The sequence below is a fragment of the Argiope bruennichi genome, chromosome 4, assembly GCF_947563725.1.
Source record: "Argiope bruennichi chromosome 4, qqArgBrue1.1, whole genome shotgun sequence".
NCBI lineage: Eukaryota > Metazoa > Arthropoda > Arachnida > Araneae > Araneidae > Argiope > Argiope bruennichi.
In genome coordinates this window covers 63,079,748-63,204,514 of record NC_079154.1, presented here as the reverse complement: position 1 = coordinate 63,204,514, position 124,767 = coordinate 63,079,748, and the positions used below count along the sequence as shown (strand labels likewise).

The 124,767-nt window shown below is 29.2% G+C and overlaps 3 protein-coding genes across 3 annotated transcripts; all 3 read left to right on the top strand.

Annotated features, from left to right (window-relative positions):
- Window positions 1-8,435: 8,435 nt before the first annotated feature.
- LOC129966855 (uncharacterized) lies at window positions 8,436-13,201 on the top strand. The gene is made up of 4 exons (XM_056081447.1): window positions 8,436-8,486; window positions 9,911-10,300; window positions 10,758-11,067; window positions 12,224-13,201. Exons 1-4 carry the CDS (start codon window positions 8,472-8,474, stop codon window positions 12,643-12,645), a joined length of 1,137 nt encoding a protein of 378 aa, XP_055937422.1. The 5' UTR covers window positions 8,436-8,471; the 3' UTR covers window positions 12,646-13,201.
- Window positions 13,202-28,415: 15,214 nt separating this feature from the next.
- On the top strand, window positions 28,416-109,349 carry LOC129966323 (uncharacterized; the record flags this gene model as incomplete). Its single annotated transcript, XM_056080743.1, has 3 exons — window positions 28,416-28,559; window positions 28,929-29,238; window positions 109,088-109,349. Coding segments are annotated over 3 exons (663 nt in total), but the record flags the coding sequence as incomplete, so codon positions are not given.
- Window positions 109,350-117,324: 7,975 nt separating this feature from the next.
- LOC129966322 (cuticle protein 10.9-like) lies at window positions 117,325-121,262 on the top strand. The gene is made up of 4 exons (XM_056080742.1): window positions 117,325-117,339; window positions 118,678-118,776; window positions 119,807-120,071; window positions 121,210-121,262. The coding sequence occupies exons 1-4, from the start codon at window positions 117,325-117,327 to the stop codon at window positions 121,260-121,262; spliced, it is 432 nt and encodes a 143-aa protein (XP_055936717.1).
- The last annotated feature ends 3,505 nt before the right edge of the window (window positions 121,263-124,767 follow it).

Below are 124,767 nucleotides of genomic sequence, written 5' to 3'. Positions count from 1 at the left end.
TTTTGTCGCAATCTACCCACAGCAAACCAAAGTCGTCAGATTCACTTGACGCAGCAACAGCAACCACTCACCCACACAACGTTCGCCATAACGCTACTCAAATGGGTACAGGCGCATTAGACTCAACAGCTATTACACCACTCAACAGTCATATCGTTCGTCTCACCTCCGACTCATTGGAGGGAGAGTCTGTGGTGAAAGCTTATAAGCCAGTTAACAACTACGCTACCTGAGCAATTGCTTTTGTATAGTGGTCATGTTACTGAGCTCCGAACCATAAGATCCCAGGTTCTATTTTCACTCAATTCAATTCACCACAGTACTATTCAATGTGACACATAGAAGTCTCCATTTTTCATTACATAGAAAATAATTTATATATCAATTAGATAAAAATAAAGAGTTGATGTTATCATTTGCTTCATATTATCACATTGTTCTGGTCCAGAATCAATGTATTCAAATGTATTCAATATTTGTTTGGATTCATCGCTGCATCATTTAAAACTGTCAGATTTTAAGTAAAGAATTGGCCGATGCTTTCTTTTGAACCAGTGTTAATGACTCACCTTCAAAGAATTTGGTTCATTTGTAAGGATCTGAAATCATATGAACATCTGAGAGTCATTCTATCAATGGGATGGAGTTCACGTTCTTTCGTTTGAATTAGAGCGGTTTCAATTCAATTCAAGTGGACTGTTATGGTTCCAGATCTGACTTGAAATCTATTCAACAATCATAAGCTACTACTGTTATCTGCGATTGAATAATGGAAGTAAAAATGGATAAAATAGAATCGATTCGAATACTAAAGACAAATTGAATATTCAAACGGCTGTGAAAGATTACTTAAAATGAGTCCACACAACACAGAGCAGCAGTTGAAAATTTCATTGCTCTTATTTGTCAAATTTTGAAAAGTCTTTTTATACGCTAGACTAAGCAATAAATGCTTATGGTATCGAAGGGAATGAATACGTTGAAAAAACAATCCAAAGAATGCCGAAATGAGGCAAGTATGTATTAATTTGAAATCCAGTGTGCAACAGCGTCAAACAGTAATTTAAAAAAAAAAGAGTGCTAATATTATATAAGTGAATTCTTAAGGAATAATTTCAAATAAGCACTTGTTAAACTACACTGGTGTAAGAAATTAAGAGAATTTGCATATTTTATCGAATTGCATGAAAAGAACTGAACTGAAGGGAAAACCACTGCTTCTAGATAAAAATGCAAATATTGTACGGATAATACGTAAGCGTACACGTGTGTGTAGGTGGAGCCAGCAGAAAAACAGGCTTTATAAGAGCGTGGAGGGTTAGACGAATTTCGTTCGCTAGCACACATCGGCGAATTTCTTGGTGTTATCTTGCAGCAATCGGTGAAATTCACATCAGAACAGTAAAAATGAGTAACCACCAACATTTAGATGATGGAATGAGGTGGCGAATTGTGGGCAGGTTAGAGGCAGGCCAATCGCAAGTCCAGATATGCAGAGAGTTTCATTTAACGCCCAGCATCGTTAATCGCCAGCCAGGTCTCCAGACCTGAACCCTATAAAGCATGTCAGGGACGCTCTGGGGAGGGCAATTGCAACTCGCAACCTTCCTCCAAGAACCATCCAGGAACTGAAAACAGCGTTCGTGAATGAGTGGGACCAATTGCCACATGCACTGATAAACTGCCTTATTTCCAGTATGACATCATGTTGCAAGGTATGTATAGCTGTAAGAGGGGACAAAACCCCCTATTAACCCATTTATTTTGTGTATTCTGCAACCGTTGTTTCAGACCTTCAGACTTCCATGAGTATTACGCACAAACATATGTGTCTATTATAACTGTTGAATGTTTATTTTGTTTGCATTATATCAACCTATGTTCACACCAAATTTTATTACAATCTGTCCAGTAGTTCTGGAGATCATAGATCAAATATGAAAATTCTCTTAATTTTTTACACCAGTGTACTATCGTTGAAAATAGTTACGAAAACTCTCAGATAAACAAGTTCATTTCCTTGATGTGACAAAAAGGCAGTTGATTTTTGTCCGGATTCGGTTATTGTCAAAAATCAGCTAATGTTATGGAAATGCTTAATTCCAGCAGTGATCACATTAACAGCTTAGGATTATAAATATTATCATATTAAAATGCATCTAAATATTCTTTATTAGGTAATGAAGTTGACTATTAAAATATATAGTATTTTCTAAATAAGTAGAAATGAAAATTTATAAATAATTTGTTCAAAACAAATCGCTGAAAAGAATTTTTTTTGCGTATTTTTCTTCAAATATGACGAATACAGAATATTTTAATAAAAATTTTCTTGAACGTTCACCGATTTTTTTTTCAACAGTCAGAAAGGATACACATACTTGATTAACTGTTGAATATTTCACCAGATTATCGTATGTAATATGCTTCTTTTTTTCTTCATTAATTTTATTTTATTTTGAGTTAACATAATAATATCACTCCACATTTAAATTAATTTACAAGAAGACAAACAACTTTTTACTCTTCCTAACAAATGTTATCCTATTTGAGGTTTTTCAAGGACATGACTATCAGAATAATTTAACATTTTCTTCATTTGTTTGTTTATTATGCTCTTAGCAATGTCCTCTTTTAAAATATGACTTTTTAAAATCTTTAAAGAATTTTCAATAATAAAAATAAATATTCCGGCATCCTGGCATAGGAGTAGCGCATCTTTCCCGTAATTTGGTCGTCCTGGGTTCTAGTACCGGTTCGTGCGGTTGTTCTTCTTCTGTTCTATCTGTGAGATGTGTGAATATGCCCCCTACTTTTTGTAAAAAGGAGCTGCGCAAGCGAATGTGACGCATGAAGTACCTAAGTTTTACTCATGGCCCTAGTTGGCACCACTGAAAAACCAAGAGACGCTCACGCGCATAATTCGCTGACAGATAACTTTAGCGGGCTTATAAGATGCCATAAGTCACAACACAACAACACTAATATGCTTGGTAATCTTGGCATCTATTGGCAATATAAGGGTGTACCAAATATATATGAATTTTTACACCAAACGAAATAACAGTCATGAAATGAGTAATGAAAACTATAGTAATAAAAATAAGAGTGTACACTTTGTCATACTAAATAAAAATTCTTTATTTATGTTTCAATAAATTCTTTATTTATGTTTTCAAATTTGAGTAGCATCTTAGCCGTTGCAGTTCGAATGAACTGCCCCGTTGCCCAGGGAACACCACGTGGAGGTGTGCTACTCTCGTTCCCCGCCCGCCAACCCTCCCTTCAACATCCGATGACAGTCCTGATTTTAAGACAGCATCGATACTACAGTTCTGATCTTAAACTGCATTCTGCCGCTGCCGGTATTCAGCCGGCAAGTCCAAGGCCATGCAAAGTTGTTAAACTGCAAATGACTCCACAACTGGCACTCCAATAGGAGCCAGTCGTGCTGGCAACTTTAACGCACAGCACATTTCGTAAACCATGACAGATTTTACGATCGGAGTCTCAGCCTTTTGGACTTGAATGGGAGCCAATTCAACAGGTAGCTCCAGAGCTCGGCAGATCTTATAAACGACAAAGGAGCGCACTACAGCAACTCGGGGTACAGGCGGGTCAGATGATACATCTGTATCAAGATCCAAAACTGCATTTGAATCTACATTCCCAATAGATGGCAAATTGGGGGTAAGGAAATATTCTAGTATTTCCCAAATCGTCATTAAGACGAGGAACACAATGATTGCCGAAGCCTCATTGAAGTTCTCGAAAAGCACACTAAGCATTATAACTCAGCAAAAACAGTCGCACAACGTTTGGTTGCAAAACAGTGAATGAATTTTAACAGAAAGCACCAGAATAAGAATCCATTGTTTATTCCGTTAGATTGTTTACAATTTATAACTTTGTTAAACATTTAAGCTGTTACATTGCTGTTGACAACAATGATAAAAGTCATTGTTGAAATATTTTGTATGTATTAACAATTGAAGTATGACAAATAATTATTATAAAGCCAACAAAAGAATAACTGTAAATAATACGCATTCTCGGCCCTAGTTGACGCTACTACACGCACACACACATGCACACACACACACACACACACACACATATATATATATATATATATATATATATATATATATATATATATATATATATATATATATATATATATATATATATATATATATATATATATATATTGCCCTGCATTAGCTTGGGCATGGCAGCAATTATTGCCATAAATATGATGTTACAGCGCCACCTTGTATTAAGCAACGAAATTAGTGTTTCTGTCTTGAAAATGGTATAAAATATGGAGGGAAAAAGCCAACTATAAATTGTAGAGTGTTTTCAATATTGAAAGAGGAGATTCTTTAAGAGCAATAATGCTAAAAATCAAACGTGTGAAACGCCCAGTGGTATGTTCACAATTTACGATGTTGTGACATCATAAGACGTGTCAAAACTCGAAAAAAAGCCTTGTTATTATAAAATATATTTATTTATTTTGCAATTTCTTTGTCATGTACAATGAAAATATGGCCCCTTGTTTGAATTTAGCCTTTCACTCTATCAACTGGTGCACCTTTTAAAAGAATCCTCAGCCCTTATATAAGAAATTAAGTCTTAATTGCAAAGATAAGTTTCAAAAATACATTAAAGTACAGTTTGTAGAAAATAAAAAAAAGAGTAACATAAAAAAATTATCAAAAAATTACAGAAAAATAAGACATAACTTTTTAGTATCATCATCAACAATTTAAAAAAAAGACAAGATGAAATATTTCTAGCAATAATGAAAAAGATTTCATTTTTGCCCTGTAATATTTCCAAAAGTTATTGCTAAAAATGCTAAAACTTCGCTTAATTTTTGTAATTTAAAAGCTAATAAAATTTTTTTTAAATCGTCCGAGTTGCGAATTTTTACCTTACAAGGTATATATGTGCTGATTTATGTAGTTTTAGTTCAAAAGGTCCGACTTGTAGAGAGCCAGAACACGACACGCATGCACACATGCACATTCATCTTTATTATTTGAAGATATATTATGTATTCAGCTCAGAAATATATCCTCGCCCTTTAATATGAATTTCAACTCTTTTTGCTACTTATGTTTTTCCGTTCTGGTTCCTGGATGGGGAGGTCTTGAGTGAGCTCTTACTCCCTTCTTATCACCACCAGTAGTATGGATTTTTTTGAAATGAGGATGTAAAATATGATGCCTTAGAAAGATAAAAAAAATTCCATTCGAATGATAGTAATTTGTCCCATTTTATATTCTTCTAATTGCCAAACAAATGTTACTTTCTGCATCCTGAATATTACAGACGAGATATGTTTAACAATACAACTTATTCGCAAAATGATTTATCGAATAAGTTATGTGAAATTTAACTATTTATTTATGCATTTATTGATTTTAAATTACAAACTAACTTTTTAAAAATTCTTGGATGCATTTTATTTTATTTTATTAGATGAAGAAAGTAAAAGAAATTTAAATAGTGTGACGTTCTTTTTATAGTTAAATTCATTAAAAAATTTTAAAAGATATAAAAGTAACTCACCATTCTTTAAAAAAAGGTTATTATATGGATTAGAATAATTTTTAAAAAACTAAATTATAGATTCTATAGTTTTTTCCAAAAGATCTTGTCAGTAAAAATGTTAAATAACAAATTTTTTATTAATATTCCAAATTGAGGAAGTTCTATTAGTATATGATTTCTTTATATTATGTCCTCAAAATTTCCACTCGGAAAGAAATTTATCACTAACAAATGGTTCAAACTTTTGATACATATGATATCACTATTAAATTTAACTATTAGAGAAGTCAGTCTAGCACAATAATTTTAACTACTACATTACCAGAAATTTGAGCACTGTCTGGATGATATTACCCCCGTTCATTTTCCATAAGCTAAACCTTAAAGCTTACAAAAAACTTATGCATTAATCTTGCCCACTTTTGAGAAAAACGTAATGATCAGTATTTAGAAAAAGTAAGGAGGAGATTAAAAAAATTTGGAAATAACAACTACCAGAATTTTTCTCTGTAAAATTGTATTTCTTAAGTATTTTCTTCTAGAGCCAGAGTGTTTTCCATTTACTGAGGATTTTTCCATTGACAGTTCAAGGGTTATTTTGCTAGTTGAATTAGAATGAAACGGCTAGAAGGGAAGTTAGATTAAACTTTTTATAATGAAGGTTTAATAATATTGGCAAATTTAGATAAATTAATACTTAAATTCCACAGATGAAGAAAGTGAACAAAGAAATTTCAAAGAAATAGTGCAACAAAGGCTTAATGAGATTCTAATTAAATTATAAAAAAAATGTGGGCTTCTAAAATTTTCCATTCAACAAAATTATGTTTTTTTCTTAAACATTTCCATTTTTAAAAATCTTGCATTGAAATTTTTTCTTAACCTAACAGGATCTCAAGGGCTATTTTATTAATTATGTTAAATGAAAAGTCTTAGAAAGTAAATTACATAAAATTGTGACGATAATTTAAGGAAAATATATAGTGTGCAAATTACTAGATAAATCTTTCTTCCGAAAAAAAAATAAAAAAGTATGAATCAAATTCTCCAGATGAAAGAAATGAGTTGAGAATATTTCATATATTGCGGAAAAAGCACTTAAGAATATTTTGGTAAAATTGTAGAAAAAAAACCAGACCTTCTAAAAAATTTCGCCTCTCCAAAATTAGGACTTTTGAGTTCTTTTTTTTTTAAATTATTCCACTAAAGTTTTTACTTCATCAAATAATTGTATTAATACAATTTCATTAATTATGTTAGATTAAAAGTATTGGAATAAAAATTGTATTAAACTGAAGACGATGGAGTTTTAAGAATATTGAATGTAAATTTAAGTAAATTAGTAATCAAATCTATCATACGAAAAACTTCAATTCAGCTGCAGTTTCATAATACGTATGTACGCACTTTATCAAGCTTTTGCAAGGATAGTATCCATGATATCAAAATTTTGTATCTACTATTTACAAACTGAGGCTTCTCTTTATTTGAAACTGCAGAATTTTCAATAACAAAAAAGGTTTAAAATTCGTGTTATAAAAATTATTGAAAAAGTCTAATTAATAAAAACAATATTACATTAAAATCTGCACAAAACGAACTTAAATTTTCTGCACTGGTATGTACGCAATAAATCAAGAATAAAGTAGATATTTCATTTAAAAAATATCATAAAAATAGAAAGAAGAAAATATGTAATTGGTGATTTACAGTAAAATTAAGCTAAAATGCTGAAATTTTTGAATTCAAAATTAATAAACATTAGATAAAAAGTGTAAAAATATTTAAACAGCTTTATTGGTTGTAATTTCATTTCATTGGTCCTAATGTTTATAAAATTGAACAATTTTTTTAAAAAATTACATGATTATTAAAACAGTCATTTTCTGGTAAAATTTTGCAATTTTTACACACTTTTTTTGTAAAATTTAGAAGTTGTTATGTGAATTAAAATAAAATTTTAAATTTCATTCAAAACCATTTCACCATATCTATCAATTTAATTTTTATGATTTTCCGTCCTGGGAGTTATATATTCGAATCCACACTAATTGTGGATGAAAATTACAAAGAAAAAAACTTGTGACCCAATGTTAGCTAATTAACGCTGTTTAATTAATGCCCTTTAATTTACTTGAATGGATTCACCAACCATAAAGAAGAAATAAATTAAATTTGAAAAAGAAAATTTTAATAAGCTTCTTCAGATAATAAAAACTAGTTCATATGCGTGATGACATGGTCGGAAACCACAAACCATGTTTAATCAAAATCACCTCAGATATATATCACGTTTTCTATCTCATATACATAATACCTATTATCGCATCGAATTAAGCGACGAACAAACCAGGAAAAAAACTCATCCTCGTAATTTAAGGAAACTGAGTTTTCCGCAAAAATTAAAAATCTTTCACGACAAAAAAGAGTCTTCAATGATGGCATGCCATTTTATGAAAATATTTTAATCCCTTCCGGAGCTTTTTCACCCATATGAATAGGTTAGAACCAAAACAAAAAGAAGTCGTTATTATCAAATACTCAGTTTATTCAAAAAGATGACCTTATTCTGAATTCTTCATTTTTTTGTTATTGTTTTCCTGTGTTTTGGACATATATCACTTTAATTCTCGGTCATTAAAAACAACTTTAAAATATCTTGGGCACTAAGCAGTCGAGAAAATGCGCTCTAATTTCAAGTGAAAGCATCTGTTTTGTTTAGGAAGATGAGTTTGAAATTTTTCTGTTAGATTGCTTAATCACGTGTCATCTTACACAATTTTCCGGAATTAATTTCTTTATTTTTTTAACATTTTATTGTCCTGTTGTAGTATATAAGGCTAGATTCTCAAGCAGAACAGCAAGCCGAGTTTCACAGGAGCATCGTAGAGTAAGCATCAAGTTGCAGAATGGCATTTCTAAAGGTAAGACATTCAAATATACTCTGGTGTGTTTTTTTATGTATCTTTTTCAAAAATGCTGAAGTTTTTCAAAATCTTTTGCATTTGAAAATTTGCAAGATATTCCATTTTTATGGGAATTCCACATGATACCATAATTTCGTTATAGCCGTATAACTTTTAGTGGTTGCATTCTTTTAAATTCGGAATAAAATTCTTTGGAATAAGAAAGAACATAAGTCCATTTTTCAGGCTGTAATAAATTTATTGATTTTTGTTTCCTAATAAAAGAAATATCCTAAAAAGAACTGTAGATGATAAATTTAATCCCTGCTTTATAAAATGTATTGTAAATACTTAAATTCAATTCCCCTGTTTTCGATTTTGTTATCATTTGGAAGTTTGAATTTTATTAAATATTTTTCACTATTATTTGCTTGATTTTTATAGCTTCCATATATGATAATATATGGAGGCGATAAAAATTCGACAACCGCGATATTTCGCCGATAGTTGCATTATCTATAAGAGAGATAGGCGATAATGACCTAATCTGAAAATCGCTAATCCATAAAAGTAAATAAATATCCCTTCATACAACTGCGTACATGTGTCTAATTTTTTTTAATATGGATCAAATTTCAAAAGAGCATCTTGAAAATTGTTTAATGATTTTTATAAATGATTACCTTTTAAAAAAATACCGCTTAAAATTACTTTAATTAAAAAATTTTACAATCATTTTTTTTTATAATTTAAATACTTTTCCTATACTTCTTAGTCATATTTCTCTTGATACCGAAGGAACACCAGATATCTATTTCAAAGAGATTTTATTATATTTCGAAATTGAATTTATTCTATTTCAAATTCGATATTAATGATTTTTTATCCACAAATTCTATTTTTCCATGCTATAATGTATTTAATAGTTGTATAATTGTTTTGCTGAAATTTGTTAGATTTTGAATAATTCAGTTAAATTCCTTTTACTTTCGAATTTTCATTTAATATAAATGCGCATTCCTTCAAAAATTTAAGTTTTTAGATTTCTGGGAAGGAAACATATTTTTTCTTCTTTCCACTGCAATTATATTTATCTAAACTATATCAATAATAAATCCCCATTATTCCATGACATTGTAAAATTTCATTTTCATTTCATATATTGCACAATTCTTAGCTTCAACAACGTTTTGTCTTCTTTTATCATATTTTTAAAAAAATGAATAAAACTAAACTATGAATTGCTAAACATGAAGTGCTGAATCTCCAAAATGTTTTCGATATTTCTTTACCAGAATTTCAGCAAAATTTAAGAAAAATTCTAAGTATCTTACTTAAAATTTTCAATGTTTATAAAGTTCCATGCAAAAGAACGCTCAAAAATCCGGATTGAACTACAATTTTTTTGCATTCTTTATAATGAATGAATATTTCTTTTTCAGATCGTTGCTGTTACAATCGCATTATTGCATTACGTCTCAGCTAAAGGAAATAGAGGCGGACTAGGAGGTCCTGCAGGACTTTCTGGAGGATTAGGAGGTCTTGGTGGCGGAGTCGGAGGAGGTCTTGGAGGTGGCCTCGGTGGAGGTCTTGGTGGTGGTCTTGGTGGCTCAGGAGGGATTGGAGGTAGCTATGGCGGAGGATTAGGAGGAGCTGGTGGAGGTCTTGGAGGCGGTTACGGAGGCGCTGGAGGCAGTCTTGGAGGTGGATACAGTGGCCCTGGAGGAAGTCTTGGAGGTGGATATGGAGGAGCTGGAGGAAGTCTTGGAGGCGTATTTGGTGGAATTGGTGGAGGTCTTGGCGGTGGAATGGGAGGTGGATCAGGAGGAATCGTAAGTAATACTTTACCATGGTATGAATACTGAAGATAATTTAAAATGGGATTTTTTTAAAGGCAAAGAATCTATTTATGGAATGTTTAATTTGACTTTTATTCCATGTTTTAAGGATTAAATAATTAAATATTTTATATTCTCACTGTTAAATTATCTATGCTTGCCTTTGTATAAAACTCAAATACAATATTTTTTATGCGATCAATATTTTTTCATTTTTTTACACATCCAACCTTTAATTTTTAGCTACACAATCTTTTTTAAATGCATAGCAGATAAAATACAGTATGCTTTTGAAACAAGAATTTCTCAGATTATTTAGCAGAAAAATCAATAATTATTTATTCAAATTATTCAGAAAAACACGTTAATGTTACAGAACATGAAAAAAAAATTTAGCATTAAACTTATAAAGCCTTTATAACTGAAATTCTATATCTGTATACTTTTTCAGAGCGAACCGAGGCCCTACACTACAAGCTTCCAAGCTCCTGATGGACAAGGTGGCTCATCTTTCAGAACCGAAGAAGGAGACGGCAATGGCAATGTCAGAGGCAGTTACGGATACAGAGATGCCCAAGGACTTTACCGAATGGTTGAGTATTCAGCCGGAGCTGCCGGATTCTCTGCAACCGTCAACACCAATGAACCTGGAGTCGATGGAAAGGAAAACCCCGCTGACGTCATCATGAATGTTGAAAAAACACCCGCTGGAATCCAAGAACGATACACAAGACCAGCAGGATCCAGAGCTGGTGGTCGAGGTGAGGATCTGAAAAATTCTTGATCCTTTTTAACTTTGTGACTATCATACCTTTAAAAAATATTACTACAGTTATTCCATTTTTTTTTAATTTTCACCATTTTTTTCTTTAATAATGATATAATAATTTTTATTACTTGATCAGTAGTAAGATTCATTTTGGTAAAATGAGTTCAAACAGATCGATTGGTTCAATAGGCCTTAAATTATTATTGGTAAAAATTTCAGAATATCATTCTATCAGACAGGGAGACAACGATTTCTTCATATTTCTGAGCTTAGAGGATAGGACCTCTTATTTTGAGGCTCATATTCTAGTCTTCTTTCATTAGTCTTATAAATCAGAAATCGCAATTTGAGATATGCTGTAAAATAATAAGTAAAATTGTCTTCCGCGTGATTTTTTGATAGTGAAAAAATTCCTTAGGGATATTGAAATCTTTATTTTATATTATATCATTTGTAATAGTTTAAATATAAACGAAAAGAATATATATTGATATTGAATCTATATCATTGTATTGGAAATATTATTTAATAAGAATGATATAATATTGGATGAAAAGTAGAATGAATTTAGAAAAATTTTAATTGCAAATCATTCAAAAAATTTAATTAATAGAAGTCATATAATACAGATTTAATTTGAAAATGTTAAGCATTATATTGGAGACCAGTGAGTGAATTAAGATATGTAGAAACAGTTAATAATATTCAGCACTGAATGACAGCAATAAAAAGTGGTATTTCAAATAATTTATCTATATTAAATGAAATGAAAAAATTATTTGGATATAAATTGCAAAATAATCATTATTATTCCATTTATTAATCAAATTTTTTCGGGTCACTTCCAAATAGTAAGTTTTATTGATGTTTAGTTTTGATATTATAGCAATTATTTATTCAAATAATATGCAAAATATAATTTTAAAAATTCTGAAATCAAATCTATTATTTATCCTTGTTTAAAAGAAATAATTTCAAAACGAAATGTTATTTTATCTATGTTAAACTTATTTTAGTTTCCAGCATTGCTTAGTAATATTTTTAAATCTATGCTTATATCTTAAGCATTTTTAAATTAAAAAAAAAATTCCATCAATATCTATGCATTCAAAAATCGTAAGATTTTTTTTTTTTTTTTTTTTTTGCAGGTTATGGAGCTGGTGGTCGAGTTGGAGGTGCAGGCGGAATGGGTGGAGGAATGAGTGGACTTGGAGGCGGAATGGGAAGAATGAGTGGAATGGGAGGAGGAATGGGTGGAATGGGAGGAGGAATTGGAGGAATGGGTGGAATGGGAGGAGGAATGGGAGGAATGAGTGGAATCGGAGGAGGAATGGGAGGAATGGGTGGAATGGGAGGAATGAGTGGAATCGGAGGAAGAATGGGAGGAATGGGTGGAATGGGAGGAATGAGTGGAATCGGAGGAAGAATGGGAGGAAGCGGTGGAATCGGAGGAGGAATGGGAGGAATTGGAGGAGGAATGGGAGGAATTGGTGGAGGAAGGAGCTCCAATCTATTTGCAGGCCTCTCTCGAGGAGGAATGGGAGCTCGAAGCGGTAAAAGTGGGTACTAAATATTTTACAAATATCTAATGGATCCTCATATTGCGATCTCGCTTGGCCAAAGGTGTTCCGTAAGGAATCGGAAATCCACAATTAGATTAGAATTTTGCTTTTCGGTGAACAATGGTGAGGGATACTGTATTAAAATTGGGATCTCAGTGATAGGTGTCTTGCACAATCAAAAGATTATTAAATTATACTCAGGCAACTTTTTTTACTTTTGCATAACATTCAGTTTAGTTAATAAACTTAGCTTCTCAGGAAACAATCTATGAGCTGATAACTCACTTTATTACAAACTAATAGTTTATAAGTGAGAAATGTTGCCTGTTTCTCTGATTGTTCACTGAAATTTCGTCTGAATTTGTGAATCGAATGTAAGCATCTATGTACGTGATGTGTTCAGCACAAAAGACAAAATTTTGAGTGGATATATATCAGAAGACAACGTCTTATATGTGCCAGTGTTTTATGTAATTATTTGTATTGTGTGTATTACGATTTGCTATGTGAACTGCTCATATTTTGTGGGATCTATTTTGCAATTTATTTTGTATGTATCTGTCCTGTGATGTACCTCTGTTTTTCTGTTCTACTATTTGCAATAAATAATTTAGATGTATTCCGTTTCGATGATTTCTTTGCTCTTCTTAAAGAAAAAATGTTTCACTTGAATGTATTTTTAAAATAATTTCAGTAAATTTTCTGGACAAGAAGATAATTAGGTATTTTAAAGGCCCATTTTCTTAATACATCGGTTTTGAAATGTTATCCATGTTCTTTCCATAAAAAATATAAATAAAAGGAAATAGACTTAATAAAAACTGCTTTAAAAGATTAATTAACGTGCGAATAAGAACAATTTTTATTTTAGTTATTTTTTATCATTAAATCATCTGTTTATATTTCACTGCTATAGTTACTACAGTTATCTTGAAATCAGTTCATAACCAGGTGGTGCCAATAGTATTGATTGAAAATGCCATTCAGTTATTTGATTAACTGATATTTCAATTCTGAAAATATTAAACTGACATTTTGTTATTATCATTGTTGATGCCATAAGACAACAACAAAATATCATATTTACTGATGCTTAACAGAAATGAGTAAAGATGTGTGATCAAAAAGATTTTTTTAGAACATATATATATAATTCGAATTCCAATAATCCGAAAAATAAATATTTACTGATCAGATTTTACACGAAACATATATATATATATATATATATATATATATATATATATATATATATATATATATATATTTATATATATATATTATAATTTAATATATATATATATTAAATTCAGTATCTTTGTGAAAAGAAGAGAATTGTTCTGAATGTTTCGTGTAAAATCTGATCAGTAAATATATATATATATATATATAACAAGATACAGTTGTTACTAAATTGGTAATGACATTTCATGCTTCATATTTTTAATGTTTAATAAAATTTGAAATATACTTTAAATTATGTTCAACCTACAATTTAGACTTTAGGAAAAATTTCCTATTCTTTGAGCAGTAACCTTCAATATACGCGAAGTGCGTCTATTTAATAGCCGTTCACTACTTCATGTTAGAATGTCTAAAATTCCATATCTGCAGTTATATTTCTTCAAAACAATATTTATTTCATTATTCACATCGTTTAGGAAAATTCCTCAAATTCGTAATTTTAGGATTTTGAAAACTGTGCTATGCTTTTATTTCAATACTGCTCAAATTATTCTTCGAATGTTTTTGTATTGATTATCATATATTTATAATACTATCCATTTAGACTAATTAGATAATTCAAGGTAATCTATTAAAGAATAATCAACATGCCGGCGTCCTGGCATAGGGGTAGCGCGTCTTCCCCGTGATCTGGGCGTCCCGGGTTCGAGTCCCGGTTTGGGCATGGTTGTTCTTCTGTTGTTCTATCTGTGAGATGTGTGAATGTGCCCTCCTGTAAAAAGGGGTTGTGCAAGCAAATGAATGATGCGTGAGTGGCAAAGTCGTACTCTTGGCCCTAGTTGGCGCTGCTATAAAAAATAAGAGACGTTCCCCTCAGGCTTAAATCGCTGTCTTCGTAACAGCGGGCTTGTCAGTGGCAAGTGCCATAAGAAACAAACAAACAATAATCAACATAAAGAAATTTGTGGCAATAATCAAATCAACTGAAAACTTTTCAAATAATTTAGTTCAGTTTAGAATATTTGGGGAACTGAAATCGTTAGTAATTAGATAGATTTATATATCAATGCAAGAAAAAGAGAAAATATAATAAGGACTCATAAATCTGTCAAAACTTCATTAACTTCCTATCCATTTTTTGTTTATTTTTATATAAAAAATGAAACAAGTACTGTTAAATTGAGCATTTCGTCAATATTATTTAAATAATTTGGAAGATAAAATTAAAGAAGTAATAAATATCTTATCGGAAAAATTAAATTACAAATACTTCGTAATTTTATGATACTGTTATTAAAAGAAATATTTCGACAAGATTTTTTTTTTAATTTTAAATAAAAATCTTTTAAAATTGGTTTTTTTAATTCATTTTTATTTTAAATTAAAATATCTATCAAGAATAAAGGATTAAAAAAAAATCATATTTTTGCAAAATAATATGAATTTACTTCTTCTAAATAGGAACAATTATTTATATAAACAGTAATATTTGTTTAAATTTTTTGAAAGTTCCACGTTAGAAATAGTTGTTGTGACTTATGATACTTTACAAACCCGCAGACAATTATCTGTCAGCGATTTAAGCCGAAATAGCGTCTCTTGTTTTTCAGTAGCGTCAATTAGTGCCAAGAGTACGACTTAACTACTTCATGCGTCACATTCACACACCTCACAGATTGAACATTTAAAATTACAACCGGATCTCGAACCTGGGATTTCCAGATCATGGGGAAGAATCGCTACCCCTATGCTAGGACGCCAGTATGTTAAAATTAGTATTGAATAGTAATTCTACTTTCAATTGAACAGGCACAAAATAGAATTAAAAGCTTATTAAGATGAAACTTAATGAATCGTTTAAAATTTCTAATTAATTTTTCAATAAACTACGATACTTCAATTAATTAGTTTAAATAAATATTTTTAATTGAAAAAGAAGCTACATAATGTACTGAAATGATTTTTAATTAAACCATTATACAATCTGCTCAAAATAATGAAAAATCCATTCTATTTTCATAATATTATTCTCATCATATGCGTAAATTTTATTCAGAATATTTATTGAATTCTCGTGTAATTCATGAAAAACCTCAAGAATTTAAAAATCAAGGACATGGGCTGATCATTTAAGGGAAAAGAAATACAAACGGGTGTGCAGGTACTTTATATATTCTAAAATGGTAATTTGCTATGTAGAAGATTCTGGAAAGCTATTTTTAATATTTTTGTTTTACTTCTTGTTGGAATCATCGGCAATTCTTTCATTTTAACAGTTCGCAATATCTCAAATTAAAGAACTTGTTTTTAAATATGCATATAGTAATGAATACGAAATGTCTATCATGTAAATCTAACCAAATTCTAACAGAGCATACATTTTAAGGAGATGGTATGCTGCTCGTCTAGGATCTTCTCTTATATTTCAAAGTTCAGAATTTTTTTTTATGGAAAAAAAAGGAAAGTGTGTCAACAATAACATTCGTAAATTCGACGCCCATTCAGTGTTCAGATATTTTTGCCGTTAGAGAGACCATCGACCTATTCGATATTGCGTAAAAATATCGATAATGCTGAAGGAAACAATCCATTTAGGATTTATTTCTAAATATTTAAACAATTGAAACTCTCACTTTGAAACTTGCACATAAAATTGCTCTTTACCATTAATAAGATTTTTTTTTTATTTGTAGGATGAATTTTCTTATCAGTAACAATTTATTTCATTTCAGTAAATTTTGAGTCAACTTAAAAGATTAATAGAAATATTTTTTCTAATGAAAACAGTGTGCATATTTCTTTAAAAAAGTGAATGATGTTTTAATTTCTTTCAGTAGTGTACATGTTAACCCTTAACTGGGGACGTGCGGTCTGTGAGACCGCTAGCGATGGATTTTCTGTCACCCCTTTTCTATTTTTAGGTCAATTGAATGGATTGACCCTGTAGCTTCTTGTTTTGTGACCTTCAATACACGTGCATTTTTTCAACCGATTTCAGCAGATGCTTTTTACAATAATTCAGTTATGTCTTCGAGTGCGGTCTCTAAGACCGCATCTCCCTGTTAGTGTCCCAGTGATAAACAAGGCTTAGCATATGGCGCTAAAGCTGGGCCCGAAATATCATTCAGTTTACTGATCCTATTATGAAGCAGTGCTCCAGACACTTTTAAATGAAGCAGAAAGTGGTTTTAGTGATAAGAATAATTGTACAGAAGAGTTTTTCGATGAAAGTTCGCATTCAACTGATTTTGATATGTATGTTGAAACATAATTAATTTTTCTAGTGATAATGTATTTTGAAAAATTTATAAAATATATTAATATACCAAGAGATATATATACAGAATTTATAGGTTGATTTTTATACTACGTAGTTCTTAACTTATATGTTGAAAATGCCCTAGAAAACCGCGCTATGAAAATCACACAAGCCGATAAAAAAAGGGCCAATTTTACCTATTGTCAATTTTTTTATTTTTCATATAATTGCCAATTTTTACATTATATTGTTTTCTATATACCTTCATATACTGTAAAAATAAATATGATTTAAAAAGTAAAAAGTAATATACTTTTTCAAGAATATTATTTATTGTAACATGTAAGTTGAGGAGAAAATGTATGTTCCAACGCATTTACTTTTTTCAATGATAATATGTTTTAGTAAATTTCTAAAACATATCTATATATCAAGAAAAATATCTGCCAAATATATTGGCAGTTTTTCATACTAATAAATTCATTAAAAAATTTAATTTGAGCGTAAATGAAATGCAGTCTCGTAGACCGCACCTCCCCAGTTAAGTCCTAAAATTTCATCTCGCCAGTTAAGGGTTAAGATTAACATTTAATTCTTAGTATTTTCTGTTATTTATAACAAAAAATATTGTGTAAATTTAGATGTTGTCTTACAATTATGTGAATGTCTCCAAATAGAATCTTCTTAAAATTTTAACAAAATCTAAAATTTGAGAGAAAAATTTTTAAAAATTACTTTTTCAATCGTTCTTTATAACACAGCATTTGATGAATTAATTGATGCCATTCTAAGTATGAGTTATTGGTAAATGGTATATTTTTTTCATCGTTTTCAAAAGTTATAAAATATTTTTTTAACAAAATCTTGTTTGAAAAATTTTTTTCACAGTTAAAAGAAATTTTGCATACACTTCTTCTGAAATTTACAGATAAACTATAAAAAAGAAGGAAAATATGATAGTATGATGACATTTTCCGTTACACGTCTTCTTATTCTCTCATATACAAAGTATAAAAAGGAAGAAAATCATAATCTGAAAAAAGAAAGAACCACATTTTTGAAATCGTGTCTGTCGGTTTGTTTATGTATGCGATGTTAAAAATACTATAGATGATTCAGATAAAATTTGGTATGCAATTCTCACACAAAAGTTGCAGATGTCGAACAAGTTTTGAATAAATTTCAGTTCTTCAATACAATTTATTTGCTTTTCTATGTAAATAAAAAAGGATAACTGACAAATGTAAATAATTAGATAAATAACACTCAGCCTGAGGTTTTGCTTTTTTGTCATTAAAACTGTAGATCTATGTTCAAATTTGGAACAAATTGATCAGTGTCAAACATCTGTGCTTTCACGTATGTCTTTGCAATTATTCAAACTTTCAACAGCTTCGATAAAAAAAAAAAATGGGGATGTGGTTTTGTGTTAAGAAGAATAGACGTATTAAAATTCGAAACTAATTGGGAAAAAATGAAGATATCCAAAATACATATTAACTTCTCTTGAATATACTATGAAGCAAAAAACGCAACACACTGTTTTAATATATGAGAAAATCCAGCAGTTATAATTTTCCTTCGGTTTGTCTCTTTATGCAAATCTAATTTTTAAGAATAATGTTTCGAGACTTACTTCAAAATAATAAATTTCATTGACAAAATGTTTTTTAAAGATGTTTATGGTATTTTATACTAATATTTTGCTGCAATTTTATTGTCTTTTAAAAAAATATTATTGCCTTCAATAATTTGATCGATTCGGTTTTCAAAATTGTTTGGACTGTCTACTGATACCTGGATATAAACTTCATGCCTTGTATGATTTTAAATTCATAGCATCAAATAAATATCAGAATAAATAATAGAATATTTTATGTAAATAATTATGTGTCTAGCTACCTTAAGGGATCGAGGTGATTAGATATCTATATTTTGATGTACCTATATTTTTTTTTATTTTTCATGTTTATGAAGGCGGAATTTCTTAACAGATTCTTCTTTTAATGCATGATGTGCTAAATTTTTAAATTTTTCGACCCTTTTGTGACATTGGTGACACTATTCTATTTTGAAATTTCCAAAACTTATCATTAGTTAACGAACTAATTTAACTTTCATTCCATCATCAAATCATCTGGTAATGAATTTGTGGAAAGTTAATACCAAAATTCATAACATTAATAATAATGAATTATGAAATAAACATTCAAAAGTGAAATATTATTAAAACAAAAAAAAATCTGTTTTTCAGCACATTAATGAAAGCGTATTTTTCAAAAATTCCTTTCATTAAACTTAATTGTAATTTTGAAGTCAAGTTTTATGCCATAGGGGTTGATATCATACGGGAGTTTGTATAGGGTTTTTTAACAATATCTGCATACTTTTATAAATTTGATTGGTTTTCGAATTACGTCCAATTATTTTTTAAAGATTTATTGACCTTATCAGATGCACAATAATTGTATAATTATTAATTCCATTTTTGAAACTGCAGACATGACAGCATTTCTAGGTATGTATTTTAATATAAAAAATTAAAAGATCGGCATTCATCAAATTTCAATTTCTGATATCGAAATTCGTTGAGGAGAGGAAAACAGCACATCAACATTTCACATCAATATGATAACATTAGACAACAAGCATTTCACATCAATATGATACAAGTTGTTTTTATATACCCGTCTTTTCCGCTCAAATGTGTAAATTTATTCATGGGTTCGAAAGCAATATTGCGCATTTTCTGTGTACAAAGATGTTTACTTATTTTTGTTTATACATTCTCCCCACTTGGACTCATATTAACGTCAAGCCTTAAGTTTTACTCATGCATCAACTTGTATAAAAAAACATATATAATCAACTTCAATAAATGTGTTTGGCATATATTTAGGGACATATATATTTATATACATAGACATATATGTGTGCTGATGATGACCAAGTAATAACAAGTTCTAGTTAGTTGATATTTGAGAATTTAATGAGTGACAATATAGTCACGTTAATGATGATGAACAAATTAAAGATGATAAATTTACAGGATGAGACTATGATAATCAGGTTCAGAGTTAATATAAAAATTCGTCTTTTAAGCAACACGTTCTTAATAGTTTGTCTTCACCTCGCCCGTTTTGACGTCAACTGCACGTCGCAATAGTTCGTCTTCACATCGCCGTGTCTTGGCATCAACTGACAGCAATTCCCGTTTCCTCCGCCAGAGGCGCTGCTCATTGGCGGCATGTGAGGTACTTGGCACCACCATCTCGACCTTCCTGGAACCGGCTGGTCCCCAGACGGCACTGCAAAAACACAAATAAAACAGCAAAAGGAAAGAAACGCATCAGGAAATAAAATTTACGAAGTTCTAAAAAAGGGAAAAGTTCATGATATTAGAGGTTGAACATATCTATAATATTCATTCATGGTTGACGCATATATACGCATACGCATATTCATACGCGTATATGCATAACACAAATTCACAAAGAGAAATTTCCAAACGTTACAAATATTTTATCTCTAAAAAATAAAAGAAAAAGTTTTATTTTTAAATTTTTGAGAAGTTAGAAGAAATATTCAAAACACAATTTAACTCAGTTCCTACTTAATCAGGATAACAGAGAGTGACCTTAGGAAAATAATGTCTTGATTCTTTTCTTCTTGTTCTTTGCCCTCTTGAAACCTTTCTAACCCTCATATTTCAAAGATTTTGAAAGATTTGAGTGTTTTTAGATTATTTAACGCTCTCTACCAGCGAAAAGTAAACAGCTTTGAGAAGCTTTAATGAATTTCTCTAAAAGAATATAAATTCAACAAACGTTATTAATAAGCAATCTTTAAATTCAGCAATCTACTTTCAATTTCTACAAAAAGTGAAACATGGAATATTTAAATAAAATCAATCTTAGATTACTTAATCTTAATAGTGTGACTGATAGAAAAAAATAGATTTCAACAGCTGGCGGTTCAACTAGTTTTTGAAACAACTAAAGGTGAGATAACTTCATAATAACATATCATTGTAAGCTCGGAAAACCGGTGAGATGAAAAAACTTATTCGTTAAATATAAATATTTGATCCACTAGTTTAGCCTTCGTGCTGTTGTTTTGTTTCTTTATGGATCCTCTGAGTAGAATTAAATAAACATTTCCAAGTCAATGTAAATTCAACAAAATAAAATAGTATTAGAAAATTGTTTTAAATACATGTTATTTTTTTTTAATTTATTAATAATAGAAAGAATTTATGTGACATAATGGATTGCTAAAAAGATAATCTTTTCAATTTTATGATAATATTCATTTATTTTTGCTTGATAATATTTTTGGAAGTTATTGCAGAAAAATGGCAAATGTTCACTTAAAAAAATAATGGATGAAGATATAGAAGATAACAGTCACTCCAAAGTTCATATTTCCACCTTCCAAAGTATATATATACTAACGTTGGTAATTCTAGATCATGGAGTGTACAGAGTGTACATGAAGTGTACAGTGCCAACACATATACATACCTATTCATCTTTAATATTAGCAGCGATAAAGATAAAGATAATTTTACATAATAAAATTTGAACACTTTTAAAAGTATTTCGAATGTATCCAGTCAATCAATTAATAAATTGATTGAATTTTCCTCACTAAGCATTAATGTTATCTTACATAATTTTCTAAATGAATTGCATGTAATTTTAAAGAAAATAATATAAAGATATATTACCTGAAACAACTTAAAGTTTGACGCGAATAGTATGATTTAAATGTCATAGATATGTAGAAGTTCTATATGTATTCATAGATATTTTTTTGTAAAAATGGTAAAATATATATATATATAATCTACTAAACTACACAAGTTATTAAATTGATTTTCTTAAATACACACTTCACTAGTTTATTTATTTATACAACTTATATAGAATTTAGAAACATACAATTGTGCATATTACGAATTTTCCATGCAGGCCTAGTTGAAAAGTAAAATTTAAAAGCTGCTATAATAATAATAATAATAAAGCTTTTTCGGCATACTTGGAAAAATGAAATCTAATATGGTTGAAAAGATAACGAAAATGTTATTATTCAAATTTGTATCAAAGCAATGCTTTAATTTATTATCTTTAATAAGAAGAAACTTCATTATTTATGATAAAAATGTATATGAACTTAATTACCTTTGAGCCAAAAATGCTTCTGATATCTTTAAGCTAGAATTATTTAATGGGTTATATTTAATAGTGACAAAAATTCGATCATGTTTTAACAGGATAATTTGATATGCTTGATTCAAGATTTTAAACAGCTGAGTGTTGGTGCAGCAAATTGTCAGCTGAGTGTTGGGTGCAAGCAGTCCAGTAACTTTATTCCACTAGCAAACACCAAGCATAGGCAACAAAAACACAGCCAAGATGTACACAAAGAACGGCACTTGCAGAAATTATCAACACACATACAAACAGAATATCTTTAATGAAACAACTATATAAAGCGCTATGAATAGCATTCTACGGCATAAATTACACTGCGATCAGCATTCCAAAGCGATAATTAATTATTCATTTCAGCTCATTTTTATATAGGTTTTTTTTCGACAGGGCAGGGAATCTACCAGATGGATCTCTAAATCACAATTCCTTATAGAGATAAAGTCAAATTTCTTGCATTTCCCAGAACTTTCATTTTTGTCGCCACATAAAGCAACCGCTCAGTAACTTTTACCACCAATGCTGATTGTCATTTATCCAGTGCTCATTCTCGTATTTTAAAGCTCTCTGCGCTTTTGCGCATGCGTCAGAATGCGTATATTTTGTCAAAATAGAGATGTGATGAAGAGTGAAAGAAAGATGTGTTTAACAGTAATAAGAACTCGGATTATTTAAGACCTTAGGAGACTTAAAAATAGCTAATAACTTCTATAATTTTGGAAAAAAATACTGAAAAAGGTACAGTAAAATGTTTTAGAACGAATTTATTATTACTGTAAGGGGCATAGAATTAAAATTATGATGAATGGAAGATTTCTCATCTAAAAATTTGATAATTTGTTTTTTTACACTTTTACTTTTTTTCACAATTTTTTTTTATTTTCTATTGAATTTTTTGGTAACATTTTGTGATTAACAATGGTAGATAATCTCAGTTCCACTTGTTATTGTTGTTTCTAATGGCCCTTGTCATAGACAAACTCCCTGACGAAGTCAGCAATTTTAAGCCAAGGTGCTTCTCTTGTTTTTCAGTAGCGCCATCTAGGGCCAAGAGGACATCTTCGCTACACACACGTCACAACCCTTTTTACGGAGCAGACTTCATTCATGCATTTCATTCACTCATCCACAGATCGTAATTTAGACCTGAATCAGAGAGCGACCACGCCTGGTCCAGTACCCCCAGTCGTATTACTTTCGACATGGAGGATTTTGTGACCACGACAGATTTATAAGTGCACCAGCCATCACACACACGGAGAGTCTTCGGCCGACGGGGTTCAACCCAAGGGATGCGAATCCAACGCCCTATCAATCAGGCTATCCCTGCCCTTCGATCACATTTCATGGTATTATATAAAAAATTCTTCATGCCATCCTTCAAAGCTCTTTTGTCTCTTGAATTCTCAAATAAGTAGTCAATACTCAATTTTGAATTAAAATAAAATAGCAAAGTCAGAAACGACGCTACTCTTGTACACACGTGAGAAAAAATTGAATCAAATTGAATCTAAAGCGGTGGAAATCAAAGTCAAATAAAGTAGAAGAATTCTGGAAATGCGCTCATTCTTCCATGTTGCATCACTTAATAAGCTAAAATCGTCGAAAAGTAGCAGTCTGGGGATACTGAAACGAATAGTAGCATCCATCAAGAATCGCGGTAAATCTCTCTTTCTAACAATGACAATAATTTCATACCCAAACTATATTACAGATTCATAGAAGAATGAATAAAGTCTTCGTTCTAATGTTATTAATCTTAGTTGATATAGGCAACATTGTTCTGAATGAAAAAATTTCCTTATATTTTATAAATTAAAAAAATATCGATTTAATTAATTCTCATGAACTTTCATAAAATTTTTCCTTATGCTTCAGTTATCCCTCCTCCCTGAATTACCTCAAATACGGACCAATAATCAAAAATATAATTCTAAATAGAGATTGCACGAAAAGCGTATTTGTTTGCTGATTATTTTGAATTTTTATGAAAGTTTGGGTAGATTTTACTCTTCGCTTAACTCCGAAAGATTCTCTGTTTTCACATAAAGGAAGTGGTTTCAGCAAGCATAATAAATGAGGCTTACAACAGATGTATAAGCCAAGTTCCTTCGCATTTTGCTGCACCATAGTTTTGAAATTCGCCGTAAAAGAAATATGCCTTTTATAAACTCTGATCCATATATTAATGCAAGATGTCTCTCCTTACTATGTCAATGGTGTTGTACAATTCTGCAAGTAACATTTTACATACATTAAAAACGTTTTCCTGAAAAAACGTTAATCTCAAATTTTGTAACCAGAAGATATTACTCGTGGTTTTACAAAATAGTTGTCATATAAGACACAACTATAAAGTATATTTCTTTTTTGGAGAGGAAATAGCTGAAATCTTAAAAGAGGATAGGTACTTTGAATAGAAAATAAAATAATTTGAAGTACGGTGGACGGAAGACTGAAACAATTTATGATTTTCCATTAAACCGTATAAAAAAGGATTTTAACATTTTTTCAATTTATATTACAACTAAACTAAAAATACAAAAAATTATCTTACATCTTTTCATTAAATCTGTAGTACCATACAGAAGTTATTAATAAATATATAAAGTCGATAAATATTTGACTAAGCTAAAGAAAATGGAGATGAAACTATATTTAGTTTAGTTTAGAAACTATATTTCATTGAGAATGAAATAAATAAATCAAACATCTCGGGACCTTTCAGAGAAAAATAAGTATTAAACTTCTGAGCACATTTCTTCGATATTTTTTTTTTTTTTTTTTTTTTGCTTATCTGTAAGTTAAGATTTAAAAAAAACTGTCCTTTAAACTTTCTCGTATATGTACTAGAGAGAAAGTATAGCAATCACCAAAAAATTCGAATTCGGGAGTTTGACGATTCTGGACATTTTAGACCTCCCTAAGCTAGAAAAACAAATTTTTGGAGAATGTCCGTCCGTCTGTTTGAGACAAAGATAATTCACAAACGCTTTGAGCTAGACTGTTGAAATTTGGTATACAACATTTACATAAAATTTGCAAATTTCTATCAAAATTTGAACAAAATTTGTTTAAAAGAATTTAGTCTGTCCACTTTCCGAATATAGTTTAACATCATAACTACTAAATGTAGAAAGCTAGATTGATAGGATTCGGTATACAGATTTAACATAGACGCCTGTCAAAGTTTGAGCTAAATCTAACAATGGGTTGTTTTTCTGTCGGTCTATTCTTTAATAGGTATGTAAAAGCGATTAATCAAAAATGGAACGACTTACAATAAAAATATAGAATATATAAGAATTTGTGAGTGATTTTGTAAGTGCAATTATAACACTGTGTTGAAATTTGGTTTCAACCGGTTGGAAAAAACGCATCTAAAATAGAAATTCTATTTCTGATGAACTTTTAACCGCATGCCAGAGATTAATTGCCATAAAACTCACCAATGTTCAAACAATGGACTCCGTAAAAATACTAAATTAACGCCAAATGTTAATATTTCGAAACTATTGTACGCTATTGCCCTTCAAGGCATTCTCTCGCATGACAAGTTTATTAAAAAGTATGAGAGAAATAGTAGATTAAACCAGATCATTTTCCCTGGTTTAATCTAATATAAAGAATTTTTCATTACAAAAGCTCAATATAAGAAACCGAAAATAAGGTAAATTACGTAAAAAATATAATGGCAATACCATTGACGAGAAACAAATATCTCTTACATCAGTTTGTTAACATATTTCAGAAACCAAAAATAAGGTAAATTGCTTAAACAAAATATAATGGCACATACCAATGATGAGTAAAAAATATCTCTTGCATCAGTTTGTTAACATATTTCAGAAACAGATTCTTTAAATAGTTAAAGAACTTCTTTTCTGTCATTTAATTACCCAAATAAATTTTCCTAAAAAAACGAGAAATCAACAACACATTTCAAAAAAGGATTAATAATTCTAAAGTTTTAATGTTTACCTTGCATATATAATTAATCTGGAGAATTTCACAACTGATTAAACCTAATTTATTAAATTTGAACAAAAGGCATCTTTACAAACCACATAAATACTTTCTGCAATTATTTCACTCTAATATGAAAATTAAGAAGAGTTGGTTTCAACAAAAATCGTGGTTCTTTGAAGCAAATGACCTCTTTTTCAACCACTCATAATCGCTCATTCATCCAGTTGGTTTATGACGGTTATAGAAAAAAACAGTTATGAGAAAAAAAATAATTGAAAAGTTAATACGCAACTATACTTTCTTGAAAAAAAAATTCAAAAATTAAAATGGTTTAAAGAATGTTTAAATTTTCACTGCTTTTGAAAGTGAGCTAGAATTCTGTCACGTGTCATCTTGCAAAAAAACAAATTTTGTCATATTATTCGGATGGTGTATATATACCCATCTTTTTGACAAGAATCTGCAGTTGAAGATCCTTCCTTCACAGAAACAACACCAAAGGCAGCTATGAAGTCTTTAAAGGTAAAGTATATTTGTTTCTACTTTACTTTCTCGTATAGGTAATATAGATAAAGTATAGTAATCGTCAAAAAATTCGAACTCCATATATTCATGAATCACGAGGAATAGCATTTCAATTCCTTTCCATTTGAATAGTTGACTATCACATGTACTCGCCTTCATCATAAATTAATGTAAAATTATTTCACCATTATTTTTATTTATTAGAAAATAAAAATAATACTAAACGTAAAAAAATAATGGGATCGATAGATGAAATGTAATACAATTTTTTTTATATCAAAATAGTAGATCGGTTTTAAAATGAGACAATTGTATACTTTTTATTATGTATAAGTTAATGGAACTAACAAAATAAACAATATTTTGTGAATTTTAGCAAAAGAATTGAAAATTTTGAACCCAGTTTATTAAAGGTGAGCTGTACTGTTGTGCAATGTATCCCCTATTTTGTATTCTAAACTATAAAACTAAACTTAAAAAGTACCTTATATAGAGAAAATCGAAGACAGGAAATGTCTGCTGATATAATTTGACAAACAAACTGCCATATCAATTTCAATTTCCCTTCCTATAAATTAGTTTAGAAATATCTGTCTGTCATACATTGAGTTTTCAAATTTAAAAAATTGATAGGAAAAAATGTCTTTTATCTTATTTGTATGAATCTAACTTTTCTTAAAGAAACTGTTTTGCTTTTTAATTGCTGTATATTTTACACCTGGTTTGGTTCGAGTAATAATTTGTTTCGAATGAATATTGCCGGATATTGTGTTATTTCTCTTCCGTAAAGCGTAACACTTCCCAGGTTAAAATTTATTGTTTTAACTTTTAAACGTAGCACATTTTCTGACACGTGAGGCGTTTGCAAACATTCATTTTTAAAAATAAGTAATTCTAGAAAAACATTTTTAACTGTATATTGCTATTGCTTCAGATTTTATTGATTAGAAATAAACCTTTTTTGTGTCCGTATTTTTAAGTCCTTTTATTATTTAACCTTAAAAAACATGATCAATAGCAAAAAAAAAGCAAACAACTCATTAATATAACTAGCTAATTTATTTATCAGAGCTGCCATATTAATAGTTTATGTCCAAATACTATAAATGTAATGCTGTAATTCTCTTATGTCTCTTATTTCTGTGTCTCTTATTTCACAATAAAGATTGTTTCAAAATTGGAATGATATAAGTGATATGTTCATTGAAATTTGCTCTATTCATTTCACCTATATACAAAAAAAAAACATATTTATCAATGCCTTAAGCCCCCATATCAATAATAATTTTCTCATTGCTAGAAAATTTTGTTTTTTATTTTCCAGATCGTGGTCCTTACCATTGCATTGCTGCAATGCGCCTCAGGAAGAGGAATTAGAGGAGGATTAGGTGGACTTGGAGGAATCGGAGGCTTGGGTGGCTACGGAGGAGGTCTTGGCCGAATAGGTGGACTTGGTGGAAGCTATGGAGGAGGTCTTGGTGGATTAAGTGGACTTGGTGGAAGTTATGGAGGAAGTCTTGGCGGATTAGATGGACTTGGTGGAAGTTATGGAGGAGGCCTTGGCGGATTAGATGGACTTGGTGGAAGTTATGGAGGAGGCCTTGGTAGCAGTTACGGAGGAAACTTTGGTGGTCCAGGAGGAAGTCTTGGTGGTGGATATGGAGGAATTGGTGGAGGACTTGGTGGTGGATACGGAGGAATTGGCGGAGGTCTTGTAGGAGGATATGGAGGAGTCGGGTCCGGGTCTGGAAGTTGGGGATCAGGCGCAGAAGTAAGTAATTTGGAAATTGATTGCTTTAAAAGAGTAAACTCAATAATTTACTTCATACGAAAATAAAATGATTTGATTTAATACATTGCTTATCTATAATATTTTCAATCGAATTTTTATCTCATATTTTTTATTTTTTTAAGAACGATTAAGAAATGTTTTCTGCTATTTAAATTTTTTTTTTACAGTTTATTAATTTTTTAAATGGTAAATGAGAAGTTGCGGTGCATACAACTCAATTAAAAATGCGTAAAAATGAATTTAAAAAAATATATACCATTTAGAATAAAAAGTAAAGCATCAAAATGTTTTCTAACGCGACCATTCCTTATAAATTATACAATTAATAAATTTTTCTTAATATTGCAGAGCCAGCCCAGACCTTATTCCACAGGATTCCAGGCACCCGATGGACAAGGAGGGGGTTCTTTCAGAACAGAGCAAGGAGATGCTAGCGGCAATGTCAGGGGCAGTTACGGATACAGAGATGCCCAGGGGCTTTACCGAATGGTTGAATATTCAGCCGGACCTGCCGGATTTACTGCAACCGTCAACACCAATGAGCCAGGAGTCGATGGAAAAGAAAACCCCGCTGATGTCATCATGAATGTTGAGAAGACACCCGCTGGAATCCAGGAACGATACACAAGACCCGCAGGATCTGGATCTGGTGGACGAGGTGAATATTTCTGATTTGGCTAACGTTTCTAGAAATAATTTATTAAATGAATTGCTGAATGTTACTTCAATATAATTTTACTTAAAATTGCTTCATGACCAAAATCAGATTGAGATTACAATTAGTTTGACAATAAATGTATTCTAAATTAGCTATTTTATATAAAATTTTGTAAAAAAAATTTTAAATCTACTTTAATAAATCTGTTGCTCAACTTTTTCTTAATTGTTTTCCTCTTCCGTCATGGTCTGTATTATCAACCACTTCAACTGATTGATGATTCAAGAGAGGGTCTCGCGGATCTGCTGTTGAAATCTCTCTTTGGTAGATCAAGGTTTACACGTTCGAAATCTTGAATGCACAGATTTGAGGCTAGTATTTGGGTAATATTTATCAAAAGTCCAACCTCATAATTCTTACGTCACTCGGAGATTTGTAAAAGCATGTCCCAATTCGGATGCCACCCTCTATAGCTAAATGGAATTAACGAAGTTACCCTCAATGTTCCCTATGCGTTGCTTCAATACACGACTTTAATATCTCTAAACTTAACCAAAATTATTCAGAAACAATTATCATTGTGTTCTCGTAAAATTATATATGAAAGCATTTCCAGAAAATGTTGTTTATTTACTATTCTTATACATGTATTTATATACCGTGAAAATAAAAGTGCTTCTTAACGTTATCACTCATCTTAAAAATAGCATTTTATTACTATATCCATGAAGTTATGTATGATAATTATGTCCATTAAGTTATGTATAATAATAAGGATTCTCTTAAATCTGGGTTAAATCGGCCATTAAAAACTAATTACTTCATACTATTTCAATTGCATAAATCAACATTTTTTTCCCCCTTCAATATAGGAGGATTTGCCTCTGGTAGTTTAGGTGGTGGATTTGGAGGACTTGGAGGTGGCATGGGCTCTGGAGCTTACGGCGGCATTGGTGGAATCAGCTCTGGAGGTCTAGGAGGAAGGAGTGGAATGATTTCTGGTGGGTATGGAGGACTTGGCGGGATCGGTGCTGGAGGTTATGGTGGACTTGGTGGATTCGGTTCTTCTGGAGGTTATGGAGGACTTGGTGGATTCGGTTCTTCTGGAGGTTATGGAGGACTTAGTGGAATCGGTTCTTCTGTAGGTCTTGGAAGAATCGCAGGCATCAGCTCTGATGGATATGGTGGATTGGGAGGAATCGGTTCAAGTGGTTTCTCCGGCATTTCCCGAGGAGGAATGGGAGTTCGAAGCGGAAAAAGCGGATATTAGGTTTTCACATTGAAGGATAATGAATTCTCTGAATTTTAGAACTATTTACTTCCAAAAAAAATAGCATACCATGATAAATCCTTAGAAAAGAAAGGATATTATTTTTTCTAAGGCACCTAAATGAACTTTAAAATATGAGTATGGGTTGAAAAAAAAATTCCAATCGGTGATGGAAAAAGCGAATTAAAGGCGAAACAATACGTCTAATTGAAAAATGCTTTGTTATAATCTGTCTAATGGCCCACTTTCTTCTTTCTGCTTAGGCTTCTGCTTGTATTAAAATCTGTTTTATTCTATAAAAAAATGTTTGAATCTACTCAGGAAGAAATGCTTTGCGGATTTATATTAATGTCCTCCTACAGAATTAGATGCATTTGCGTCATCACTGTACAACAAAAGCATGTCGCAAGTTCTGTACAAGTTAAACAAGCTTAGCAAACTGAAATCAATGTGCTAACTTTCTAAAAGTTATTGTTTTGTGCTTATTCTAATATTTCTATGTGAGGTGTTCGAATGTTCTCTGCTTTTCAATATTTATTACTGTAATTTCTGTGTGATTGTTGTTGTATATTTCTTATTTAACAATAAAGAAATAAAAAACATTTATGGATTGATTTATTCAAACATTTTAATCACTAAAGTACAAATAGTTTACAACAATTAAAGTTCCTACATATGTAATTGCTTTTATTTTTTCAATGTGAAACGAGATGAAATTTAAATTATAAAAATATGCTAAAAAGATTTGAAAATGCTTGCATATGTCAGTTCTGAAATGTCAATTTTGTTGCAAGTATTACATTGTTGGGCTTATGCGATTATGATTTGTTTTAAGAAATAATTGACAAGAAAACATTTTTTAAATAATATTTCTTTTTAATTTATGAAATATATACCGTGATTTTATTGGTAAATTTAATATAAAATCGGTCTTTTAAAGCCCATATATTCAATTTTAAATATAATGTTCTCCTTTTCATTCAAAGTTTTTAATATTCTTGAAATCAGTTCATTCGCGTGCATTTCTCGGCGAATCGTGGTTCGCGAGTCATGTTCATCATGTTCGCGAGTCATGCCTTCACTCTTCGTAAAAGGCGACTTAAAAATACCCTAATTAAGTGAATAACAATATACCTACCAAAAAATGTATTTAAAAAATGGAATTCAAAAGTGATTTCAATCGTTGAGCAGTTAAAAATTGTCTCTGTTGACTAATGAGTTTGCCGACCACTGACATGGATGTAAGAGGAATTTAAAGGAAATCCAAATTTCAGATCGGAACATGATAGCTTAATAATTTTTTTTAAAACTTGATTAGTATTATTCAAAAATTTACTCTTAATTATAAAAAAACAATAATTGTTAATTAAAAAATATAATCGCTCAGTAATTCAGGGTAAATATCATCGCATCACATCGGAATGCAAAGGAAGTTATTAAAACAAGGAGAAATATTGTTGTAAAAATGTTTCTAAAATATTGTAAATAATTAATTAAAATTTTATTTAAAAAATCTCTTCATAAATAATGCTAATATTATGGAGAAGTTTTTATTTATTTATTTTTTTTAAGTTACTTAAATGTAATGTTTGCCATATGTTTTCCATATTTATCGGTAACATGTGAAAATTTCGATAATCTTTTTATGAAATTAATATTTTGAAAATCCTTTCCTTTCATCTTGTACTCAAGTAATGCCAAACTACCAAACTACTAAATTTTATATATTGTGGTGAATTACATATAAGCCAGTAACAGCTTCTACCCGAGCAGCTGTTTGGGCGAAATCGGATCGTTGCTGCACTCCTAATCTAAAGGTCCCAGGTTCTATCCTAGCGCGTCCCTCACCTATTCATTGGTGACCTCGGACGCTGAACCTTCAACCTTCATACAGCTGTTGTGGCGCCATCTACCCACAACCAAAGTCGTCAGACTCACGTGACGCAGCAACCAAAAGTCGCCAGACACACTTGGCGCATCAGCACACACACACGCTCGCCACTCAAAACTTGGTACTGGCCCATTAAGACAACAGCTACTAAATACATCGCCGCTCAACATTAGTATCATTAGTCTCCCCTTCGACTCACTGGAGGGAGAGTACTGTGGTGAATTGCATATAAGCCAGTAACAGCGCTTCTACCCCTCTGTTCTGTAAAATATTTTGAATAATTTTTTAATTATGCATATAACATTGCATAAAGAAAATTATATTCAGAGCAAAAAATTTGTACATTTTTTTCATATCTGTAAAATAAATTCAATCCGTTATATTACTTAAGATTATTTATAGGATTTTAACGTAAAATTCTTTTAATAAACAAAATATAATTTTAATATGATTTTAAAAATTTACATTTAGAATGTACCTACATTTATAAATGCCACTCCTAGCAAATACGTTTAATGGTGTTATAGCCGGAGATCTAGAATGCCAAGTTAGGGACCTCCACAAACAGGTGTGTAGTTCCCGACCGTGCTTAATTGCAGTAAAAAACACAGATAAAAGAGAAGGAAATAAATCAATCTCCTTTAGGCGATTTAGGGCTTATAAAATTTTCAACTACAATAACGGCTACAATTGGATGCTTTAATTTAGGACATTTTTCCTCTAAAAATGGAATTATGTTTCCATTTTGAGAAATGTGCAAAAGGAAACGTCCTATAGAAATTAGTTTAACCACAATTTATTTTTTTAAAATAATATAGAACTTATTGTATTCTTGAAGCTTAAAATCCATTTACAAAAAATTAAATGAATTGAATGTTTACTGAAAGCCAAAAAATTACTTTGAAGTATTTTTTTTTCTATTTCTAATTGGAATTCAACTGTTTATTTAAAGATGCTTCATAGTTCTTCAAAAAATACTTAATAGAGTTCGTAATCTATAAAATTTAAATTCAAGAAAACGTGTCAAACAACTTGGAAGTATGTCCGTTTTTAAAATATATAAATTTTATTCAAATAAGCTGCTATCTCCGTATTTATATTAGTCTAATTTTCAAATTTTCCAATTGCAAAATTATTTTACTATTTTAAATGATTTTGAATGATAAATCCCTGGATGTCAAATTTTATACAAATTGATTCAAACCTGCCGGAAATATACCAGAAATCACTTAGGGTCCATTTCAATGGATGCAAGCATCAGAGGTCACTCTATTAATTTTTTTTATTCAAACTTCCATTTCAGACAATATGGTACCTCTGCTAGAATAAATGATTTTTTTTATTAAGTTTTTAGTTAGAAGCGATAAAACGTGACTAAATTAAAATGCGAAATAAATATATTTTATTCCTTATTTAATTACAAATAAACAAAAATAATATTCTCTAGATATGTCATGTAAAATAATCGACCATTCGACATAAATATAACTATCGATTTTCAATTAACAAACTTAAGTAAAAGATTTTTTTGAAGCAGCTGAAAAATAAAAGATTAATACTTATTTCCTCAAACATTGCTTTATAATTAACACTAGAAGGCCAACATTGCTTTATTTTTTACAAAAGAAATGTGTTTTGAATAATTACATACAATTAGGGAAAATATTTAAAAATGTTTCACTTATTTCTTTTTCAAAAAAATTAAAAATCTACCAAATGGCTACATTATGAATTAAACTATATCCCAGTGATACAAATCACGTTATAATAATTTTACAATAAAAATAACCTTTCTATTAATATATTTTTAATGCAAAAAAATATTTTTAATGATAGAATTATTTATACCACAGTCACCTTGGTATTTTCTAAATTTCCAGTTTAAATCTAATTATAGCATAACTACTGCCATACATAGATCTTTTCAACAAATGTTTATCAAAAGGCATTTAAAAAAGAATTTTGAGATACTCATTATTGCCCTTTAGAACAGTCATGTGAAGCTTATAAATGGAAATAAAAACTTGTAAGCAATTGGCTGCACGATGCACTATAGGATTAAAACATAAATAGCATAATTTGTATTCAAATTTCTAACAAACGATATTTTAAAACACTCTCAAGTTTACTTAATCTCTTATTACTAAAAAAATTATAAAAAAGAACAATTTATTTACCGAAATATTTTAAGCTTTTTTCTTCTTCAAAAAAGAACCATTTGGTCTAAATATAGTGACTACATTATCCACACATAAGACATTGATTTTTTTGAATGAATTAATCAATAATGTTTAATCTATTTACACATTTAATATTACATGAGTTAATACTTACTACAAAAACTTTATTTGTTTTTGTATTTTTTTGTTTTTTATTAATTAAAGATTTCGTAAATCGTTTTCTTTTACTCTAATTTGCTTCTATTTGCCTCAAATCAAACTTCACTTAAAATATAAACGAAAAGGTATCTCTTACATACAATGTTTTTTCCTCTATCCTTTATATATGTTTAAAAAGAAACGTATGTATCTTTAAAACAACATTGAAAAGTATGTCTTCTTTTCCTTTTCATTTTACCAACTTTTTATTAAAAGTTACAAAATATCATATTTATTTGAACTGGTCATCTTGGTGGATACATAAATCCTGGGCTTTGGCTACCTCGTATCGATGACGGGACGTATTTCCTACAGGAAGGGTTGTACCGTGGCCCTTTATGATTTTTAGGACTCAACCATGGATTCCGCTAGTGTTGCTGTCGCTGCGGTTCGGTCATTCAGTTTTTTATATGTGCCTCAAAGGCAGGTCGGAGTAGCGAATTTGTTATCTATTCGAATTGATTTTTTTTAGACAATTTAGAAATTTATTCGGAAAGGGATGTTTCTATTGTGTGACGATTATTTTGGAACAACGAATAGTGTCCAGCTATTTTTTGGACAAGGTGTACACGTATTTTATTTCATGAATTGAATAGTTTTCTTTCTTTAATGAATTTTAATTTTCTGGAAAACTTATTCAATTGTATCTAAACTATATCAAGGAAGTATTCAAAGCATGATTCGGTTCATTTATTCATTCAACATTAAAAAGTCAACTAAACTTTCGAAATATGATCCTGTTTGAGGATTCCTATAAACTTTAAATTCCCTTGCAGTTCTCAATAAAGAAGGGATGGAATGTCCATTCAAGCAATTTAGTTTACTTCAGTCATATCAACGTCCAATTTATCCAGTAACATTAGGGCTATTTTGGGACGGACCTCGAAATTTTGAACCCCCATCAGACGACGAGGACGAAACCTGAGCTGGAACCCTTCTCCACACCACATCAATGAGAGGACGTGTGGCCAAACGGATTTAACGTGCACCGGGTCCACTTACACGACGGTTTGGTGGAATTGGATCTCGAACCCAAAACCCTCCGACTCCGAAGCCGATATCTTACCAGCAGGCCATCGCTACCCGTCTATTCAAACAAAGTTCAGGAAAAGACCAAATGCCCTTGCAAAATTTCAATTTCCTTTCCCCCTTCCTGTTTTATTAAGTGTGAATAGTTCAATACTACAAGTTACTGCTTCATTCGTCGCAGTGGCTGAGCTTAAAGGAAGGAAATCTTTAAATCGTTTCTTTCCATAATTATCTCTCTCTCTCTCTAATCTGTGAAAATACAAAAACAACCGAATTTCAGATTTTAATGGGTGAATATTTGATTCCATGTACGCACCAATATCGATATGAACTCGAGAATTCTTTATCAAGAAGCCCAATATCTTATTAAATGACGGCTTCAATATTTGTTAGAAAGATATTTATTAAAATATATTTAGTGAAAAAAAAATTCATTAAAATTCAACTAATTTTTCAACGCTTTATATGATCAAGAAATATTGATTTTAAAATGTTTTTATATAATTAATACCGTATCGGTTAAATAACAAGTACCTTTTCTTTTCATACAACAGATGGCGTTACCTTCTTAACATCAAAGCATATTTTACCAGGATCCTATTAAATTATTATCATTATTAGGTCGTGGTTGTTGATCATTATAGATGATATTATAGTGAATGTCGTATATTTTCGTGTTCGCATTTTTTTTGTTTTTTTGTGTGTGAAATTTGGAACTTAAAAAATAACATTTGTTCTAGAAATACATCTATTATTGTCATTTACCTCATAATGAAGTTATAAAGAGTCTCGTTCCTCTACAATGTAAAATATTTGTAATTTGAATTAGTTTATTAAAAAAGTTTCTTTTATAAGTATGTAAAAGCGATAAATCAAAAATGGAACGACTTATAATAAAAATATAGAATATATATAAATTTGTGATTGATTTTGTAATTGCAGTTTAACTCTGTGCAAAAGTTTGGTTTCAACCGGTTGGAAAAATCGCATCTAAAATAGAAATTCTATTGTTGATGAAATTTTAACCGCATGCCAGAGATTAATTGCCAAAAAAATTCAACAAGGTTCAAACAATGGACTCAGTAAAAATGCTAAATGAAGCCAAATGTTAATATTTCGAAACTATTGTACGCCATTGCCATGCAAGGCGTTCTCTCGCATGACAAGTTTATTAAAAAATATGCGAGAAGTAGTAGATAAAACCAGATCATTTTCCCTAATTTAAATTACCATAAAGAATTTTTCATTACAAAAGCTCAATATAAGAAACCGTAAATAAAGTAAATTGCTTAAACAAAATATAATGGCACATACCAATGATGAGTAAAAAATATCTCTTGCATCAGTTTGTTAACATATTTCAGAAACAGATTCTTTTAATAGTTAAAGGACTTCTTTTCTGTCATTTAATTACCCAAATAAATTTTCCTAAAAAAAGGAGAAATCAACAACACATTTCAAAAAAGGATTAATAATTCTAAAGTTTTAATGTTTTCCTTGCATATATAATTAATCTAGAGAATTTCACAACTGATTAAACCTAATTTATTAAATTTGAACAAAAGGCATCTTTACAAACCACATAAATACTTTCTGCAATTATTTCACTCTAATATCAAAATTAAGAAGAGTTGGTTTCAACAGAAATCGTGGCTCATTGAAGCAAATGACCTCTTTTTCAACCAGTCATCTTCGCTCATTCATTCAGTTGGTTTGAGAAAGATATCTACTAAGAAAAAAAATAATAGAAAAGTTAATTCGTAACTATACTTTCTTGAAAAAAATAGCAAAACTTCAAAAATTAAAATGCTTTAAAGAATGTTTAAATTTTCACTGCTTTTGAAAGTGTGCTAAAATTTTTGTTAAGTTATTTCTGTCACGTGTCATCTTGCAAAAACACAAAATTTTTCCATATTATTCGGATGGAGTATATATACCCATCTTCTTCACAAGAATCTGCAGTTGAAGATCCTTCCTTCACAGAAACAACACCAAAGGCAGCTATGAAGTGTTTAAAGGTAAAGTATATTTGTTTCTTCTTTAATTTCTCGCATAGGTAATATAGATAAAGTATAGTAATCATCAAAAAATTCGAACTCCAACTTTTCATGAATCACGAGGAATAGCATTTCAATTCCTTTCCATTTGAATAGTTGACTATCACATGTACTCGCCTTCATCATAAATTAATGTAAAATTATTTCACCGTTATTTTTATTTATTAGAAAATAAAAATAATACTAAGCGTAAAAACATAATGGGATCGATAGATGAAATGTAATACAATTTTTTTTAATATCAAAATAGTAGATCGGTTTTAAAATGAGACAATTGTATACTTGTTATTGATGCATACGTAAATGGAACTAACAAAATAAACGATATTTTGTGAATTTTACTAAAAGAATTGAAAATTGTAATCAAATTTTGAACCCAGTTTATCAAGGGAGAGCTGTACTGCTGTGCAAAGAATTCCCTATTTTCTACTCTAAACTATAAAACTAAACTTAAAATATGTCTTGTATAGAGAAAATCGAAGAGAGAAAATGCCAATGTCTGCTGATATAATTTGACAAATAAATTGAAATATCAATTTCAATTTTCCTTCCTATAAATTAGTTTAGAAATAGTCTGTGATACATTGAGTTTTGACATTTAAAAAATCGATAGGAAAAAATGTCTTTTATCTTATTTGTATGAATCTAACTTTTCTTAAAGAAACTGTTTTGCTTTTTAATTGCTATATATTTTACATCTATATTGGTTCGAGTAACAATTGTGTTATTGTATTATTTCTCTTCCATAAAGCGTAATACTTCCCAGGTTAAAATTTATTCTTTTAACTTGTAAACGTAAAACATTTTCTGACACACCAGACGCTTGCAAACATTCATTTTAAAAATAAGTAATTCTAGAAAAACATTTTTAACTGTATATTGCTATTGCTTCAGATTTTATTGATTAGAAATAAACCTTTTTTGTGTCCGTATTTTTAAGTCCTTTTATTATTTAACCTTAAAAAACATGATCAATAGCAAAAAAAAAGCAAACAACTCATTAATATAACTAGCTAATTTATTTATCAGAGCTGCCATATTAATAGTTTATGTCCAAATACTATAAATGTAATGCTGTAATTCTCTTATGTCTCTTATTTCTGTGTCTCTTATTTCACAATAAAGATTGTTTCAAAATTGGAATGATATAAGTGATATGTTCATTGAAATTTGCTCTATTCATTTCACCTATATACAAAAAAAAAAAACATATTTATCAATGCCTTAAGCCCCCATATCAATAATAATTTTCTCATTGCTAGAAAATTTTGTTTTTTATTTTCCAGATCGTGGTCCTTACCATTGCATTGCTGCAATGCGCCTCAGGAAGAGGAATTAGAGGAGGATTAGGTGGACTTGGAGGAATCGGAGGCTTGGGTGGCTACGGAGGAGGTCTTGGCCGAATAGGTGGACTTGGTGGAAGCTATGGAGGAGGTCTTGGTGGATTAAGTGGACTTGGTGGAAGTTATGGAGGAAGTCTTGGCGGATTAGATGGACTTGGTGGAAGTTATGGAGGAGGCCTTGGCGGATTAGATGGACTTGGTGGAAGTTATGGAGGAGGCCTTGGTAGCAGTTACGGAGGAAACTTTGGTGGTCCAGGAGGAAGTCTTGGTGGTGGATATGGAGGAATTGGTGGAGGACTTGGTGGTGGATACGGAGGAATTGGCGGAGGTCTTGTAGGAGGATATGGAGGAGTCGGGTCCGGGTCTGGAAGTTGGGGATCAGGCGCAGAAGTAAGTAATTTGGAAATTGATTGCTTTAAAAGAGTAAACTCAATAATTTACTTCATACGAAAATAAAATGATTTGATTTAATACATTGCTTATCTATAATATTTTCAATCGAATTTTTATCTCATATTTTTTATTTTTTTAAGAACGATTAAGAAATGTTTTCTGCTATTTAAATTTTTTTTTTACAGTTTATTAATTTTTTAAATGGTAAATGAGAAGTTGCGGTGCATACAACTCAATTAAAAATGCGTAAAAATGAATTTAAAAAAATATATACCATTTAGAATAAAAAGTAAAGCATCAAAATGTTTTCTAACGCGACCATTCCTTATAAATTATACAATTAATAAATTTTTCTTAATATTGCAGAGCCAGCCCAGACCTTATTCCACAGGATTCCAGGCACCCGATGGACAAGGAGGGGGTTCTTTCAGAACAGAGCAAGGAGATGCTAGCGGCAATGTCAGGGGCAGTTACGGATACAGAGATGCCCAGGGGCTTTACCGAATGGTTGAATATTCAGCCGGACCTGCCGGATTTACTGCAACCGTCAACACCAATGAGCCAGGAGTCGATGGAAAAGAAAACCCCGCTGATGTCATCATGAATGTTGAGAAGACACCCGCTGGAATCCAGGAACGATACACACGACCCTCAGGATCTGGATCTGGTGGACGAGGTGAATATCTCTGATTTCGCAAGAAATAATTTATTAAATTAATTGCTAAATGTTACTTCAATATAATTTTACTTAAAATTGCTTCATGACCATAATCAGATTGAGATTACAATTAGTTCTAGAATAAGGGTATTCTAAATTAGCTATTTTATATTAAATTTTGTAAAAAAATTTTAAATCTACTTTAATAAATCTGTTGCTCAACTTTTTATTAATTGTTTTCCTCTTCCGTCATGGTCTGTAACTTCAACTGATTGATGATTTGAGAGAGGGTCTTGCGGATCTTCTGTTGAAATCTCTGTTTGGAGGATCAAGGTTAACACGTTCGAAACTTTGGATGTGCAGATTTGAGGCTAGTATTCGGATAATATTTATCAAAAGTCCAACCTCATAATTCTTACGTCATTCTGAGGTTTGAAAAAGCATGTCCCGATTCGGATGGGATGAACAAAGTTACCCTTTACGTTTCCTATGCGTTGCTTCAATGCGTGACTTTAATATCTCTAAACTAAACCAAAATTATTCAAAAAATCAGAATTCTCATTGTGTTCTCTTAAAATTATATATGAAAGCATTTCCAGAAAATGTTGTTTATTTACTCTTCTTATACATGTATTTATATACTGTGAAAATAAAAGTGCTTCTTAACGTTATCAATCACCTTAAAAATAGCATTTTATTATTGTGTCCATTAAGTTATGTATGAATATATTGAGATATTTAAGTGTATCTGAAGAATTCAATGAATCAATCAATTTTTGACTTCAATACTTTTTAACTGCAGTTAAATAACAAGTGGAATATTTTGATATATTAAATTTTATGATATTCTTTATTAAAATTATAATATAACCGCATTTCACTTGTGCGGTAATAAATTACTATATACTTATATGGATAAACAATTTGATTGGAAATGAAATATTTTCATTTCTTAATTCATGAATAGGTGAACAATGAATTTCCATAAATTTGAATTCGAACAACGTAGTTTTATTTGTTCTGTTAGTATTTAAAACTATTTCTGTTGATTATGATTAATCAATTTTATTATTACTAGTAACAAACAATAAAAGCCGGCGTCATGGCTTAGGCGTCCCTGGTTTGGGCATGGTTGTTCTTTCTCAGCGTTCTACCTGTGAGGTGTGTAAAAGAACTTCTCTGTAAAAAGGGGTTTTGCAAGCGAATGTCATCTTCATATGAGCTAGAAGTCAGACTTCTACCCTTGGGTGCTCAGGGGTCTTTACCCTCAGAAGCTACTGCACCCCCTTTCCGCGGTAACCTGGGCACGACATCATCATCATCTTCAGAATAGAAGCTTTTCATGTCACTCATATCTTAAATGTTACTTATTATTAGTTAGATGTTTTCTTCAGTTACCTTTCATGAAACTATTAAGAGACAAACAGCATTGTTATTATACTAGCTAACCTTATTACAAACGAAACAAAAACCTTATAACTTAAGAAAAAAGCAAAGAAGCTGGTGAAAGAATAAAGCCTAAAATAATACATTTTCTCAATACAAAATAATGTAAAAACTTTCCGATACTTACTACAAAGTTCAACATCCTGAAATAGATTGAATCATTATATTATTTATGTATACTCTCTTTATACTAATTAGGATACTACATCTCTTAAATCTGGGTAAAATAGGCTATTAAAAACTAATTACTTCATACTATTTCAACTGCATAAATCAACATTTTTTTCACCTTCAATATAGGAGGATTTGCCTCTGGAAGTTTAGGTGGCGGATTTGGAGGACTTGGAGGTGGCATGGGCTCTGGAGCTTACGGCGGCATTGGTGGAATCAGCTCTGGAGGTCTAGGAGGAAGGAGTGGAATGAGTTCTGGTGGATATGGAGGACTTGGAGGAATCGGTTCTGGAGGTTATGGAGGACTTGGTGGATTCGGTTCTTCTGGAGGTTATGGAGGACTTGGTGGATTCGGTTCTTCTGGAGGTTATGGAGGACTTAGTGGAATCGGTTCTTCTGGAGGTCTTGGAGGAATCGCCGGCATCAGCTCTGGTGGATATGGTGGATTGGGAGGAATCGGTTCAAGTAGTTTCTCCGGCATTTCCCGAGGAGGAATGGGAGTTCGAAGCGGCAAAAGCGGATATTAGGTTTTCACATTCAAGGATAATGAATTCTATGAATTTTAGAACTATTTACTTCAAAAAAATAGCATACCATCGTAAATAATTAGAAAAAAGGAGATTCTTTTTTCTAAGGCACTTAAATGAACTTTAAAATATGAGTATAGGTTGAAAAAAAATCCAATCGGTGATGGAAAAAGCGAATTAAAAGCAGCTTGAAACAATACGTCTAATTGAAAAATGCTTTGTTATAATCTGTCTAATGACCCATTTTCTTCTTTCTGCTTAGGGTTCTGCTTGTATTAAAATCTGTTCTGTTTTTAAAAAAAAATGTTTGAATCTACTCAGGAAGAAATGTTTTGCAGATTTATATTAATGTCCTTTAACAGAATTAGATGCATTTGCGTCATCATTGTACAACTAAAGCATGTCGCAAGTGCTGTACAAGTTAAACAATCTTAAAAACCTGAAATTAATGTGCTAACTTTCTAAAAGTTACTGTTTTGTGCTTATTCTAATATTTCTATGTGAGGTGTTCGAATGTTCTCTGCTTTCCAATATTTATTACTGTAATTTCTGTGTGATTGCTGTTGTATATTTCTTATTTAACAATAAAGAAATAAAAAACATTTACGAATTGATTTATTCAAACATTTTAATCACTAAAACAGTACAGTCCAAATAGTTTACCATAATTAAAGTTCCTACATGCCTTTATTTTCAGTGTGAAACGAGATGAAGTTTAAATTGTAAAAATATACCAAAAATGTTTGAAAATGCTTGCATATGTCAGTTCTGAAAAGCCAATTTTGTTGCAAGTATTACATTGTTGGGCTTATGCGATTATGAGTTGTTTTAAGAAATAATTGACAAGAAAACATTTTTAAATAATTTTTTTTTTTGAATTTATGAAATATATACCATGATTTTATTGGTATATTTTAGTATAAAATCGGTCTTTTAAAGCCCATACATTCAATTTTAAATATAATGTTCGCACTTTTCATTCAAAATTTTTAATATTCCTGAAATCACTTCATTCGTGCGCATTTCTCGGCAAATCGAGGTTTGCGAGTATGTTAGTTACGCCTTCGTTCTTCATAAAAGCCAGCTTAAAAGTACCCTAATTAAGCGAATAATAATATACCTACCAATAAAATTTATTTAAAAAATTGGAATTCAAAAGTTATTTCAATCGTTGAGCAGTTAATCATTGTCTCTGTTGACTAATGAGTTTGCTGACCACTGACATAGACATAAGGGGAATTCAAAGGAAATCCAAATTTCAGATCGGAACATGGTGGCTTAATAATTTTTTTAAACTTGATTAGTCAACCTCTACATTTATTTTTCAAAAATTTACTCTCAATTATAACGAAGCAATAATGGTTAATTAAAAAATATATTCGCTCAGTAATTCAGGGTAAATATCATCGCATCACATTGGAATGCAAATGAAGTTATTAAAACAAGGAGAAATATTGTTGTAAAAATGTTTCTAAAATATTGTAAAGAATTAATTAAAATTTGATAAAAAAAAATCTCTTCATAAATAATGCTAATATTATGGAGAAGTTTTTATTTATTTATTATTATTATTATTATTATTAAGTTACGTAAATGTAATGTTTGCTATTTGTTTTCCAAATGTATCGGCAACATGTGAAAATTTCGATAATCTTTTTATGAAATTAATATTTTGTAAATCCCTTTCTTTCATCTTGTACTCAAGTAATGCCAAACTACCAAACTGCTAAATTTTATATATCCATGTCCAGTGGTCTGTTCTGTAAAATATTTTGAATAATTTTTGAATCATGCATAAAACACTGCATAAAGAAAGTTATATTTAGAGGAAAATTTGTAAATTTTTATATATATCTGTAAAAGAATTCAATCCATTACATTACTTGAGACTTTATCATAATATTCTTTTAATAAACAAAATATGATTTCAATATGATTTTAGAATTTACATTTAGAATGTATATGCATTTATAAATACTACTCCTAGCAAATACGTTTGATGGTGTTATAGCCGGAGATCTAGAATGCCAAGTTAAGGACCTCCACAAACAGGTATGTAGTTCCCGACAGTGCTTAATTGCGGTAGAAAACACAGATGAAAGAGAAGGAAATAAATAAATCTCTTTTCGGCGATTCAGGACTTATAAAATTTTCAACTACAATAACGGCTACGAATGGATGCTTTAATTTAGGACATTTTTTTTAAAATGGAATTATGTTTCCATTTAGAGAAATGTGCAAAAGGAGAAGTCCTATAGAAATTAGTTTAACCACAATTTATTTTTTTTAAATAATATAGAACTTATTGTATTCTTGTAACTTAAAATCCACTTACAAAAAATTAAATAAATTTTAATGTTTACTGAAATCCCAAAAATTACTTTGAAGTATTTTTTTTTCTATTTCTAACTGGAATTTAATTGTTTATTTAAAGCTGCTTCATAGTACAGTTCTTCAAAAAACACTTAATAGAGTTAGTAATCAATAAAATTTAAATTCAAGAAAAAGTGTCAAACAACTTGGAAGTATTTCCGTTTTTAAAATATGCAAATTTTTTTCAGATAAGCTGCCATCTGCGTATTTATATTAGTCTAATTTTCAAATTTTCCAATTGCAAAATTATTTTACTACTTTAAATGATTTTGAATGATAAATCCCTGGATGTCAAATTTTATACAAATTGGTTCAAACCTGCCGGAAATATATCAGAAATCACTTAGGGTCCATTTCAATGGATGCAAGCATCAGAGGTCACTCTATTAATTTTTTTGTTCAAATTTCCATTTCAGACGTTCATATGGTGCCTTTGCTAGAATAAATGATTTTTTATATTAAGTTTACAGTTAGAAGCGATAAAATGTGACTAAATAAAAATATGAAATAAATATATTTTATTTCTTATTTCATTGCAAATAAACAAAAATAATATTCTCTAGGCATGTCATGTAAAATAATCGACAATTCGATATAAATATAACTGTCAATTTTCAATTAACAAACTTAAGTAAAAGATTTTTTTTTTAAGCAGCTGAAAAATAAAAGACTGATACTTATTTCCTCAAACATTGCTTTATAATTAACGCTGAAAAGCAAACATTGCTTTATTTTTTTACAAAAGAAATATATGTGCTTTGAATAGTTACATATAATTAGGGAAAATATTTAAAAATGTTTCAATTATTTTTTTTTTTTTCGTAAAGCTTTTTCGAAAAAAATTAAAAATGTGACAAATGGCTACATTATGAATTAAACTATATCCCAGTGACACAAATCACATTATAATAATTTTACAATAAAAATAACCTTTCTATCAATATATTTTTTTAAATGCAAAAAAAAGGGGGTTTAATGGTAGAATTCTTTATACAACAGACATCTTGGTATTTTCCAAATTTCCAATTTAAATATAATTATAGCACCACTATTGCCATATATCGATATTTCTACAAATATTTATCAAAAGGCATTTAAAAAAGAATTTTGAAACACTCATTATTGCCCTTTAGAACAGTCATGTGAAGCTTATAAATGGAAATAAAAACTTGTAAGCAAATGGCTGCACGATGCACTGTAGGGTTAAAACATAAATAGCATAATTTGTTTTCAAATTTCTAACAAACGTTACTTTAAAACACAAGTTTACTTAATCTCTTATTACTGAAAAAAATTATAAAAAAGAACAATTTATTTACCGAAATACTTTAAGCTTTTTTATCTTCAAAAAACCCATTTGGTCTAAATATAGTAACTACATTATCCACAATTAGATATTATTTTTTTTAGTCAATAATGTTTAATCTATTTACACATTTAATATTAAATGAGTTAATACATACTACAAAAATTTTATTTGTTTTTGTATGTTTTTTGGTTTTCATTAATTAAAGATTTCGTAAATCATTTTCTTTTACTCTAATTGGGTTCCATTTGTCTACAAATCAAACTTCACTTTAAACAAAAACGTATCTCTTACATACAACGTTTTTCTCCTCTAGCCTTTATATATGTTTAAAAAGAAACGTATGTATCTTTAAAACATCCTTGAAAAGTATGTCTGCTTTTCCTTTTCATTTTACAGACATTTTATTAAAAATTACAAAATGTCATATTTATTCGAATTGGTCACCTTGGTGGATACATAAAAGATAGACTTTGGCTACCTCCTATCGATGACGGGACGTGTTTCCTACAGGAAGGGTTGTACCTTAGCCGTTTATGGTTTTTAGGACTCAACCATAGATTCCGTTAGTGTTGCTGTCACTGCGGTTTAGTCATTCATTTTTTTATATGTACTTCAAATGGTGGGTCGGAGTAGCGAATTTGTGATCTATTCGAATTTATTTTATCTAGAGAATTTTGGAAATTTATGTGGAAAGGGATGTTGCTATTTAGAAAAACAAAATGAGACTGAATAAATCTAAATATGAAACCGACACCTTGCATGCTTTTTTCCAAAGTCCCCATGCAAATTTTTTTCAGACATTTACAAACAAAATATTTAAACTGCAACAAGCATTTAAGTTTTATTGTGTGACAGTTATTTTGGAACAACGAATAGCGTCTAGCTATTTTTTGGGCAGATTGATTACGTATTTTATTTCATGAATTGAATAGTTTTCTTTCTTTAATGAATTTTAATTATCTTGGTAACTTATTCAATTGTAACTAAAATAAGTTAAGGAAGTATTCAAAGTATGAGTCGGCTCATTTATTCATTCAACATTAATAAGTCAACTAAACTTTCGAAATATGATCTTGATTGGGGATTCATATAAACTTTAAATTCCCTTGAAATTCTCAATAAAGAAGCGATGAAATGGCCATTCAAGCAGTTTAGTTTACTTAAGTCATACCAACGTCTCGTTTTAAAGCAACATTAGGGCTATTTTGGGATGGACCTCGTAATTTTGAACCACTGTCAGACAACAAGGACGAAATCTGAGCTGGCACCCCAATCTCCAACCCACACCAACGGTAGGACGTGCGGTCGGACGGATTTAACGTGTACCAGACGCTTCTACACGACGATTCTTTGGTGAAATTGGGTCTCTAACCCAAAACCCTCCGGTTCCGAAACCTTACCAGCAGGGCATCGCGGCCTGTCAATTCAAACGAAGTTCAGGAAAAGACCAAATGTCCTTGCGAAATTTCAATTTCCTTTCCCCCTTCCGGTTTTATTAAGTGTGAATAATTGAATACTACAAGTTAGTGCTTCATTCGTCGCAGTGGCTGAACTTAAAGGAAGGAAATCTTTAAATCGCTTCTTTCCATAATTATCTCTCTCTCTCTCTCTCTAATTTGTGAAAATACAAATGCATCCGAATCTCAGTTTCTAATGGGTGAATATTTGATTCCATGTATACGCCAATATCGATATGAACTGGAGAATTCTTCATCAAGAAGCCCAATATCCTGTTCAATCATGGCTTCAATATTTCTTAGAAAGATATTTATTTAAATATATATAGTGAAAAATTATTCTTTGAAATTCAACTAATTTTTTCAAAGCTTTATATGATCGAGAAATATTGATTTTAAAATTTTTTTATACAATTAATACTGTATTGGTTACATAACTCTTACCTTCTCTTTTCATACAACAGATGGCGTTACCTTCTTAGCATCAAAGCATATTTCCCATGATCCTATTAAATTATTATCATTATTAGGTGGTGGTGTTGATCATTATAGATGATATTATAGTGAATGTCGTATATTTTCGTGTTCGTATCTGTTTTGTTTTGTGAAATGTGGAACTTAAAAAATAATAAAACATTTGTTCTTGAAATACATCTATTATTTCCATATACCTCATAATGACATTATAAAGAGTCCCGTTCCTCTACAATGCAAAATATTTGTAATTTGAACCAGTTTATTAAACCAGTAAAGTCTTATTAACAATAAAGTTTTTTTTATTAAGTTAATAAGGTTTAACTAAATGCTTATGGCTTAAATCTTATTAATAAGTTTAAACAAAATAAATAATATGCATAAGTATGATATGAATAGAAGAAAAATCTTGTAATCCTTTAATAAAAGGTAAAAAAGAAATCGCATGAAATCAAGAGCAAAATATTTCTCATTTTCATAGCATTTGAGAAGGTTTCTTCTCTCTTTTTTTTCCTTTAATTTTTATTTGAAGTTAAATTTATTTTATATTAGCCAAATAATCTATCTATTAGTCAAAATACATTATTATGTTACATATCAAAGCGTTGCCTAAATCAATTCAATTAAATATTACGGCAAGTCACGTCTCGCAGAAATAAAGAAAGATATCTGTTTCATAAATTAGAGTGATCAATTCTTACAGAATTAAAGCTTTTGAAATTTAAAAAAACTTAATTTAAATCCCTTAATTAGTTAAAGATAATTTTCAAATATTATGTTTTAATTAAAATTGAAATTAGATAAGAATTTAAAGATTTGTAGAATCTGGAGGTATTTTGTGTTTTAGTTTTTAACTAAAACATTTCACAAAAGATGATGGCCAAATCATTAAATCTGGACTAAAAACTCAGAAGTTCTGCTTTCCAAAAAATTTCAATCAGATATAAAATACCTTTAAAACTTATTTTTTTTAATGGATTTTTGAATGAATGACCTCATTTTTTTAGTATCTTCTAAGCTAAGGTTGTGTCAGTTCATCCCAATTATCCTCTTGCAAAAATAAAAGTAATCCACATAACGCCTAGTGAATGTAAGAAGCCAGACTTGAAATCTGAAACTGGTTACATGATTGCTTTCAATTATCTTCTCTATACAAATGCACTGGAATTTTTGCCAAATTATAAAAGTCACGTGTTATTTTACGTTACCGAAATACTTTATTTTATTTCGTCGGATTACTTGATGCCAGTATATAAACCAAAACATCTGCACAAGAGTCATCACTTGGGACTTTCTCTTCGAAGAAGTATCATCTACAGAAAAATGAAATTCTTAAAGGTAAGATGAATTTACTTTTTTATTCTAAACTACTTTAACGTTGGGATTGAAATTTCGATATCAGTTAAAAATGTATCCAAAGTGATAGTGAAATTTTAAACCATAAATATAGTAAACAACCATAAACATAGGTAAACTCTTTCCATATTTAATGAATCAATATTTATCCTTTATTTTTAGAGGATAATGCTTCCCTTATTTTTGTTTTAATAATTAATTGGGCCACTAAGCCTTCTTATCTGCCCTCCCCCATCTAACAATTGTTGTTAGATGGGAGGAAGAAAATGAAGAAGAAAATTTCATATGTGCATTTTGAAAATTCATAATTTCATAAAATGAAAAAGCATATATCTCCATTCTAAATTTTATGCTTAACTGCTAATTATGCATCTGAAATATTTAAAATATGGTATCTAAGTATATTGATTAAAATTCTCTGATTTTCTAATTTTATCCAACTTAATTGTAAAGAATTAATTTCTTAAATTTTCGATTAAATTTCTCGATATATTTCTGAAATTTTGTACAACTGTTTATTCGCAATGGCATCGCAACATTTTGATATTTTCAGAATTCAGTTATCAGTTAATCCTTTAATTAAAATGTGAGGATATAAAAGCAATATTTTGAGTAATTTGAGAAAATCTAACTATTTATCTTTTTACAAGATATATATGCCAATCTTAATGCTTAGATATATATGCCAATCTCGTTAAAATTTTAATAATTAAATATTTTATGTAAGTCCTACTTTAATAGCTTCTTCATCAAATATTTTAAAGCTTCAAATTTTGATAGTCATGTAATTCACTCATAATAATATAAAGTCCTTCAGCCATAACATAATATGTATCTCTCTAATTTTCTGTTAGTTCCGGTAGAATTTATGCTTAAAATTAAAATGGAAATGACTAAACTGCAATTAATATAATATTATTTTTTACTGAAACAAAGCATTTTTTTAAATAATATGATTACTGATAATAGAGTCACTCAGCGTTTAAACTTTAAGGGCACTAAAGAATATCTTTCTTAAGTTATGTAATATCTCAAGAATTTGTCAACAAAATTTTCTCAGATTCATCATGAACAGATCGATTCATTAACAATGTTTAATTTTAAATGCACCAAACTTTAAGAAAATAAAATGAATCGTTTAAAATAATCGGTCGAAAACCGGTTTAAAAAACTACTTAAAAAACGATGTACTGAAAACTATAAACATATACAAAAAAAATATATAACTAACATAAATACAATTTAATTAGAAAAGCATGCAACTAACCTAAAAATAATTTAAATAATTGAAAACAGGTTAAAAAAATCTACTTAAAAAACGATCTACTTAAAACTATAAGCATATACAAAAAATATATAACTAACATAAATGCAATTTACTTACAAAAGCATGCAACTAACCTAAAAATAATTTAAATCATCCGTTGATAACGGTTGTCATGGCAACAATCAGAATGCGCATGCGTGAATTTTCTTCGCCAGCTCCGGTAACGCAAATGCGTGAATTTTTCTACGCCAGTTGGGGTAACGCTATGCAGATAATACGTTTTTAATTTCCTTTATTCTGTGTTATTTTAATTCAAAAGTACTTCAGAATGAATCTGAAACATGGATTAATTAACAATGTTTAATTTTAAATGCATAAAACATTAAGAAAATAAACAGAATCGTTTGAAATAATCCGCCGAAAAATCTTAACCCTAGCCTCATTACTGTTGGGAGAAAAAGAAATTGAAGCCTTACTCATTTGGCGGTGGAGAAAATGGAAGATTTTTTTGGCGGGGAAGTTAGTTTTTAATTAATAATTAAAATTCTAATTATAATTTCAAAAAAAGGGACCCCAGGTGCACATTCCCGACCTCTTAGGTATACATGTACCAAATTTGATAGCTGTATGTCAAATGACCTGGCCTGTAGAGCGCCAACACACACACACACACACACATTGAGCTTTATTATAAGTATAGATATATATTCAGATCAAAAAGTTTGATATGCATTCTGAAAAATCATTATTTTAATAGGATGAAAAAGGATATAACTTCCATTATAATTCTAATTGCTTTGCTTATATTTAACTGCCAATTTAAAATTTTACAATTTTATCTAATTTCATTTGCATTAATTATGTTTGCAAAGAATTAAATTTTCGACTCGTTTCTCTATATAGAAATGTAGTATACTACATTTCTGAAATATTTTACAATTTTTTTAACCAAATCGACACCACAGCATTTTTATATGTTCAGCTTTCAATTATTAGTTAACCACTTAATTAAAGTTTGAGGATATAAAAACAATATTTTGGAAAAATTTTAAATATGAAAATTATCACCAAAGAGATCATTCCTAATCATTCATGAAATTATATAAGTGATAAAAATTTTAATTTGAAACAATTAATTTATTCAATTAACAATGGTTTCAAAATTTATTTTATGGTTTCAAAAATTATTAGATTTTGGTTTGGTTAATGGTTTTAAAAATTATTAGGTTTTGGTTTGGTTAACGGCTTCAAAAATTATTAGTTTTTGGTTTGGTTAATAGCTTTAAAAATTATTTTTTGTTTTTCCAGATCGTAGCCCTTACCATTGCATTGTTGCAATGCGTTTCAGGAAGAGGAATTAGTGGTGGGTTAAGTGGATTTGGAGGTTTTGGAGGAGGTTTAGGCGGCTATGGAGGTGGTGGATCAGGAGGACTTGGTGGCAGCTATGGAGGAAGTCTTGGTGGTGGTTATGGAGGTATTGGTGGAGAATCTGGAAGTTGGGGATCAGGAGGAATCGTAAGTAACAAATGCACTAAATATTTTTAAATGTTTTTTTTTATGAAACCGGAATTGTTTTTTAAAAATGTGCAGCAAAAGCTTTTTGCTTCATTTAATATCTTCCATGTCTATGAACTATTGAATTCTTTCTATCATATTTTAAATAAGAATATAAGTTTATTTCCCTAGCATTTCCAAACAACGTTCATTCAATCAACAAACATTTTGATAGTAAAAAAAAAGTTTAATATATCGTTAATTTATATGATGATTTCTTTTGCTTAACTTAAATTTATCATGCTAAACTCATAAATTTGTATACGAGGAATAAATACTCTGAAATTTAATTAATTTTTTGTAAAATTTAATTTGAGTTAAGAAGGTTTTATATTCTTTTTTAATCTGATATTGTTGTTTAACTATGTTAATACTACAATTTTGTTTTAACTAAAAAGATAAAAATTTTGCCAAAATTTTATTTATTAAAAAACAATTCGTTGTGACTCCGTTAAATAATTTCAATAACTCTGCCATTAATTAATGTATAAAATATCTAAGAATTCAACAGGACAGGAAATTGCAGGAAGAATTTAATAACTAATTTATATTCCTATATCTATTCCTTTCCTATGGTTATTAAATCTATACTACTATTCTTTTGTTTTGTTTTGTTTGTTTTTTCAATTTTTAATAAAATAAAGGAGAAATACTTATATATATTTAATTTAAAAATAAGTAATTTTAATATTTTTGATAAAAAATCATAGGGTTTAAAATAGAAAGGAAATAAATATCGGAGGTACGTTTTTTAAAGATTATTCTTTATTTAAGCGTTTACCAACCATTTCTTAGATTTAAAAATTCATATTTCAGAGCGAACCAAGGCCATACAGTACAAGCTTCCAGGCTCCTGACGGGCAAGGTGGTTCATCTTTCAGAACTGAACAAGGGGACGGCAGTGGCAATGTGAGAGGCAGTTACGGATACAGAGATGCCCAGGGACTTTACCGAATGGTTGAGTATTCAGCCGGGGCTGCCGGTTTCACTGCAAACGTCAAAACCAACGAACCCGGTGTCGATGGAAAAGAAAATCCCGCTGATGTCATCATGAATGTTGAAAAAACACCCGCTGGAATCCAAGAACGATACACAAGACCCTCAGGATCTGGATCTGGATCTGGTGGACGAGGTGAGGGATTTTGACTTTCTTAATTTGTAGAAAGTGACATATATACATATATTTTTTTTCGATGTTGTTGAACGCCTTTTGACACAAGTTATTTATATATTATTATTTAATTTCAAGAAGTTTTTTATTATTATTATTTAAAAGAATCAGTGCATATGTGTTTATTTTTTCAGTTTGTGAAGGTTTTGAGACAGTGCTTTTTTTATTCCTTTATGAAAACATTTATCATTTACACTCTCATTATATTATATTTAGTACAACTCTTAAAAACAAAAGAAAGATTACTATCAAGTTTTCAAAATACAAAGTTCAATTAAATATTCAGTTAATTAAAAGTAACAAAAATTTACCCCTTTTATACTTTTAATTACTCAAACATTATTTTTTTTAACTTCTCTTTGTTTTAATACGTCATTGAAATGCGGTTATTTATTTGGAAATAGTGATTTAACCAAGTTTAAAAGCAAGTTTTAATAAAGCTCAAATAAAAGCAGTCTTTCTTTTAGTTCAACATTTGCGAACAAAATTTGCTATGGTAACATAAAAAAAATATTACTAATTTATGGAGAAAGTTATCAGTGTTTTTTTAAAGTTCTCCTTGTTTAATCGATATTCTAATTTTAATTTGAAAAAATGGTTTAGATTATTAAAAGATTTTGCATGTTATATCATATTTTATACAAAATTAGCTTTTTAATTAAAAATATTACACATGAAAAGATTTTAATCCCGAACGAAGATGGGTTTAGGTAGATTTTTAATAAAGAAAAGCATTACAAATCAGCTCATACTCTCTTATGCCATTGTTGCTTTTTTGAATTATTTAGGCAATTATATTAATTATGTATATCTTTATATTAACCCGTTAGGAACCGTGATCACGCTGTTCTCTCTTCATGGTACACAATATCATATATGAAACGAGCTCGCAATATCAGATATATCTTTCACGGTTTCATGGTTCATGATATCATATATATCTTCCCACTAAAGTAATAAAGGCTCGTCTCGTATATGATATCGTGAACCATGAACGGAAAATCGTGTGAGTATGAATATTTGATTGCAGTCATGAACGGGTTAATTACGAATTTTTTGTTTATAAAATTAAGATTAAATAGGCTATAAGAAACCTGTTGATTCCCACTAATTGCATAAATATATTTTCTCTTCAATATAGGAGGATGGTCTTCTGGGAGCTTAGGAGGCGGATTTGGAGGACTTGGAGGCGGAATGACCTCTGGAGCTTACGGTGGCATGGGTGGAATCGGTTCTGGAGGCTATGGTGGAGGAATTGGTAGAATCAGCTCTGGAGGTTACGGTGGCGTTGGTGGAATCAGTTCTGGTGGCTTTGGTGGAATGGGTGGAATCAGTTCTGGTGGCTTTGGTGGAATGGATGGAATCGGTGGCTTCTCTGGATTCACTCGAGGAGGAATGGGAGTGCGAAGTGGTAAAAGTGGATATTAGGATAGAAATACAATGAATTATCCAAAATCTAAATGGATTTTGCATGGATAAAATGGACATTTCACGCCAAATTCAAACATGGGAATGGAAAAAAATCTCTAAAATGGTGTCGAAATGTATTTTATATCATTGGCATTAGAGTAGAGGGATATCCTCAACCAGTGACGGCAAAAAAATGCAGGAAACTAATTGAAATCTTCTATTACCAATATCTTCTATTTCCAGGATGGTATCTTCATTTTCTTTTACCTCAGCTTCTCTTTTTTTAGATACTCAGGAAGTACTCTTTATATTAATTAAATTTTATTCGAATTTAAAGATGGCTTGGTCTATATCAGCATTATACAAACGGTTTCTTCGCGTGTATTTGTTAACATGAGTGAAGAAATAATTGTCTGAAAAGAACAAGATGAATTTAGCATTTTATAACGTGATTTCTGCTCTCGTTATTTATTCAATATTTATTATTCTGTTTTCTGTTTCTGTGTTGTCTGTTACTTGTATATTTTGAAATAAAGAATATATTCTGATAAATGGATTTATTGATCCTTTTTAAAGAAAAAAACATTAAATTATTCATTCAGAAACATCGAATTTTTAAGAAAAATCTGAGAATTGACGATATATTTTTCGTAAAACATCACCGATTTTTTGTAACTTGTATGCTTCAATAATTATTTCAAATCGCTTATACTATATATATACAATCAAATAGAGCATGAATTAATATTCCAACAAAATGCTGTATCTGAAGATCATTCGAATAAACTTTTTTTTTATATAAACTTTTTTTGTATATTAATTGTGTTCACATTCCACATATCTTATTTGTTAGCACCAGATTAAATTTTGAAATGCTTTGCGCGTCTTAAGAGAAAAAAAAATCAGATAAACGATTAAGATACTGTAAAATGATGATTGAATGAATTCTAGTGTCATATAAACTGAAATATTTCTGAACGCTACGGTCAATTCATCCTGAGAAATATAAGAAAAATGATGATTGAATGAATTCTAGTATCATATAAACTGAAATATTTCTGAACTCTACGGTCAATTCATCCTGAGAAATATAAGAAAAATGAAGTTACCACGCTCATATATATTCAATTTGATAGATTGGATTGGTTTTAAAATTTCATATCGGTTTAAAATCTTAGAAAAAATCAGCTAAATAATTAAGATACTGTAAAATGATGATTGAATGAATTCTAGTGTCATATAAACTGAAATATTTCTGAACGCTACGGTCAATTCATCCCGAGCAATATAAGAAAAATGAAGTTACCACGCTCATATATATTCAATTTGATAGATTGGATTGGTTTTAAAATTTCATATCGGTTTAAAATCTTAGAAAAAAATCAGCTAAATAATTAAGATACTGTAAAATGATGATTGAATGAATTCTAGTGTCATATAAACTGAAATATTTCTGAACGCTACGGTCAATTCATCCCGAGCAATATAAGAAAAATGAAGTTACCACGCTCATATATATTCAATTTGATAGATTGGATTGGTTTTAAAATTTCATATCGGTTTAAAATCTTAGAAAAAAAATCAGCTAAATAATTAAGATACTGTAAAATGATGATTGAATGAATTCTAGTGTCATATAAACTGAAATATTTCTGAACGCTACGGTCAATTCATCCTGAGAAATATAAGAAAAATGATGATTGAATGAATTCTAGTATCATATAAACTGAAATATTTCTGAACTCTACAGTCAATTCATCCTGAGAAATATAAGAAAAATGATGATTGAATGAATTCTAGTGTCATATAAACTGAAATATTTCTGAACGTTACAGTCAATTCATTCTGAGCAATATAAGAATAATGAAGTCACCACGCTCATATATATGTAATTAGACAGCTTTGATTGGTTTTAAAATTTCATATCGATTTAAAATCTTAGCAATGAAAATATTTTAGCCACTTTCGTCGACTAGTTGTTTGCTCATCATATTTGTAACCTTAATTTAGCAATGAAAACTAAAATTTTAAAGAATCATCTTTTCATACTAGTTATACTATTTTAAATGATATTTGCACTATAATGGAGAATTCTAAATAGTAAACTATTCCCGCAAAATGGCGAACGGAATCGAGTTATTAAGGTTGCGCTTTATATATCGTAATCTATATTATAAAGAATGCGATTTTAAATTACGATATTTCTCAGAGCAGGTTGTCATTATTATGTATCTAGAAGATATAAACTTTCATATGACATAAAAGCAGAGAAATCATATGAGTAGTTAGGAGCTAGGAAACTGGATATTTAATTGGGTCTTCTCTTATTTTAAAGACTTAAATCCCTAATTTATGTTTAATTCGGGGGAGGGGGCGGTTACTAACCAATCGGTTTAAAGTGAATAAGGATGAATAAGCTGAAAAATCAAATATGAGTTCGCATGCACAAACTGAAGTTTTCTTTGGTCAATATATTTTTCCTTGTAGAAACTTGTTTTAAGAAAAAGACTATATCCAAGATATTATTATAAGATGAAGTTGGTTTTAAAAGAACTCTATATAAAATATTAATTTTTTTAAAGGATAACGTATAAAAAAATAAAGGTATTTTATTTCCACTGGTTTCTTCTTTTTGAGCTTATTCATTACTACAAATAATTTTAAAATTTATAGTTAATTTTTTCTCTAATGCCTTAACAAAATTCAATTATATTAGTAGGCTTATTAATAGTCAAGCTCTAGAAGTACCAAAACAGTATGAAGTATAGTATTCAAATCTATACAAATTGTCAATATTTTAAGACATCAGAAAGTAAAAAAAAACATCTATTACTGGTTTTCTTTTTTTTTACAAGCATGAAACAAATCAAGTTAAATAAAAGTATACAAAAAAATGTTAATAACGTCCTTCAAACTTCCTTATCTTTATGTTAATAAAAAGAAAGCTGATAATAATGCAACAAAATACCAATATAATGAATAAACAATTAAAATAAAGAATAGTAACAAAATTATTTCAGTGATTATATGCACTCATGCATATGCTTACATTAATCCTCAAGCATTATTTCTAGTCCTTTTAAAACAAATATACGTATTATCTTCACATTTCAAGTTTTAGAAGTCAATTTAAAAAATTAATATTGTAATTTATGAAATTAAATATCTGATTAACCTTGCTCAAGAAAGAATGAATCATCTAACAATTGTCCCTGGGATGATCATTCCAAGTATAATACTAATTATTGTATTAACTGTTGGAGCCATTACCTCGATTCAAACATTCTCAATTTCTAAATCATGAAAAATTGTTTACTCATAATAAATAATAAATTATAAACAGTATATAATTATAAATACATTATTATAATTAATTATAGATACGTTAACGGTGATTTAACAAAAATAATTTAAATAACAACAATTGCGTAGTTTCTTATTGATTTAAAATATCACTGATTTATAACTTCTTTGTAAATGAAATTTATTTGATCACAGCTTAAACCTATTACGTCGATTCTGAAACAGTCCTAACGTTGCTTCAAATAGTTCAAATGACTAGATTAATAAAAAATTGCGTAATGACAACCAAAATTGTTATTACTTATAAAACGGGTGAAATTTTAAAGATTTTGATCTGTTTCTTAGAGAATTTTGCGGTTGCCCAGTTTCGTCTGGCGACTTTAGTATGTGTCAGATCGATAATTATTTTTTTTTCCATTTTTTTTTCCTTATTTATTTATGATTAAATAAATATTTTAAATTGTAAATTAAAATCAAGTGAAAGTATAAAATTTAACCATTGTAAACAATGCCACAAATTTATCAATAAAGACTGAACGATATTTATATTTAAAAAATTTCATTTGAGATCCCCAGTTAGTCACTATTGGAAGTAACTTTCTTCATCGATGAATCTTCCTTGATTACCATTTATCGTAAGGTTGGTTCACCATTTATCGTAAGATAATAAAGTCCTCAAAATACTTTTTCTGGTGAATTTTCAATTTTTTCTACAAATAGATTTCAATGAAAAGAAAATTAATGTTCAATTCAGCACAGAATATCATAAAAGATAAATAAAGTAAGTCAAGTTAATCAAGCAAGAGCAATTTAGCACAGGAACAAAGTAAGGAACAAATGATCTTGGATGTGTCAAAACAGTAAATAATGAGAAGCATCCTAACGGTTAGATAGATTTAAGAAAAGATCCTAATATGACAAAACTAAAAAGGATTTATTGAAATCAAAATTTTGACGCTAGATTAATCTTTATTGTTTAAATTGTTTAAAAATGGGTAAACAAATCTTTAAAAAAAATTCTTTCATTTTAATTCCGCATTAAGTTGAATATATGTTGTTGTTGTTGTGTTGTGACTTATGGCACTTTACAATCCCGCTGACAGTTATCTATCACGATTTAAGCCGAACGAGCGTCTCTTGGTTTTACAGTAGCGCCAACTAGGGCCAAGAGTACGACTCAGCTACTCACGTGTCACAACTCTTTTTATGGGCGGACTTCATTCATGTATTTCATTCACTCATACACGGATCGTAATTTAGACCTGAATTAGACAACGATCCCCTCTGAACCAGTTCCCCCAGTGATATTACTCTCGACATGGAGGACTTTCTGACCGGGACAGATTTATACGTGCGCCAGCCACCACACACACGGAGAGCTTTCGGCCGGCGGGGTTCGAAGTGAATATACGTAAATAGTAATTCCAAAGTTGCAAAATTTTACTAATTATTATTCATGAAATTAAAGTTAACATATGTTACGAAAAAAACTAGTTCCATAAATTATTGATTTAATATTGCAAATATATCCAGATAATTAAATCATCGGATAAATAAAAACAAAATTTGACTAAGGAAATGGCAAAAAAAAATCTAAAACAGCTTCAATTAATTAATCAAAAACTTCCTAGTAACAAAATCAAAAACTGTGTTATTAGCAGTTTCATTTAAAAGAAAACCGAAAAAACAGCAATTATATTTAAAAAGAAAATCCTAGTAATTGGCGAATGAAATATGACGAACAGAGAACTTAATCAAGGAAAATAGTATCAAATATAAACAAAAACAAATTTTTCTCATAAAATATTCAGTTTCAACTCCAGATTTGTTTTTAAAATATTCAAGACTATAAGAGATCAAAAGGCAAAACAAATACATGAAAAGAAATCAGAAATCTTTAAATTTATATATTTAACCATAGACAATTCCATTTGCACTAAAGGATATACGTACATACACATGCGTATATATATATATACAAAATAATTAAATAATAATAATAATGCATATAATCGAGGGAAATATCAAATAAATTTCAGATTTTCATAATTACAAAAGAAGTTAATTGCCATCAGTTCAATTTAGTTTAGTTTCTCTTCGCTTTCTGTTTAGTAGCGACACGAGAGCTCACATCGTCTAACTAGGGTAGAAACTTATTTCAGCTAATGAGATTCCGAATTATTTGAACTTTCTAAGAAATGTAACGCAACATTTTCAACGCATCTGTATTTCAACGCAACATTTCTGTCCGATTTCCAGAAGCTGTACAGTGTTATTTAACACACATTTTTTTTAAAAAAATTCTTATATTATCTTTTTATTTAAAGAATGGTGAATGCTTGTTTTAAAAAAGTTTTGCAAGTAACGCCAAGCTTTAACTTCATTTACTGAGTAATATTATATTCTAATATTATCAGTTCTCAATTATTTATGTTACAGCAAAAAATTCCGAGATAATACACTATATATTAATTTTTTTCAATGCGCCTTATTACTAAAAATATTAGTTCGAGTCAAATGAATTTATTTATGAGCAATTTTTCGATCAATCGATCCTAAAAAATATTTAGAAACAATTTGTTTATTTCTTATTTTTTATTGATAATGAAAACAATGGGATATCGAAGTCTATTAAAAAATAAATATATAACTTCATTGTGTTTATTTCATTTACATTATTTACACACTCTTATGTAAATATATGTGTATTTGTGATATAAATTAAATATTGTATTTAAATCAGTTTAAAAATAAATGTTTACATTGTTAGGAGTTTATAATATTGCATCCCACGTCAGTCATTTTCATAGTAAGGGACAGAGTTTTACAGATAATACTAACTTATGATGAATGGTTGCCAGGTAAAAGACTCTCTTGCTTGCTGATGAATTTGGCGACTTTCATAGCAAAAATGAAGGACCCATAATATTCGAGAATCTTGTTGATAACTCCGTTATGACAAGAGTTTCGCAGTTTATTATAGCACGTTTGATGCCATATTATGGAAGCTATAAAAATTCTAGAGACGGAGTCAATAGTAATCAAGTTGAGAAAGAGTGGTTGAGTGAATTTTCTCTTTAGAGTCCTATCTGAATGCCTTGCTCTATTATGGTTGTTTAGTAGTCATTTATTGCTTGCATGTTCTAAAAGTGCTGTTCTTGTGTAAGCTTCAACTATGTTTTGCTACTGTCTATTCATGCACAATAAAGAATCTTCATCCGATATCGAGCATGGTGGGCTTTATCACCTTACAGCCAAACGACGATATTTTCCGTAATAATATATTTCTTCATGCAAACTAAATATTGTATTTAAATCGTTTATTGAATACTTTCAAAAATTCCAAATATATTATTAATATAAGTAATTAAATTACTAAAAAATCGGCTTATAACGTCAAATTTGAAATTTCCAGGAAGATTTAATTAATAGCTAGATTAATAAAATGATATCTGTATTGCTCTCTTATTCTTCAATCTTACCCACTTGGCCAAATAAAAGGTGTATGAACCATGAAGCAGGATTTAACTCATAGTAGATCTTCATTCAAGGCAAGTGCTCGTTGAAGCAAAAAGAAGGGAAAAAAAATCTTATAGCTTCTAACCTTCTGTGTGTTTGGAATTTTGACATACTGTAAACAAATAAAAAAAACATTTATCTTTTATTTCAATTAAGTTCACTGCAGTGTCCTTTTCACCGAGCTGTTGCAATATTATCCTGATTCATATTTCATCTAAAGTACCATTCTGAAAAATTAAATGCTATCTTAGATAGTTCGATTTTCACAAAATGCTCTTAGTAGCAGAATGCTCTATAAAATGAACAAAATGATCTTAATACACAAAAGACTCTTAGTAGCAGAATGTTCTATAAAATGCTTTTAGTAGGAAACCATTGTCAAACTAACTACCTTGAGGACCAGCTGTCAGTCAACCATGTTAATAACATAATGTAATAATATCAGCCAAATTCGATGAATTACATCTCATCACTCCAAATGAAACTGCTATTTTCAATTACGCTTGCTCTTTAAATATAGGGCATTCTGATTTGTAGAATTCAAAGTAAATTAATAAATTGGTAAATAAAATTGGTTTAATTGGTCCAGTTGTTAAGCCAAATCTTTATTCAGCCTCAAGGCTTTGTTTTATGATAACTCTCGAAATTAGAGGTTGAAGGAACTTCTTTCAAATGGGTTTTGTTTCTATTCGATTTTATAATTGTATTTCGTATTGAAAACTATAAACATTCATGGGAAATAATTGAAACATATCCTCAAACAAATGAAAATTATTTAAAAAAATAATATTTAGAAATTGATCAGGCTAATATAAAGGCAAATTTAAGAGAAAGAATCTTGAAGTTATTTTATTTTTAAAGGTTGTAAAAAAGGAAAATGATATAAAATGGATATGAGAGGAATAAAATAAATATAATGGGAATAGTATAATCATCACTTAATCCTCGTTAAATCATATTATATTCAATATTAATTTTGAAATTAAAAAGTTTGTGCAAAATAATTTCAGAAATTACAGAAGAGTAATGAAATTTTTAAGTTAATTTATACAAAAAATAAAATATTCACATTTTTTTAACTTTGCTTGATAAACCAAATTACTTATGCTCACCATAAAAATTAATTCATGGTAAGATAAAAAACATTTTTTTTAATTTTATACATTAAACTAAATTACATGACATAGAATTTGGAAGCGCAAATAATATTTGAGCTGTTTGTGCTATTGATAGATCCTTCATTTTCTAATCATTCGGGAAAGAAGAAGAAAAAAAATGAACCCCAGAACAAGACATCGCATATTTTCCAATTTATATTTTGATTTCAACTAATATTTCAAAATTATTTTTTAATCAAAGCACTCCTTGAAAAAAAATTAAATTATCGCTGCTTTTCTTGATTACACAATAATTTTTTTTGATAGTGAAGATTGTTGCATGGGTGAAATGACTTGAAGACACATGCTGTTTTTTATGTGGTTTATTGGTGACATAAACAACAAAAGGCACATGATTACGCCATAGTGTAGTAGGCCTAGAGAACTACACATGAAATTTCTCGTTAGAGAGAGAGCCGAGATCACACTCCTCCCAGTACAGGAGTCAAGTTCTCTTCTACTGGAAAAAATATATACTAACAACAACAGTCAGACCACGTGATATTTACATGATTGGCAACTAGCTCCGCCCAGGAAGACCACGTGGTTAACTGAATTCTTAATAATCCTCAATAGCATTTTTTTATTTGAAATTTTCTAAATAAAATGCATTTGTATGTAAAAAAAAATCAATTTTTTTAGTATCTAAGAAATTCAATAAGTAATTAAATTTCCTTTTTCATAGTTGTAAAAAACACTTTCAGTTTTATAAAATTCAATAAATAAAATTATATGTTATGGTTTTGATATTAAGTAACATTCTTGAAGTCATTTAATTAGTCGAATACGCATTGCAAACATAATGAATTCATCAAAAGTATATTCTAAAGAGTATGTTAATTTATTTCACGGTTTTAAAATTTTTTGAAAATAGATGACCAAAATATTTCACAACGGATTATGTCTCGTTAACTAAATTTGAACAAATAGCTTAATTTCTTAAATTCTTTGGACAGATATTGCATAAAGATATAAAATAAAATAAAATGAATCATTTCTACAAAAGTAGGATTATTTAAAAGAAGTGGCCTCATTTTTAACCTGTCCCTTACATTCATGGTGTATTTTTTAGTTCATCTGAATAATCTTCTATTACAAATAAAAAGACATTCTCAGAAAGCTTAGTGAAAGAATTCAAACTTAAAAAATGAAACTGGTAAGAGAAAAGTTTTCACCTTGTTTATAAAAAATGTGCTTGGAATGCTCATCAAATTATAAAAATCACGTGTCATTTTGCGTTAAGGGTTATTTTATTTTATTTCGTCACATTATTTGGTGCGAGTATATAAACAAGACATTTTGACAAGAATCATCAGTTGGGTACCTGCTCTTCGCAGAAGCATCATCTACAGAAAAATGAAGCTCTTAAAGGTGAGTTGAATTATTTCTTTTTATCTAAACTACAGTGCACTCCCGAGTATCCGATTCGTGATTATTCGGCTTCTCTACTGTCCGATCAAGTTTTCTTTTATCGCAAATAAATGAGAAAGACAAAGCATCTAATCTATTAAAAACTTGTTCAAGCTGTAAATTTTTATTCTTATCTTAGGGATACCTTTCATATCTGTGTAATCATTTATCAGTGACAAATAAAATGAGTTTGAGTCAATTTTCTTAAGAATTAGACTTACGATTTGCGTTAATGTTTTGTTTATGTTTCTATAGCATTTAAGTTGGGCATTACAGAATTTATGTTAAAATGGGAACAGTTTATATCCCTTAACTTACTTTTTCTCTAATAAATTCTTGAAACGTGCAGTGCAGTATATAAACATATATAAACTACCGGCACACAGCCTTCTATTTTAACTCCACATGTTACCGATAACTGGTTCTATGATTCACCCATTCTAAGTCGCGGTTGCGTTCACATTCAGATAAATGGAGGGCTTAGTATTCAATAAGAAGTGAGAAAATACGTATTATAACAGTGAATTTTGGATAAACACTTTGTTTTCCGGTATTGGTGGTAATGGTATTCAAAGAATTTCCGCCTATCTGACATTTTTGTTATCCAGCCAGTCCATAATATCTTACTCAGTTGCATATCTGATAACACATAAACAGACTTGTACATCTCAGTATGTAAATAATATCACATCTGAAAAATTATCAATAATTGAATCCATATTGTAAATTTTTCTTACAAATTTTGAGATCAAAAAAATTTGAAATGGATTCCGAGAATTCATTCTTTTAACTGGTGAATTAATATGTGCTTTTCATTTTAATTCTAAACGTGATGCTTAATCACTAATTGTGTCTGAAAATTTGCAAAATTATATAAAATACATTGCCTATATATATAAGGAATTAAAGTGTAATTTTCTCATATCTAATGTTTCATGTTTCTAAACAGAGAATTTTTTTTTATTTTAATTAATTTTTTCATCTTTTGCTCACTTCTTGATATATTATAGTTCAGAAATTTTATTAAATTGTTCACAATGTTTCGGTATTTTTAGAATATAATATTATTTATTTATTTAAATAAGACATGAAAGTCTGAAAACATTATTATGAGTGGAATTTCTGAACATTCATCAAATTAAAATGTGTTATAAATGAGATTGAAAACTTCGATTTGCTTAGAGTACATTTCTGCTACCATTTTATTTTAATGACAAATATTTTTGATTAATTAACTTTGTACATTGAAGCATATTAATAAAAATGTTTTTACAAAGTAATTTTAATTTGGTTTTTTATTAATATTTTGGGAAATTTGAAAATGAACAATTGTTAAAAGTTTGAAAAGAAACCAGCGTCAAATAAGCCTCAGATCTTTGATGATATATTTATTAATTACCAACTTATTCAAAATATTATATAAAAAGTTCTTTAATAACATTATCACATCACAATATTTAACTTTTCAAAATATGCTAAAGATCTATGTCATTATGTTTTTAAAAATAATTTCTTATTTTCCAGATCGTAGCACTTACCATTGCATTGTTACAATGCGTCACAGCAGGAGGAATTAGTGGCGGGTTAGGTGGACTTGGAGGTCTTGGAGGAGGTGTCGGAGGTTTAGGTGGCTACGGAGGAGGCCTTGGTGGATCAGGAGGACTTGGTGGTGGTTATGCAGGAAGCTCTGGTGGATATGGCGGGAGCCTTGGTGGTGCCGGAGGAAGCCTTGGTGGTGGATTCGGAGGAGTTGGTGGAGGCTATGCTGGAGGCATCGGAGGCGGATTAGGAGGAATCGGAGGTGGTCTTGGTGGCGGATACGGAGGAATTAATGGAGGATATGCAAGTTTCGGATCAGGAGAAATCGTAAGTAACAAATGCTGAACTAAATGTTTTTTAAAGATAATTTTCACTAATTTTTTTTAAGAGTATTGTTTTCAGGAAACATTTAGAAAAAGTAAACTGTACTGAAAATCTATCATAAGAATTAACGTATGTTTCTTTCATATGGCCAAATGATATAAACTCAAGTGGCGAAGAATTTTGTCGAATGAAAGCGTTTTTTTTATTTATTTATTGTCACATTTAATAAAATAATACTTCATACGACCATTTTTTTACTTAATATAAATCTATCATGAAATATTCATATGAACTCCAAAAGCAGATAATAGATACTCTTTGTGTTAATTTATGGCAAAAAAAAATATTTATCTTTGGGACCTCTAGTTCATACAAGAGACATTTGATATTTTTTGTTGTGTTTATTTTACTATTTAACTGAGTTATTACTTCAGATAATAGTATTCCTCTTTAATTGAATTCCATTAATTATTCCATAATTCCATGAATAACAAGCCATTCACATTCTATTAAATTAACTTAATGACTTTGCAGAGAATAAAAAAATAATATATCCAAAAGAAATAAACTACATGTAATGAAATTACAGAAGAAATTAATTATATAACATCGTCCGAAGTTTATTAAATCTCTCCTAGTATGCTTTGTTCCTCAGCTGTAAAAAAAAGGGAAAATGCAAAAGCCGTGAAGTAGAAATAAACATTTCATTAAAAGAATAAAAGAAAAAAATGAGGAGAACACTTTTTAATTAAAATTTCTCCAACCATTTCTTGAATAGTAAAACTGAGATATTCCGTTCCCATTTTAGAGTGAACCGAGGCCTTACAGTACAAGCTTCCAGGCTCCTGACGGACAGGGTGGTTCATCTTTCAGAACCGAACAAGGGGACGGCAGTGGCAATGTGAGAGGCAGCTACGGATACAGAGATGCCCAGGGACTTTACCGAATGGTTGAGTATTCAGCCGGACCCGCCGGGTTCACTGCAACCGTCAACACCAACGAACCCGGTGTCGATGGAAAGGAAAACCCCGCTGATGTCATCATGAAAGTTGAGAAAACACCCGCTGGAATTCAAGAACGATACACAAGACCAGCAGGATCCGGAGCTGGTGGAAGAGGTGAGGGTTTTCGACTTTCTTAAATTGTAGAGGTCGACTTTCTAAAGCATTTTGATCACACGCAATTAATACTCTGGTATTGGTGGACGAAGTGCTATTCTTTCACTAAACCTGTTCTGTAGAAGACGATTTATTTTTACTCTTTAATGACACGCTTTTGTTATATGAGTATTTAATTTTGATAAGCTTATAAGTTATTAAAAAATTAGCAAATGCGCATTTATTTAATGTTTTAGAAAGCTATTTTTTATCATATTTTGTGCGTGTATTCTATGATCACATCTCAATTTGATGCATTACAATTCAAAATGGATTAACAACTAAATGAAGACTTATGAGAATGGAAACAAAAATGTACTCATAATTTCCAATAAATCTATTTTGAGTGTAACTACATGGCAGGAAACTTTGATTGTTATTAAGAAATTATTATGATGTAGCTTTTCTTAGATCGTTTCAAATTTTCCCTCTTCTTTTTGTTATAATCAAAATAAAACTCTAAAAATTATTTATCTAGTGATAACTTTACGAAATAGGATTTTATGAAATTTCTCATTCTGACAAATTGTTTAATCAAAGAATATTCTAACAATATTTTTTCCCTTTGATTTGGAACGAGCTGATTTTTCTATATCCAACTCATTTTTTCCAATTATTGTTACTTTTAGCAAATACTTACATTTGTAGATTTACAAAGGGAGATAAAAATCGATTTGATTAATAAAGCATTTTCAAAAATAAGTGTTATCTAAAAATAAATCAAAACTTTCTATAAACAGTCAGATTCTGAATTAAAAAAAAGAGCAAGATCACTAAATAACATGTTAGCGTACATTCTGTACAGTACACCTACAAACATTTCTCACAGCCGGGCGTACTACCCATGCATCGCTGCCAATTGAGCTCGGTGAATGGGTGTTGCACATGTGTATTTTAAGCTGAAATAATTTTCAAAGGCCACTAGATGGCTCCCCGTGTCCATTACTTTTGAAATGAACATAGTTTTAGTATCCTGGCCTTCAGATAGCTCATATTCTGCCACACTTTGGTATTTTATTCATCAGCTGTTGCGGGGATGGGGATTACCTTAATGTAAATAAACAGACCTGGGTTAATTTTCCATGTGATTCCCATTAAATATACACGCGTTTCTGTTCTCACTCCGAATTCTATTTATTATTATTAATAATAATTTTATTTTTGCTACTCTTCAAGGTCCATTTGTGTTTTAATCTCAATTCCGTTGCATTTAGAGTAACATTCAAATACATTACGCGAACTTCCCTTTTTATTTTGGAATGCCTTGAATTCGATTTGTTTATCAGAAGAATAAAATCTCGCATTATGAATAAGGCAATTAGTGACACAGATGGGAATGATGATTCATGATCTAAAGAATTAGAAATCGAGATTTTGAGTGATTCTGATACAGATATTTTACCAAAATCTGAGCTCACTGCGCACCTGCTTTCTATTTATATTGTATTTTAATTTTTTTAATATTCATTTTAAAGATTATTAATGTATTTTCTCCATTACAACTTCAGAATAAATCGAATAGGGTTTCTGAAAATTATTTCATAATGTAAATGAGCATTTTAAATATATTTTAATGATTATTAATGCTAATTTAAAAGTATATGTCAGATAAACTATAATATAAATAGGTACCAAAAATTACGGCATAAGGACTTAAAAACTGTATTTTTTATGATTTTTTTCGTCATAGTTAGGTTTGCCGACCTAGAACTCCTATCCTAAGGGATGATTCCTAACGCGTATGCTCCGACCCGAGCAAACGTCTAGAATTGAGACGTTCCTTCCCGAAATGATTAAATTTTTCACTAGAAATTTCATTAAATTTTTAATAGTAATGATATACACATTTTGAAGTTTATCATCATAACTCATTTTAATCTTCTCTTGTTTTCTTAGGTGGAAGAGTTGGAGGTGGATTTGGTGGAATGAGCTTAGGAGGATTGGGAGGAATCGGCTCTGGAACTTATGGCGGAATGGGAGGATCCAGCTATGGAAGCTATGGTGGAATGGGTGGAATTGGCCCTGGTGGCTACGGTGGAGTTGGTGGAATTGGCTCTGGTGGCTATGGTGGAGTTGGTGGAATTAGTTCTGGTGGCTTTAGTGGAATGGGAGGAATCAGTGGATTCTCTGGATTCTCTCGAGGTGGTATGGGAATCCGAAGTGGAAAAAGCGGATATTAGGACAAAAATGCAATGAATTCACCAAAGTCAGTGGATTCTTCATGGATAAAATTGATTCTATATATTGAATCTGAGCATGGGATTGGAAAGCGTCTCTAAAAAGGCATCGAAATGTACCTTATATCATTGGTGGTATTAGTGAAAAACGAGATTCTCAACAGAGACAAATGGATTCTCAACTGGTGATGGAAAAAAGCTCAGGGACTGATTGAAATCTTTTTTAAAAAATGTTTAAAATTTGGTTGTTTTAATTCCTTTTACCTCAAGTTTCCTTTTCTTCGTATACTTAGAAAGAATTCTTTATGTTAATTAAATTTCCTTCAAATTTAAAGATGTCTTTATACAAAAAAAAAATGAAAGATGTAGTTCTGTATAAGCATTTTGCAAACGATTTATGTGTATTCATTTATATGATTGAAGAAATTATTAGCCTAAAAGAAAACAAAAGTTTTAGCTTAGCAAACTGCGTTCAATTTTAAATGTCATTCTAAACTATTTGTGTTGTATTCTTCTGATATTCTTTGTACTCTTGTTATTTATTTAATATTTATTATTCTATTTTCTGTTTCTATTTCGTTTGTTACTTGTATATTTTATTTTTTGCAATAAAGAATATATTATGATAAGTGGTTTTATTAATCTCTCTCTAAAGAAATAAGCAAATGAAATTATTTATTCAGAACATTGATTATTTTATGAAATATTTGACAATCACCAATTTGCTTTTCTTACAACATAACTACTTCTTGAAGCTTATATGCTTCAATAATTATCTCAAATAGTTAGCAGTATATATATAAGAAAAATTCATTTGAATTAATATAGCAATAAAATTTTGCGAATTATCTAAAGATCTTTAAAAAATATTTTTGATACAAATGGAACGAGACTTGCTTTTATTTATATTAATCGTCTTCCGATCAGCAGGTTTTATTTTTAACACCAGATTTTATTTTGGAATCTTTTGTACATCCTGCAAGAAAAAAGAAAAATGTAAATTTTTATTAAAATGGGCAAAAATATGGATTCCGTTTGAAGCATTGGTAGCATTGGTTAATCATTCTTATCCATAGGTTTCTCTAGTTATTCAAATTAATCAAACACCAATAAAAAATGTAGAAACTTCTTTTATTAAGTATTCCATTTTTATTCAGTTAAATAAGCTAAGATAAAATGATGATGAATTGAATTCTAGCTCTTCGTGAATTGAGATACTTTTGAATGCCACAATCAATATATATTGAGCAATGTACGAAAAAGTGAGAGAATTAAGCTCTCGCTTTTTTCGAGCAATCTGAGGCGCTTTGTGTTTAGACGTGTAATAAAATATACGAGTTTCCATTTTGGATCATTTCCATTGCATTAATTTAAATAAGAATTTAATATGAAATCGACAATTTTTTTCTCAGGAGCATATCTCAAATTTTATTTATCTAACATGTTGTGTTCGGGAATCACCACATTCACATATAAATGAATTTATTTACTGGATTATCTATAGTATTTGATATCGATTTAGCCTCCTTCAACGACCACTTATTTACCCGCCATATTAACAACATTAATTTCGTAATGACAGCAAACTTAAAAGAATGGCATCTTATCACTCCAAATAAAAATACTATTTTAGATTATACTTGCACAATAAGTATAATTAGCTAAGCTAATTAGCTAGAAGAATAATTAGCTATTCTCGCAAGTTAGCGAAAGCATTATAAATGTTCAAGCTACCCGCTGCATAGTGCTTTTTTTTTTTTTTTTTGATATTGCGAATGTTGTTTTGTATTGCGATATTTCTCAAAAATGGAGGGTGCATGAAATCAGTTTCCATTTTAATAAAATTTTAAAAATCAGATCAGCAAATTTGAAGCTGGTAATTATTCTTCGAGTTTTTTTTTTTTTTTTTTTTTTTTTTTTTTGCTTGAATGGAAATTAATTATTTTCTAAAATGACAGCACAAATTGAAAAAAAAACACATTAGATCTCGTTAAACTATGTAAGTCATACAAATGATAATGTTTAGTATTTTTACTTATTTTTTTTTCTTTTACGGCATGCTATATAATATTTTATAATTATCTTTTTTCAGATCCGTGACATTTTAAAAAATTAAAATTGTCCTAATAGAAAAACGAGGGCAAAGACGATGAAATAAATCGGTTTAGCATTCCAAATACGACTGTACAGGGTTCTAGATCAAAACTTTGGGAGTAGAAAAGTCATTTTTACAAAAAACATTATTTTCATCTCTCAATATATAATTATGAATTTAAGAAATATAATAGTTGTCAGCTTAACTAAAAAACATAGTTAATCAATTATTTAAACTTCAAACCACTGAACTTCAAATGAATTCTAAAATCCAATTAAAAGTGCGAGTGGAATGAGAAAACGCGAATGTAGATAAGAGAATGGATGTTAAAAAAAAAGAAAAAAAAACATATTGTGTAAATATTAGGAAGATCATTATAACTATCGAATTAGAAGCTATCCTTGAAAATCATCCCTTCATCATTCGTATTTAAATACCATAATCAAGCCATCTTTCATTGAAATTTATTTATTATTTTCTTGCCATAAAAAGTACAACTCAGATTTTATTTACATACTCAGATTGTACAAAAAGTGAAACGATTTTATTTTTCTATGTTAATATTTTAATATTATAATAAAACAATGCTTAAATGACTCTCTTATTAATTCATATAATCAATCAAGCCAAAAGATCAGATACTCGATGAATTTGTGTGTACAGACAATAGTTTTGCTTGGTCAGAATATTATAAAAATACGTGAGAGGTAAATTGTTTTACGGAAAGAAAATGGAAGATTAAAAATGGCTTAATGTAATTATTCGCAATTATAGGCCGGGATAGCCTGGTTAGTAGGGCGTTGGATTCGTACCACTTGTGTTAGGAGTTCGAACTTTGCCGGCCGAAGACTCACCGTGTATATGTCGGCTGGTGCATGTATAAATCTGTCGTAGCCGTAAAGTCCTCCAAGTCGAGGCAATACCACTGGGGGCACTGGATCAGGGGTGGTCGTTCTCTGATTCAGGTCTAAATTACGATCTGTAGATGAATGAATAAAATGTATGAATGAAGTCCGCCCCCTGAAAGGGGCTATAACGCATGAGTAGCTAAGATGTACTCTTGGCCGTAGATGGTGCTACTAAAACGAGAGACGCTAAAATCACAGCTTAAAATCGCTGATTTCGTCAGCGGGCTTGTCTATCACAAGTGCCATAAGCAACAACATATGTAATTATTAAACTTTATTTAAAGTTTAAACGTACTAAAAGGTAAAAGATTTCTATTTCTACTATTTTTTTTTTAAATTTTACTCTTTATTTTATGTTTATTATTAAATTTTGCAATAATTTTTTTTCAAATTCTTTTTAACAGATAACATCATGTAAGGAATTAAAATTTAATTATATTAGTGGGTTCATTATCAATTAAATCTGAAAATATTTTTAAAAATCAAAAATTTTCAGAGGCACAAAATTTCAGTATTCCAGGAGATCAAGAAGGGATTGAAACATTTATTACTGGAATTCGTCATTACAAACATAAAGCAAATCAAGTTAAACTAAAGTATATGAAAAAGTGTTCAGAACTGCTTCACAAATCTTTCTTTATATTTTGCGAAGATAATAATATAATAAAATACCGGTACAATTACAGAGCAATTCAAAGCAAAAAACGCAAGTGTGTAGATTTTTCTTACATTCGAATACATTCTTTTAACCGGTAGCTTCTTTAATTATATTGCTGCATTAATCATATAATAATAAAAGTGCCTAAATCACTGTTTGGTTCATTCACATTTTCTTAAAAAGTAATTTTCTTTAAAGTAAAAAATAAATTAAAATGCCTTAACTAATTTTACGTTAGAAAATAAGTAAAAATCAAACCACGATGGTCAATAAAAGAAAAATTAGTTAAAAAGTCGAGTTTAAAATATTGATGAGAGCGTGAGAATCTATTCTGTATAGATTGAAAACCATCATAACAAGAATCTGAATTTAAAAGATCAAAATGAAATGAAAATTAAAGTAGGACAGTTTATTGTAATCAAAACTTTGATTGCAGTTCCAAGGTCAGGAAGAATCGTAATAGCGCACGCAAGTTTTTGTAGCTTTTATCGTTTAAAAATTCATAAACATCTAATCTATAAAAATTGGTTTCATTTTAATCCTAATAAATTTTAAGTTAATGCAAGCTTTTCACCGCAAGGTAGAAAATAATGCTTATATTTTATGGGATATAACTCAATAAATAAAATGAAAAAAATCCATGCATAAATGTATAACAAAAATTTGATAAACATATCATAGCAACTTGATTACCAAAGAAACTTCCTTCAAAGAAAATAGCGAAATCAATACGAAAAGAGTGTTATTACGATATAAACACAACAAAATTTTAGATAGATTCATATAGGAAATATAAGAATTTCTATTCATATTCATATAGGAAAAAAACTACCCATTGCAATGGTTCTCATGACAAGACTTTGGAAAAATTTCTTCTTCATATATATATATATATATATATAAAATTCATAAAACTTTATTCTCTTACATAAATTGTGTTTATTTTTTGAGAAATTTTGCTTATAACTATTCTTAGTGAAATTTTTATTATTTCATGTTGCTATGATTTCATCTCTCTATTTAGTGCAGCATAATCAACATTTTGGTTTTGACGCCATAAAAAAAACCAAACCAAACCAAATACTAAGAAATAATTTATTTTTCTAACTCGCTGGGACATTTTTCAAAAATAAAAGCTTTCAGTTTTTATTCTTTCATCTGAGACTTGCCTTTTCGTATTAGTAAAACCATTTATCTCTGAAAATTTAAATAATTTTTGAAAGAATTAAACCTACGTTTAAAGTTTATATTCATTTTAAATGTTTATGTATTCGTACCCAGTAGGTTTCAGGAATCTGGTTATAAAATTAGACAATATAAAATTTATAGAAATGTATATATATATATATATATATATATATATATATATATATATATATATATATATATATATATATATATATATATATATATATATATATATATATATATATATATATATATATATATATATACAGTAGTTTTGTTCTTAGACTTTATATCTGCAATTTATAAATTCATTATCCGATTTGTTCTTCTGAAACGTCAAACAGTTATTTTCTTAAAAAGATAACTAGGAAGAGAGCAAAAAAGAATTTTCTTTTTCAAAGACATAGCACCATCTGGTTAGTGAAGAAAGGAGTAATCGCGTATCTATCATATAAGGCACGACTAACGGAATGTTAAACAGAATCTTCTTCCTTAGTTTTCAATAACGGAATAAAATCAAATGATTAAATATTTGATGAAACAATAAAAGCGTACATAGTACAGCATGGATATGGTCACAGTGAAATGTGGATTGAGAAGAATTGGAAGAGCGCCAATACGCTCTTTAGAGAAAGTAAAAAAGTTGTTCTTCCATTGAATTCTTTCATTTCTAAAGAAATATTTTTGTCTCAAGCTTGATTTTAATAGTTGCATTCTATCCAAAATTCTAGGAAGAAAATTGCTTTAGAACGTGTGCAATGAATCAAATTAGAAATTAAATTGTTTTGACTGAAAAACTTTAGTACTGCTGCACATACACAACACATAGGAATAATTACATTTACACTGTAAATACATATATTAAATCCAAGGGAATAATTACATTTCCTATGTACCGGAACTCATTAAGTGCTAGGGAATATTTACATTTACAGTGTAAATGAATAATAAAAATGTAAAAACATTTTAGACTTTCTACAAAATATGTCATAAAATGACTAATTATTTTTATTTTATTTTATTATATGTTCTGAAGGAGCTCTTTTTACTTTCTTGTATGCGAATTATACAACGAAAAAGTGCTGGTAATCATCTGAAAATTCAACCTCTGGAGCTTAACATTTCTTTACTTTTCAGATCTCTCTGGATATGAAAAAACACACACACACACACATTTTTGGGACTATGTCTGCATATCGCTATCTGTCTGTGAACACTTTAACTAAAAAACGCATTGAACAAGAGAGATGAAATCTAACGTATAATCTCAACACCAAAATTGCAGCCGGTGGCCTTGCATAGGGGTAGCACATCTTCCCCGTGATCAAGGCGTCCCAGGTTCGAATCTCGGTTCGGGCATGGTAGTTCTTCCTCTGTGTTTTATCTGTGAGGTGTGTGAATGTGCCCCCCTGTAAAAAAGGGTTGTGCAAGCGAATGTGTGAGTTTCATCATCATCACCAAGCTAGAAATCAGACTTCTGCCCTCGGCTGCTCAGGAGTCTTTACCCTTCAGAAGCTACTGCCCCTCCCCCTTTCCGTGGTAAGGCGCACACGACATCATCACCAAATTTGTGCATTGATTCCAAAATTCGACCGAAATCTGTCCAAAACTAATCTATTCGTATGTATATGAATGCTCAATAACTCAAAATCTGAAGAGCTATATGATGGTGAAATTCGGTATTCCGATTTATCATCCGAATCGTAAGTACGTATTTAATTTTGAGCCAAAGGGAAGACCACATTTTGGTTTGCTTATCCTAATGCGTGATAATATAATTACTTTAAAACACAACGACTTAGAAATATGAAATTTGATATACAGTCTTGTGGGAAAAAAACTGTATTTGAGACAAATATCGTTTCATTTGTTGGAAAAGAAAATATCACAAACACAAACTTGGTTTTTTTTTTTTTTTTTTCATTATATTATAAACACAAATTCCTTATTTCACCATTGCACGCGAAAAAAGGAAGTGTGTGGAGGGGGGGGGATTCACGTTTGTGGTTTACTGTAACCATCGAGAGTTCGTCGCCTCCCCCTCCCTACCCTTCCCTACCTCCTCTATACATTCACGATTTGCAGAAAAGGATAGAAAAAAAAAAAAAAAAACAGAAATGAAAATGTTTGATTTTATTAGTTGTATTCGATTCGATTTAAAAAAAACATTGGGAAGAAATTTTCGCCCATTATAAAATAAGTGCAAATATTTCTTCATATATTTGTTATAATTTTTAGCATGCGTTTTGATCAAAAAAAAATTAATTAACATAATTTATTCACTTAATTTCTTATTTTATCCCTCTTAACCATGATTTTTTTAAAAATATAACGCTTAGGAAAAGTGCACGAAGTCTATTATTTAAATATTATATAACCATGGAAATTTGCTGAAAAAAATTTGAAAAATAATTTAATATTCCTTTAATTGTCTGTTTGTTTTTGGGTCAGTCATTTTATCTACTTCAAATTATACGTACATATAATGTATATTATTATAATCATGCATACATAAATTTAATAAATTATGTATTAAGCAAATTTATAATTTATAAAATTAATAAACTATAAATTTTACAAAAGCTCGAAAATTGCTATCTAAACAAAATAAATGACAAAATCAGAGGTTATTCTCAAAAAGTAGGTGAAATCTGCTAGATTTCTTTTGTACAAATTTAAAAATCTAGAATTCTAAATAGAATTCTGAAACCGTCTGATGTACACGAAGGTTGTTTTGAATAGTGATTTAAATTAAATTTTCTTTCATTCAATAGCTCTGCTCAAAAAGCAATAAATGCAGTTTTCAAAGAGTGAAATTGAAAGGCCTCATTTTGTTTATCACATTCTAAGCTGAAATTGCAGAAAGGAAAAAATGCTAATAAACAATAGTTTCCAATCTTATTAAATGCCAATTTTATGAAGTGAAATCTACATATAATAAAATCCAAACAAAGATTTCAGGATATGACATTACTGTCCTCGTTTCAAACGAGCTGTAAAAAACATCGAAATTATTCATTCTTTAGCTGAAAGTGATTTTAAAGCATACTTGTCATACTTATATAAAATATTATTGGAAAAAAATACTGCAGGAAGCCTTTTAATTCTGATTAAAGCTGAAGACGAGTAACATTCATAAAAAAGAAATTTCGATGAAATAAATGACCTCGATTTCTTGTCCTTGGTTTTTATGAGGATAGGATGCAGCGAATTAGTTTACTTTCCCTCGGATTTATTAAAAAAATTAATTAACATACAAGATTTTGCTAAAAGAAATGAAGTCAGTCTTGAAAAATTAAACTGGTTGAGGGAATATCCCGTTTGCTTTGTTTAAAATGATTTCCTTGGAATTTTTATCCGGTTGATTTGTCTCGTATTTCTACAAATTTTTTTCTTCACTATCTTAAAAGAGTATATAAGGCAAACCCCAGGGCCAGAATTTCACACTTGAGATAGATCTTCTCATTCCACCTGTGGCAGTTTATTTCAGAAAGATGCTTATTAAGGTAAGATATATAGAAATTTATTATTCGATTATTTACTGGCTGCCTTTGACAAACAGCTGTTCGCGGATGATAAAAGTTGTATTTAATTCCACTGAAAATCTTTGTCTTAACTTTACTGCATTTTCATTCCGTGAAGCTCTATTTAATTTCAATGAAATATCTTAATCCTAATTTTATTTTACACCACTCCGCTAAGCTGTATTTAATTTCAATGAAATATCTTAACCCAAACTTTATTGTACATCACTCCTCCAAGTTATACTTAATTCCAAAGAAATATCTTAGTCCTAACTTTATTGAGCATCATTCCTTTAATTTGCATTTAATTCCAATGAAATATCTTAGTTATAACTTTATTGTACATCATTCCACCAAGCTGTATTTAATTTCAATGAAATATCTTAACCCTAATTGTATTTTACATCACTCCTCCAAGTTGTATTTAATTTCAATGAAATATTTTAGTCCTAACTTTATTGTACATCATTCCGTCAAGTTGTACTTAATTCCAATGAAATATCTTGGTCCTAACTTTACTGAGCATCATTCCTTTAATTTGTTTTTAATTTCAATGAAACATCTTAGTTCTGACTTTATTGGACATCATTCCGTCAAGTTGTATTCAATTTCAATGAAATATCTTAGTCCTAACTTTATTGTACATTATTCGATCAACAAAATATTTTTAAGCATCAAATTCTCATAGGCATTAAAACCACGTTATTTTCTTACTCTTATAAACGTATTTTTCATTATGTATAGGAACTTTTCTAAAGGAGACCATTTCTGTAATATCAACACTATCAAGAAACATAATTGTTCGGGTCATCTATCTTTTAACTTTTGTGGTAACTGTAACCTCATTTTTTTTTTCATCATGTAAAGTTCACTGGTATTAAACAGGTCATTCTTTGTTGCTTTACTCTCATTGATGGAAGAAAATCATGCGATTAAATATTTGGTGAAACAATGAAAACGGTTTAAATTACAGAGCAACTATTTAATCTATTGTTGAAAGACATCAAAAATTTTCTAAAGAATTGCTAAAATCCGGGAAGAATTTGAACAGCTATTAGACTGGTATTACTAAAAAGATAATTTTTGAAATGTTGAAACAAATAAAATTTTATGGTGTAATAGATTCGAGAATCATAATATGAAAATATATGAAATTCGTTTAATTTTTAATTAAAATTAGAAAAAAGAATCTCTCCTAAATACACATTTCCATGATTCAAAGTATATCATATCAAATTTATTAGTTCCTAAGTAGAACGGCGCCTGGAACACCGAAACACATATACTTTCTGCCTTATTATTAGTAGAAACAGCATGATGTAAAGAATATCAATTGATTAGAACCGTTTCCTGATATTAATGAGAAATTTATCTTTTCATGAACTCTTCTTAAATAGCGTAATATTTTTTTCTTTGTTTTATTTCATAATTTTCTTTACTACCCCTTTTTCAATACATAAAAAAATAAAGAGTAAAACTTAAGATACATTAATCAGCATTGAAAACAACTCCACAGATTAAACTCGATTCCGAAATTAAAAACAAAATGTAAGCCTTAACATGCATTATTCACTGTAAATGCAACTCTAGCAATTAAAAAATATTTTTTAAAAAACTCTTTATGATTAAACTTTTAATCACTGATATCGATTGTTTGTAAAATTTTAACTAAATTTTATTACTCTTTTCCTAATAGTTTAACTTGATATAATAATGAAATATCTTTTTCAGAATAATTTTGAAATTTTTTTAAAAATAATTACTTATAAATAACTTTTCTTTAGATTTTCAAAAAAAAGTCTGATGTTTTTAGTGAAAATGATAAGTTTTAAAATGAAAACGATTTTTACTTTTATTTCATACGAAACTCTAAATCTACATAATTTCAAAATTAATTTTAGAATGATTAGTTTTTAGGACAAGAAAGGAAAATTGAGAATGAATTGATGTGAGAACTTTTCGGATCAAAGAATTTTTGAAAATTAGAGAAATTCAATTTATATTATGACAAAAATTTTATCTACCCCCCATTGTAAGTTTAATATCTTAAATCCTCTTTTTTTAATTCCAAATTAATCTGGCATTATGAATGGCAAAACATTACAAATTAAGCTAAAATATTTTATTGGAAGTAAAATATTTTATTATATTCAAGCCATTAAAAATGAATCAGATCAGTTAACTAAATTTAAAATATTAATAATAATACAAAATTCTAAAAACTTCTACGTACTTCTGCTCGCAATTCTCAGAATAATCATACAAATATCATCAGTTTGGATCATTTTCATAATTAAATTAATCGAATGTGAAAATAAGCTCTATGATGTTAGCGAAAAAAAATCTTCCTCCTAAACTTTATATTCATAATGCAGTTCTAAAGAAACTATTACTCATTACGCAGAGTAATTTAATGCAGGATTCCAATGTAGCTAAAGAAACTGAAACCCAGTAATGAACCATTGACTTCCCAGTTGAGATTTGAGGTCCCAAAATAATCACCTATTATTATTAAGATTAATTATTTGTAACAATTGACTGTTTAACACATTATATTAAACCATAATATAATTAGCTGGAGTGATCTGTCCAAAGCTTCCTCGCATACTCTGTAAAAAAAGGTATTATCTCAGAAATTGCCTTGCATGGTACAAGAATTAAAAAATATTGATGCTTGGCATGAATTGAACATGTTTACTGAATCCATCATGTAATTTCTTGGCGATTTTTTTGGCAATTAATCCCTGACATGCTGTTAACAGTATCCCAAAATAGAATTTGTGTTTTAAACACGTTTTTCCAAACTGATTGAAACAAAAATTTGACAAAAAACTGAACTTATAGTCACAAAATCTCATACCAAATTTGATATACTTAAATCATTGGGTTTTCGAACTTTCGCATTTATATATTTCTAGAAGTGTGGACCAAACAGATAGTTAACCCCCAACTTCAATTTAGTTCAAAATTTGAATAGTATCTGCACTGTAGGAATTAAACTTGTGTACAAAATTTTATCTATTTAACTCTCTTCGTTTTGTATTTATCGTGTTAACTTATATTCGAACAGCCATGCAGTCAGACTTCCTGTTAGCGTATTTTGATCAAAATTTGAAAGAAATCCAAAAATTTGTCCGACAAGGAATTATCGATAAAATTCAAGAGAAAGACGGGTAGCATGTCGCGCTTTATTTCGATATCATAATGATTTAACTTGTCATTTATTTTACATAACAGTTGTTTAATTGGTTTTCAGATTGTTGCAATTATTTTACATAACAGTTGTTTAATTGGTTTTCAGATTGTTGGAATTACACTTGCCCTCTTCCAATGCATCTCAGCGAGAGGAATTGGATTTGGTGGAATCGGGGCAGGGCTAGGAGGTCTTAGTGGAGGCTTTGAAGGAGGATATGGTGGATTTGGAAATCTTGGCGGAGGACTCGGTGGAGATGGCGGTGGATTAGTAAGTCACATTATTTTAGTTGAAACCGACTTATGATTTAAACTTCAGAATTCTATTGAAATAGAATATATTAACTTTGATTTTTTTTTTACATTTCTTTTTAGTTGTTTAGCACAGGAAATAGCAGAAATGTCTTATTTAATATAATAATCACCAGCTTTTAAAAAACAACATAGAAATTTACCGTCAGGGATGGTTATGCTTCTTGCTTCGAAAGATGCCTCTTGCTTACTTTTAAAAAGCTTTTCTTGCTTTTTTACAAAAACAATTGTTATGTGCTCTTCGACTCAGTGTGCACAAATTTACTCAGAACTTCATTCCAATATTCAATATTTCATTCTTATTATGAGTCTTTATATTTTATTAACGATAAATTAAACAGGCTTTTGATTTCGCAAACGCTATTAGTGGTCAATTCGATTTTCAATTTTGCTATGAACTGTTCATGAAAAGCACTGTGGTCCTATATCTTATTGATAGAAACATGCTTAGTGACATTTTTTCCAATATATTTTAGACGGGTATTTAAAACAAGAGGATAGTCATATCGAAATCTGGATTTCTTGTATTTATTAACCATCGGTATTGGTCTCGCCAAATCTTTCTTGCATACTCTCTAATAAGTTTGGTATGCCAAAGAAAGCCTTACATGGCACTAGTGTACAATAGTAAAACGAAATATAACTTTTGGCATGAATGTAGCATTTTTACTAGATCTATTGTTTCATCCTTGGCGAGTATTTTGGCGATTAATTCCTGTTAAGGGATTAATAGTATCCGAAAATCGAATTTGTGTTTCAGACACGTTTGACACAAAACTGCACTTGTAGTTACTAAATCCCATAACTAATTTTTTTTATATTTAAGTCATTATATTTTTGATTTATTGCTTAAATGTTTCTGAATGCATAGACCGACAGAAATCAACCTGGTGATGATTTTGGCTTAAAATTTGATAGGCGCCTACACTAAGGGTGTTAAATCTGTGTACCGAATCTTATCAATCTAGCTCTCTTTGTTTTGTAATTATGATGTTAGCTTATATTCCAACAACCGGATTTCTTCTGAACATATTTTACTCAAAATTTGATAAATTCTGCAAATTTGGTGAAAAGTCTGAATACCAAATTGCAGCAGTCTACTTAAAGCCTTTTTGAGTTTTCTTTGTCACAGATAGATGGACATTTCCCAAAAATGTGTCTTTCGAACTCAGAGAGGTCTAAAACATGGAGATTCGTCAAAATCTCGAATTCGAATTGTTTGATGAGTACTACATTTTTTGTATACTACGTATACGAGAAAATATTAATATTATACTCAGGTTTTGACAAATTTTAAAATTCATAGGAATATCTAATTTTTCGCAAAAAATTTCAATATCAAAAATGTTTTAAAAATTTTAATTCGTATTCATCAACAAGCATCGAACAGCACAAGAAAAACCACAAAAAGTGGTGGTCTAGATATATTATACAAGTATCTAAACTTGTTTGTCATATCTATATGTTAGAAAAAATCAGATTTGTTGATTATCAATGACGAGGTTTAAAATAAGACAAATTACACCAGCGACATATTAGAAAACAAAGATTAAAAAAACATTCTAAAGTTTAAAAGATTCTAAATTGAGTTTAATTCTATATCTTTAAAAAAGCCATTATAAAGTATTACGTGTTAAAAAATAATCACGAAGATGAAGATGAAATTTCTATGACCCTTTTCTATTCTAGGGCCAACCTCAGCCTTATTCCACATCATTCCAAGCACCCGATGGCGAGGGAGGTGGTTCTTTTAGAAGCGAACAAGGAGATGCTAGCGGTAACATTAAAGGAAGTTACGGATACAAAGATGCTCAGGGACTTTACCGAATGGTTGAGTACTCAGCCGGGTCTGGCGGATTCACTGCTACTATCAAAACCAATGAACCTGGAGTCGATGGGAAAGAAAACCCTGCTGACGTCAGCATGAATGTTGAGAAAACGCCTGCAGGAATCCAGGAACGATACACAAGGCCATCAGGATCTGGATCTGGATCTGGTGAGGATCATTGGTCTTTCTGGCTTTCTAGACGACGAAATTTTAAATTTAATACTCTTTAATCACACGATAATAATACTATCAATCTCTAACAATTAAATTTCAATACTGTAAAAAAAACAATGCATGTATTTTCAAACTTTACTTTAATGCTTTTTTTAACTCAGAATATTTAATTAACTGTTAATTGAACGTTATTGATACTCTGAATACGCTATGCAGGAAAATACATGCATCTGTGGAGTAATTCGGTAATGTTTACCATTATTTAAAAGAATGTATAGAAATCTCAGAAATAAGACAGAATCTATAAGTTGAAAATAATGACTTAAGCTCAGTACTAATGGTGGCATAAAATTTTAAAATACTGAAAGACATGGTGTTGGGAATTGACAGTTCGTTTGCCAAAAATTTAAATTTTAAAAGAGTTTGCCCCTTTTCTGTTGTGGGATGCACATTTGGGGAAATACAGAGAATTTTCAGAAGGATTTCTCTAAGTGTTTATCTGCTGTTCGTAAAATAGGATGATAAATGTAAGAGAAGATGAGGAGGAAGGTCAGTGATTGGCCACCTGTGGCTTAAAACCAACCGCCTCGAAGAGGATGCTAGTTTGAAGAATTTGTCAGTAATATGAATGGATTATGTTAAAGACAGCAGTCGGCCACAACAACACCTCTTGATACTACCTCATTCAGTGGTGGTGGGGTGGTTGGCTGTACACAAGAAGAAGAAGAAGCTCTCAATACGTTGAATAGGCTAAAATCTTTTACATAGGCGAAATCTCATCACAGTCTAATAAAACACATTGATAACCACACATTGAATACCATCTTCTTTATATGATTTTACATTTACATTTTATAAAGCTAAAAAATTAATTGACCAGCAATGTTTTCATAAGACAAGTTCTGCATCTTTGAAGTTATTATTAATTTTTTAGAGTTAATTAAGTATCCATCGCAGTTATGAGCGCAGCATTTCTCTAATTTACAAATTGGCAACTATATATTCACATAAAATTAACCATATGACTTATCAGATGTGTCATAAAGTTTATTACTAGTCAGTGAAATCCTTTTTATAGTTCATTTTTCTCGTTTTTAGGAGGATTGGGAGCTGGAGGCTTGAGTGGAGGATTTGGTGCCCTTGGTGGATTTGGTGGAATGGTATCTGGAGGATTTGCTACTGGTCATTATGGTGGAATCGGTGGTATGAGTGCAGCAGGATTCTCTGGCATTACCAGAGGAGGCATGGGAGTAAGAAGTGGAAAAAGTGGATATTAATATTTTCACAAGGATAAAGTGGATCGGATGTGGAAAATGTAAAACGTTTTCTAATAACAGTAGATCATTATGAGAATGCAACATTCTCTTTAGAGATATTCTAACTTGCTTTGGGTGATTGATATAGGAAGGGAAATTCCTCAGGTGGTGCTGGCAAACAAGATTAAAAAAAATAGTCTAATGCAGAAACAATACTGCATATGATTGATCTCACTTTTGCAATGATATATTTCTCAGTCTATTGCTTTTTGCTTTTTTTGTGCCATAATTAGTTCCATTTTTAGAAAAAAAAATCTTTTGTTACTCCTGGGAAATAATGATATTACAAAATAACCCTCTCACCTCTTTATGACTATGAAAGCTATAAAACTTTAAAACTATTACCGAAAATGAAAATCACAACATTGTGGTACATCTTATCCAATTACTGTGTCGTTAAATAACAGAAATAATTTAAAATACCTCATTCGTAATAAATATGCAGAGTTTAAAATAAAAATATTATTCCAAACTTATAAATGGAATGATATTTTTCTCAAAAGTTGCTATGTTCTATTTGTCTCTTATTTACTTATATAATTATTGAAAATTTAATATTCTTTCAATATTTACAAATTTACGTCTGCTTTTTATAGAATATGCTATTTGTTCATTTCATGTTGTGCAATAAAAAGTTTTTGAAATAAATTTTTGTCTTCTTTTAAAATTGGAACAATATGCAAACCACAGAATAAAAGATGAAGATTATTTTAATGGCATTAAAATTATCAACTCTTAGAATTCAAAGGAATAAAAGATGTAACAATATAATAGAAGAAATATGATATGTGTACATACATATCAGTTGGATCATTGTTCTAGATTTTTGGAAAAGATAAAAACTTTTTTAAAAGAAATACGCTGTAAAAAATTATGTTAATCGGAACTTAAAGTGAACAAAACAATATAATTCTGCATTACCTGGTAAAGCAGAAATTCATTTTATTTTTCAAATTATGAATTTCTTGCGGAGCAATTTGAATTAACATCCATCTAATTTTGTGGAACAGAAGTTCTGCTTCATATTTTATACAATGAAACTGCCCAATACAATGAAACTGCAATATCTTCCAAAATACATATTCCTCTTGCTTGCCAATATGTAGTTAAACTCTCGAGTTATTTGTAAGTAGAATGTAGAGTTTCCATTTATTTCATAGGGAATCGTATTATGTTATTTGCATGTTCTTTTCCAATCGATTTCAGTGTAATTTCTTTTCTTTTTCTTTCCTTCCTTTTTTTTTTTAATTAAAGTCCTCCAACATCTATACCAAACCAGAAAGGGGCCAATTGTGTTCTAAAAATGGAGTGTGGTGAGGTTTTAATTATTAAGTGTTATTTGAACTCTTCGAATCATTGTTAAGTTTTTAAATGAAAAGGAATAAACAAGATAATGAATATAACTTACAAAATGAATATTTTTAGATAGTTCCTCTTCATGGCCATTCTCAAAATATTGCATGCAAAATGACGCATGTTATCGGTAAGTGTCAAATTATAAAAAAGAGAAAATTAAAATCTCTTTCTACCTTATATATTTTCGAAAAAGGAAATCTCTAGATTTCTTTTTTTATATTTTACTGGAGCGCAGGAAAATAAACTATTTGTGAGAGCACATAAGTTAAAGTAGAAATGTTTTAGTTGAAGAAGAATTTTGATTTCTAAGAAATGAGAGATAGAGTAAGACAGGAGCTATGAGATAAGATAAGGAATCCATGGGCTACATGAGACAGGGTTAAAAGGAAACACTCATGATCTGCAGTAATATTTTTTTTTTTCAGAATTGTTGCAAATTATGATTTTTGTAACTAGTTATTCAGTCCAGTCGAATTTTCAACTTTTTCCTGCATAAAATACATAATAAAATTTCTATTGGCTAAAATTATTAAATTGTCTTTCCAAAACAAACCTCTAAGTTTTCATCCGGATGCTGCCAGATAAGAAAGTGAGGAAGTAGGAAAGCTTTGACATCGCTTCTGTTGTTTTGTTTATGGCACTTGTCATAGACAAATCCGCTGACGAAGCAATTTTTAAACCGAGTTTTAACGTCTCTTGTTTCAGTAGCGCCATTTAAAGCCAGGAATATATCCTAGCTACTCATGAGTCACTGCCCTTTTCACGGGGCGGACTTCCTTCATACATTTCATTCAATCAACCACAGATCGTAATTTCGACTTGAATCTTGGAACGATCACCTCTGATCCAGTACCCCCAGTGATATTGTCTCGACTTGGAGGACTTTGTAGCTACGACAGATTTATACGTGTACCATCCACCATGTACACGGAGAGTCTTCAGCCAGTGGGGTTAAACTCCCACAAATGATGTGAATCCAACTCCCTACCAACCAAGCTATCCCGGCCCTACACCGCTTCTTAGCATTTAAATAAAATTTATTAGTCACAAAAGAAAAGTTCAATTAAAAACTTATAGATATATAAGACTACAATCTACACACTGAAATGTAAAACTTAATGATAACTTAAATAAATCAGGTGTAAATTTGAACACAGGGAACATTTTGAATCTGAGCAAAGTTTTTGAAATTCTACTAACGTTCTTATTATAATAATATATATAGGAATAACTGTTAAAATTTATAAATCAATACTTGCATTATTTCTTGAAATATTCGATTATTTTGGAGGAAAAAACATGATTGTCGAGAAATGCTTGTAATTCGTTCTATTTATCAGAATTCGAGAATCGAGAAAAAGATTATATTCTGAAAATATTATTCTATGATTTCAAATGGTACCAGAGTAATCGAATTTCAAAAAAAGAGCAGTAAATATTAAGTTTTAAAAAGAAAAGTCTTATTACTTACTATTGTAAGTACTATTGATTCTGGAGAACATTAAAAATCAGTACTCACAAGCTTAATAGTCATCAAAAAATGAATTCAGCCTTAAAAATAGAGAGAAAATTAAATGTAACTTCATATTTAATTTGTAGCAATCTTTATTATTATTTTTTACTATGATAACTTTGAAAATCGGGAAATAAATTAAGCTATAACAAGTAAAGTTATATATATAAAATAAACATTATTTTCCCTGACTTCTCTATATTATCAACTCTTTCATTGTGACTCTACTTGTGTATGCGAATATCAAACTGAGCATAAGAAATTCTTATTATTTTCAGAAGTGATATATATTTATTTAAAAATGATATTTATTTATTTAGTATGAGCAAATCAAGTTTATTGTTATAAATTTTCAAAATAATTAATCTGTCATGTCGTACTTAGAAAATAAGTAATATGGCTTCCGTTTCTTGAAAATAATACTTAAATTTGCTTTTAGTTTCATTTATGTTAGTACAAAGCATTTATCTCACTCATAGTTATAGGTTAAGGTTATTAAAAAAACGCCTAATTATTTTTAGGGTTATTTTCTGTTTACTCTGAACTTCCTGATTAGCATATAATGCAGAGTTTTTTAGCTTATATTTTTACTACAAAGATCTATCGAAAAGAGGGGATGTACATACCGGAAAAAAATTTTCAAAACATAATTAACAGAAATTTATCTAACCAACATTTATTACTTTTTTTTTCATTAAGAAATTCAGAAAGTATTAGCGTGCAAAAATAATTTTATTTTATCTTAAAATTCATAAATTGCTTTTTACAGAATCAAATTTGGTTGTTATGCCATGCAAATTTCTTTATAATCTAGTTCTTGAGATCAAAGAGTCGTAGCTTTAAAGTCCAATTCCATTGAAAATTTTATAAAAATGCATCTTTAGAAAACAAATCACTATTAATCTTTAAAAGTTATTTTGTAAAGGAAAAAAGAATTAAGAGAACGTTAGAAGCTCTAAATTAATATCCATTTAGCCTACTTTCTGACTTTCTCCTTAACAATGAGATAGCAATATTACCAAAATTGTCGTAATGTTATACATACACAGCGATTTTGGCATTCTATTCTTTTCATTATATGAGCGTAATAATTTAAAAGCCGTTCAGTTAGATGACTATATTTTAGCATGTGATCGAATAAAAAAATCATGAAGATTTATATGAAATTTTGAAAGAATCTGTAAATTGAACTTTTCCAAATATACATTCAATTTCTTTCATTTTTTAAAAAAAATTGTCAAAAAAGACAAAGATTATATATAACATACGTATTCTCAGTCACAAATAAGAAAATCTATGCAGTTTTAATTATTATACTTACTTGCAAGTCGCCACTCTTGTTTAAAGAAACTATAAAGCAATTTTAGTTATTGCATATATTCACGTGTTGCCATTTTTTTTTCCAATGAAAATATAAATTATATGGAAATTAATTACTATGGCTATAATTAAAAAATAATTCTTTTCAAATATGTTCGAAAACAAATATAAAGTTTTGAAAAACAGAACAATAAGCTTAGTATTGCCACTGAAAAGATAAAACATTATTTTAAATATGGTAAAAAAATCGTTTTCTTTTAACTAAAATCTTTAGAATAATTTCCGAAAAATATGAAGTGTTTGGAATCAAAGAGAAATTGTTACATATGGTCAATGCAAAATGTAATTTTGTATTTTTCGAAAAAAAAGTTTTGATATGACATTCTTATGTTAAATATGAAAAAGTTGAAGAAGAAATTTGTTATATCAGCAAAATATTTGTTGTATACGGCAAAACTGTGAATTATTATTACGATAAATAATAATTCTTTTAAAAAATTCTTCAAAAACGAAACGAAATTTAGAAAAATAATCTCGCTGTTATTAGAAAAGGTATTGCTTTTTTATTTATTTATTTAGATGGTAAAATATCTTCTTTTAATTATAATTTTTGCAATAATTTTGAAAAATATTGAGTGTATGGATTCAAAATACAATGTCGAAAAGCTGCCAATAGAAAATATGAACTCGTGTTTTTCTAAAAAAATTTAACTTTCATTTTTATGTTGCATAAAATAAAAATAAAAAAACAATATTTCTGATCTTCTGTAATTAATTATCAATAATTATTACCCAATACAGCAGAAGTGAAAATGATTATGAAATATAATTAAATTGAATGACCATTGAAAATAAATATATGAATAATGGAATAAGCTTTTTTTAATTCTATGTCACAAATCATCCTGCAGAGAAAATATGAGTGCCTAAAACTGAAATATTAAAGCAATATCAAAAATTAAAATTTAAATATTGCTGATGAAAGCACCTTATATTATAAGAATTTTGAATTATATTTTTTAAACTATTTTAAAACAATTACAATCATCATCAAATTGTTTAATGGGCACAAAATATTACAATACGAAAAAAATAACTACTATCAAAATTATATATATATAAATTCCGAACGATAAAAAAAAATAGGAAATTGGAAACTTTTTCTGGAAAAAACAGTATATCTTTGGTTTCAAATTTTTTTTTCCCAAGAATCTAGCATAAATCAACATCTTTTTTTTAATAATTTTTAACGTCTTGCTTAAATATTTCATTGCAATACATTCTCTTAGATAAAACTGAACTTACAAATAATAAAATACATTCTCAAGCAGATTAAATTCAAAGTTTCTGTTGTATTTCTAGCTAAAATAAATAAAGGGGGGGGGATAGCGGGAGTTATCTTTCAAAACTTTTTAGTATACTTTCCTCTAAAGTTCTTGTTCCTCTCTATCCGCATAAATTTTTGGACCTTAAGTAAATCAGCAACTTCTTCACTAGTATTGGCAAAGAATGTTGTCCAAATACGTATCATCGCTATGAATCTAGCATTTTCTATATATCTATCGGACGAATATATATTTCGTACATTTTTGTTCCGACCAATTGAAACAAAAATTTGACATGAAATTACAGTTACAATCTCAAGATCACATACAGAATTTTACAGATTTAAGTCATTTAGTTTATGAGCTACTGCGTTTACTTGCTTTTGAAAATACAGACGGTAAACTGTTTAACAGATGCGGTTCAAAATTTAATGAGAATGTGTATTTTAGATATTAAATCTGTATCAAATTTTATCTATATAGTTCTTTGCTTTTTGTATTTAGCGAGTTCACTTGTAGTAGGCAGACCTCCAATGAAAGGATATCGCCCACTATTTGATACACATTTACAAATACATTTGAAAGTCACTATTACAAATTTCATCCGTCCAGCTCAAAGAAATATTGAATTATGAGGTTCATATATATAATGCTTAAAATGTGCTTTTCGAACTAAGGGAGATCTAAAACATGGAGATTCGTCAAATTCAAATTTTTTGACGATTACAATATTTTCTCTATATTTCAAATACGAATAGTAAAATATATACAACAATAGTTTATGAAACTAAACTTATAATTATTTATAATTAGCATCCTTAATGGCAAGCTTCAAATTCTTTAAAAATTTGTTGACTTAGTTTTGAATTTTTTCATTGCTCAATTATTCAAATGATACTTTCGCATTTCTTATCCATAGGCATTTTCCTCTATAATGAATTATTTACAACAAACGGAATCAAATTTGTTGAATTACACAATTTCTTCTAACGAAAATAAATAAATACTTGATGAAAATAAAAGAGGAGTAGTTTTCTTTCAAAAAACGATATAAAATTTCTTTAAATGATTTTGAATATTTTTTATTCACATATTGCTGTTAGTATAAATGGATATATTACGAATATTACTAAGAAACTAAATTAATTTGACCTTATTTTCAACCAGTAGATTAAATGCTCTAATTCCAGGAGTTTTTACAGAAGTTGCAATATTAAGGAATATGCCCTTCTCTTTCATCCATTTTCTTTCAAAAAGAGATTTTTCCAGAAATCAAATTAAACCAAACCTCCTTAAAAAAAAAAAAATAAACACCGAGTAAGCACTTTCACTTGGAATAAATTTAAAGAAAAATCACGTTTATCAAAACAAATATGTTTCTCTAAATGATGACCTCATTTTTATTTTTTACTTTTTGTTTACGGATGTTGGCTGTCAATTAATTCCTGGTTTCTCACGATATTTATGCATAAAATAGTTTACTGAAGAGAGGAAAATAATCAAGAGAATATTTAAAAATTAAACTGGTTGAACAAACATCCCATTTTGCTTTGCATAGAGAGGGTGCGGAAATTTTTGTCATGTGTTAGGTTACGTGTGATATACATTTTCATTGTTCTTTGTTTCGTTACTTGAAGAGAGTGTATAAAACCTGGACTTTTACCAAAATTTTACAGCCTTGAGCACTATATTATCGCTTGAACATTATGATCCAATCAAAAAGTAATATTTGTATGATGAATGCTAGTAAGATGAAACAAGGTTGTTTATGAACATAAAAATTTTGTCAATATTCCCTTCTTTTCCTTAGCCATCCGGTTTTCCATTTTCATCCAGTTCGAATTTTCGAGCTCGAATTCTTTGACGACTACAAAAAGGGCCGCGGTGGCATGGTGGTAAGGTCTCGGCTTCAGAACCGGAGGCTTTCAGGTTCGAGACCCGATTCCACCGAAGAACCGTCGTGTAAGGGGGTCAGTTGCACGTTAAATCCGTCCTGACCAAACGTCCTCCTGCTGGTGTGGAGAGGGGGGTGCCAGCTCAGGTGTCGTCCTCGTAATCTGACCGCGGTTCAAAATGACGAGGTCTGTCCCAAAAAAGCCCAAGTTTTGCTTCAAACGGGACGTTAATATAACTAAACCTAAACATAAAACCTTGACGATTACAATATATATTCCATACTCTGTATACTAGAAAGTAAAAATAATACTGGAAAATTCTCTTCAGAGATATAAAATGGTAACCATGAATGAGGTTTATCATAATGAGAAAAATATTATCCAGCATAGCATTTCCTCCTCATTATGAACTAATGATAAAAAAAATTCATGCATAATAATATATTTAGAAACAACATTGGTCAATCGATGGGCCCATTCTGATTGACAAATATACATTAGTATTTCATTTACCATGATTTTCTGTTGAGATTTATGTTTTTCTAAATATACTTGTTTCTGAAATTTTGAAACACTCTGAATTTTTCATGATGTTTAATATTTCGTTACAGGGGAATGGTGCTGAGGTACTGGGTTTGAAGAATTTGGATGTAACTGGTCTTTAGTGATGCAAAAATAATCAACTCTGAGGCATATGGTGGAAAAGTTCGATTATAAATTTATTAAGGTGTGATGTGTTCACAAAGTTTCTATGGAAGGCCAGAATTAATTTATAAGACTTATCTGGAATTTTTTGAGGTGGAATAGAAGTTAGAAGCGGAACAGGCTGGTACAAATAATCGCATCTAATAAATTATATAAATGCACTCACTTTTGTTGTTTATTACTAAAATGCATTTCTTACAGGTGTAACTCATCCCAATGACATTGAACAACTTATAAGAAAAAGTATACGAATGTAATTACGTTAGATTTCCCCTTTTTTATTTTTCTTAAATAAAAGAAAAATTATTTTGAAACTGTGAAGGACGTTAATTAATACTTATCTCAATTTTTCCAGAAGACTTTTTCATCTAGAGAAATTTGCTACTTTTATGCCAAATCTTCTCCTATTTTCATTCGCATATATGATTATTTGAGGCTATTTTACTTTCAGTGCTATTTAAGAAACGAAATTGGCGCTTTTCGGTTATAATTTCTGCAATGATTTAAGTGGGTAAGAGTTAACTCGATTCTGTAATCCCTATTTCATATTTTATTTGCTATAATAAAAATATTTACTGGATTGAAGTTGGATATTATGGAAACATTATTTTTATTCTAAAATTTAAAGATTATACGAATTTCACAAGAAAAAACAAGTATAACATATTCATGAGAATGACTGATCAAGATTCTTTAACGAAAATTCATAATTTTTCTTATTTTTATCTTATTATATTCTAATTTTTATCATTAGTCTTATTAATTATAATTTTAATAAAATGTACATAACTGATTTAACAATGTCTTCTTTATATAATTTATAAAGAGACTTTAAAATAATTTTTAAAAATTTACATTCTTACTTTTTGTTGCAATTTTTCATTCATTTTTTTAAAAATTAATTTTGTCAGAGTAATACAATTATGTTTTAGCATGCCATATTTCGTTGAAATTTTGCTAAACAATATAATTTTATAAATTATAAATTAATAAAATTAATTTTATTTGAAAATTATAAAATGAAATTAGAGATTTTTTTCCCTTAAAATCTGTAAGCCTTGGAGATGAGGATATTTTTTTCTTGGATAAAAAATACCTTCAAATAAAAAAGTCAAAATTATTTTTAAAAAAATTGAAAAATTAAATGCCTTAGTATCATGTTTCTTAGTCTTACTTTTATCACTCTTTTTATTTATGTTTAATTAAAATCTCTAGTTTTTTTTAAATTATTTTTCCTTATAATTTCTGATTAAAACATGCATAGATAAGAAGAAGTTTTTTTTAATATTTTTATATTATAAAATGTCTTAATTTCATTGATAGTAATTTTAGCTTTGTACTATTATTTTCGTAAATATTTTTTAAAAAAATAAACGATTTAATGAAGGCGCAGTAATAATGAAACAGCTTTTGTATTTTCAAATTCCTATGTAAACTCATAATTTTTTCTTGTTTGATAAAAATAATCAAACTAGCATTTATATTTTTATTTTTCATAATAGCAACATTCCTGCTTCCTTTTCAACAACACTTCATTACCGCTCCAATATTCATTTAGTATTTTACATCTAAGGCATGCAAAAGTTTGTTTTAAGGAAAAGTTTGCATCCCTTTCATCTTTATCAACTGCAATTATCTATGTTTAAATTGAAATTCAATTGTTTCGTCTAGTTTATATATTTTTAAATTCCCTATAATAATATTTCCTTTAAAATTATCCTAAGGGTATTCTCTTATCTTATTCATTATATATATTTTCAAATGCGTTCCATTGTATATCTTTTTCATTTTCCGTTACAGATTACTGTTTACAGTTCACCTTAATTTTTGATGAGTATTAAATAGAAATAAACAACTTTTATATAACTTATCTTTTCCTTCAACGTAATATATCAATTAATTATAATAATTCAACATAATAAAAATTTAATTAAAGCTTGTAGTCAAGATATAACTCAACCCTTTATTAGAGAAAAGAGGATTTTCATCATAAGAAATGTAAGAAGTTGATGTAATTTATATTTATTCTATTTTATTAAATTCATACTATTTTTATATTATTATTTTTTATTTATATTTACATTTATAATAAATAATATGTAACAATTTTAATTATTATAATTTTATTTTATTTTTTTAAAGTTTTTAATATATTATTTTTTTATATGTTATATTTATAATAATAATATTTTTTATGTATTTTTAATATATTATTTTTATTCATTTTAATTTTATCTGTTATTTCCTAATTTATATTTATCCTTATATTTAGCCTTAATCTTACTTACCTGTTAGCTCCATTCTTGATCGCTTTGTTAACTAAATGCTTTCACGATCTCTTTTGTAAAGACGAAAATTTTTAGAAATAATTCGATTCGAATCGAAGGTAACTCAAAAAAATTTTTAAAAAATTTATTATGCTCTGAATGGATGGCTGAAATCTCATAAAACTGTAATAAGAATACAGTGAAAAAAAATGATTTGTTTTTAGAACAGAAAGCACAAACACGTATCATGATACCATTCAAAAACCAAAAACGGCCATTCCAATCTCATTACATTCAATTTTAAATTAATTTTAACACCAAATACAAGAATCCCATGTCGTGAACATTAAGCAATTCTACTGCTGTCGATTATTGGATTTTTTTTCATCTTAATCATTATTTGAAAAGCCAAAATAAAGATTTTTCATGAAGTCGATCGACATGTAAGTACTGATGAATTAATACGTGTTTCAATTAAATTATGTTCAGAAAAATAATTAATAAACAAAGAATTTTTTTCTTCTAGAATAATAATCAACAATATTACTACGCTATCTTCATGATATTTTCCGGCATTTTGAATATCGAACAACTTCATGGAGATATTTTTCAATATGTTGTATTAACAGGGGCATTTCGAAACCAAATTGCATGTTGTAATCTTTTAAATCAAGTGATATTTGTTCATCATTATTTTGAAATTTTTGAAATTTTTTGAATTTGTATTATTTTCTTTATTTCCTTTAAATTTTGGAGTAAGTTAAAGGACAGAAAATGTAATATCGCGTAGCACCTTCGTTTTCATGGAGTCATTTTTTAAAGAACTAATTCCTTTAGCCACCAATTGGCTTGATGGGGATATTGATTATATTTAATTTCAGTTAAATCGCTTAAGTATACTTCACTTCCATGACTCAATCCACAATTTAATTTTAAGCATCAAATTACCATAGGCATTAGAGTGGTGTTATTTCAGTAGTTTAGTATGTTCAGCTCATCATGTATATGAACCTTTTTATTAGAAATCCTTCCCATAGCATCATAGAGCTATTAAAAGTGTAAAAATGAGGCTCAATTATCTTCTAAATTTCACTATATTGTAATCATATTTTTATTCATCTTATGAAGTGCAAAAATATCATACAGAATCGTTCTTCTTTAGGTTTCTAGAGTAGAGGAAAATCACAAGATTGAATACTTGATGAAATAATGAAAACGACAAGGTGAACAAGTTTTAGAGCAACCTCGTTATCTATTGTTGAAAATTGGACAGAAAATATTTTTAAAAGATTGCCAAAATATAAGAAAAAATTTGTGCTACTACTAAAAAGTTAAAAATTTTCGAATAATGTAAAAAAAAAATCGATAATAATTTTAAAAGTTACCATCGAAAAAAGCGAAAATATAATCTAATTTTTAATTAATTAAAATTTTACAAAAAGCTCACCTAGGTGCACATTCGTACTTTCTAAGGTATATATGTGCTAAATTTGGTAGTTGACCTGAAGATGCACACACACATTTATCTTTTTTCATTAACTAACAGCCTCTGACAATCAACTGGTTCGTCAAAGATTTTGTTAGTTTTAATTTCAATTAAATACTTTAGATATAACTTCATATCCTTGACACAATAAAATAGCTAGACATTAAAATCGTGTTATTTTAATTATCTTACATATATTCCGCTCATTGAGTGCATGAAACTTTTTAATGGAAACCAAGCTCATGACGTCATGGTACTATTAAGAAAATAAAGGTGTGGTTCATTTATTTTATAAATTTCGCTGTATTCATTTTTTTTACGTCACGTAAGCTACAAAAATGTTAAAGAAGTTTCTTCTTCTTCAGTTTTCATATATGGTAGAAACGATTTATAATTTCATCAAATAATAAAAAAGCTTGAATTCCAGATCAAAAATGTAATATATTGTTAAAAATCAAGCAAAAACAGTTTTAAAAATGCCAAAATTTAGCAAAAAAATTTGAATTACAATTAACTTTATATCAATATAAATAATTTTTTTAGTTTCAAAACGGTATAAAATTCACTTTTGTACAATAATATTTTCGGAAGTTATCATGGAAAACGTCAAAATTCTGCTTAATTTCTAATTAATTAAAATTTGAAAAAAAATCTCACCAATGTGCATATTTCTTCCCTCCAATGTACATATGTGCCGAATTTGGAAATTGTAGGTCAAACGGTCTGCCCTGTAAAGCGTCAAAACACATACACACATATTCATCTTTATTAGTAGAGATTAGTGGAGAAAAGAATGAAGAACGTTTTGGTAATTTAGTAAAACTAGATCGAAATGAATTTCGAAAGAAAAAAATATAAACATTGAATGGAAAGAAATTTAAACTAAGAAAATATTTCCTATAAGAAAATAGCCATTATAGTGGAAATAAAAAAGGTCTCCTCGTGATTGAATAGCTAATTTTTAGACCGTTAGATATATGCATATAGTTCCAGCTGAAAATATGACATTAATGAGGGAGATAATTATATTTTTTGTTGCCTGAATCAATAAATATGCTCCTAAAAAGTACGAAATCTAAACTTTTATACAATCCTTCGAACCTATTACTAAATAAGCTTCGAAACATAAACAAGTTAAACAAAAAGAAAAATGTTCCACTAGTCAGAAGCTAAAACAGACCGGATGATAGAGTTCTGAATACCATTATTTTAAACAATTTTAAACTATTTCAATAGTTGCCTTGAGGAAAATTATACAATCAAGGAGCTCTCTTTTCTTGAGACAGTCATTCATAAAATAAGGAAATTCAAAACTTCAAAGCTTTTCATTGATGATGATCAAGATGTGAAAATTCGAATCTTTTTCCTACTTTGAGTAGATTTCAGCATAAAACATGCTTTTGATAAAAGTTTCGAAATTTTTTTGTACTTGCAAATAAATTTTAACCTCAGAATCAAGTCATGGCCAAAGTTTTTTAAATGCGCCCATTTTAAAATATTTCTGCTCTTTCCTGTGTTATAATTGGATGTTTAAATATATAAACAGAAAATAAGGAAATGTGTAATGCAACGAACAAAACGGCGAAACGCTTCTAAAATAACTACAAATTGAATTATTTGTCCATCAAACTTTGAAGCTTAAAACTATTTCACTGAAAAGGCCACTAACAGACAAAGTTACTCAAATTAATTAAGTAAAGTTTTCAACAGCAATTAATCCCGTAAACGCCTCAGGTAGCTAGTTTTTAATAAACCACTAAGAAGAAATCGGCCTCATAAAGTTAAAGATTAAACACTACCCTTTTAATCGGCGTAAGGAAGAATTTAATAATTAAATGGAGGGGAAAAAATGAGAAAAAAAGAATTAAGATACAAAATATACTGAAAAATTCCACAATGAATATCTTAAGAGTTAATGAAATTAACAAAAGTCATTCTTAATCATTGATGAGATCAAGTCAACGTTTTTGTAGGCGCTTCATTACACTAGGATACCTAAAATATTTTGGCATTAGGTTGATATATTTTCTAAACTGAGCTTTATTAAATAAATGATTTCTTTTATAGAACAGAGAGTAACATAATGGACTTAGTCATCTTTGTACCAGCAGGCCAATAATGATTAAAATATAGGTTGAACATATATATGTTTATAAATAGCAAAGAATCCATATTCTACGATGAATGGATTAAAGAGAAGTTCGAGTTATATTAAAACAGGGCACGAAAAAAAGATTTCAAGACAACATTTTTGAGATTTTCTTAAGCCAGGATTTAGAATGATCGATTTTGGTATTGACAGCATTGCCATACGTAGGTTCTATAGCTAATATATAGTTTTAAAGTTAGGCAGTAAAGTATAACAGATTATCCTTTTTTATTCTCGGTAGACTCGTTATAGTCCGATACTGCACCAATCCAACCATTCTAATAGTTTGACGCTTTGAAGGGCTAAACAATTAACTGTATAACCGTGTCAGGGATCTTGTGCTACATAAACAATAGAATACAAGTCACATTATGACTTTATTTTGCAATTTTTATTGTAAATCATACAATTTTGAATTAGTGTGCAATAAACATAAGTGTTGCTATTAAAATGCGTGAATGAACCTCTACAAATCCAATACTTTATGTGATATCTGCCGTATTATTAAAAATATACTGCATTTCTTCATTATTATCATCATTGAATTTATTGTACTTAATCCAAATGTGTTTGCAAACCATTTAAAAAATTAACATAAACTATAATATCAAATAATTTGGAATATTGGTGAAATCCATATCTATACAGGCATATTTCAAACGATTTCATTAGCGAGAAAAAATGTGCATTTTTTTTTAATTTATGAAATCTTAATGCACTTTTCACAATATTATTTTAACTGAAATTTTTGCTTTATCTTTACCAAAAAAATTATTGTAACAATTTGGAAATTAAAATTTTTGTTGTTAAAAAATTTCGGGAAAAATTAGTGTAAATTTGGAAGGAAATTAGGAGATTTTGCAATTTTTTTTTTTTTTTTTTTTTGCAGTTAAAAGTTTAATGTATTAAATAATGTTATTTGATGTGGATATCATAATTAATTTAGAAAACATAATTAGAATAGCAATAATGTATTTAATCCCTCTAATGTTAGATTAAAAACAAAACTATGTATATTACCAGGTGACAGAAAAAAATTGCTGCCCAGAAAGAATGGTTTATGGAGTTAAAATAATGTTGGGAAACTATTTAGTAATTCAATAAATTTTCTTGAATTGATTATCTCTTATTATTTACAAAGAAGGACTTTAATGGGGTTTTCTGACCCAAATGCTTCATATTTTTTTTTAACATAAATAATATTTCACTGCCTATAGAGCATCTAGAAAATCAATGAAAGGAAGTTCTACATCTTGTAATATTATCACTATAATTTAATGCATTTTCATTTAACTATCCAAGGTAACAGGTTAAATTAGATTTGAGTTTCTTTTCTTTCTTTTATTCAATTATTTAATTATACGACAATAAATAATTCAACACAATTTGATTAAATTAATTTCGGTTTCAGATTATAAAGAATGAGGAATTCTGGTTATATCCGGACCACAACTTTTTATCATTTTCTTACACAAATAGTTCGTAAATTAACTATTATGAAAAGGCCTGTAAGTTATGTGTTCATTTATTTATCGTTCGTGTCTTAATAATCAGGTGCGGCACATAAGTGAACTGAACTTGAAGTTCTTTTTCTCACGTTTATAACACAGTTCGAAACATTTTTCATCATCAAAACAAGAAAATAAGGAATAGGGTTTTGTCAGTTCAACTCCAGATCATAAAAAAAGAAAAATATTTCATTGTTCTATCCGTAAAACTATCTGAAACGAAGAAATTTTCTGAAGAATAATAATTTATTTTCATAGAAAACTTAAACGAATTTCATTAAAAGAGGTTAATTCATTTTTGTGACATATCGATATGCAAAACAATTTCATGAAAGTTCAATTGGATAAGTCAGAAATGTTCTATATGGTATAGGTGTAAAAAGTATTTCAAGAACATATTTTATTTCAAAGAAAATTTTAAATAATTAATAGAATTGTAATTTATAGCCTTTGTATAAAGATAAAAAGGGCATTTTTAAAAGGGTAAAAAAATTATTAATTAACACATTAAATATCATATCGATCTCTTTTGATAATACCGTTTCAATTGACAAATTCAAACCCATTCAATTTGTGTGTGTGTGTGTGTGTGTGTGTGTGTGTGTGTGTGTGTGTGTGTGTGTGTGTGTGTGTGTGTGTGTGTGTGTGTGTGTGTGTGCGTGTGTGTGTGTGTGTGTGTGCGTGTGTGTGTGTGTGTGTGTGCGTGTGTGTGTGTGTGTGTGCGTGTGTGTGTGTGTGCGTGTGCGTGCGTACGTGCGTGCGTGTGTGTGTGTGTGTAACATTTTTATATATGCTAAGTCACGATCTAATTGCGTGCTTATAAATGTTTTTATTACCAAGTGTAGTCACTGGCAGAGATGAATTGGGACATTTTGCATTCTCAAGCAAAGCATATTTTGGGGCATTTTTTTAATAACTTTCAATTATCTTGCCATGTTTTACTTTAGCAACAAATTCATAATTTATTATAATTTTTTATTTTAATAACATTGCGAAAATTCCTATGTTTTTATTCCTTTTAAATATGTATATTACTTATAAAACGATTAAAGTAATAAATTTTGAACAAAATTAGTCAGTATTATTAGTTAAGGATTTTCCTTATTTACAAATAAAGGTATTTAATCACTTAGATTATAACCACAACAAACCTAGATCTGCCCCTCTTGAAATCATGCCAATTTCTTAGGGATGATGCGAATGCATGACAGTATTGGAAGCTGGTTGAGTCCTGAGGGCTCAACTTGGACGTTAGGGGCCGTTGATGGCTAACGGCCGTTTTGAAAAGTATTAAATGAATAGACAAGTTCCATCATCTCCATGGGATAGCCAAACCCCACAACGTTACTTTACCCATTATAGGTGGCGAGAAACTATCATCAATCGCCGGACGCTTTTTATCCCGTAGGGAATTGATGGATTATAAGGAAATAATAATTATCAAACGAATATAACTCAAAAATTATTAACTACGACTTCTAATATTTATTTAACTTATATTTATTTATTAGCTAATTTAATCATAATGATGAATTAACTAATTTAAGAATCATAAGAATCTCCAATGCATTTAAACACAATTTTATATAATTTCATTAAATTTACTAACTTTATTCCAAAAGTGCATTCCAATTTCGTATAATATTACATTAACAATTAATAAATGCACCAAAGTGTCGCAATTAAAAATAATTCATACACTCGTAGCCATTAGCATCAATGTTTTAATTTATTTCAGTTGTAAATTAACTGACACCGATTTCTTAATAGAATTTTTGTGAAGATACAAGTAGAGCGAAAATGGAACATGAATTTTTCCAAATTATTCACTGAATATATAAAGTCCCACAGTACCATTATGTGAATATCTGATAAATAAGGAATATTTTGAATGTAAAATTAGGAGCATTTTGCTTTTATGAGTTGTTACTTCAAACAATATATCCATAACTCAATAATTTTAAGGGAAAAGTTCGAAATTATTTATACAGATATATATTTTAGTTCGAAAAGTTTTATGTCGAACATAACACCAGTGAATATTTTTTATTATAAAATTTCATTGCTTGGTTAAAGAGTAATGCTTTATGAGGAATTAATCGTGTCTCATTTAATTATACTTTTTAATTATAAAGAAAACATGTAAACTAATGCTTTATAAACAATTTATTGTGTCCTCATTTAATGTGTATGTACACACATGAAACTTCGAAAACCGTTTAAAATATCGAATATTTTTTTATTGCTTAATAATGTTCACTGATCCTTTAACTTTCAAACGATACCAGGATGTTGTCACTATTCAAAATATTTCTCGAGTTATAATTATTTTTCTTGAGCTGCTTTAATTAAAAACTCTAGTTACGGTGTTTTTAAAACTCATTTTATGAAGAATGATATTTTTCCACTATGTTGCTTCATTCAAACAATCATAACTCAACAAGAAATGACCCAAATACAGTTATTTATATATGAGAATATTCTGTATGAAATAGCGGATGTTTTGTGCCTCAATCAAAGTTATATTTATAGAAATAAATTTTTAATAGCTGTTTAAAAGTTAAAATTACAGAAAAAATCTTGCTTTTTCTATTCATCGTTGATTAAAAATATTGTTTAAAAAAACTGTACGTTTTTATAACTTGTTTGAGGCAGACAACATGAAAACTAATATTAGGCATAATTTCTAAATATAATTGTGTGTCTGTACAAATTAGAATTTAAGATATCATGTTCCAAAAAATAGGCTAATTAGCTCATTAAATATTATTTAATTAATTAATCATTAGTGTAATATGGTTTTTTTCTCACTGGAATGAGTTTAAACATGTATTAATAACCAACTGTGAAAAAACTGGATTTTTAAAGTTAAAATTAAAAAAAAAATCTTCAAATGTGTACGTACATCTTAATTATACTTTTATATTTATAAAGAAAACATGTAAACTAATGCTTCATAAGCAATTAATTGTGCCCTCGTTTAATTATACTTTTATATTTGTAAAGAAAACATGTAAACTAAACAATTGATTTATGTTAATTTTTCCATGTTGCTTTCACTTTTCTTCGTTACCATTAATCTCATTTTATGTTTTGAAATTTAAAAAAAAGTACCTGCAACTGAAATATTCTCTAACTCTAAAACTCTTTTCATTTCAAAGACAGAAATCAAAAATTAAATAACCAACTCAATTCTCAAAAGATAACAGTTATTATTGATTCAAAATTTTTACGGCCTAGTTCTAGATTAGTTAAGCATGATTTGCTACTCAATTAACACAGCTCCATAAACCATCTACTTTCCAACAATAAGCAATCAAGTGAAAGTTAAATGGGTCATCATTTTAAGCAGGGTGAAAAAGAGGAATTTAACATCCTTGTTTATTATTATAGGTTTCAACCACTTCCGACGACGAATTTCATCCAGTTTTACTGAAAGGTCTTCAAAACATTGAAGAAATCTCTATTCATAAATACGTGAAATAGTTTAAAAGCCATGACCTTCTTTCCGATTGACGATTATCTAAAACGATCTATTTAATTTGCCATTATACAAACCACAAAACAGTTCTAAAATATGTTCGAAAAAACGAGATAAATGTGGAGGAAGAGAGTACATAACTGGTCTCAAATAAACAAAATTTTTTTTTTTAAATTAGGAAAATTACAGGGTCACGTGCAGTCTTCAACTTGTCAACAATCTTGTTGCAGTTCTCTACAAGTGGTATAAAAGATCGGAGAGATTAGAGCAGGTTCATGAGTTTAGCTTCATCTCTTCAACAGATAAAACGTCGTTCGGAAAACGCTCAGATTTCCAAGAAAATCTTCATAATGGCATTTCTTAAGGTAAAATTCTTATAAATTTTCCTATCCATAAATAATAAAATTTTACTATTTCTATAATAGCGTCTTTATGGAATACAGTGCAGAAATTTGCATCAGTTTTAAATTTGTGAAATGAAATGCAGAAAAGCTAAATAATTTAAAGATTATGCCTTATATGATAATAATGTTACGCCCAAAAGATGATAAATATCGATTTTTGTTAATAACCACGCGATCCATATTATGATAAGTCAATAATCAAATAATCAATATCAGAAAATTATTCGGAAGATATTAGTTTCGCTATCAGTATTAAAAAATTTAGAATATCTCTGAGAAGAAATTTAACACTTGTATTAATGCTCATTTTAAATATACTTGAAGGCAATATATATCGATTTTAAATTTATGAAGCAAAACAGACTTAAATATATTTGTGTAAAAATTCCAACATTTATACTATAATCTTTTAGCACTGATAAACGTTAAATATAATTTAATCTAGTTAAGAGTCAATATCAGGATAAGTATCAGGACATTTCTGTCAACTTATCAATCCTAAGTTTTCTTAAGTTCTTCTTGCAAATTTCACTTTGCTCTGATTATTTCATTCAAAAATATCTGAGAATTATTAGGAAAAGACATACGAGATAATCAGAGGATTATACTTAACTACAACCACATATTTCGATTTACCATATAGAACTAACCCAACGGTCTAGATACCTAATCTTTCGTTTAGAAAAGGATTAGACCCTAAAGATTGTCTGATATCTAATCATTCCCTATTATATCTAAGGTTCAATGAGATAGCATAATTAATAGATCTGCTATAGAATCAAAATTTAGATTTTCGAATGGAGAACACGAGATGCTGGAACCCAACTTAAGGTTGAAATGAAACTTTTAAATTAAACTTACGAGTAATTTTAAGTCACTCAATAAAAATCAAATCTTTAAAATCAATCCAAAATTTTAATTTAGATCAATCAATAAATCAAAATTTAAGTTAAATCAATCAATCAAAATTTGATTTAAATCAATCAATGAATCAATCAAAATTTAATGTAAATCAATCAATCAAAGTTTAACGTAAATCAATCAATCAATCAAAATTTAATTTAAATCAATCAATCAATCAAAATTTAATTTAAATCAATCAATCAATCAAAAATTAATTTAAATCAATCAATTAATCAAAATTTAATTTAAATTTATAAAGAATTTTGAATTACTCTATAGCCGCTTGTGGAGAACAGATGGTTCGATTCATTTATATTATTAATTCCATTCAGTTTCAATTAAATATCTGATGCTTACTTTGCTCTTAATGATTACTCCTATAAAACATATATAAGCATCAAACTGTGAAAGATGTTACAAGAATATTATTTTAATAGTCTTACACCTGTTTTGCTTAATATGTACATAAGGGTTTCTAATAATATCGAGTGCAATAACAGCATGATGCAATTAAAAATATAATTGCCTTCTTCTAATTGCATGTTTTTTTTTCGAGGCATTGTGACTTAACATTCCAATTTCTTGGACTGTAAATAATAATCAGAGCCTCTCGTCATCGGTTTTCAAAAGTGGGAATAAAATCAAACAATTAAATATTAAATGGAACAATAAAAGCGGTTTGAATTTTATTGTTGCAATGAAATCTATTAATGAAAATTATCCCAAAAAAATGATTTTTTTAATGACTAGTCAAAGTTTAAAAAACAATTGCACATAAAAAGGTGATTTCTGTGAATTTTAAAACGGTTTGAAATTAATTTTTGTACAATAATATTTCCGAAAATTATCGCGAAAAAAACCCAAATCCCTCTAAATTTTTAATTAATTAAAATTACAAATAAACTATTCCGAGGTTCACATTCTCATCTTCCAAAATGTGTTTGTTCCAAATTTAGTAGAGCTAGGTCAAATGGTCTGTAGAGCGCTCACTGATCATAACACGTATATTTTGTTTTATATTAGAAGACATTCCATAAGTTTTCACGAATTTTATTCAGATATCTCATTAAATGCTATTTTTAAATGTTTTTTTATAAAAGCAGTGTTTTAATATCATGAATGCAGTATTTTAATATATACATTGTTCTATATTTCAAAGTATTCTTTTAAAGTATTATTGTCTTCTTTCTTCCATTCCATTTTTACGCTTTTTATTGTATGTGTATACCAAATTTCATACATGGAAAATCATTCTCGTTCAGTAAGACAACTGTGTAAATACAAATTATAATCAGAGTAAAGCCTTTTCAAGGACTTATACCTTCTTATATTAAAAATTAATGATGAGTATCATTATTTTTCTAACTTTCTTGGAATTTTCAGCTCGAAAGATTTTCGAATTCTTTATTATTGAAATAGCAAAATAGAATCTAAAAATATAATTACCCAAATGGCTTTTTTTCATTTGATAAACAATTATATCGAACATTATCTTTTTTTTTTTTAACCCTAATAGCCAAAATAAGGCTAAGAATGGCAAATCAAGAGTAATCGAGAGTTAGTTTACACCCATTAGTACATTTGCAGTTGAACTTGAGTATATGAAGAGTTCGCAACCTTATATATTGGAGCTAATTCAGATTGCTTTCTAGAGCTCTTAAGTAATTTTTGACCAACCAAAAATACTACTTTCCCCTTAATCTTTGAGTCCTTGATCCTTAATTCATAGCTATAAATACTAAAAACATGGTATTAGGACCTCACTCTTTAAAGGCCTGAAATATTCTGGGATTTAAATGTAGCTTCTTCGTCTCACTATCTTTTGCTGCCAGTATTTCCTAGTTCTCTAAATTTCTTTACATGCACTTAGACTGTAGAAGTCTGAAAAAAAAATCTTTAAGGCAAAATTAAACTAAATTCGAGATTCACTTTGTGCAGTCAAATAATAGTCATTGTTTTGAGAAAATGCCTCCCAAAGAATGAGCGTTAACCTAACCATGACTCAACTGTTACAGCACTGATTAATAACACCACCATCTTCTAAATTTTTTTATGTTTTAAGATTATCTATTTCACTATTAATTTATTGCCAAGCAATAAATAATTATAGGTTTATCCACAATCTAAATGTATGTTGTTCATATTCGTCCTCATGCTTTTCATTCTTTTAGACTGTAATTACTGCACTAGCCTTGCTACAATATGCATCAGCTAGAGGTACCGGCGGTCTTGGAGGTGGATATGGAGGAGGTGATGGCGGATATGGAGGAGGTGATGGCGGATATGGAGGAGGCCCTGGTGGAGGATATGGAGGAGTTGGCGGAGGCCTTGGCGGTGAATATGGACGAGTTAGTGGAGGTCTTGGCGGTGGATTTGGAGGTCTTGACAGCGGACTTGGAGGACTTGGCAGTGGTTACGGAGGAGGAATTGGAGGAGGTTTTGGAGGTGGATATGGAGGAGGATACGGTGGAGGAGCAGGCGAAATCGTATGTTTATTTCCTTGGTTTCTTTTTGTTCGAAATTGTAGAAATAATCTTGTGTATCTAAATAATTCTGTTAATATGACTTTTAATGATTTTTGCCATTCAGAATGAACCCAGGCCTTATTCCACAAGCTTCCAGGCTCCCGATGGAGAAGGTGGTATGTCTTTCAGAACCGAGCAGAGTGATGGCAGCGGCAACGTGAAAGGAAGTTACGGTTACAAAGACGCTCAAGGTTTGTACCGACTCGTTGAGTATTCCGCTGGACGAGATGGTTACACTGCAGCCGTCAACACCAACGAACCCGGAGTCGATGGAAAGGAAAATCCCGCTGACGTCATCATGAATGTTGATAAAACTCCAGCAGGAATCCAGGAACGATACACACGACCTGCAGGATCTGGATCTGGTAGACGAGGTGAGGCTCTTTATTGTTTCTATCATAGGTACTGAAATTGATCACAATAAGTTAAAATATCCATTTCTCGTTGAGTAAAAGTTGCCAGCATTCACAAAAAAAATTATATTTATCAGCTTTTAAAGATTTATTTTTCCCAGTTATAGTGCATTAATTGATTTTAGAATAAGATTTCTTGTCACAAAAGAAATTTTGTAGCTTATTAAACTAAGTTAATTTAAACAATTTTTATGAAAAAAATATGATATCCATCTTCTAAAGTTACCCAAATGGCAAATCCTTTTAAAATCTGCTTTACTTTTATATATAATAAGCGAGAAACATATGACACATATTTCATTGTACTTTTAAATTTCATTTTGATATAGCAGTCAGTTGATAATAAAAGTACGAGATAATTTTCTTTTATACGCAGAGCTAATCAGAACATTTTTTCAGGAATTTTCATGAATGCCAGGAATAGAAAATGTAACGTAAAGTAGCTAGGAGTGTCTATGTGATTGTGAAACAAAAGACTGTTGCTCTGAATATTTTACAGGAAATGCCTTCGATTAATGATTTTCCTAACTTGACGTTTCTTAATGATAATGCTAGATTTTCAAAAGGCAGTATGTGCATTAAACATAACAGATTCTCATGAGTTCTCTCAGATTTTGAAAAACCCTTGAGAAAAAAGACCACATGCAAATGTTGTATGTTATCCCTTTGTATACCTTGCTATAAACCATGCTGCGAGAGTAAGCATGGTTCACCCCATGACCTAAAGTTGTGGAAAATAGTTTACTTAGTATATACCAGTGACACCAAAAAATTGGTAGAAAAGCTTGATGAACATTCTGAGACAGTGATCTCAAAGTTTCTTTCTGATAGGTCATTATTAGCACAAGATATTTTTCGATGTCTCCATGATGTTGTTCGATATTCTGAATGATATATAATATTCGATATTCTGATATTCAATATCGTGATAATATTGTAACAAAGCTGCTCGGCATTTTGTACTAATAGGGGAGTTTATCGTAATATGGTGACTTCAAGCATCGAGAGTCCAATTCTTTTCACTACTTCATTATAGTGATCGCAAAATTATTCTTGATCTCATGTTCTTATTAAAAAAGGATTATCTGTGTCAGTCTATATTCCATGATAATTATTGAAAGGTTTTTCTCAACCCCTCCCCACCCCCTCCTTAATAACATTAATTAGAACTCCCAAGACTTTTATTATTCATAAAATAGAGTAGCTAAGGTAAGCATATGAAATTTTCTGATGCTTACATTCACCATTTCTAAATGAAATTGATTCAGTAACTTTTTATTCCAGGTGGTTATGGAGCAGGGTCTGCTGGAGGATACGGAGGTGGCTCAGCTGGATATGGAGGTGGTGCAGGTGGATATGGAGCTGGAGGTTATGGAGGAGCTGGTGGCTTTGGAGGCATGGGAGGATTTGGTGGTGGAATCAGTGGAGGTTTTTCATCTGGATCCTACTCCCGAGGAGGAATGGGTGTTCGAAGTGGAAAAAGTGGTTATTAATCATCATCAAAACTTTCTTACGTGAAATTTGATCTGTGATTTTTGGATGGGAAGTCGTGTTTGCACATATGGGCGTTGTTCTACAACCTTCAATTATGGGTGCATTCTCTTTTCGATCACTGCCAATTGTTAATTAACTTCGGGCTTCTGTTATGGTGAAGGTACGATAGAAGAAGCAGTTTGCTTGAAATGTTTAAGAAGGTGCTGTAGTCTCCTTGTTCTTTTATAAATTGTTTCATGAGACAACAGTATGGATATAATCATCAGAAATCAAGGAGAGTTTAGAAAGAAGGTTCCACGCTCTTGAAATAGCATAAGTTCGTAATTTATACCTCACATCTTAATTATTTATGGTTTCTTTTTCCCTCTATTTAAAAATGGATTAAAGAGAATCATAAAAATTTTATAAAAAGTGAATTTATAAGTTTTAAATAAGTTTTTTTAATGTTCTAGTAATAATTAAAAGCTTTCTCACTAATTTTAGTTTAATCCATTTTTGAATAGATTGAACTGCTCAATCTAAATAATTGTATCATTCTTTGAACCTGGTTCTTTTAGACTTCTTATATTTTTGTCATGTTTAGTAAATTCTTGCCTGTTGCATATTATTTTGTTGCGCTTTCTGATGGATGTCATTTTGTTTATTCTGTAATAAATCTCTATAACTAAATAATACAGTTTTTGATTATTTTTACAAAATTACTTATTGATGTTCTTTGAACATTTTACTCATCCGCCTTTTTTTAATACTTAATGCATATAACATATAAGATTCTTGATTTATTTTAATGTAAGGATGTCATATACTTAAATATTCTTTACATGTTTAGATATTGATTTTAAAATCCAAATAAAAATGTACAGATTTCAAGCATTTTAAAAGAAAAATCAAATAACATTCCAATTTAAAAGTTTATTAGTATATACTATTGTTATTTTTAAAATAAATTATAATTATTTTGGAATTATTTTTTAAAAATTCCCTAAAGACAAATCAACAAATTTGAAATAAATTTGATAATCAATTTAAATTATTATTGATTAAAACAATTTTAATAAAGTAAATAAATTTTAAAAAGAAGGTCACAATGTTTAAAGGATTAGAATAATTTTTTTTATGTTTTATATGTATAGGTGTTCTAAAAACTAATTAAAAAAATATTTAAATACATTAACAGCTTACTATCTGATAAGCAATTTGATAAAAATTATACACAATGTTTTATATTTACACTAATGAATTAAGAAAAAAAGACTGATAAGTAGAAAATAATTAAAATTAAATATTTTTCGTGCATTAAAAGAAGTGAGTTTTGTTTTGCACATTTTTCGTTATAAATAAATCAACAATATATTTCAACTAAGCCGTTTGAGCGGTTTATTTTACAAATACAGTACCTAAATCTTTCAAAGATTAATCAAAATTCTATTTATAGTAAAACGAATTTTAACTTATGCATTTATAACATAATAAAATCGGGAAGTATTAATACTTTTAAACAAAGGAGAACAATTATTGGGCGAAAGGTGTTTTTTTTTTTTGTTTTTTTTTTTTGCAATATTGTATTGAGTTTGAATATCCATTTCAAAACCAAATAACCTGTTCTCTCTCCAACACACAAGATATATCTGCTTTTGGTTATAATTTCCAAAGCCCAAATTTATGAAAATTTATTAAGTAAATTAAAACAAAAGGCATTTCTTTCTTCTACTTTTTGGCGTACTATATTTTAAAATGTATTTATTTGAAACATCAGAAAAAAAAATTTAGAAATCATATTATACTTTTCTGTCAATTTTCATAAAAATTCCTTTTTTTTTATTAAATAGTATATAATGAGTCAAAGATAAAGTTTTAAATAGAAATACTTGCTTACAAATTTCGCAGTTCGAAGATATTAAAATAAAATCCTTGCATTATCGAATTTTTGAAAGCAGAGGCATTTTTTTGTATACCAGATACAGTTTTCCACAGATTCCCATGTATTTTATGAACCTATTTTAGATACATTATAACCATATATTTTTCAAAGGACCAGAGGTACAGTGGTATAAATGGAAAGAAAGTGTGAATTCTAGAAACCACTTCCTTATGTAAAAATGATCATCAAAAGAGCGGTAAAGTTTCACAAATGCAAATTTATATTTCTATATTATTAATTATATTATGAAGTATTTCGCTCCCTAGTATCTGTCTATATATTTAAAATAATATGAGAAAAAAAACCCAAAGAATCATTTCTCCTCCCAATCCAAATACTGGTCCATTTTCGGCAATCTATATTGTATATGAAAGTTTATGACTTCTATATATATCATTAATTCTTACATATTCAGGGTGGTTATAATTAAACTTCTCCTATAAACAGCACCATACAACGCGAACGGGTGAACGGATTTCAAGGAAATTCGGTATATAGACTATACACAAGATGCGCACATGTAATTTCAAAAGATAAAAAATTTTGTTGCCCAAATGTCCATCAGAGGGCGCCTTTTCTGGAAAAACATTAATTTTAACACAATAAACGAGCAAAACGAAATACAGAAACAATAGTAACATTTATTGACTAGTTTCTGATCACCTTGTCATCGAATCACATTAAGTAAAGGCAAGGAAAAAATAATAGTACGCTGTTTGTGAAAAGGGAAAAAAAATAATAACAGTTCAGTTTGCAGAAACAAGAACAGATGAAGACGAAATTGCACAAGAGAAGCAGTTGTTAATCGTGTCCAGGATGATGTAGGAAAAGGTGCTCCATGTGACCACTCTCATTCACCTGCAAAATTTCAAAAGTCGATGCACAGGGTGTTCAACTGCAGATCGTAACCAATCAATTGTGATGTTTCGCACATGAAGCGTTATGGAGTTTTTAAGCCATTGAACGTCGCAACAAGATACCGTCATCATTACAGCCGGAAACATCGACATAAAACAAAATAATGACTGTAAACGTTTCTTACCTTAACCCGTTTTGCATAAAACTTCCTCTGCTTCGCATGCATAAAAATCTCGCTTTTTTTCTTTTCTTTTTTTCTAGAACTGGCAACTTTTTCCGATTTTACATTTTATTACTCATAATTCTTGTGCTGGGTTGTTAATATTGCTTATGTATTCCGTTTTGGTCGTTTATTATGTTAAATTTAATGTTCTTCCTGAAAAGGCACCCTCTGGTGGATATTCTTGAACTATAATTTCTTTTTCGAAATTCCGTGAAAAAGGTATTCCGCTAAAAATTCAATCGTGTGTTTAGTCTATATACCGAATTTCGTTGCAATTCGTTCACCCGTTTGCGTTGTATAATGCTGTTTATGGGGAAAGTTTATTTTATAACCACCCTGTATATCACATATAAATATAATAGAAGTGATAGGAATGATATAAATTCCTATATATATATATATCATTAAGCCAAACCATTTTCCATTTACGATAGAAATCGGAGAACTTTAATTTAATGTAAATTCTCCAAAGCAGGAAAAGCCATAACAGAGTTCCCTAGCCAAAACCATTACACCGATATCGCACATTATATTATATACAACAACTCATGGTTCTGCATATATCATCAATAACTACATATCTTCTTCACCCCCCCCCCTTTTTTTAAGATATATTACAAAATGAAACCTTAATTTATCACCAAGCCTCAGCAAATGAACTAATTTCGCCATTTTAGACGCAAATTAATTTCGTCGTTTTCTGTGCACCCCAGGTAGCATTCAACATGTTGCAATACTCCACCTAATAGTGTGCGATGTATTACATTATTCATTATTGAAACATACTAAGCAGTATTGCGAATATTGTTTAATACATACTATATTGAACTATATGCGTGCTTTTGGCGATAACTAGCCATCAGAATACTCTATTGTGCTCATATTAAAAGAAATCTTATGACAGCAGATGAAAGCAATACTTTAAATTATATTAATATTTAACATAGAGCATTTTGATTGGTTACTAAAATCCTGATATTTCCATCACCGAAACTTTAGGATTTTGATATATTGTGAACATAGTAAATTTAAGAAGTGCCAACAAAGAATACTATGAACGACAAACAGCAAACCGTTGGAGGGGGGACATAAAATTTGAGAAATACTGTAAACGATCGAGTGAATTTTTCCATTATCTTAAATCATTATTATCATTAAAAATCCTGCATTGTTTTAAATTTTTCGTTTATATGAGATATTCCTATCATTTCATATCATTGATGTATTCTTAATTTTGAAGTTAAAAGCGTTTAAATTTTAGTAATAAAAAACACATATTTCTTCGATCTATTATCCATTTGTTTGTGATTGTAGAATTCTTTGCTCTCTTTATTTTTCTATCACTAATTTATTTTATTTTCCATTTCTTTTTCTCACTTTGTTCTAAAAATGATTTCATTTCCTTGAGAATTACCTTTTTCTTCAACACGATTTTCAAGATATTTTTATAGAAACCATTTAATTTGGAATTTATTAAACCAATATACTGATTTTTTTATGTCCGCTTGAACAAAAAAATACATGGGATCTAATGCCGTTAATAAAATTGATATTTTAAGAATGTATTAGTGAACATTTCATCGATAATTAATTTGTATAGGCTGAAAAAAATCTGAAATGAAATAGCCTTTATTTGCAATTAAGAAACCGAAACCGAAATAAAATGAATATCTCAATAATCAATCTTAGTTGGCAATGGTTTAGTAATGTTTTTTAATTTATGAACTAATGTTGTGCTGCCATCTAAAGTCAAATAAAGGAAATAAAGAATTAAGGTTAAAATGTTTTTAAATATTTTCTTTTTCTTCAAAATAATTTTAAGCACAAAATTCTTATTATTTAAAATAATATATTTTATTTAGCTTCTGACTTATTTCGCACCAAAGGCCTTTATAATCCAGCTTCTATTTTTACATTTTAACTTTTGTCAAATAGTGCAAGTGTGATGTATTACAAATAAATATGTGCTGCCATCTGTAGTTTAAACGAAGAATATGTCTACGGAGTAATATTTTTATTTAGAAAGAAAGTATACCACCAATATACAACTAATCAAAATAAAAAATATATAACGAAATAAAAGTACGGGATATTTAAGTATAAATAGTAAATGAAAACAAAATATGTATTATATTTTATTTGTAGAATCAAGAATAAAAGCAATTTCATCATTTTGCTTCTATTCTTGAGAATAACAAATTTAAAAAATATATATATAACTTGCATAATTATTTTGTTTTATCCTACGTGGTGGATGAAAGTCAAATTCTTTTGGTATTCTTAGAAATAGGATACTTTTATGTATATTAATTCAATAATATTTTGCCTATTACATTATTTAAAAGTTATTTTCAACAATATTTTTTTCTATATCGTTTATATAGAGCTCTCAACTTTTATGTATTAAAAGTATTACTTCTAGTTATTTCTGGCAGTAAAAAAAAACCTCTAGACATATTTGATTGTTAAATGAAAATTAAAGCTTCTTAATACTCCTGCATGTGAAAGAAAAAACAGAAATTTCTAATGACGTCTTGATTTTATATTATAAGTCGAATGTCTTCAGGTCGAAATTCTTTACATGCATGATATTTCAAAAGTAACGCGTACGTCTATGCAAATGTTGACCAACTCTTTTACTGAAAAATTTAATTTACGCAATTATGCTGAAATGTGTAAACTAGCAAAATTTCCTACTTAAGCAGAAAATAAACAATAATATAAAAAAGAAAAAATTTGTTTAGATTACTTCTTTATAATTATTTCATTATTTAAAATCTTATTTTTTCATTGTATATTAGTTTTAAAAATCAGCTCTAACATGAGTAATTTTTCATGTTTAATTTTGGTGAGTGGTAGTGGTATGAGTAATTTTTAAAATGCAATATATCTTTTGATTTACTTATTTATTACAATATCTTTTTCAAAAGGCACTGTTTCAAGAAAGAGAAAAATTGCAAAATATATAAATTGTATATGAACTTGAAAAGTATATAATTTTGAATTCTACCCGAATTCATTCTTATACCATCCACTTCTAAAAACTTCTTTATAGTGCTAGAGGTTTTTGATAGAGCGTCGGCAACTCTGAACTTACATTCATCCTTTCTTTTAGATTTCCATTCTTATTCCCCAACGGAAGAGCTAGTAATAGGGCAAAGGGAATTAGAGGTCTTCAAGGTTTTGGATTAACGAATAAAATGAAAGGGGCGGATAATGGCATAAAACAACTAGACATCGAAATCTTTTGTATTTGTTCTTTTATAAAGGCAAAAAAAAAGATAAAACAGAATAAAAGTAGCTCTTAATTATTATTTTTTTTTTAGTTTTTAAAATTTACAACGCTTTCAATTTGACCCGAATTCATAAATATTTATTTAAAACTATAATATTTAAATCCAAGGGGGGAAAAACACATAATACTATTGCATGTGGTTTTATTTCATTTACTACTCATATACATTCAAAATAAAATTAAAATTCGAATTTTTAATTTCAGTTTATACCTTATATTTTATAAAACTTCAAACCGTGTAAATAGAGAGTTACTTGCTCTCTAACTAAAATTGCAAGACATGATAATATTCTAGAAAATCTCTTTAGGAAAAAAATGCAAAACACAACAATATTCTAGGAAATACTTTTGCATAAAAATTTACACTCTTAATAATATTCAAGAAAAAAAATTTGCAAAGCTATATTCTAAAGGTCCTTTAAAAAAATAACAAAACTAAAAAGTATTATAAATAACCCTTTTAAACAAAAATTTCGAAACATAATAGTTTTTTACAAAGTCTCTTTAACAGAAAATATAAAACACAACAATATTGTAGTAAATATTTTGATATGAAAATTTAAAACCTTAATAACCAAGAAAAATTCGTTAGGAAAAAAAATTACAAAGTTGTATTCTAAAAGTCATTTAAAAAAATGACAAAACATAAAAGTATTATCAACAGCCATTTTGAACAAAAATTTCCAAAACTTAATAATATTGTAGAAAATCTCTTTAGAAAAAAATGCAAAAACACAACAATATTCTAGGAAATATTTTTGCATAAAATTTTAAAATCTTGACAATATTTAAAAAAATTCGTTAGAAAAAATTGCGAAGTTATATTCTAGAAGAGCTTTTAAAAAATTGCAAAACATAAGAGTATTATAAATATCTCCTTTGAATAAAAGTTTTAAACATAATAATATTCATAAACAGTTCTAAAATATTTTGCACACTTCAAAACAAATAGACATACTTTTCTTTATACTTTCATACTTTTTGCTTTCATACTTTTTGCTTTCATACTTTTACTTTCATACTTTTCTTTAAAAATGTCTTTCTTAAGATGTTATATTATTTCTTTTAAGGACTTATAAAATATTAAACGAGTTTTTGCAATGCTAAAGCTATGTGTAAAATTATAAATGAAATGCTCAATGCTCAACATTTCGTGAAAAACTGCATCTTCTCTATTTCCAAAGAACTTTTCTGATGTGAAAAATTCTGATGTGAAATTCTTCCTTCACTTTTTTCATAAATTTCTTTTGTGAAAGTTGAATAATCCAGACATATGAGAATGGGGTATATAGAACTAGATTCCTACCGGTGTCCTATCCACGTTCCATTTTTTTGTTTATGTCATGGGAAAAACATGTCACATTTGAATCTGATTCTCAATCTTAATGACAGAGTGCGAGAAAGGGAAATGCAAAGGGTCGAAGGCGAAATTGAAGACCGGCGTCCATCATTTCTACTTTTATACAATGAAAATGAAAGGGAAAACCTAGTATTAAAATTAAGATAATTTAATGGAATTTTCAGAAACCCCATTCAGTTTCCAGCTTCGAAATCATTCAAATTTTTCAAATTCTTTCTATACTATATCACAATTTTTCCACGCCTATATATATGCGATGAAATTTGAAGAGGCATCAGAATCGAGTCCACCAGAGCAGAGTCGGTCCATTGTGAAATAATATTTTTCCATTTCTTCAGGAAATAAATCGTATTCAGAATAAATTCAAGTCATGCATTTCTGGAAGGTAAGAAGCATTTTTACTTTATTGTGGATAGTAAGTTTATAAAATGAGTTACTTTTATGATGCATAATATGTTAAATGATCGTAGGCTATGAGTCTCTTAATAAATCAGTGGAAGTATCGTCTATAGTTAAAGTTAGTCTAATATTTTATAATTATTATTAGAAATTTTCTAAATCTTAGTTTTATTATATTTTATTATTCCTTGCCTCTCTTCTCTGAATGAAACGTTTTCGTAAAAGTTATTGCATTGCATTTTTTATTAAATTCTTCTGCTGTATAGTTTATACATTTGAAGAGTATTATGTAGAGGTAAACAATCCTCAAATACATAATGGATATGTATTTTTTAAAACAATTTAGATTCGAATTTTTTTTTCTTAAAATAATATTTTTTTTAAAAAATTCATCATATAAGTATTAAATTTATATCAATAAAAGATATAAAATTTTGAATTTTAGGAAAAGAAGCGAATGAGCGCCAATAGTCTAATCAGGCACTGTTCAAAATACCTAAACTGCAGTTTGTCTTACAATTTAGCAAAGTAAAGCAGTACAGACCCAAATGATCAATTTTTACCTCTTTCTGAATCAATCGTCGCTTTTTTGAGGTTTAAAACTTCAAATAAACGAAAAAAATATGGCTCCTACAGCGATTATATTTACCTTCCCTTGGTTTGTTGTATAAATTGCACCCATTCCTAAAAAATTTGCTCTCAAGAGTTTGCTTACCTTTCCTTGATTTGTTGTTTAAATTGCACCCATTCCTAAAAATTTTGTTTTCTAGATTTTGTTTACCTTTCCTTTGTTTGTTATTTAAATTGGGCCTATTTGTAAAAAAAATTTGCTCTCTAGATACTTTCGATATTCGTTTTCCACAATGAATTTGGAGTTTTTGCTGTGTGATATTTCGGTTATTTCCCCTAGGTCAGTCACGCGAATATCAAACGTTCCTTATTGTGCAGAAATCATGTGTTCCGATTCAACAGCAACAGACATTTTGTGACAAGCCTGCATACTTATTTCACACAGAAAGGAAAAAAAATATATATATATAAAAGAAATGTTAATACGTTATCTCTAAACATTTTCCAAAGAAAATTAAAATCAATATAACAACTTAAGGGTACGAACTTCATGAAATTAGGTTAAATATGTTTGAACATCCATTAAAAATGAAGAATTTTTTCTACCCAATTTTTTTTTTAACTAAAGTATGAATATTTTTAAATAAATGCCCAGATTAAGATAAGAATTTCGTTTTTAACACGTTATTCATTTTTGCTCTTTCGCTGCTTCTTAAGTTACTTTTTCATTGTTTTTTAATTCTTTTTACCACAGGCATTTATTGGAGTTCTGGCATTGCTCACTTTCACCAGTGCTTATCCAATGGGAGGAGGAATGATGGCTGGTATGGGTGGTGACATGCATGGTGGAATGGTAAGTGCAACGAAAGCAATTGTATAAAGACGTTTTAAAAAAACTATATCTTAAAACAAAGGCCAGTAATTCTGAGACTTATCTCGACTTATTAATTATGTCTTGAAAAAGGATTACTAGTTAAATGCTTTAATCTCATTTGCTTCCCTGTTTAGGGACTTTTCTTTTTCCAATTTCCCATAATTCATTCTTTCCTAAAAATTTCACTTGTAAATGTGCGAAAAATTTGTAAATGTAAAATAACTACAGGGAAAATAACTAAACTGATGGATTGACAGTAAAAAAAATTGTAGAAAGCATTTTATAGAAAAAGTTAGCTAATTAAAAAATTTGGCCGGTTTTCTGCTTCATTGGTGCTATTTCTTTTCTACGAATGTTACTAATCTGATTTAACAGATTTATAACTAATAAGGGAAAATGAATGAAGTTGTAACAAGCACAATTTAACTTTTTAGATTATTTAAGGCAGTCGCTTTCATGAGTTTGTGATAAAGAACTTCGGAATAACATTAAATAATTTAATAAATGTAGAATAAATTAACAAAAGAAGTGAGTGAATAAAACTATGCAACATTTATTATTTAATAAATTAAAAAGAAAAAAATTTAATTATTTTCAATAGATGATTCTCTTTCCTTCGTTCTCTTAACCAAAATGTCTGCAGATAAATTAAAATAATATCTACAGAACGATTAAAAATTAAATGCACAATTGTTAAAAGGAATATAGAGTGGAATATAATGAAACGTGGAATATAAACAAATATTCTACACTATCATTCTTCTCGTTTCTTAAATACAAAGAATACAAATAAATAGTAAGAAAATAAAACCATGTCCCTGTAACAATACATGACATTGAAAAAGGAATGGCTTGTAAGCCTTTTAGCCATCAATAGGATCAGAGTGTAATATAAAAACGCAAACAGTTCTTTGATGTTTAAGATAGAAAATCAACGCACATTTTTCAAAAAATATTGATGGTTTCCAATCGATTTCTATTTAATAAATAATTTTCTTCCCCTTTACAGCACATGCCTCGACCTTATGGTTTTGGCTACAACGCGAGAGACATGTTCGGGAATTCACATTACAGAAACGAACAAGGTGATGGAAGTGGGACTGTCAGAGGAGCTTACGGGTATACGGATAATCAAGGCCTCTTCAGGATGGTCAACTATGTGGCTGGAGCAGGAGGATTCCAAGCCAATGTTCAGACGAATGAGCCCGGTACAAATCGCCACAGTCCAGCTCATGTGGTTATGGCCTCACAGCATCCACCACCAATGATCCAAAGTGAGTTAATATTTTTAAAAAATCATTATTCTTGAGAATTAGAAACAATTACCCGTCTTTCGAAGGAATAACTTTTTGAAAAATCATGGTTCTTGAAATCAGAAAACCGGCACCATTACTATGGCAGTGTAACTTTTTGGAAAAACTATATTTCTTGAAATGGAGAAACCAGCACCGTCATTCTGGCAGTGTAACATTTTGAAAAATCCTTATTCTTGAGAGTTAGAAATAGTCACCCGCCGGAATTGGAATAATACGGAATTCGACGGAATAACTTTTTGAAAAATCATAGTTCTCGAAATTGAAAAACCGGCACCGTCATTTTGGCAGTGTCACTTCTTGAAAAATCATTATTCTTGAGATTTATAAGCCATCAACGGTCACTTTGGCAGAGAAATATTTTTAAGCTATTATTCTTGAGAATGAAGGCTATTCCCCACTGTTACAGTTTCAAGCACATTTCACCTCTGCTTGTGAAATGTATTTCTTTATAAGTTTGTTATTACTTTTTTGGCAATAATTTTCTTGAATAATGAATTCCAGATTTCGTTTCTTCATTTATAATATTTAATTATTCTATTTAAAGCGTTATAGAGAATCCATAACAAATTAAACTTTTAAATGCTTATTAAATGTAAATTTAAACCCTAAGTTATGGTATAAAACTTACATATTTATTTATTTAACACTTGAAATAAGACATCTTATATCAATGGCGGAAGCAATAAAATTACTTGGAAATTTTTAACACTTAAATTAAAACATGCCACTAGAATGAGATGCGTAGATGTGACTTGCATAAAAAAGAAGAAGAAACAGAATATCCCTTTATATTACTGAGCCTTGAACCATTTTAATTTTTATGTCCTAGTTTCCACAACAGAGGGAGATATATATCATATTCGATAGACAAACAGTCATAAGTTCATTTTTTTTTTGAAATTGACTTTTAATTGCTAGTAAGTAATTCATAATTGCTTATAGCATTTTGAGAAAAATCTTTTCATTGATAAAATATTCGTTTCTTATCTAATTTAAATTTTCTAGAGTTTTAAAGTAACATATAAACTGATTCGATTGCCAGAATTTTGATGTTTTTTTTATCACTATGTTACATGTTAATTTTTTTTTCTTGCAGGTGTACATGGCATGGGAGGTATGGGTATGGGAGCAGGGAAAATGATGCACTAAAGGAAGTTGTCTTTATTTTCTGCTATGGAACTTCTACACAAATGAACTTTTCTTCAATGGACGCACATATACAAGAGTTAAATCTTTTGGACCTTTTTTTTTTATTTCAAGTTGATGACTATATATAGAATTTCAAGAATTTTAGTTGCATTGTCTTCATTTAAACCTCTTATCACGAGTGTAAATTTTATTTTTAACTATCTAATCACTTAAATAAATAAATAATTGAAATTAGGGATTCAAAATAATTCAGTAACATAATTCTTACTAGCCTCATAAAACATATTGCAGTAAGTAAGCAAAAATTTTATTTTATTCCTGAATAATTGTTTTTTTTTTGTGTGTGATTTTTTTAGAATAATTTTTATCACAACCTTTTAATATTTATTGAGTTTTTTTTACTTAACTTCTTCTTATGTGCCAAACTTTTTAATCATTTGGGAAATGGCAACATAAAAAATATAAATAATTACTTCTCAAGTTAATAAGGCAAATCTATGTTTATCTGATTACTAGGAAAAATGGTTTACTTTTGTTTATCTCTGATGTAAAACATGATAATAATTCCATCTTAATGAATAGAGAATTCTGGGATTCGATATTTCCCAGAGTTCTAAAGGTTTTACGACGGAGGTGAAAATAAAAATTAATTAATTGAAAAAAATGCTTTTCGGTGTGGTTTTTCTTTAATATTCAAATTTTTCTGAAAGGTTTAGGGTTGATTTTCCGTGTATTTTTGTCTGTACTTTCTTAGCATTACAAATGTTAATGCATAATGTCTTGCTATGTGATCACTTTTCTATGTTTAATAAAGAAAACTTATCTGATTCCTTTTGTATCAATGTTGTTTATTTTATAACTATATCTGTGACAGTGTCATTAAAGATAAAAATTGTTTAAGACAAATTTTTTTTTAAAGAAAAGTGGGAACAACGAAAATTTTTAATTTAAATAATCAGCTTTTAAATTTTCGTTTAGGAGTGATATGTTCATGTTAAACTTAAAATTTTATAGCTGGTTCTCAAGCAAGGAATATGATTTTTATGCTGGTCTTAGATTTTTTTTAAAGTAAAATGCACATCAATAGTCATAAATTAATAATACTAGACAAAAAAATTTAGTTTCAAAATGGTATTCACCGCGTAATGTACTTTTTCTATGAAGATGCTTAATTTTTAAAGTTAAAATACTTCTGAAATTTGAAAATTATTTTTGTTTAACTAAGATACTAATTTTTTAGTGCAAAAACAGTAAAAAGATATTATTTCCGAGAAGCAATAATTTTATTTTGTTTCATGTTGGATATCCTAAAATCTCTTAAATCACAAAGTTAATGATGAATAAGGTCTCAAACATTATAAAAAATTTCAAAAATAAAGGAAAATTTATGGAATCTTATCCTCCTTTTTCAAAATAATGTGCCAATTTTATGAAATTTTAATATCGAATACAATACTGAAGATATGCGCCAATTTAACAACGTTAGGTTACTTTAAATTTTGCGACTACTGATTAGATCTGTCTGTTATAACTGATTCTTTTATGACAAATTCTGATGTACATATAAGAAACGCTCTTCATATAAAAACATAGATAGTATTTAAATCAATTCTTTTTGTATGTATATGCTTTAATTATTAAAATAATTGATGCAAATTATAAAGATATACTGATGTTATTAAACAGTTATCTTTTGCTTAAATGTTTTACACTAAAACAAAAAAATCCATATGAGATATATATTAAGGGATTGTGAACATATTAAAATTCTAGGCATTTTTTTTTCTGAGAAACAAACTAAGCTCTACTCTAATACTTTTAAAGGATTTCAAAGAAAGAGTTGTTATTATTATTAAAACCTGTACAAAAAACTACAAATGGTTGTAAAAATATCCACTCATATACGAATAAAAATATAAAACATCGAATAATACTAAAAATTTCTAAAAATGAACTATAAAATAAGATGAACTAAAAATCCATGGTATGAACTAAAAAAACATGCCTTTATATAATAGACGCAATGGACATGCATATTCCTTGTGAATATGCATGTCCATTACTAAGGCATGTAAGAGGGTAAAAATACTCATTAACGTCACAATGACAAATATCGATTTATCATAATAGAAAATAAAATAAAGAGTTCCAAGATATAAAAATAGCATATCATCTAAATTGTTATTTTATTATTATTTTTTGCCATTCATTTTTCCAGGTTCTTAGCTGCATATCAGAGAGATGTTGAATTCATATGACCATTGATACTTTCAATAAAGGGCTTTGAAAACAATACTTTAATTCAGTTCTCAAAACAATACCAACATTGTATATAATTTTTTTTTGTCGTTTTGCATTTAGCTTATTTTTGAAAAACTGATAGAAAGCGAAAAGGAGTTTGTAACAAAGTTTTAATAGTTAAAGGTAACATCGTCCCTTTAAAAATATAGGAGGTATTTTCCCACTATCATAATAGTAGATGAATGTAATCTTTACTTCAATTACCTTTTGTTTATACATAATAAAAAAAGAAAATCACGATTGAAGTAAGTGAAGTAAAGATTAAACTGAATTACGAATAAATATCCCGAAATAATCCGGGGGAACCAAGGGTGCGTTTTTTATTCTTTAGCTATAGCATCCATAAAACGCAAGATTCCAACCAGTAAGTTGGATGGGGTTCATATATATTCCTCTACAACAATCGGCACCTATCCAGGTTCCTTTTTTTCTTAAAAAAACGTAACCATTTACGATTAATTCTATAAAGATTACCTAACATGCACACAATGATAAAAATAAACCTCAAAATAAAATATAGAGGGAAAAATAATAGAGCATAAGATATAGAGAAAATTCAAAATAAACTATAGAAAATTTTAAAATGTAAATTTGGTTTCAAAGGAATTACAGATACTTTTTCTACAAATTTTCCATCATATAAGTTTTCAGGGTATTTAAAAAATCTGAACTTAAATTCCCTTCTCTAATCAAATTAGTACAAACCACATTTACAAAAATAAATTTCAATTTCAATTCCAATTTTTATTTTCATTTGGCAATAAATAATTAATTATCTTTTTATTAAATAATCCTAGTGTTGTTTCCGAAATGGACGTTAATATAACTGATCTAAATTGTCCCCTTTCGCCGCAATTCAGAAGTGTATTAATGAAGGAGGGGAGTGATTTTATGAGGGTATAGATTCCCGGAAGCTCCTCTAAGGGCACATTTTAAAGCCAAATAAGACAATGGAGAGAAAAACTAATAAAATATACCAGCGCTTTTTATCCTTGTTAAGTTCTGGTAATAACGAAAAGGCAAAAAAAAATATTTTTTCCTCGAGCACTATTACTTACCTTCGACCATCATTATTATTTATAATTTTGCATTCAAAATACAATGCAATGTATCTTTTTTTCCCTACTTTTATTTGCGTAATTAAAATGAAGTGCAATTTTGATTTTCTGTCGTATTTCATGTATATCATGCAGAGTCTATATTT

Bases quoted from the DNA above. Each gene is read 5' to 3' on its own strand.
- LOC129966322 (XM_056080742.1), top strand. The intron at 118,777-119,806 runs GTAAGTGCAACG...TCCCCTTTACAG, and splicing joins GTGACATGCATGGTGGAATG to CACATGCCTCGACCTTATGG. The intron at 120,072-121,209 runs GTGAGTTAATAT...TTTTTCTTGCAG, and splicing joins TCCACCACCAATGATCCAAA to GTGTACATGGCATGGGAGGT.
- LOC129966855 (XM_056081447.1), top strand. The intron at 10,301-10,757 runs GTAAGTAATACT...ATACTTTTTCAG, and splicing joins GAGGTGGATCAGGAGGAATC to AGCGAACCGAGGCCCTACAC. The intron at 11,068-12,223 runs GTGAGGATCTGA...TTTTTTTTGCAG, and splicing joins ATCCAGAGCTGGTGGTCGAG to GTTATGGAGCTGGTGGTCGA.